Source organism: Carcharodon carcharias, chromosome 9, assembly GCF_017639515.1.
Source record: "Carcharodon carcharias isolate sCarCar2 chromosome 9, sCarCar2.pri, whole genome shotgun sequence".
Lineage (NCBI taxonomy): Eukaryota > Metazoa > Chordata > Chondrichthyes > Lamniformes > Lamnidae > Carcharodon > Carcharodon carcharias.
In genome coordinates, this window is record NC_054475.1 from 45,693,371 (window position 1) to 45,837,549 (window position 144,179).

A 144,179-nucleotide genomic window follows, 5' to 3' on the forward strand; every position below is an offset into this window, starting at 1 on the left:
TCATGCTTTTTCTGAAGCCGGACAAGGCTCCCGGCTTGCCCGCTGACCTTAAGGTTGGATGGGCAGGTCCATTAATGAGGTTAACGACTTTGTCAATGGCCACCATAGGCCGTTGACAGGTCGGCAGGTGTACAGCTGATTTGGCTGCGCCCCCGCCAACCTGAAAATTAAAATGAAGTGGGGTGATGTTGGGAGTTCTGCCCAAAGTCATTAAACGTCATTTTATGTGTCGGCAGGTGGGCCCCGCCCCCTGCTTACCAACCTAAAGATTCTGGCACAAAGCTGGGAAAAGCCACTTCGAAATCTACTGTCCAGAGTAGTGTGTTAACTTGCTGGCATCTGTTCAAAATTTTTTTCTTTTTTTTTACCGTTGCCTTAACGGGGGCCTAACTGGAAGCTAGATTAATTAGGGGATTTAGGAGTTATTTTAGTAGTAATTTGTAGATCCATGTATATGCTTGATATATTTTCTTTTGTTAATAAGTGTTAAATTAATTTTTAAAAAAAATCTCTGAAGTCTTAGTGGGCTTATTACTTCCAAATTCAGGGCATGCTTCTCAAAATAAATACAAATAGCAAAATCGTTGTGACTGCGTGAGGATTCGATCTGCCTGGCACACACTATCTGCCGCATCATAACACCGTAAGCAATTTGGGGTGTGATCCACTGTCATGGCTCAAGGGTTGTGAGCATATGGCAGGAAAGTGAATTTGATGTAAAAGTTCAGCCATTATCAGTGAGTGGCAGAACAGGCTTGACTGCCATATGGCCTTACTTCCGTTCCTGTTTCTTATGTTCTTATCTTATTTTTTAAAGCCTTTGCATGATCGGTGATTATTTACAAGAAATAAATGGGGTAGGGGTGGGGGGGTGGGGTTGGTTGTCAGGCCTGATAACCTTTGCTTTATCCTGTGCATTCAGCCATTCCTTCATTTCACTTGGACTGAACTGAATTGGCTGAAGACTTTTTCCTGTGATGCCAGGGACCTCGGGAGGAGACTGGGATGCATCAACAACTCAGCACTTCTGGCTGAAGACGATTGCAAACTTTTCAAACTTGTCTTTTGTGCTCTCTTGCTGGGCTTTGTTATCATTGAAAATGGTTAATTGTTTAATTGATCACTACCATTCAAGACTGAATATGGTAGGTCTTCAGTGATTTAATCAGGTCTGTTGGTTGCAGGATCATCTATCTCTATAATCCTATGATTATACATCGCATGCTGCTCCCGCTGCTGAGTATGCTTGTAGCCCAGTGTTGTAACTTCGCTGTATGCCTGGTGCTGCTTGTGACATGCTCTCCTGCACTCCTTATTGAACCAAGATTGGTCCCCTGGCTTGATGGCAATGATGTTAGTATGGAGCATATGCCAAGCCAGGAGGTTTAGATTGTGGTGGAATTCTGCTGATGGCCTATAGCACCTCATGATGCTCAGAATGGAGCTGTTAGATCTGAATCTACAGATGTTCTGAATCTACAGAAGTAACACTGCCAATGTTGTTTAGGGCTGACATTACCTGGGGGAGAGAAACAGAGTTAACCTTTCAGGTCAATGACCTTTTGCCAGAGCTCCAATTCCAATTGGGGGTGGTAGGGGGTAGTTTGGGGTGGTGGGGGAAAGATATTGCTCAGAAGTTTATTCTGAAAGACAGTTTGTAAAAGAAAAAGGCCTTCCCAATACAGCTTCCGCTGTGAATCACTTCCCACCCTATGCTTGTGATTCTATGCAGAATGGTGTAAATTTCAGGGCAATATCAGAGCATCTAGCGCAAGTCTCCGATGACAGGGTCAGTATCGGAAGCATCCTCAGAGGGGTCCGGCCAACATATTTTTGCCCTTCGGAAGAAAGGACTTCGCAATATTTTTATTGGAAGATCCAGCCCATGAGCTCTCTACGGATGCTGCCTGATGGGCTGAGTGTTTCATACGTTTTCAGTTTTTATTTCCCATTTCCAGCATCCGCAGTATTTTGCGTTAGCACAAGGCGGGGCGGCGAGTTTTTTTTTGCAAAAATATACTTTATTCATAAATCCTCAAAAACATTTCGAACATTTTAAATCACCATTACAAAAATACAAACAGGTTCAACTTTTACAAACTGAAACACAAGGTGTATCAGAAAAAACAATGAATATTTCAAACATTGGCAGGCATACATTTTAATCTGTACAGCCTGAGGGGCTCTTTACAGTTCCCAGCCCCCCAGTGCACTGTGGCAGAAAGGTCTTAGGCAGCGACCCTTCCCCATTGCGCCTTTGTGGCGGCCGCCCCAAGCTTAACTGTGTCCCTCAGCATGTAGTCCTGGACCTTGGAAAGTGCCAGTCTGCTACACTCGGTCGGGGACAACTCTTTGTGCTGGAAAACCAATAAGTTTCGGGCAGACCAAAGAGTGTCTTTCACCGAGTTGATGATCCTCCAGCTGCAGTTGATGTTTGTCTCGGTGTGTGTCCCTGGGAACAGCCCGTAGAGCACAGAGTCCTCTGTCACAGAACTGCTCGGGATGAACCTCGAGAGAAACCACTGCATCTCTTTCCAGACCTTCTTCACAAAGACACAATCTACAAGGAGGTGAACAACGGTCTCTTCCCCACCACAGCCACCTCGAGGGCAACGTGCAGAGGGGGTGAGACTCCTGGCGTGTAGGAAGGATCTTACAGGGAGGGCCTTTCTCACCACCAGCCAAGCTAAATCTTGGTGTTTGTTGGAAAGTTCTGGTGATGAGGCATTCTGCCAAATGACTTTGTCAGTCTGCTCAGGGAACCATCCCACAGGATCCACCCTCTCCTTTTCCCTCAGGGCCTTTAAGATGTTACGTGCCGACCACTGCCTGACAGACTTGTGGTCGAAGGTGTTTCTCTGCATAAATTTTCCCACGAGGGACAGGTGGTACGGCACAGTCCAACTACTTGGAGTGTTCCGCGGCATCGTGGCCAGACCCATCCTTCGCAACACCGGGGACAGGTAGAACCTCAGCATGTAATGACACTTGGTGTTTGCATACTGAGGGTCTACGCACCGCTTGACGCAGCCGCACACAAAGGTGGCCATCAGTATGAGGGCGATGTTGGGCACGTTTTTTCCCCCTTTATCTAGAGGCTTGTACATCATGTCCCTGCGGACACGATCCATTTTCGACCTCCAGATAAAGCGGAAGATGGCTCAGGTGATCGCCACCACACAGGAGTGTGGAATGGGCCAGACCTGCGCCACGTACAGCAACAGCGAGAGTGCCTCACACCTGATGACCAGGTTCTTACCCGCAATGGAGAGGGAGCGTCGCTCCCACATGCCCAGTTTCCTTTTCACCATAGACACTCTCTCCTTCCAGTTTCTAACGCATGCCCTGGTCCCTCCGAACCATATTCCCAGCACCTTCAGGCCATCAACCCTGACAGTGAAGGGGACAAAGGATCGGTCAGCCCAGTTCCCAAAGAACATGGCCTCGCTCTTCCCACGATTTACGTTGGCTCCCGAGGCCAGTTCGAACTGGTCGCAGATGTGGATAAGTCTGTGCCGACAGCGGATCAGAGCAGAAGATGGCGACATCGTCCATGTACAGGGAGACTTTGATCTGAGTGCCTCCACTACCTGGGATCGTCACTCCTCTTATGCCCAGATCCTTCCTGATGGACTCAGCAAAGGGTTCTATGCAACACACGAAAAGAACAGGCGAGAGAGGGCAGCCCTGCCTGACTCCAGATTTAATAGGAAAGCTATCTGATTCCCACCCATTGATTGAGACTGCACTACTGATGTTAGTGTAGAGCAGTTGGATCCAATTGCGAATTCCCTCCCCAAACCCCATTTTGGAGAGCACATCCACCATGTAGGTGTGCGATATTCTGTCAAAGGCCTTCTCCTGATCCAGGCTGATGAGGCAGGTATCCACACCCCTGTCCTGCACATAGGCAATCGTATCCCTGAGCAGCACGAGGCTGTCAGAGATCTTCCTGCCCGGCACAGTGCAGGTCTGGTCAGGGTGGATCACCAATTCCAGAGCGGATTTGATCCGATTGGCAATGACCTTGGACAGAATTTTATAGTCCGCATTCAACAGTGAAATGGGTCGCCAATTTCTAATTTCCTCCCTTTCCCCCTTGTGCTTGTAGATGAGGGTGATAATGCCTTTCCTCATGGATTCTGACATACTGCCGGCCAGGAGCATACTCTCGTACACTTCTAGCAGGTCTGGGCCGATCCAGTCCCACAGAGCCGAACACAACTCCGCCGGCAAGCCGTCGCTTCCAGGAGTTTTACTCTTCTCGAAGGACTCAAGGGCCTCAGTCAGTTCGTCAGGAGTTAGCGCTTTGTCCAGACTCTCCCGTGTACTGTCATCTAAGACCTCCGTGATAGAGGACAGGAAGGACTGGGAGGCCGTGCTGTCTGTGGGCTTCACGTCATACAATCCGGCATAGAAGGATTTGCTAATCCTCAAAATGTCAGATTGCAATGACTTAACTGAGCCGTCTTCTTCCTTCAGGCTGCTGATCACAGAGCTCTCTCTGTGTACCTTCTGGAAGAAGAAACGTGAGCACGTCTCATCCTGCTCCACGGAGCGGACTCTGGAACGGAAGATGATCTTGGAGGCCTCCGAGGCAAAGAGCGAGGCTTGCTGGCTCTTCACCTCTTGGAGTTCCTCCTTGATATCGATCCCCATCGACTGCAGCCAGAGCAGATTCTGGAGTTTTTCTGGAGTCGGGACATTTCCCTCTGTTCCTTTCTAGCTTTCTGGGTGCCTTTGAGGACGAAAAAACTCTTGATGTTTCCCTTGATCGCTTCCCACCAGTGTGTCAGGGACTCAAAGAGGGGTTTCATGGTTCTCCAACCTTTGTAATCCCTCTTGAGCTCTTCAATGTTCTCTGGGGTCAGAAGTTGCACGTTTAGCTTCCATGCCCCCCTGCCAACCCTCTGGTCCTTCTCTAAGTGACAGTCAGCCAGTAGGAGGCAGTGGTCAGAGAAGAACACCGGCTTGACGTCAGTGGATCTGACTGCAAATGCACGGGACACAAACAGGAAATCTATCCTGGAACATACGGACCCGTCAGGCCGTGACCAGGTGTATCTACGCTGCGCTCCATCTGCAGGGTTGTTGAAGTCATCGTGCAGCTTGGCATCCTTTACTGTTTCCATCAGGGATCTGGATGTAGCGTCCAATCTGCTGTTGGCCCTGCCGGATCATCCAACCGCATCGATGATGCAGTTGAAGTCACCGCCCAGAATGACCGGCCTGGAGGTTGCCAGCAGCAGTGGGAGCTGCTGAAAAACCTCCAGCTGCTCAGCCCCTTGTGACGGGGCGTAGACGTTAATTAAACGGAGTGGAGCATTCTTATACATTACGTCTGCTACGAGGAGGCGCCCGCCCACCACCTCCTTAACCTGGGAGACGATGAAGCTGCCTCCCCACAGCAGAATCCCCAGGCCGGAGGAACGAGAGTCGTTTCCTCCCGACCAGATCAATGGCCCATGGGACCACCATCGTGACCATTGCCTGTAGGAGCTGAGGTGCGGTATCGCACACTCCTGCAGAAACAACAGGTCAGCTTTGACCTTGGCAAGGTAGTCCAAGGTCGCAACACATCGCGTAGTAGATTTAATGCTACGCACATTTATGGATACAATCTTTACACCCATTTTAAAGCAGTTAGTCGCTTACCAAACCTGTTGTCTCTGAGAGTTCCTTCATGCCCGTGGTGTGCTCAAATTGCTTCACTTGGGATGGGCTGAGGAAAGCGTCCTGAACCTCCCCATTGGAGATGTTCTGCTCGGGTGGCATCTGGGAGTCCGTGCAGAGAGCGGGGTTTGAAATGTCCTCTGTTGGAGAAGCTTCTCCAATCCTCTCCCCCTCTGGGGCGTTGCTGCTCCCAGCTTCCCGGAGCTGGGGTGCGCTGAGCGCCTCACTGCTCCCAGATTCCTGGGGTTGTGGTGCACTGGCCTCTTTGGGTTGTGAGCCAAATAGGGGTGCGCTGGTCTCCTCATTGTCTCCAATGTTCTGGAGCTTGGGTGTCACGTCCTCCAACTCCCTAGCGTTTTGCCGCTTCTTCTGTTGGCGCCGCCCTGGCACTTCTTCATCCGAAGAGCTGCTGCTCTTGTTATCCGTGTTGGATAGGAGACGCCTCTTGACTCTTGTCTGGGAAGTGGCTTGGTTTCTTTTTAGCCCCTTCTTCCTTGTGGCTCTCTTCACTAGCTGCCACTCCCCCTGCTGCTTTCCCACTGCTGCCTCCTCCTCCTCCGTTGATTCGCTCTCCTGAGGAGTGGGTGGTTCCGGGGACAGTGCTGTTGATTGGCTGTCTGCTGCCTCAATTTTTTCCTCCACCTTGTCTCTCTCTGTGTCCTCCTTTGTCCCGTTGTTCTACCTGGGGGCCTTGGTGGTTGGTGTGACACGAGGCATTTCTTCTGCTTCCCCCTCGTTGGCTTTAGCTGCCTGTGCATAAGTACGGCAACGTTTGGGGCAGGTCTTGTAGAGGTGACTTGCCTCGCCACACAGGTTGCAGCACTTAGCCTGTTTACAATCTTTTGTCTGGTGCCCTTCCTTTTTGCAGTTCTTGCAGAGGACAGCACTGCAATTGGCCGCCACATGACCAGACTTGCTGCATGAGCGACAAAGTTTGGGTTGCCCAGCGTAGACAAGGTAACCACGGCTTCCCCCGATAGTGAATCTGGAAGGGGGGTGGAAAACGGCTCCCTTACCGTCGGTCTTGAGCGTTACCTTAACCTGGCATTTACATGTCCAGATCCCCAAATTATCTTTAACTTCAGTGCAGCTCCCAACCTTATCGAAGTACCTGGTAAGGAAGGTGAGCACGTCAGCAACAGGGACGTAGGGGTTGTACAGATGCACCGTCGCAACCCGTTCACGATGCAACGGTAGAACAAAGAGCGGCTCCGCTGTCAGGATCTTCATTTCTGGCAGGTCTTTCTTTTCCTCAAACACCTTCAGGAGTTTGACACAAGCTGCCACATGCTTGAAGGTCACATCAAATCCTGGAGACAGTAGATATCCACAGCCTCAAAACCACACAGCTTGAATAGGATCCTCTTTGTGAAGAAGGTCCTATCCATTCCTGTTCCTTGCTTGCTGCCCTTCACCATGACTCGGGTGGTGTTAGGTACCCCATGGTAAGGGGTTTGACTGGTTATAGCCATTGCTCTTTCCCTGGCAGAAACGCGATGAAGGTCTCTCCCCTGCCAGGTAAGATGAAGGGGGCGGCGAGTTCTCCGCCTCAACCAATTGGCTGTGTGTTCCCCCATGCTGAGGCTTCACATCATATTTGAAGACTGTAGTTGTTACGTGTCACTTCCTGGTTGCTATGGTAAAATTTTGTTTATTTTTAAAAAGAAAGTGTTGATTATATGGTACCGTTCAGATTCTTGTTTCTGTGTAAATTATTCTGCATGTTACATCGGGCGGATTCTGTATATCGTTCATCTATAGAGAGATTCCGTGATGCCCGCAAATCTAACTTTAATAGGATTTCCTGGATTGTCAATTTGACTTTGAGCAACATTGTAACTGCTGTACGGGGCGGAGCTTCAACTCTGTTTAGTTTCAATATTGGAAGAGCCCATTCTATTAGGGGATTAGTGAAACCACAGAAAACATTAGCACGTCACCATACAAATAAAACATGTACAGACTATGCACAGGTCGAAATCTTGTCATTTATTTTCCGAAATGTGATGAAAGATTGTGTTCACTGTGTAGCTTTGAGCACGAATGCATAAGGTTGGTTTGCATGTTCCCCTCCCCGCTGTTTGCAGAGTAGAAGGGTTCAGTTTGAAGTTACAGGCGGGACTCAGTGTAAACACTCGGATCAGAGCAATCGCCCAGGTAAGTCAGATAAACCCAGGAGAAACTGCAAAAGCTTGCAATTACTCTTTTTAAAAAACTTTCTAAAGTACTAATTGCAGATTAACAGGGTCGACAAATGCCTTTTCTAATGTCAAGACGAAGGAGTTAAAATTACCCGGCAAATTTGCTGTGTGCACTGCAGATATATCCCCAACTCTTGTTAATAGTATTGGACGGGCTTAAATTACACTTTTGAAATACTAAACTGTTTTATGAATTTATATTTCATATGCATGCACTTATTTATCATACACCCCTTATGGTTAAATGTCGTGGATGTGGTGCACTTTCTTTTTAAAGTTTTAAGAACAGGCTTTCGATTAAAGGGATAAAAAAAATGTGAAAATGCAAATACTGGAAATCTGAAATAAAATCTGAAATTACGAGAGTGAAAAAAACTACATAGTCAATCAGTATCCGATGCAGAAAGGCAGGTCACCGTTAAAAACCTCTCAGAACTAGATCTAGGGGAAGGTGGCACACCCAAACGCCTCTCCGTCTTTCGATTCTGACAGATCTGCTGGAAGTGTTTTCAGGTTTGTTCCGAGTCACCTTGCGATGCTGAGGTTCTCTGCTCTGTCGAGAGATATGTGAGGAGTGTTACAGTAATGTAGAAAATAATTGTGATGACAATATGTTACAGAGGTTGTTCATTTTTGCAGATAACTTATGCGGGAAACCACGAATACTGCAGGCGTGACCAATTTATGGCAGTCTCTTAAACAAGTCTTGGTAGCATATTGTTCATGGGTTATTAATTTTATAAATGCCGTGTATCTCCTGAATATTCTGGAAGTTTGTTCTTAAATCCACTTCTAAACTCGTTGCATTGTCCAGATGATAAGGAAGAACGGTGGGGTCGCATTTTTGTTCTCAGCGGTGACTGGTCACGTCCCTGATGTTGGAATTCAGAATTCCAGGTACTAAATGTTGAGTTCCAGTGTTGGAATCTCCAGGCACACTGAATTTAATTAGATAAACCATTACAGCACCCAAAGGAAAAAACATAGGCCATTCAGACCCTCGGTATCTGTTTCAGTGAAATCATGGTTGACCTGCCACTGAATTCCTAAATCTTTGTGTCATATTCCGGAATATCTTTGGCTGACAAAAATTCATCAATCTCAGATTTAAAGATAATAATTGATCTAGCATCAATAGCCATTTTCAGAAGAAAGTTCCAAATGTCTACCATCCTTTGTAGAAGCATTGCCTAATTTCACTCCTAAAATAAGATCATAAAAAAGGAGTGGGTTATTTGGCCCCTGGAGTCTGCTGCACCATTTTATAAGATCATGGCTGATCTAATTGTGACATTAACTCTACTTTCCTGCCTGTCCCCCATAACCCTTGACTCCATTGTCGATCAAAAATCTGTCTAATGCAACCTTGAATATATTCAATGACCCAGCCCCCACTGCTCTCTGGGGAAGAGAATTCCAAAGGTTAACGACCATCTGAGAGACTAATAAATCAATCCACATCTCCATCTAAAATGGGAGATCCCCTATTTTTAAACTGTGCTTCATAGTTCAATATTCCCCCATGAGGGGAAACATCCTCTCAGCATCCACCTTGTCAAGCCTCCTCAGAATCTGATATGGTTCAATAAGATCACCTCTCTTTCTTCTAAATTCTGATGGGTGCAAGCCCACCCTGCTCAACCTTTCCCCATAAGACATCCCCTTCATTCAGAAATCAGCCTAGTGAACCTCCCTGAACTGCTTCTAGGCAAGCATATCCTTCCTTAAGTAAGGAGACCAAAACTGTATAACAGTACTCCAGGTGCGGTCTCACCAATGTCCTGTACAGTTTTAGCAAAACTTCCCTACTTTTTTACTCCAACACCCTTGCAATAAAGGCCAACATTCCATTTGCCTTCCTAATTACTTGCTGTACCTGCATGCTAATTTTTTGTGATTCAGGTACATGGACATCCAAATCACTCTGTACTGCAGATTCTGCAGTCTCTCTCAGTTTAAGTAATATTCTGCATTTCTACTCTTCCAAACAAAGTGGGCAACCTCACATTTTCCCGCGTTATAGTCCAGTTGCCCAATTTCTGCCCATTTACTGCCTAATTAAACCCCTTTGCAGACTCTTTGTATCCTCCTCACAACTTGCTTTCCTACCTTTCTCTGAATCATCAACATCCCTGTGGCATTGCACAAATTACAGTTTGCCGACCTGAAAATGATCCATTTATCCCAACTCTCTGTTCCCTGTTAGTTAGCCAATCCTCTATTCATGCTAACAAATCAGTCCCAAAGCCATCAGCTTTTATCTTGTGCAGTAGTCTTTTATATGGCACCTTATCGAATGCCTTTTGGAAATCCAAATACAGTACACTTACTGGTTCTCCTTTATCCATCCTGCTTATTAAATCCTCAAAAATCTCTAATAAACTTGTCAAACATGATTTCCCTTCCACAAAACCATGTTGACTTTGCCTGTTGTATTACGATTTTCTAAGTGTCCTGCTACTACTCCCATAATAATCGATTCTAGCATGTTCTCAATGACAGATGTTAGACTAACTAGTCTATTGTTTCCTACTTACTGTCTCCCTCCTTTCTTGAATAATAGTTTTATATTTGCGGTTTTCCAATCAGCTGGTACCTTTCCATAATCTGGGGAATTTGGAAGATTATAACCAATTCACCCACTATCTCTGCAGCCACTTCTTTTAATACCCAAGGATGCAGCCATCAGGTCTAAGGGACTTGTCAGCCTTTAGTCCCATTGGTTTTCCCAGTACTTTTTCTCTAGTGATCATGATTATCTTAAGTTCCTCCTGCCCTTTTGCCTCTTGATTTTCTACTATTCTTGGGATGCCTTTTGTGTCTTCTATTATGAATACAGCTACAAAATACTTGTTCAAAGTCTCAGCTATTTCCTTGTTTCCCATTATTAATTCCTCAGTCTCACCCTCTGAGGAACAATATTCAGTACTCTTTCGCTTTTTATATACTTGAAGGTTTTCATGTCTGTTTTTATACTTCTTGCTGGTTTTCTCTCATACTCCAATTTCTCCCTCTTTAGTTTTTTTTTACTCATCCTGGTTTCTAAATGTTTCCCAATCTCCTGGGCTACCACTAATCTTTACAGCATTGTACATCTTTTCTTTCAATTTGATACCATCCTTAACTGCCTTAGTTAGCCACAATGATGCAGCTTTCTTGTTGAGTCTTTCTTTCTCGATGGAGCATATCTTTGTCAAGAGTTATGGAATATCTGTTAAATGTCTGCCACTGCTTCTCTACCGTCTTACCTTTTAACCTATTTTTCTATTTTGCTTTTGCTAACTCTGCCTTCGTATCCTTGTAATTGTGTTTATTTAAGTTTAAGAAACTAATTTCAGACCCGCCTTTGTCACCCTCAAACTGAAAGTGAAATTCTATCATGTTATGATCAATCTTATCTAGGGAGTCCTTTATTATGAGGTGATTAATTAATCCTGTTTTATTACACATTGCCATGTCTAAAATAGCCTGTTCCCTGGTTGGTTCCAGAATGTATTATTCTAAGAAACTGTCCAGAATACACTCTATGAACTCATCCTCCAGACTACCTTTGCCAATTTGATTCATCCAATCCAAATGATGATTAAAATCTCCCACAACTATTGTAGATCCCTTTCTTATAAGCCACCAATATTTCTTGATTTATACTCCATTGTACATAGTAGCTACTGTCAGGGGACTTATAAATCACTCCCACCAGTGACTTCTTTCCTTTGTTATTTCTTATCTCCACCCAAACTGATTCTAAATTTGGATCTTCAAAATCAAGATAATTTCCCACTGCTGTACTGATCTCATCCTTTATTAACAGATCTACCCATCTCCTTTTCCTTTCTTCTTGCCCTCCTGAAAGGTTTGGCTCAAATGCTTCAGCTGTGCTCCTGAGTCTTCGACTCCCCAGTCAGTGGAAATAGTTTTCCTCTGGCTTATTTGTGCCCTTTAATATCTTGAAAACTTAGTTCAAGTCAACCCTTAACCATTTATATTTAAGGGAATACAACCTTAGTAATTATCATCTCTCCTTGTAATTTAACCTTTCAGGCAGGATTTTCGTGCCCATATGGGGGAGTATGGAGGTGGGCAAGTTTGAAAGCTTCCAACCCCAGCCTGTTGCTGACACCATCCTAACCTTGGGCTATTTTTCCAGAAGCGGGAGGTGCCCTCTAACTCTTTTACCTGAATTTCAGGTTTCATTTCCTTCTGAGTTTGAGGGCCTCCTATTGGCCCTCCTGTTTCAAGAGCGAGGCCGCTGCTCTTAATGGGGTGGCAAGCCTGCCTTCTGGTTACTAATTGGTTAATTCAGGGAAAGTCACTGCTAGGTGACTCTTTCCCCCACACAGGGTGGAATCGTCTGCTCTCTCTGTTGACAAGCTTGGAAGCAGAAGGGCATTTATTTAGGTGGGAAGGCGGCGTACTGGAACCCTGCCGCCTTCCCGCCTCTGCCAGAATTAAGTTCTGTGTGGGAAGGCCCATGGTCGACCTTCCTGCCCCGCCGCAATTGACCCTTAAGTGGCCAATCAATGACCACTTAGGGACTTTATCCCGCCACCATTGGTATTAACCCAGCTGCAACGGGCCTGTTGCCATGCGATGTGCATGACAGCTACAACTGTGTGGCCAGCTTGTCAGCTCTTTGGTGGCGAGGGAAGGGGGGCTTCGATCAGAGGCACTCAGTGCCTGATCAAGGGACTTGACATCATGACGGAGGTCCCACTGAGAGCCACCACATGCCCTTGTTGCCGATCCCCTATACCCGATCCCATGACCCCCATCCCATGAAACCTCCCCCTTCCCCACACTACTTACCTCTGGCCTGAGTTGCTTCAGACTCCAGTGCCTGTCCTTCTAGTAACAGCCACTGCCTCCCCAGCAACACTGCTGAGCACAAGAGCCTCCGATTAGCAGGCAACTCTCAGTAGGTGAGACTTCCACAACCTGGGTCTTGATTCTAGGGGAAGGTCCACCGCTGGCCTCACCACTGCTTAATTGGCATTTAGCTTGGCAGGCCTTCCTGAGATGAGGCAGCCGTGGGTCTCTCACCGGCTCTCCAACTGGCAGGCAAGGCCCAGAATGCTTCACCAAGATTCCACACACAATGTGGGTTTGGTGATCCCAGTTTGCCCCTAATGACAGGGTCCAACCTATAAAGCAAAACCCTGCCTTGAAGTTCAAGTTTCATTCTGATAAAGCTACACTGCATTCCCTTCAAGGCCAAGATAGCCTTCCTAAGGTGTGCTGCCCAGAACTGTTCACAGTACTCCAGGTGGTAGTCTAAGCAGGGCTTTATATAGCTGTAGCATGGTTTGTACCCCAATTTTAAACATTAACAGGATAAGTAGAGCCTGTATGAGGATGTTACCAGTGCCAAATTCTAATCAAAAAATAGCAGTGGAAGACTCCATTGCTTCCTCCAGTGTGTACTTGTATGTATGGATGTCAGATGAGGCACAGGCTTGACTGTGGGTCTGCAATGTTCCCACATTCACTGTTTACATTCAGAGATGGAGAATGGCAGCTTAGTTTAGTTGTAGGTGTGTGACGAGTGCCAGAGTATGTGGATTCCAACCTGAGTCAACAATGACAGGAGAGTAAATGAGGTTGGGGGGAGGGTGAAATCATAAAACACATGGGCCAGGATTTTTCAGTCGGTGTGCGGGGGTGGGCCTGACATGCAGGCGCGAAAAATGTCGCATGATGACACTGGGCATGCGTCCTGACGTCATCACACTGTCTCGCGATGTTTCATTTGGTGGGCGCACGCCGGAGTCAGCTGCATACCCACTGATATTTAAAAGGCCATTACGGAGCTAATTAAGGTCAACTTTATACTGCCCGTCCAATCTTACGGTTGGCAGGCAGGCAAAAAGGCCAAGTGGCCTTTACGTTTTTTAGGAAACCTCATCCACGAGCGGGATGAGGTTTCCTAAAGCTTTTATGAATTCAATAAAAAATTTGCCTGAAATATAAAAATATGTCCCATCACATGTGACACAGACACATGAGGGGACATGTTTAACTGAATTTTACTTATTTATTTATTTATTTCCAAAACGCTTCAATCTCCCTGAGGCAGCTTTGTACCTCAGGGAGATTGAAGCGCACTTTCGCGCACATGCCCTTAAGCGCTGGCCCCAACTCTCCCTCCTTCACCCCGCCCACACAGGTAGTGCAGAAGTGCTACTGCTCGCGTTTTACGCTGGGTGGGTCTCAATTGGCCCAACCAATTGGTTGGCTTCATGACCGCCCCCGCCTGCTCCCGTCGAGCCCGTCCGACACGGGAAAATTTCTGGCTATGGGAAGCTTATAAAAAAAGGAAAATGTGTCATCAGTTCAATTGAAAAGAACATCACTGCCTCAATCAGTAGCATTGCACAAACTTATGTATATTTGGCCATTTATATTTGGTCTTAACAAGCACAATGGCAATTATAAAAGAATGAATGCAGTGAAACATCAAACATTGGGAGAGAGATCAAAAGCAGTCGCTCAGCAGCAGTTTGGGAGGATTAGGGAGGTGGCCAAAGACATAGTATTACTATGTATTAAAGGTGCTCCATAAATACAGGTTGTTGTAGGTTTTGCTGAGATATTTGAAAATAGAGGAAGATGCAACATGGCAGGGTCTTTATGAAGGAGATTCAGAGTGAAGTGGTGTGATAGCTGAAGCCACCAATGCTGAAAATGAATGGTGATGGGATGGCTTGGGGAGTCGGTGGGGGGGAGGTGGGAATGGTTGGTGGTGGGAAATAGATGGCCAGAGCTGGAAGAGTCCAGGAAGCAAGCTGGGAAGGAGGCTGAAGGAAGTTGCAAAGGTGACTTGGGAAATGGCAATTTATAAAGAAGGACAAGGAATGCCAAATAAGAGATGGTGAGACAGATGGGGGAGCAAGTAGAGGCATTATGAGACATAGAGGAGTAATGTGAATTGATGTCTTTTATTCAATGCATGCTCTACAAACACTGGAGCTTTTCCTTAAAAGTATTCTTGGTAAATGTATAGCTGACATGGATTTTGTGGGGCATTAGGAGGCAAAGAGGCAATGCTGCTTACACCCTGCCCAATTTTACTCTCCACAATGGAGGATTCATTCCCTGCCAAGTTAAGAAAAAAACTGGGCATAAAAATGCTAGACTGTGGTAGATCTGGCTGAGACTGTGACTTCAGGAGCAAGGCGTGAACTACAGCCATTGCAGCTGGAATTAAAAGCTTGCCAGGGTCTCAGGAACAGCAGGTGGGCCTCCGGATATGCAAGGGTGTGTGCCTGAGTGTACAACACTACAAGCAATTTAGTTTTCAGAAAGGTTTCCAATGATTGAATCTGATTTTAAAAGCGAGTTTTGCAACAGTGTCAAGATTTAGCAGTTTGACTCCTATGATGCAACCATGTCAGTCCTTGAGGTGACAATTCCAAAAATGGAGGTTATTAGGAGAGTGTCATTGGCTGTTTGACAGAAACCAGGTTGCTTAGCAGTACCTTGGAAGACATGTCATTTTTTTCAACAGCTTTATTATCCAACTGGTATTAGAAGGGGGGAAAAGCCCAGAAAAAAATGCCCAACGAGGACACAAGTGACGCTATCGGCAAAGGTCAAAAGGAACAGGAGGACAGAGGAGCTCTGCTTGATGACAGCAAGTCCACCATGGGAAAAGGTGACACCAACATGCCTGGCCTCTGCAAACCAGGCATTTCCTGCTGTAAGTACAACGTGACCATACGCCTGGCATCACTTGCTACGTCTCATGTACCAACCACATCCAGCCAACATGACAGTTGAAAGCTAACATTTGTACAACTGGCTTACAGTGGTGCCTGTATTATTAAATCAGCAGTGCAATCACACAAAACTGCTACTTACCCTACCAGCATCATCAGATGTTGTCAAGCATCACTTCTAATTTGACCCTTACGATATCACCCAAAAACACGATAAATGCTTATATTACTAACATAATAATGAATATCATTAACTAAATATTAAAAGGCAATAATTAATAAAGAAGTAATAACTTACACATTAACACATCTGCACCTCACTGAGCTGGCATTCCTTGACTACACTCATTTAAATATTTTTGTTCTGCTCCTGCTGTTTAGCTCAGATTGCTACGAGAATTCTACGATTATCAGTGTTAGGGCAGAATCTTGTTGAGGTGACAGGGGTCTCACCAGCTGGCTGGAGAGCCTGTGAGAGACACACACTGCCTCTTTTCCGAAAGACCCACTGAACCACAAGCCAATCAGGCAGTGGTGAGGCCAGCGGTGGGCCTTCCCCTGATATCAAGACACCGTGGGTGGAAGTCTTGCCTACCGAAAGCTGCCAGCCAATCAGAGGCTGGCAGCTCTTGTGCTCAGTAGCACCACTGCGGAGGCTGTGGCTGCTGCTGCTGGAAAGAGAGTCACCGGAGTCCCAGAATTGCAGAGCAAACTAGGCCACAGGTAAGTAATATTAGGGGTTGGAGAGGGGGGAGTGTTTGTGGGGTGGGGTTCACGGGATAAGAAGAGCATGGGGTTGGCAGAAAGCGCAGGGGGCTGGCTCTCAGTGGGCAACCCCCCGCCCCCCCCCCTCAATGTCCAGTCCCTCAATCTGTCTCTCTCAGCCTTGAATATACTTAATGACACAGCCTCTACAGCCCTCTGTGGTAAAGAATTCCACAGATCGACTACCCTCTGAGAGAAGAAATTCCTCCTCATCTCTGTCTTAAATGGGCAGCCCCTTAATCTGGGATTATGCCCTCTGGTCCTAGACTCTTCCACAAGGGGAAACAACCTCTCAGCATCTACCCTGTCATGCCCCCTAAAGATCTTATATGTTTCAATAAGGTCACCTCTCATTCTTCTAAACTCCAATCAGTGCAAGCCCAACCTACTCAACCTCCCTTCATAAGAAAATCCCTCCATCCCCGGGATCAATCTAGTGAGCCTTCTCTGGACTGCCTGATATGCCAATATATTTTTCCTTAGATAAGGGGACCAAAACTGTTCACAATATTCTAGGTGTGGTCTAACTAGTACCTTGTATAGTTTTAGCAAGGCTTCCCCATTTTTATACTCCATTCCCTTTTAAATAAAGGCCAACATTCCATTTGTCTTCCCTATTACCTGTTAAATTTGTATGTTAGCTTTTTGGGATTCATGCACGATGACTCCCAAATCCCTCTGTGCTGCAGCTTTCTGCGGTCTTTCTCAATTTAAATAATATTCAGCCCCCCTATTCTCCCTGCCAAAATGCATAACCTCACAATTTCCCACATTGTATGCCATCTGCCATGTTTTTGCCCACTCACTTAATCTGTCTATATCCCTCTGTAGACTATGTGTCATCCTCACCACTTACCTTCCCACCTATTTCTGTGTCACCTGCAAACTTGGCGATAGTACATTCATTTCCCTCATCCAAGTCAATAATATATATTGTAAATAATTGCTGTCCCAGCACTGATCCCTGTGGCACTCCACAGGTTGCCGTTCTGAAAATGCCCCCCACCCCGTAACTCAACTCTCTGTCTTCTATTAGTTAGACAGTCCTCCACCCATGCTAATATACTACCCCCAACGTCATGGTCTCTTATCTTATTAAGTAGCCTTATGTGGTACCTTATCGAAAGCCTTTTGGAGATCCAAATATATTACATCGACTTGTTCCCCTTTATCTATCCTGCTTGTTACCGCCTCAAAGAATTCTAATATATTTGTCAGGCATGATTTCCCCTTCATGAAGCCATGCTGATTCTGCTTGATTATATTATGCATTTCCAAATGCTCTGCTATTACATCCTTTAAAATAGACTCCAACATTTTCCCAATGACTGGTGTTAAGCTATAGTGTTAAGCCTATAGTTAACTTTTTTTTGTCTCCCATCCCTTTTTTGAATAAGGGTATTATATTGGCAGTTTTCCAATCCTCTGGGACTTTTCCAGGATCTAAGGATTCTTGGAATATTACTACCAGTGCATCCACTATCTGTGCAGCTATTTCCTTCAATATCCTAAGATGCAACCCATCAGGTCCAAGGGACTTATCGGCCTTTAGCCCCATTAGTTTCCCTAGTACTTTTTCTCTAGTGATGGTTATTGTACTTATTTCCTCCCCCACTTTTTTTCCCATGATTATTTAGTATTTTTGGTATGCTATTAGTGTTTTACAGTGTGAAGACTGAAGCAGAGTATTTATTCAACTCCTCTGTCTTTTTCTGGTTCGTCATTATTATTTCCCCAGCCTTATTCTCTAAGAGGTCTATATTGACGTTGGCTTCTCTCTTCCTTTTTATATATTTAAAGAAGTTCTTACTGTCAGTTTTTATACTACTTGCTGGTTTACCCTCAAAGTTTATGTTCTCCCTCTTTATTATTTTTTCGGTCATCTTCTTTGGCCATCAAAGTTTTCAAAACTTTCTCAATTCTCTGGCTTACCACTAATCTTTGCCACATTGTATGTTTTTTCTTTCAACTTGATACTATTCTTAACTTCCTTGGTTAACCATGGTTGGTTTACCCCCTTCCTACAATTCTTCTTCCTTACTGGGATATATCTTTGTTGTGAGTCATGATCTATTTTCTCAAACATCTGCCATTGTTCGTCAACCATCTTTCCTGTTAAACTCCTTTCCCAGTCCTCTCCAGCCAACACTGCCCTCATTCCATTGTAATCATCCTTAATTAAGTTTAGCACAGTTGTTTCCGAACTAAGTTTCTCACACTCAAGCTGAATGCTAAATTCCACCATGTTATGGTCACTGCTTCCTAGGGGTCTTTTATTCTGAGATCATTTATTAAACCTGCTTCATTTCACATTACCAGATCCAAAATAGCCTGATCCCTGGTTGAATTTACAACATATTGTTCTAGGAAACTGTCCTGAATACACTCTATGAATTCTTGCCTGTGGCTACCTCTGCAATTTGATTTTCCCAATCTACATGGAGATTAAAGTCACCCATGATTAATATACTGCCTTTGATACGTGCCCTCGTTATTTCCTGATTTATTCTCTGTCTGACGGCATAGCTACTGTTAGGTGGCCTATAGACTACTCCCACCAGTGACTTCTTGCCCTTGTTATTTCTTACCTCCACCCATATGGATTCCACATCTTCCGACCCAAGATCATTTCTTGCTATTGTACTTATTCCATCTCATAATAACAAAGCTTCCCCACCACCCTTTCCTTCTGGTCTGCCCTTTCGAAAAGTCACATATCCCTGAATATTTAGTTCCCAGCTTTGACCTCTTTGTAACCATGTCTTTGTAAAGACTATAAGATCATACCCATTAACCTCAATTCGTGCCACTAATTCATTTATTTTGTTCCAAATACTACGTGCACTTAAGCGAAGAGCCATTAATTTTGCCTTTTTACCATTTTTCCCCCCCTTTGACCCTATTTGCTGCTTTTATGTCTGTACACTCTGTCCTTTCCTGTGGAGAGGATGTTTCCTCTTGTAGGAAAATCTAGAACTAGGGGTCACGGTTTAAAAATAAGGGGTCACTCATTTAAGACAGATGAGGACAATTTTTTTCTCTCAGAGGGTTATGAATCTTTGGAACTCTTCCTCAAAAGGCAGTGAAAGCAGGGTCTTTGAATATTTTTAAGGCAGAGCTTGATAGATTCTTGATTAACAAGGAGGTGAAAGCTTATCGGGGATAGGCAGGAGGTTACAGTCAGATCAGCCATGGCAACGCAGTGGCAGTGTAGGCTTGAAGGGCCAAGAGGCCTACTCCTGCTCCTAGTTCATATGTTCATAAAAAAAAATGTATGTGTCAGGGCCCAGGTGATTGGAAAGGTGAACCCTCCAGCAGTCATGTCAGGGCCGTGAGGATGCCCTTTGCCACTGTGGATCCCTCTGCGGGCCATGGAGCCTTGGGAAAGGAAGGCACCCTCCTGTTCCCCTGGAATCTGTTAGAAGGCTGCACAATGAAGATGGTGGACTCACCACATGGTGGGGGTTGCGGGATGGGGGTCATTCAAAACCAGTAAAGTGGCCACCATAGGCCAATTAATTAATTAGCTGCCTGTCTCCAGTTGGTGGACTGCTGAGCTATTGCCATACTCGCCTTTGGTGAAAACAAATGGTGGCAGGAACATGTCGGGCTTCCCTCTGAGCGCCTTCGGCTGCCATTTTACCACCCCTCCCACCTCCCAGCTTGCCTCCAATGGGCTGCTAAGACTTCAGCCATTGTGTCATTCGCTGTTACACAGTTGATTTAGAGCATTTCTCGCTAAGCACATCATGTCAAAACTGATTGTTCAAAGTTGCTGATATCATAACAGCTCCCCTCTGGATTGACTTTGACTGTTGTTGCATGGATAACAATATGGAACCTCAGTGGAAAAGGCCTCTTATGGCCTCTTTTAACCACAATGACTGTACAGCAATCAGGAACAGGGACACCATGTGGTTTTCCCTCACTAGTTCAGGGTCATCAAGGCCATGGGATCAACCACTGGGAAAAAAGGTGGGTGGGGACCATGAAGGGCCATGTCCCCTCCTCCTAATTGTTCTGATATCCATTATGTGCCTCTCTTCCCCGGATTAAAATGTTGACCACAACTCTTTACAAGTGTTTGTGCCTCTGTCTGAGGCTAACTATAGCATGACTCACGCCTACCTGGCTTAACAGATAGTTCACAAGTTAATTTAAATCCCCAGATCCAGCATCCTTTAACCAGCTTATATATGAAATCCAACAGTTCACTAAATCCCATCCAGGCACGTAAATCATTAAGTCTTCCATCTGACTTATGCAGACATAGTGCTGTACACAGGGAGCAGTTGTAAGAGACACTGTAGATACTGAGAAGTTGTTTTCCCTGGCTGGAGAATTTATAACACGGGACACTGATTCAGGATAAGGATTTGATCATTTAGGATTGAGATATGGAGAAATTTCTTCAGTAAGAGTATTGTAAATATTTGAAATTTTCTGCCCCAAAAAGTTGTGCATTTTCCATTGTTGGGTAAACTCAAGACCAAGACTGATAGATTTTTGATCTCTCAAGAAATCAAGGGATTTGGGGACTGAGCAGGAAAGTGCACTTGAGGTAGATGATCAGCCATGATCGTACTGAATGGCAGAGCAGGCTCGAGGGTCTATATGGTCTACTTCTGTTCCTATTCCTTATGTTCTTAGACAGACAGTGATGTACACAGGGACCATGCTGTACACAGGAACAGTAATGACACAGGAATAGTGATTCACACAGGGATGTTGCAGCAGCAAGCTTTTTCTGGCATACTTAGGAAGAATTAAAGTATTGGAAGAACAGTTTTCAGTCAAAGCCACAAATTAAGAACTTAAGGAAGCTTTCAGGGGAATCAATGCAGGTTTAAAACTGAAACTAAAATCCTTCAAAGAGGGCTGCATAGCCACACAAAGACATGAAAGAAATTGCCGAACATTATTATTTTTATAAGCATTTGAAAACATGACCAAGGACAAACCACAAAGGAATAAGAAGGGAACTGTTTCTCACAAGATATAATATTTGCTTGAAACTCCATCTGCTAATGGCCTTTGGTCTGTACATCCCTGTAGTTGCAGGCCTGGATGCCTTTGAGGCTTGCACAGGGCAGGATTAGATGTGTGAGTGTTCACTGGAGTCAATTACAGATGTAACACCCTAACCATCAATTACAATTTTTCACTTTAAAATGCTTTGCAGTCTCTGCAATAAAACAACTTGTTTATTATAGAAAACAGGGCCTGAATTGTCAAGAGGGGGTGAGGAAGAGCAGGAAGGAAGAGGCTTTAAACGTTCACAAAGACCAAAACCTACTTGGCTCCATTTATGCTAGAAATTGTCACATAGGAATTTCCTGCTGGTTATAGTAGCAACCGGATCTACATAAAGATTTCCAACAACTGAATATGCTGCATCCTCTATGCCCACCCTGTCAGATATTACAGCCACATTAAGATAAACAATGAAACCTATCCAAAGGAAATCCAGTAACTGAAGTGAAAGTACTGTCATCTTCTCAGTCTGGCTGGTCTGAGCATGAAATAAGGTATAATAAACTGAAAAAGCAGTTTTGAAGCTATCCTGAAGAAAGACATATGGTCCAAAAGGTTGATGTAATTTCAAGCAGCCAACGACTATCCTTGAGTAAAAGCAAAAAAACTGCGGATGCTGGAAATCCAAAACAAAAACAAAAACAGAATTACCTGGAAAAACTCAGCAGGTCTGGCAGCATTGGCGGAGAAGAAAAGAGTTGACGTTTCGAGTCCTCATGACCCTTGGACAGAACTTGAGTTCGAGTCCAAGAAAGAGTTGAAATATAAGCTGGTTTAAGGTGTGTGTGTTGGGGGGGGAGAGAGAGAGGTGGAGTGGGGGTGTGGTTGTAGGGACAAACAAGCAGTGATAGAAGCAGATCATCAAAAGATGTCAACAACAATAGTACAAAAGAACACAGGTGTTAAAGTTAAAGTTGGTGATATTATCTAAACGAATGTGCTAATTAAGAATGGATGTTAGAGCACTCAAGGTATAGCTCTAGTGGGGGTGGGGAGAGCATAAAAGATGTAAAAAAAAAATAATTTTTTTTTTATATATAATGGAAATAGGTGGGAAAAGGAAAATCTATATAATTTATTGGAAAAAAAAAGGAAGGGGGAAACAGAAAGGGGGTGGGGATGGGGGAGGGAGCTCACAACCTAAAGTTGTTGAATTCAATATTCAGTCCGGATGGCTGTAAAGTGCCTAGTCGGAAGATGAGGTGTTGTTCCTCCAGTTTGCGTTGGGCTTCACTGGAACAATGTAGCAAGCCAAGGACAGACATGTGGGCAAGAGAGCAGGGTGGGGTGTTAAAATGGCAAGCGACAGGGAGGTTTGGGTCATTCTTGCGGACAGACCGCAGGTGTTCTGCAAAGCGGTCACCCAGCTTACGTTTGGTCTCTCCAATGTAGAGGAGACCACATTGGGAGCAACGAATGCAGTAGACTAAGTTGGGGGAAATGCAAGTGAAATGCTGCTTCACTTGAAAGGAGTGTTTGGGTCCTTGGACGGTGAGGAGAGAGGAAGTGAAGGGGCAGGTGTTGCATCTTTTGCGTGGGCATGGGGTGGTGCCATAGGAGGGGGTTGAGGAGTAGGGGGTGATGGAGGAGTGGACCAGGGTGTCCCGGAGGGAGCGATCCCTACAGAATGCCAATAGGGGGGTGTGAAGGGAAGATGTGTTTGGTGGTGGCATCATGCTGGAGTTAGCGGAAATGGCGGAGGATGATCCTTTGAATGCGGAGGCTGGTGGGGTGATAAGTGAGGACAAGGGGGACCCTATCATGTTTCTGGGAGGGAGGAGAAGGCGTGAGGGCGGATGCGCGGGAGATGGGCCGGACACGGTGGAGGGCCCTGTCAACGACCGTGGGTGGAAAACCTCGTTTAAGGAAGAAGGAGGACATGTCAGAGGAACTGTTTTTGAAGGTAGCATCATCGGAACAGATGCGACGGAGGCGAAGGAACTGAGAGAATGGGATGGAGTCCTTACAGGAAGCGGGGTGTGAGGAGCTGTAGTCGAGATAGCTGTGGGAGTCGGTGGGTTTGTAATGGATATTGGTGGACAGTCTATCACCAGAGATTGAGACAGAGAGGTCAAGGAAGGGAAGGGAAGTGTCAGAGATGGACCACGTGAAAATGACGGAGGGGTGGAGATTGGAAGCAAAATTAATAAATTTTTCCAAGTCCCGACGAGAGCATGAAGCGGCACCGAAGTAATCATCGATGTACCGGAGAAAGAGTTGTGGAAGGGGGCCGGAGTAGGACTGCAACAAGGAATGTTCCACATACCCCATAAAGAGACAGGCATAGCTGGGGCCCATGCGGGTACCCATAGCAGGTACTATCCTTGAACCTCAATTTAAACTTGCTCTCAGTAAAGGCCACTGATCCTAGAGGTGGATGTACTGGGTCAGTTGCTTAATTATTCACCCCGTCCTGACTTTGACCCCTTTTTAGGTCTCCCAAACCAGGTTTCATTATCAGCCAAGAGAGCACCCTGACTGGGAACAATGCCGCTCTTGAAGCAGTTACTGGGATATATGCATGAGGATGACTTTGAGTCAATTGCCTACTGGCTATTCCTTTCTCCCTTTCTCCCCTCTATACAATGAGGTGCCAAAACCATCTTTTGTGATTCACCTTGAAGGCAAGGCAGGGTCAGGAACATTCCAGGTAGTGAAAATCATTGATGTGGTTCTGCATCCTCACAAGTTTGAAAGTTAACAGTAATTAATAGGTGATCGGTGAGTTGGCAACAAGGGGGCAAAAACTCAGGATTAGCACTAGAAGCATAATGGGGAGGTTAGAAGAACCTTTTTACATAAAAGGTTACTTTTGTATGGAATAATTAAGCATAGACAGTTATTGAGGCTGAATTAATCATGACATTTAGAAGAAAATAACGTTTGAAATAAAAAATATGAAGGGGTACAGGGGTGTAGCGAGGAAGTGGCATTAGGGCAGACACCTTGAGTGGGGAAGCTGGCACCAGTACAAGCACAATGGGAAGAATGGTCTCCTTCTGTATTGACATTTCTATGTTGATGTGTGCTGTCTTGTTGCCCTATTAAAACAATTCATATGTCAACTCACATAATACTCACATAAACTTAACTAAGAACTAATAAGTGTTTGATGAGCATATCCAATGGATTAATATATAAAATGTTTCAGAGTTCAATTGGATTTAATGGGAAGTGATCACCTCTCTCAACCCTCCACTGTCTCTGATTTGTCAGGCTGCTTGTCTTTTTTTTTAATTCACACACGGAATGTGGGCTTCGTTGGCTGGGTCAGCATTTATTGCCCATCCCTAGTTGCCCTTGAGAAGGTGGTGGTGAACTGTCTTCTTGAACCACTGCAGTCCATGTGGTGTAGGTACACCCACAGTGCTGCTGGGAAGGGAGCTCCAGGATTTTGACCCAGCGATAGTGAAGGAACGACAATATATTTCCAAGTCAGGATGGTGAGAGACTTGGAGGGCAACTTCCAGGTGGTGGTGTTCCCATCTATCTATTGCCCTTGTCCTTCTAGATGGTAGCGGTCGTGGTTTTGGAAGGTGCTGTTTAAGGACCAGTGCAGCTTGTAGCAGGTACACACTGCTGCTACTGTGCGTCGGTGGTGGAGGGAGTGAATGTTTGTGGATGGGGTGCCAATCAAGTGGGCTGCTTTGTCCTGGATGGTGTCAACCTTCTTTAGTGTTGTGGGAGCTACACTCATCCAGGCAAGTGGGGAGTATTCCATCACACTCCTAACTTGTGCCTTGTAGATAGTGGACAGGCTTTGGGGAGTCAGAAGGTGAGTTATTCGCCACAGGATTCCTAGCCTCTGACCTGCTCTTGTAGCCATAGTATTTACATAGCTAGTCCAGTTCAGTTTCTGGTCAATGATAAACCCCAGGATATTGATAGTGGGGGATTCAGTGATAGTAATACCATTGAACATCAAGGGGTGATGGTTAGATTCTCTCTTGTCGGAGATGGTCATTGCCTGACACTTGTGTGGTGCGAATATTACTTGTCACTCGGCAGCCCAAGCCTGCATATTGTCCAGGTCTTGCTACATTTAGATATGAACTGTTTCAGTATCTGAGCAGTCGCGAATTGTGTTGAACATTGTGCAATCATCAGTGAACATCCCCATTTCTGACCTTATATTGGAAGGAAGGTCATTGATGAGGCAGCTGAAGATGGTTGAGCCTAGCACACTATCCTGAGGAATTCTTGCAGTGACATCCAAGCAAAAGGGAAGATTGAAGCCTCTTTAGTCCGTGCCACATATCTGTACCCCAGCCAGTGACTCTATCCCTCTCCCTGGCCACAAAATGAGGCTGAACCAGATAGTTTGCAATCCAATTTGTGTCTTATTTGATCCTGAGATGAGCTTCCAACTACATATCCTCTGCATCACAAAGGCTGTCAACTTCCACTTTGGTATTATGGACTATCATTGAATGTCCACTCCCAACCTCAGCTCTTCTACTGCTGAAACCCTCATCCATGCCTTAGTTACCTCTAGACTGGACTATTCCAAAGTTATCTTGGGCCAGCTCCCATTTTCCACACTCCACAAACCTGAGCTCATCCAAATCTCTGCAGCCCACAATCGAACTCACATCATAAGCGGAATCTTCTGCTCTTGCTGGTGGTGAGCTTGGAGGCTGGAAGGGCACTTACTTTGGTGGGGTGGTGACATGCCTGAACCCCGCCACCTTCCCGTCTCCACCAGAGTTAAGTTCTGGGTGGGAAGACCCATGGTCGACCTTCCCAAACCGCCACCAAATGAGGCCCTAAAGTGGCCAATTAATGACCCCTTAAGTGCCTTAAGGGCCTCATACCTCTGGGATTAACCCACCTGCAAGTGGGCCTGCTGCCATGTGGCGTACCTAATAGGTGAACCTACGTGGGCCACTTGTCACCTTGGGCTGGTGGAGAGGGGGTTGCGTTGGTGCATGGGTGGGATAGTCCCTCAATTAAAGGCAATCTGTGCCTAATCAAGAGAATGGACATCACAGAGGGAGTGGTGGGTGGGAGCTGCTGAAATCCATCACCCACTCTTTGCTTCCCACCTCCCTGGCCCCCTCTCCCCATGACCCCCACCACACACTACTTACCTGTAACCTGGGTCCTCCACGTTCCTGGGACTCCGGGATGGGGGTTGGGGGGCTGGGGCTGTCCTTCCAACAGCAGCCACGGCCTCCTTAGTGATGCTGCTTAGCACAAGAGCTGCTGGCCTCTGATTGGCCGGCAGCTTTCACCAGGCGGGAATTCCATCCCTGGGGTCTTGATTCCAGGGGAAGGTCCGCCACTGCCTGATTGGCATGTGGCCTAGTGGGCCTTCCAGAAAAGAGGCACCACGGGTCTCTCACTGGCTCTCCAGCCAGAAGGTGATGCCACAACAAGTTTTTTGCCCTAAGTTCCATTTACCCACCAGCTCTGTACTTGCTGACCTACATTGGCTCCCTGTCTGGCAATACCTCAATTTTAAAATTCTCATTCTTGTTTTCAAACCCCTCCACGGCTTCACCCTTCACTGCCTCCGTAATCTCCTCCAGCCCCACAAACCTCTGCGAAATCTGCGCCCCTCATTCTGGCCTCTTGAGCATTCCTGATTTTAATTGATGGCCATATCTTCAGCTGCCTAGACCCTAAGCTCATTCCCCCGCAACCCCCCCAAAATTCTCCACAACTCTACTGCTCACTTCCTTCCTTTAAGATCCTCCTTAAAACTTACCTTTTTGATATTTCTGGTCACCTATCCTAATATCTCCTTCAGTGTCTCAGTGTCAAATTTGATCTGATTATAATTCTGTGAAGTGCCTTGGAATGTTTCACAACATTGAAGGATGAAAATAAATGCAGGTTGTTGTTGTTGTTCTAGACTTTCTTTTAACTGCTAGTCGCTGGGTTGCAGTCTAGTCCATGGAAAAGGAATTAAATTGTCATCTTTCTGTCGATTGTAAAGGCTCCATTGTGAAACATGTTTAAGGCAAACATGGTACACAATGATTATGAGCCCATGCCATAGAATGGCAGTAAAAAACCTTATTCTGCGAGACCTCATGGATGCTGGAAATGAAAGTTTTCCTCCTGAGGTGGGTTTTGAGACAATATTGGAGAAAGGTAGAGTGAGTTTTGCTCTGCATCTGAATTATGCTGTATCTGAATTAGGGGTTCTTGTTGCTGGCAGAGAACCCTAAAGAGGAAAGGGGTTCCACAAGATTTAATAGAGATGCTCAAAGTTATGTTGGATTTTGATAGAGCAAATCCAGAGGGAATATCTAGACCCTAAACAGGAAGGTTGGTACCAAGTGGGCACAGATTTTAAGAAAATTGGCAGAAGAGCCAGAGGGGAAGAATGAGGAGCATTTATTTATACAATGAGTTGTGATCTGGAATGCATTGGTTGGAAAGCTGGTGGGAGCAGATTCAATACTAACTTTCAAAAGGGAAGCATGCTTGAAAAGGAAACAAAAATGCAATGGGGTAGGGAAAGAGCAGGAGAGTGGGACTGATAGAATAGTTCTTTCAAAGAATCGGCTGAATGGCCTCTTTTTGTGCTGTAAGATTCCATCTCTGATACTACAAACTTGTGAGTGGAATCACTGCCCACCACATACAGAGAAAGGCTCTGGCTTTAATTCTAAGTTTGCACTGAATGACCTGGTCTCAACTGGAGGAAGAGTTACTGTGCTACAGTTAGGATTTCTGTTAGATTGGGAACAGGAAAAATAGCCAATGTTCCTATTCCAGATTTCTGTCTAGTGACCATTGCTCAAAAGTACATATATGTGAATGTGGGGTGATAGTAGAATGGGGTTTGAGTGCGACTCTTTCCAAGATTAGATATAGGTCTGTAACTTCTGAGCTCCAGGGCAATGTATCTGGGGGTGCCCCAAAGATGCATTGGGAAACCCCTCCCAACCCCTAGAAGTTCCAGGTAAGGATTGCACAGCAATTGCCCGAGAAGTACAAACTTTCTCTGGGCAATTGCTCTGCATTGAAATCCATATGAAAATAAGATTTAAATTGCTAACTTCAGATGGTTCTGACTGTCAAACAGTAATAGTTACCCAGAAGTTGTTAGAAGAATTAAAACCACTTCTAGCTTCTGGGTAACTATGGTACTGACCCTCCCCCGGCCCTGCACAGGACTCCTGACATCAACATCCACGCCCCCACCCAGCCCCCCTACAGGACCCCTGACTATCCCCCGCTACACACCACCTGACCCTCCCATGGTACACCTCTGGACCACCTGGACCCCCACAGGACCAGGAACTACCCTCCACCCCCCCCACCAGTTTCCCACTGCCCCCAACAACCACCGTGAGCCACCCCAATCAGATGAACCTACCCCCACTCGCTGACCCGCACAAGGCCCTCACCGACTGCACTCACCACTGAATGCACAATCCCACTAGCCTCCCACCACCCCCCCAACCGCCACCGTCACCTCACCATGGTCCGACCCTAACCCCCTGACCTGCATGGGACCCCCACCCACTGCACCCCCACCAACCCGCATGTAAATGCACCTTCCACCTGACCTGGCCCATGTGGGACTGCAGCCCCCCGCTGACTGCACCCACTGCCAACTGCGCCCCTCCCAGCCGACTGCACCCCTACTGCCAACTGTACCCTCCCGCCGATTGCACCCCCCAGCCGACTGCCCCCCCCAGCCGACTGTACCCTCCCACCGACTGCAACCCCCGCTGACTGCAACCGCCCCCCACCGCCGACTGCACCCCACCGCCAACTGCACCCCCCGGCTGACTTCCCCCCCTGGCCAACTGCATCCCCCTGCCGACTGCACCCCCTCCATCGATTGCACCCTGCCTGAGCGGACCCCCCCCCCCCTCCCCTCAACCCCCCGACTGCACACCCCCAATTGCGCCCTCTCCTGACTGACACCCACCATTGACCACCTGACACCGACACCCTCCACTGACTACCCGACCTCTTCCCAACTGGCTCTGCCTGATTGACTCCACCCACTGACAATCCAACCCCCACCCTGCCAATTGACTACCCAACCCCCACCCTGACCACTAACCGCTTGACCTCCCTCCTGACTGACTCTGCCACTGACTATTTGACTCTCACCCTTCCACTGATCAACCGACCCCCACACCATCACCACTGACCTCCCCGACTCCCTGACCTCACCACCCCCCCAATCGACCCCCCCCACCACTGTCCACCTGATGCCCCCACTAACCACCTGACCCTACCTCCAACTGGCCCCCATCCCCCACTGACCACATGACAACATCCCCTGAATACTTGACATACAACACCCCCTGCCAATCCTACCCATTTAACTTGCAAATCTACTTTCTTTCTGGCTTGTAAGTGGCAGGACCTTTAAACTTTTCTGCTTTACAGCATCCTTTTTAAAAATTCATTCATGGGATGTGGGCTTCGTTGGCTGGGTCAGTATTTATTGCCCATCCTAATTGCCCTTGAGAAGGTGGTGGTGAGCTGCCTTCTTGAGCCGCTGCAGTCCATGTGGTGTAGGTACACCCACAGTGCTGTTAGGAAGGGAGTTCCAGGATTTTGACCCAGTGACAGTGAAAGAACAGAGATATATTTCCAAGTCAGGCTTGGAGGGGAACCTCCAGGTGGTGGTGTTCCCACGTGTCTGCTGCCCTTGTCCTTCTAGATGGTAGTGGTTGTGGGTTTGGAAGGTGCTGCCGAAGGAGCCTTGGTGAGTTCCTGCAGTGCAACTTTAGATGGTACACAGTGCAGCTACTGTGCGTTGGTGGTGGAGGGAGTAAATGTTTGTGGATGTGGTGCCAATCAAGTGGGCTGCTTTATCCTGGATGATGTCAAGCTTCTTGAACGTTGTTGGAGCTACACTATCCAGGCAAGTGGAGCGTATTCCATCACACTCCTGATTTGTGCCTTGTAGATGGTGGACAGGTTTTGGGGAGTCAGGAGATGAGTTACTCACTGCAGCATTCCTAGCCTCTGACCTGCTTTTGTAGCCACAGTATTTATATGGTTAATGTGTAAAATAGGGGGTTCTGCCTCCTGACCTCCGACTGTGCAGCCCACAACTGAAGGCCTCAGGAGTGTGCTGCATTACACAGTTCTTGCCCAGCCTAAGTCAGAGGTCAAGCAAAAAAGGATCGCTTGGATTTTGAGGTAGGAAAGTAGGAGTGGAATGGCAATCTAGTTTGCCACTCTGCGTAAGTTCTGGCCCATAGAATAGAATCATAGAAACCTTCCGAACAGACAGAAACCAGGCTGCCCTTTATAACTGTGCTGACTCTTTGAAAGAACAATTACGCTTCGTCTCATATCCCCTCCTTTTGTCCATAACCCTGTAAGTTCCATATCTTGAAGTACCTGTCCAACTCCTTTTTCAAATTATCTTTGGAATCAGCCTAAGTTGGAGTTTACCAGATCCCAACAAATCTCTGAGTGAAAAAAATTCTCCGCATCTCCCCTCAGAATCACAGTGCAGAAGAGGCCCTTCGGCTCATCGAGTCTGCACCGACATGTGAGAAACACCTGACCTACCTACCTAATTCCATTTACCAGCACTTGGCCCATAGCCTTGAATGTTATGATGTGCCAAGTGCTCATCCAAGTATTTTTTAAAGGATGTGAGGCAACCTGCCTCCACCACCCTCCCAGGCAGTGCATTCCAGACTGTCACCACCCTCTGGGTAAAAAAGTTTTTCCTCACATCTCCCCTAAACCTCCTGCTCCTCACCTTGAACTTATATCCCCTCGTGACTGACCCTTCAACAAAGGGGAACAGCTGCTCCCTTTCCACCCTGTCCATGCCCCTCATAATCTTGTACACCTCGATCAGGTCACCCTTCAGTCTTCCCTGCTCCAACGAAAACAACCCAAGTCTATCCAACCTCTCTTCAAAACTTAAATGTTTCATCCCAGGCAACATCCTGGTGAATCTCCTCTGCACCCCCTCCAGTGCAATCACATCCTTCTTTTGCTAATGACTTTGAATTCATGACCTCTAGTTATTGACCCACTTAACGGGGAGAATATTCTTTCTCTATTCTCTACTGTATCAAAACCATAATCTTGAAAACCTCCATTCGGTCAACTCTTAACCTTCTTTGTTCCAAAGTGAACAGTCCTAACTTTTCCAACCTCTCCTCATCACTACAATCTCTCATCCTTGATAACAGCTTGATAAACCTTGTCTGAAGACCTTTCTAAGGTCTTTACATCTTTCCTGAGGTGTGCTGCAGAGAATACACCAGCTGAGGCCGAACAAGTGAGGTTTAAAGTTCTAGGGTGATTTTCCTTTTGTACTTTATTCCTCAATTTATAAACCTAAGTTGCCACATGCTTTTAACCACCTTATCAACTTGCCCTACCACATTTAAGGATTTGTCTATAATGACACCAAGGTCTCTATGCTTATCTATGCTTTTCAAAATCGTGCCGTTTATACTCTTTCCATATTATCATCCTAAAATGCATTACTTCGCACTTCTCCACATTGGATTCCACCTGCCAACTTCTGCCCATTTCACCATCTTATCTATGTCATCCTGAAGCCGATAACTATCCTCACCATGACTCATTACTTTGCCAAATGTCATATCTTCTTCAAATTTTACAACGCTGGTCCCAACACCCAAGTCCAGGTCATTTATAAAAATTGCAGAGCAATGGATCCAAAACTGACTGTTGGGGACACCACTGCGAATTGTACCCTCCAGTCTGAACAATATCTCTCACTTTGGTAGAAAAAGTGGAAGAGACAATATAAGGTACAACACTAAGGGGATTGCAGGAGCAGGGGGACCTAGGGGTATATGTGCACAAATCATTGAAGATGTCATGGAAGGTTGAGAGAGTGGTTGAAAAAACATAAGGGATGCTGGGCTTTATAAATAGGGGCATAGAATACAAAAGGAAGGAAGTTATGATAAACCTGTGTAAAACACTGATTCAACCTCAACTGGAATATTGTGTCCAATTCTTGGCACTACACTTTAGGAAGGATGTGAATGTATTAGAGACTGTGCAGAAAAGATTCACAAGAATGGTTCCAGGAATGTGGAACTTCAGTTAAGTGGACAAATTGGAGAAGCTGGGGCTGTTCTCCTTGGAGAAGAAAAGGTTGAGAAGAGATACGATAGAAGTATTCAACATCATGAGGGGTCTGGACAGAGTAGATAGAGAGAAACTGTTCCCATTGGTGGAAAGATCGAGAACCAGAGGACACAGATTTATAAGTTAATTGGATAAAAAAAGCAATGGTGACAGGAGGGAAAACTTTTTACGCAGCGAGTGGTTAGAATCTGGGATGTACTGCCTGAGAGTGTGGTGGAGGCAGGTTCAATCAGGGCTTTGAAAAGGGAATTGGATCTGAAGAGGAAAAATTTGCAGAGCAACAGGCGAAAAGGCAGGGAAGTGACACTTGGTGAATTGCTTTTACAGAGGATTGGCCTCCTTCTGTGCTGTAACCATTGATTCTATGATTTCAGTTTCTATCACAGTTCTCGCATTTGGCTAAAAATATGTGCACAATTCATAGAATAGCAGGGAATTCTCCCAGCCTTCTGGCCATCACTTATCTCTCTTCTAACATCACTAACACAGCTTATGTGGTCATTTATCTCATCATTGTTTGTTCCTTGTTCTGCGCAAATTGGCTGCAATTGGGACATCATAAAGTGCAATTGTAGAGAATGGTTTTGCATCCAAACTCCAAGTTGTTACAGAGATAAAAACAAAAAACTGCGGATGCAGTTCTGTCGAAGGGTCATGAGGACTCGAAATGTCAAATCTTTTCTTCTCCGCCGATGCTGCCAGACCTGCTGAGTTTTTCCAGGTAATTCTGTTTTTGTTTCCAAGTTGTTACTGTCTGGACATGTATTGATATTTAAATATGCAACAGAGGTTACGGGATTTATAATGTGTCAACTGTGGCTCAGTTGGTGGCACTGTTGTTTCTGAGTCGGAGGTTATAGGTTCACGTCCTTACTCCAGGTATGAGCAAAAAAATCAGTGCTGCACTATCGTAACAAAGAACAAGTTAACTGGTCATTACCACAATTATTGTTTGTGGGACCTTGCTATGTGTAAAATTAGTTACTGTATTTTCTGCATTACAACAGTGTCTACATTTCAAAAGTACTTCATTGGTTGTAAAGTGTTTTGTGACATTCTCTGGTTGTAAAAGGTACTTTCTTGTGACATGTAATGATGTAAGGTCGCTTAATTATCACATAGTCCCCAGTATGATAATTTGAATTCAGAGCTCTTTGTCAGAAAATCAGACATTTTCACAATTCAAAATGTTCTTGTTAACCCGCTAAACATGTTTTGAAATGTACGAAGACTATTTTTGTCCAGTTCGAGCACAGATTGTTGGCTGATACACATTTGTGGCTATTCTTCTCCTTTCCCCCCAATCCCAGGTATAAAGAGATTTGTCAATAGGAGCTGCAAAGGAAGAGTGATGGCAGTTAGAATGGTGTGGATAATCTGTGGCAGATAAGATCTATTTATAAGCTCCATTTTTTATGCACAGGAGAAATTGTGCAAGTTCCCTTTAACTGTGAAAGGGAGCCTGAAAACTAAACCTGTGCAATTGGACCCAGAACAGCCGACTAGTAGCATCTCACGAGCTCATTCAGTCACTGCCATGATTACAATCACACTCAGCTGTACATTTCTAGACAGCTACTGTCTAGACATCCAGGAGCAGCTGAAGGGCAGCTCACACAGATTATAACATGCCAATTGAACACAATTTCTATTCAGGTGGTGAGGGAATGTTCATTTCTTTTATGTCATCATCACCTGGCACATTGAATTAATTTGAAAGCTTTATCAGTGCTCAAAATAAAGTTACTTTCTAATTATGTCAACTTCAGAGACTCCACCATTAGTCAAAACAAGGAACAGGCATAAAATTTGTCCCTGGTAACGGATAACTACTAGCTGTTTTAAAATGTGTCAAGTGTGAATGTAGCATGCTCTGCTGGAGTAGAGACTGGTTGCTTAAAATAGGAAGTATCTATCTGAATACCAAATAAAGTCAACAAACAAGAGCTCTCACCTGCACATTTACTGGTTGTCTCCACTCTTGCTGTTAGAATAGGGTGGCAGCCTGGAAGCAGATGCTTGGCAGTGAATCCCACATTCACGAGCATGCTCTACAATGGCATCACAAATCAGGAATGCTGTTCACAGCCCTCTACTGTTCCAATGCCTTTCGTTAGTGGAGCGGACTTCATTCTCTATGATTGCACTGAAAAGGCAGTCTTATAAAAAGTGCCTACTTTGATTTTTTTGGTTTCTAGTATAAAGCTTAAAGCAAAGGAACGTTGACTCAGTAGGAAAGGGTATAAAAAAATCTCCCTCTAAACACTCAGGGTTGTGTGGCTATTTGGATGAATACAGTTCTAACTATTGCACAATAGAATCTGCTCAGTTATCTATGTAGCCATCAGTTGGGAAAATTATTCTATGATGCGCCACATCTTGAATCTAATCTTGTAAATATCTACATTGACTCCACATGGTGTTATTCACTGCCTATGTACGATGTCTTATTGAGTGCTCTGCATGGAATAATCAGACTTCCTCCTGTGTGGCCACATAATGATTGCTTATTTTTCATGAGATTGAGAGGGTTATTAGTTGCCTAATTCGCTGTGAAACCAGCTAGCAGGTTGGTATCATTGAAATATCGTGCCAATCTCGCTGTCAGTATGGTATCCATGAGTTTCGCATGACTAACAGTGAGGATCCTGGATTGAGATTCCCAAGTTGTGACTTACATCTCTCTTGTGTGGAGGGATGATGATGTCTGCTGCTGGAGGGATGCATCAACGCCAGTAAATGGGACATGTTGAAGTAAAGAGTGAACGAGAAACTAGTTCCTCAGACCAGGCATCTTCAACTCAAGTATGATTCCATTAGGGCAGTAGCTTTTCCTTGGAGTGCATTTGTATTAAATAATCTCATGTTCCACTAGGCAGTATTTTAAATGTAATGTCTTTGTTAGAAGAGTGGAAAATGAGGTGATTTAATGAAGGTGGTAATAATTTTGAAGGGATGGGACAGAGTGTCGAGAAATGGACTGTTTCCAGTAATTGAGGATTTAGAATAAAAGGACATAAATAAGATTAAATATAAAAGATTTATGACAGAGAGCAAGAGGTGGTAATAATTTTGAAGGGATGGGACAGAGTGTCGAGAAATGGACTGTTTCCAGTAATTGAGGATTTAGAATAAAAGGACATAAATAAGATTAAATATAAAAGATTTATGACAGAGAGCAAGAGGAACACAGAGGGTTCTGAGACTAGTGAGGAGTGAGTTACTGAAGGAGAGACCATGGAGTGGAATTGCCCCAGATTTGCACAAAGTGCGGAGGCAGACGTGAAAAAAGACATTTTACCCACCGGCCACAATGGTGGATTTTCAAACTGTATCATCTGCTTCCCGCCTCATTAATTATGCAGCCACAGGAAACACGCCGTCTCGCTGGTGGGCGACCTCTGAATCGTTCACCATGGTGTTACCTCACCACTTCCTCACTCCAGGTGCCATATCTAAACTGCAGCCATGCGCACCATTCTCAATGCTTACAGCCCAGGACTGCTCCAGTGAAGACATGGCCCTGAAAGGCAAGAAAAGTTCAGTGACCCATCACTGGGGGCCCGCCATGATGTCCTCCACCCCAGCTCCAGCCACAGGTGTTCCAGCAATCTCACGTGCGGATTGGGAGGCGGTGGCATTGGCGGTCAGTGCCAACCATACAAAGAAGAGATTGGCCATCAGAAAGAGATTGAATGATCCCATCCATGCCATGGGGGTAAGGCAACCATCTCATTGCTCTAAGCCCACACACTCACAAGGCTATCATAGATTCACAGGCATCTCACTCATTGCCATCTCAAGGGGCATCACCATTCACTCTCTCACACACACCCTCACATCCCCATCTGGCCTCATCTCCTCTGGAGACTGCCTCCTCAGCCGTCACCATCTTGAGGCCACTTGCGCAGATCAACATGTGTCCCCACACACCCTGGGATAATCCTCCTTCCCCAGTACACCCCTCACCCTGCAGCCTCTTCCCTTCCCTAAGGCCACTTCTCCCCCTTCCCCCAGCAAGCCCTAACCTTACAGCCGTTGAAAAGCTACCCCTGCCTTACAGCTAGTCTGGTTGGTAGAGACCTGCCCGTGAGCCCCAGCCTGTAAAGCCTGGCACTCATGACTGTGAGTGCTGCCTGAAGCAAGGTAGACAAACAAACCTCAAAGTCTAGAGTGGACTACAGCTCACCAGGTGCACATCGCTTATGTACAGCAGTGTGCATGCTGATATGCCCGGATGCTCCAGTGTGGGGCAATGATCCCGGCGAGCAGGGCTTGTAATGAGATGCTATAAAGTATTGAAATTAGGTTCCCAACATGCAGCAGCAGGAAATGCAACCCATCATTAACGGGTGGAGCGGACGATTGCAAAGTGGTTTCACGATGGCATGAAACTGATTTTTGGCCTTCTCGCCATATTGTCCCCTCCCACCCGCCATGGTGTCAGATGCCAATGGGGTCGGAAATTCCAGCCCATGTCAATATTTAGAATGAATTCAATAGTTGGTTGGAATAAAGGATATGGGAACAGTCACATAGGGATTAAGACAACTGCTCATAAGGAGGATAAACAGGAAGACTGGTTGGGCTGTACAGCATGTTTTCATGTTGTAATTTATATGTAAAATTTTGTATAAAAAGTACCAAAGGCAGAAGAATGGCTGGTTTCTTAGTGGATTTGACCAATAATAAATCATCTGTTACAACAAAATATTTTCCATCATCCTGAGTAGAGAGATTTGTAAAAGGTATCTGTTGACAACTTAAAGTTCTTGGATTTGAGACTTGTGAGGGAATAGTTAATCTACTAGCCCAGCTAGTAATACAGAATGTGATCACCTGAAACTTGCTATCTATTGGTCTTTACTCATCAATATGTTCAACTGCTAGGATAAAAGCAAAATACTAAGGATGCTGGAAATCTGAAATAAAAACAGAAAATGCTGGAAAAACTCAGCAGGTCTGACAGTATCTATGGAGAGAGAAACAGAGTTAACATTTCGAGTCTGTATGACCCTGAAGAAGAGCTCTGAAGAAGGGCCACACAGACTCGAAATGTTATCTCTGTTTCTCTCTCCACAGATGCTGCCAGACCTGCTGAGCTTTTCCAGCTTTTCCTGTTTTTATTTGTTCAGCTGCTAGTTGGCCCAAGTTAATTTGATAGACAACAAAAACAAAAACAGAATTACCTGGAAAAACTCAGCAGGTCTGGCAGCATCGGCGGAGAAGAAAAGAGTTGACGTTTCAAGTCCTCATGACCCTTCGACAGAACTTGAGTTCGAGTCCAAGAAAGAGTTGAAATATATTTCAACTCTTTTTTTGACTCGAACTCAAGTTCTGTCGAAGGGTCATGAGGACTCGAAACGTCAACTCTTTTCTTCTCCGCCGATGCTGCCAGACCTGCTGAGTTTTTCCAGGTAATTCTGTTTTTGTTTTTGTTTTGGATTTCCAGCATCCGCAGTTTTTTTGTTTTTGTTTTTATTAATTTGATAGACACCAGGAAAGATGGAAAAGATTACTCATTTGATACGATGGGATTTCATTCAATTCTTCCAATGAGTTTGCACAGATGTTTATAAAGCATAGTGTTAGCTGTGGCTCTGAGTCACAAGGTTTTGGGTCCAAGCCCTATTCCAGGGCTTAAATGAAAATATTAATGCTGACACTCCAATGCAGTATTGAGGGAGCGGTGCACTGACAAAGGTGCCATATTTCAGATGGGATATTAAATCAAGGATCCATCTGCCTGCTTGAGTAGATGTAAAAGATCCCAGTGAAAGAAGGACAGAGGAGTTATCCCTGGTATCCTGGCCAAAATTTATCCCTGAACCAACATCACACAAAATAGATTATCTGGTTAATATCACATTGTTGTTTGAGGGAGTTTGCTGGGCACAAATTGGCTGTCATGTTTCCTACATTACAACAATGAATATACTTCAAAAAAGTACTTCATGGCTGTAGAATGCTTTGAGATGTCCGTGAAAAGTGCTAAATAAATAAAGGCAAGTCTCTCTTTCTTTAAACGTAAAGTGGTGCGGCAGAACATTCAGAACAGAATTCAATGTCTATTCCCTTTTAAAGCAACATTTAATGTTTATTCAGATAAAACAACTGGTGTCCTCAGATGTCCATGTCCATCGAAGAAGATGCAGGAATGGAAAAAATGGTAGGATAGGGATTGATCAAATTCTCCAGTGCACCATATAGATATCAACTAACCTCTGAGGATGAATGGGTTCAACCATGCCTTTGTTACCACTAGACTTGACTATTCCAATGCAGATTTGGTTAGCCTCCCACATTTTGCCCTCTGTAAACTTGAGGCCATCCAAAACTTTGGCCATTTCCTAACTTGCACCAACACCTGTTCACCCATCATCCCTGTGCTCACTGATCTATACTGTTAGGCAATGCCTCGATTTTAAAATTTTCATCCTTGTTTTCAAATCCCTCCATGACCCTCACTCCTCACTATGTCTACAACTTCCTTACAACCCTCCAACTCTCCCTAAACTACTACACCTCTCTAACTCTCTTTTCTCCTTGGAGACACTCGTTAAAACCTTTTTGGCCAAGCTTTTGTTCACCTGCCCTAATATCTCCTCAGTGGCTTGGTGTCGAATCTTGTTTGATAACACTCCCGTGAAGCACCTTAGGATGTTTTGTGCTGTTAAAGACAGCATAAAAATACAAATTGTTGTTGATATGCTTAAATCTGCACCCCTCAAACTTGAATAAAGAAGGAACTTGTTAAAGGAGAATGACCATGATAGGAGACAATGAAGGTTTAGCTGGGGAAAAGAGAGTTACAAGTACAGGTATGAAAGTTTGTGAGCAAGTTGACAGCTGAAGAGATATTATGGTGAATGGAGAATCAAAGGTTTAGGCCATTGGCTTATGGAATTTGCTGCAGAAAAGTTCAATTCTTAATTGAAAAAACATCTCTATTTTTTTTCCAATATTATGGAGACATGCATCTTGGTCACTTTATTGTAGATTTAGGGACTTGTATCATGGTCATTTTCAAAGTAAAGAAATGCTTCTCTGTATTGCTTCCCTTCCACAGCCAGTCCTCCGAGATTAGTATCTATGACGGAAGTTCTGGAAACTGCCCAGGATGTGTCCAACATGGCCATGGCACATGAAATTGTTATCAACAGCAACTTCCAGATCCAGAAGATAGAACCTCCTCAGAACAGGTAAAGGCCTAATTTACTGAGCTTTGTTTCACAATTAACTTAATCCTGAGCTCCCTGATGAATCTGCAGAGTTATCAACTAAGTAATTGAGCCACATAGACCAGAAAGATCCCTGCTTAATTCTCAGCCAGCTGACCTCAATTGGGTTGGCAGTAGGGATCCTATGGTTAGCCTCAGTACTCCCAAGATAGGAAGTAGATGGGGTGAAAATATCAGATATGGCTCCCATTCCTGATTACAATCTGATAACTCATGCTGAATATACAAGTGTTTGGAGTTTGGTGAAGACGGTATTAGGCTCAGCTGTAATATGCAGGTTATATGGTATCTTGGTGGTATTCACTGTTGAGGCAGTAAGCCAGTGTCGAACTCACTGCACTACTCAGTTCTTGTCTAATTGTACTATCCGGTCACTGAAGTGCAAAATCCTTTTAAAGCTACAGCCTCCGACTGATGTCAAGTGCACACTGGGTGAGTTCTTAAGTAGGTTGGGTAACCAACTGCAGACATTGTGGCTTAAGTATTTCCTGTAGCCTTAGAGTTTCCCTGTACAATGGTAGCCTTTTCTCTATATAACTTTTTTTGCCAAGCATGTCACAAAAAATTGCATTGGACAGCATGCGACATTGGAAGCTGCGCATATACAAAGTTGTTAAAATGTGATAGATTCTAGTAAGTCTCCCATCACAATGCTCACAGTAGATCAGAGGGTATGTTAGTTTATAACGATAGGAGCGGTATAATATGTGTGATGTTATACAGCTGACTGAGAATCCTTGCAAAATGGTCCTCAAGCTGAAAATTCAGTGTGTCCCAATGCAGGTTGCAAGCACAAGCAGGGCAAGGAGTGTATGCATAGGTTCATTAGACTCCTGACTAAACATATCACCCCCATAAAGCAGCTGGACTGCCTAAACAATGCTTAAGCCAACCAATGTCGAAACGCAACAGAAGTTGAAAGGGTGGCCTCTATTCCATCAAAATAACAACTGAGGTATCCTTTACGCTTTGTTTCCAATACCCCCAGCTCTCCTGTCCCCTTTGCGTTGTGCCCTTTACCTCCCTGCCATGTGCCCGGTGCCTCTACCACCACACCAGGAAAGTTCCTCATGTATATTGGGCAGCCAGCACCACTTTCCTGCTTGCTGACATCGGACAACGTCACCCAGACACTCCTGGTAACACGAGTCCTGTTTGCCACTGAAACATGCAAAAAGATTGACCTCATTTTATTTGGTGCAATCAGCTTCTTCATATGAGCAGGGAGAGCGGCACTCTGACCATATTAGTGGCTTCAACATTTATTGGGAGGTGATGTGGTGTTACCATTGGAGTTTAATGGATTGGATCTCCCATGCAACTTGGAGGTTGATGATTGTGGTGATGGTCCAGGAAGAGTGTTTAAAAAATGGAAATGAAAAAGGCTGTGACAAAATGAATGAATAAAATAAAAAGGGTGAGATGGGCAAAGGGGAATAAGTTAGGAACTGAGCTTTGAAAATGATTAAACGTAGAGCAGACAGAAATAAAGTGACTGTAGCAATGTGGATGGAAAATTGGCAAATCAGCAGAAAGCAGAGAGTGGTGATGAACGGCTGTTTTTCAGACTGGAGGGAAATGTGCAGTGGTACCTTCCAAGGGAAGCTGCTAGAACCACTGCTCTTTTATAATTAGAGAGATAAGGAATGCAGACCTGAACAAACTCAGGGCAGAGCAGCAGAGCAGCCAAAGCCCAGAGGGAGCCCAGGCTTCGAGGGATGAGGTAAAAATATAGAAAAAAAGTGATCTCAGCCAAGGGTCCCCTAAGTTTTTGTTAAACAGCCTTCTTAACTTGCCCCGCCATCTTCAAACATTGTATTTTATAAGTGATGAGTTAGGTGGCAGTTGGCCTTCCTGCTCTTTAGTGGCTAATACCAATGGGTGGTATTTTGGGTGGGCAGTTTGCCATGTGGGGCAACTGGCCAGGTAAAATCAGGTGGGGGAGGGGCACCACGTGACCCACAGAGGAGCCCCCCCCCGACCCCGGCAGCAAGTGCCAGCCCTGCTGAAAGATCCTCCACCTCCATTCTCACGACTAATCTCCCCACCCTCCTCACTGGGGCCTGTCTGATTGGCCCTGGTGGACCCCACAAACTCAACTTAATTCTAGAATCTCCTCCATGTGGCTGGCCTTTCACTGGCCAGAGCTTTTGAGGGTGGGTCATCCTCTCTTAAAGGGGAAGAAGCCTCGACTGCAGGCAATTAAATGCCTAAGGAATGTACAATGCAGTCGGGGCTTCCATGACTGGCTGAGGCGGGGTTGCCCCTGACTTCCTTCTGGTAGCCAGGGCCACCGCTGCCCCATAAACAAAGGAACATAGGACTTAGGAGCAGAAGTAGGCCATTTAGCCCTTCGAGCTTGCTTCACCATGCAATAAGGTGATGGCTGGTCTGGATGTGTCTCAATTCCACTTTCCCATCTGCCCCAATGACCCTTGACTCCCTTATCTATCAAAAATCTGTCTAACTCTACCTTGAACAAATTCAATGGTCCAGCATCCACTGCTTTCTGGGAAAGAGAATTCCACAAACTAATGATCCTCTGAGAGAAAAAAAATCTCCTTATCTCCATCTTAAATGGTAGACCTCTTATTCTTAGAATGTGTCCCCTGGTTCTCACAAGTCGAAACATCCTCCTGGTGTCTACCCTATCCAGTCCCTTCAGGATCTTATATGTTTCAATAAGATCACATCTCGTTCTTCTAAACTCCAATGGGTAATGGCCCAACCTGTTCAAACTCTTTTCATATGATAAGCCCTTCTACTAAGGAATTAGTGCTATTAACCTCTGAACTGCTTCTAATGCAATTATATTTTTTTTTCAAATAAGGAGACCAAAACTGTACACAGTATTCCAGGTGTGGTCTCACCAGTGCCTTATGCAGCTGCAGTAAAACTTCCCTACTTCTATATTCCATTCCCCTTGCAATTAATGCCAATATTCCTTTAGCCTTCCTAATCACTTGCTGTACCTGCATATTAATGTTTTGTGATTCATGTTCCAAGACACCCAGATCACTCCATATCACCAAGTTATGCAATCTCTCCCCGTTTAAGTAGTATACTGCTTTTCTATTCTGCTTGTCAAAGTGGACAAGTTTACATTTTCCCATATTGTACTCCATCTGCTAAACTTTTTCCCACTCAGTTAACGGGGCTATATCCCTTTGTAGACTCTCTCCTTCCTGTTGACAACTTACTTTTCTACCTATCTTGGTGTCATCGGCAAATTTAGCTACCATACATTTGGTCCCTTCATCCACATGGTTGATATAGATTGTAAATAGCTGAGGATCCAACCCTGACCCCTGTGACACTCCACTAGTGATAGTTTGCCAACCTGAAAAATACCCATTTATCCCTACTCTGCACTTCCTGTGAGCTATCCAATCCTTTATCCATGCTAAAGTTACCCTCTAAACCATGTAATGTTATCTTCTGTACTAAATTTTGATGTGGCAACTTATCAAATTGCCTTCTGGAAATCCAAGTACACCACAACTACAGGTTCCCCTTTATCCACCTTGCATGTTACTTACTCAAAAAATTCTAATAAATTAGTTAAGCACAATTTCCATTTCACAAACTCATGTTGACTCTGACTGATCAAACTATGATTTTCTAAGTATCCTGCTATAGCCTCCTTAATAATGGATTCTAGCAGTTTCCCTATGACAGATGTCAGGCTAACCTAAAATCCTGGCCTAGGAATTCTGCAGTGATTAACTCATCCTCTGACTCCCCAAGGCTTGTCCACCATCTACTGGGAACAAGACAGGAGAGTGATAGAATTTTCTCCACTTGCCTGGATGAGTGCGGCTCCAATAACACTCAATAAGCTCAACACTATCCAAGACAAAGTAGCCCGCTTGATTGGTACCACATCCACCACCTTAAACACTCACTCCCTCCTACACTGCTCACCCGGGCTGCCAGTGTACCATCTATAAGATGCATTGCAACAACTTGCCAAGGTTTCATCGACAGCACCTTCCAAATCCATGACTTTACCACTCAGAAGGCCAAAGGTAGCAGACGCATGGGAGTATTGCCACCGCAAGTTCCCCTCCAAGTCACTCACCAATCTGACTTGGAACAATGTCACCGTTCTTTCATCGTCTCTGGGTCAAAATCCTGGAATGGCCTCCTTAACAGCACTGTGGGTGTACATACACCACATGGACTGCAGCAGCTTCCTTCTGTGCTGCAGTGGTTCTATGATATGGCAACTCCTTTGGCATCTCTTTCTTAAAAGATGTAGTCACAGGGAAATTTTCCATTAAACACCTATGCATTTTTTTCACAGTTTGGAAAGAAGAGTGAAGGAGATTGTGCACAAAGCTTTCTGGGATAGTCTGCAAGCCCAGTTAAATGAGACACCACCACAATACTCCCAGGCCATAAAGCTGCTGCAGGAAGTTAAAGAGGTAAGGGCTAGAGATGGACTGAAATCCAGTTCAGGCTGGAGTGGACCAAATTTAGCTGGTGCTAAGTTAATTGGCCCAGATTTCAATTCTTTTCCTTGGGAAAGACAGGTTGGAATTTAACACTGAAACTTCAAGGCATCTGTTTACAATGTTATAGCGTCATTCACATTCGCTGTTCATCTGTTCAATGAATCAGTTTGTACTATAGAGTGACTTTATAAATCCTTCTCAGTTGTGCCAAATTGGCGACGTTAGCGGTAAAACTGCCAAATCCATATTTACCCTTGCACTTGGGTGAGAAAGTTTTTGAGAAGCTGCTCACATCCTGGCACATAGAAATACTTCAGAAAACACGAAATTGACTCTTCACTCTGCAGAAACTCTGGCCCTGAATTTCAGCTGAGGTTGCGCTGATCTCCTGCTGTAGGGGTTTGGGGGAAACACTGGAGAAGTGGTGACAACTGAGCTTCCAGCTCTTTGGGCTGTTTCTCTGGTAGTTCAGCCAATCTTATACCTTATAGCAGGGCTGGGGGACAGCCCTCCCTTACCAACCCACAAGGCCTATGATGAGCCCTGAGAAAGTTATCCTGGTAAATGACTACACAGAGATTCTAGTGTAGGAAAGGAATATGTGAAGAACCTGAGGGAAGAATGGTAAAGGAGAAAGAGAGAGACAGACAGACAGGCAGGGAGATAACTTCAGGAACTTCAATTAAAAGCTGGGAAATCTATATATCTGCCATGACCAATTTGAAAACTAGGACCAGCCTAGTTTGCAAATGGAATTTTCTAACACTGCCAAAAATATTTTCTACCAAAGCAACTACATGGCATTTTCTCTGCTCTTAACAAGTATTCAGAATCCACTAAACAGAGTCTCAAACTAATTTCAGTGTTCCCTCGAATATTGTAGCCAGAGATGGCTAGAATAGATAATCCTCTATGATAGCCGCCGAATCATTCAGCATAAATCTGGTAGCAACCAAATAGAATTGAAAAGAAACTTACAATGAATAAGGTTATCAGAGCAGATTTAAAATCTCCTTTTCAGCTATTGATTTATAAAGAATATACAAAGGATAGATATCCTGATTGGCACAGCTCACATAGGAACATTTAATGCGCCCATACTGAATTGTTCTCACCCAGTCATAAAGATAAAAGAAGCACTAGAAATGTGACTCAAGCAGGTAAAGCGCTCAAACCTGCATTTCACCAGTTAGGATTTTGCTCTCTCTTGTACCTCGTACAGGATGAGCCCCCGGTAGATAATCTCCCATTTTCCTGGCTGTCTTGGTCCAGTTCTTTCAAATCTGTCTTGATGCCTTCAATGTGCAATGACCTATACCATACATCGGGTCACATGCAAATGAGATAAGCCAGCCAGTGGCTAGAGGGGACCAGAGGTAAAATCAAAAGACTCCGATTCAGGGAGGATTGTCCAACCCTTCTTCAGAACAACAATAAAAACCTCATCTCCAACTCAAAATTATTCTTTTCCAGAACCTCAAAATTGGACCAATCCTTAATTCCTGCAGTATTATTTCCTTTCTACAATCTACAAGAGGCCAGATTTTACAGTCCCACCTCACCCCCACCGGTCATGCTTTCAGCGGGCTGGGGGTGGGGTCACATAAAATACGAGGGGTGGAAAGCTTACCACCTTCCCATCGATCCCTGACCCAGTCCCAGTCCCCATAATACAGTTGGTGGGCAGGTGGCAAAATTGGTGCCACGCCCACCATTTTTGCAAAAATAATTAATGGGCAATTGAGCTTGTTACCAAGCTCATTGACCCATATTTCACACTGCCCACATCCTAAAACGGTTGACATGCACAGGTAAGTGGGAGTGGGGAGTCCACTTTTGGAAAAAAGTTGTGGAAAGGCTGGAAGAAAGGCGGTAAGGGGGCATGCCATTTGGGGGGTGCCCTTTGTGCATTGGCAGCAATTCCCCCCCCCCAAGATGTAACCCCCTCAGCCCTTGTTCCTGCCCACCTGGCTTCCAGAACCTACCCCCACTAGACTGCACAATCCCTTCCCTGCCTTAAAAGCCGGGGACTCCACTGGTTCTGTGATGCATGCATGTTCTTTGTGGGCCTGCTTGCAGTCCCAGCTGCGCCCACTACTCTGTCCTGGCACTGCAGGGACTCCTTGAGCTGCCAGCCAATCAGATTGTCTGGCAGATCTCGAGGGCAGGATTTCCTCCGACTGAGAGCCAGAAGTCCCACTCTCAGCCTGTTTAACCTGCTGGCAGTGCATTATCATTAACGGGCGGGCTTGTTTTTTAGCTCCATCACCTGCGACTCTTGGAATGGAGGGGCGAGCAATGCGCACCCCATGCCCCCATGAAATTCAGCCCAATGTCTTGCAACCCAAGAATGTTTCATCTAATCACGATAGTTTCATTTTATGCTCATTTCTGTCTTATTGTTTTTAATTGGGAAGCTGTCTTGCACTGTGGACATTTGCCTTCATAGGTTTATCAATAAGATAAAACTGGCACTTCTTTTAAAACACACAACACACTTGATTCTTGATAAACACATAATATCAAACCTGAAGAGTATAAGCCATCCAAGCAGGAGACCAGACTATCACACAATCATTGCCAGGTTAAGGTGTTACAAGGTACATAATCTTCACAGTTGGATCCATGAATTTATATCTTGGGAATTTAACAAAAGAAGAGATGTGTCAGAGAGGAGTAGAGCTGCTGATTTGAACTGAAACTTACTTATTGCTGTTTTTCTTCTCTTTAGTCACTATTGGCTCTCCTGCTTCCTGGTCACACCCGTTTACGGACCCAGATCGGTGAAATGCTGGACATGGAGTTGATTGAGCAGCAAGCTCAGCATAATGCACTGGATATCCAGCAATTGTCCAGCTTCATCATAGGCATGATGGCAAATCTGTGTGCGCCAGTCAGGGATGCAGAGATTAAGAAGCTGAAAGGCCTCACAGGGACTGTATCACTCTTCAGGTATGTTTGGAGGGGGGAGGACGTGTGAGGGTATGATGTCGTTTCTTCTTATGACTTTCCTTCCTAGGCCTCTCTGCCTCCTCAAAGACAGTCTTCAAAGTGTACCTCTTTGATCCTGTCCTGCTATCTCCTTATGTGGTTCAGTGTCAGGTTTTGTTTGTTAACCCTCCTGCGGAGTGCCGTGAGGTGCTTTGCTACATTAAAGGTGCTATATAAATGTAAGTTGTTGTTGTTGTCCAAGGCAGTCAGATCAAGCAATATTCTTGCAACTATTCACATAAAATCCAAATAAACTGCGTGCAAACTTCCCTCACATATTCACCTTTCGTTACTTTATCACAAAATTCTGCTATGTTAATCATCTTGCAAGGTGTTGGGCAAAGTTCAGTAGATATTATTAAGGTATTCACAGACTTAGGTAGTTCAACAGTAAGTATTTATTAACTACTAGAAACGAAATACAAAGGTCCAAGCTAGGAGCTGTCTCCATGCTTGCTTCTACACATGGCTCTGTCCAACAATTAAACTGACCTCTAGGTATGAGTCATGTGTTACATCACTGTGTGGGCAGTACTGTACTCAGCTCCACATTAACCCTTTATGTTCTGGATCCTTATACTAAGTCAGGTGTGATTTCCTTTTGTAAATCTATGCTTGCTTTTGCCAGATTGTTTATATCTCCATAAATGTTCAACCAATTTGTAATAATCAATTCTAGAAGTTTCCCACATACCAAGGAAACAATTTCATTAGGAATATAGTAATTGCTACACAAAAGAAGATCAAGATCCATCCATTAGAAAGAATGTAGGGCATGGAAACAGGTCATTCAGACCATCAGTTCCTGGCCGTTGCATGATAAAACAGTAATGGAGTTGTTGATGACTCCTTAGCAATTAATCTCTATCAATTAGTTTATCACAGACCTAGCCATGTGGTGAGGAAATCTCCAGTGGCAGTAAGCTTTGGGAACCATAGATCCATAGTTGCCTTTTCCTCCCGAATATGCTACAATTACCATATGCCCTACCTCAACTTACTCATTTACTGTATCCAAAAATAGTAATATTGAAAGAAATCTCATTTGCATTTAAATGAATCAATACCGTCTTCTTCCACCATCTCCCTAGTTATCCTGTTCCATAGTTTGGCCACTCGCTCACTGCAATAATGGAGCAACTTTAAGCCCAAAAAGCAAGTGTGTTTGGATTGGATAGGAAGTTAAAATTTTAAAAACCTCAAAGCTTACCTCAAAAAACTTCACAGTGGTGGAAAAACCTGGACTTCCAATCAAAACTCCCCTCCCTCTGCTCCCAAAACCCAGCCCAGTAAATATCGGAGCTGTCCCTTCAAACACAAGCTGCATCCTCTAAGTTCTACCACATTTCCAGTTACAGTCTCTTCTGGATCAGCTCTTCCGATGATGATTATTATCCATTCGCTACATACCCATGCACTTTATAAAGTCATCAAATCCACCAGTGGGATTATCAACTCTAGGCTGCAGTGTTATCAGTATAAGCCATCTAAATTAATTGATTAGGTCAGAACCTTGTAATTTTACACTGTTAAAGGATGTTAAACTTTCACAGTAAAACTTCATAACAAATCATCTGTGGCCTCTTATGTTCATTCGTTTTTAAATATGTTCAAGAGATCACCTAGTGAAACGTCTCACAATTTATTTGCTTTCTCGCAGTTAGTAACTCTGCTTAGGTGTTCACTAAGCATATCAGAGTGAAACAGCCTATAATGCCAAGAGAGGAATGAAATCTCTAATCGGTCTGACTTTATCATCACTTAGGGAAATCTTCCGTGTGCTTGACCTGATGAAGATCGACATGGCAAACTTCACCATGAAAACCTTGAAGCCTCATCTACAACAAGAGTCTATCCAATACGAACGCAGCAAGTTCCAGGAGTTCCTCGACAAACAGCCCAGTAAGCAACTCATTGAAAGGCTCATTGCTCAGCCTGTCCTGGCACTGAGCTATTGAGAAGATAAGCTGCAGGGACTAAAGAGAGTTCATGCAAAGAATTGCCTGAGAACTGGGAAGCAGGAGTTGTGTGCTCAAAATGAAGGGAGAATGTGGAGACGAGGGGGTGGGGAGTGAGGAATGAATTGCTCTGGTTGTTAAATTGTTAATGCCTTATTTCCAGATGCAGTTGCAATGTTGCTGCACATATTGTTGTCAGAGTGATTCCTCCCTCCTCCAAAGGAGAGTTAAATACAATTATTTTGTGGATATTTAAGAGACAGAGTAAATCCAACTTTTAAATTTGCTAAGACTCTACCTACAGCCTTACATACTAAAATAAATCAGATGAAAGGCATCAAGGGAAGTAGTGGTGAAGGTCTGTTGTGAGCTGAGGCTTCACACTGTAAACTAGGCCTTAACGTTTGATGCATATGAGCTTAAATTGTTCTCGACCCCATGGATTAAAATCATTTTTCAGAATCAGATCCTCAGTTCAATTTCAACAGCCCCCCCACATGCCACCTAAAAAAAAGATATTGTATCCTGACCAACATTGCATTGTTATATTTCTTTCCCCCCACAAGATCTAAAATTGTTTGCAGATCTCTTCACAGGTCAGGAATCAAACCATGGACCTTTTGGGTCTATATGGCTCAGTTGGTAAAGGCAACAGGTAATTGAGCCTGTGTAACAGTAGTTTCCTATCATGCCATTGTTACCTTCCTCCTTTCCCCACTTCTCAGATGCTTTGGAGCACACGACTGCATGGCTGAAGGCAGCAACAGAAGAAACTGTCAATTCAGTCTCATCATCTCATGGCAACTGTCCAGCAGTGGTGAGCCCGATAATGGTGTTGAATCAAGGCTTCATGAACTTGCTGAAATGGGACCAAGTCACCGATACTTATCCAGAGGTAAGCTGTAAGTCACCAGTGTGCGGAGAATGCCCATTCAAACATGTTAAGAAGTGCTGTGCCCTTCAATTATTGTTGTTGCCAGGCTGGGGTATGCAGATAGCCTGCTCTGTGCTGCAAGTGGACAGTACTCTCAATAAAGGTGAACAACCATAAACTGACAGGACAAACTTCATGGACTTAACTGAAGTACCTTATACACCACCTCTCCATTTCCTCGTTTAAGATGCTGTAAGTGTGCCAGAATCAATTAAATTAGCCCTATAACTTCTAATTAATAGAGGGTATTGCATCATATGGTACGTAGGGACTGAATTAGTATCAATAGACAATCATGTTGTTGAGTGATTGTGTTACTTTAAGTTAAGGCCAGCCTTGGGCCTATGCTGCCAATTTGGTAACATACAGCCTCTGCTCCTCAACTACACCTGTGCAGGTCTTCTTGGGCCTTTCACTTACGATCTCTTTGACCCAGGACACATAAAATCGACATGACCTAACAGCTCCACATTATTGTATGAACGCACATGTTAACTTCAGCAGTGCAGCAACATGGAAAAAAACACATGTAATGAGAAGACAAGGACATACACAGCCTTTGTAGGACACTCTCAGTCCAATTGGTATGCATGTGTGGAGCCAGTTTGTCATGACAGTGATGGAACTGAGCTCTCTCCTTCTCCCACCTTCCCCTACTCAGTCATGCTCTGGCATTGTTCTGGTGTGGTCTTGTACATAATTCCTATTGACAGGTGGGAGCGTTTCATGTGGCTTCAGGGAGAGACCGGGGTGACGAGGCCTAGTGTCAGACTCAGCCTAGTCCCCTGACCAAAATAGAACAATTCTTGGCAATTGCATATAAGGCCCATATTTGCTGATCAACTGTGAGGTGGGCCTCATGACCTTTTGCTCCATAGGGCTTTGTAAAGTGCAAGGCCGTCTCTGGAGATAGTGTCAGGTTCCATAATACCTTCTGCACAATTAATCCCGAAAGGCCATCGAACATCAGAAAAATAAACAAGTTGAAAGAAATAGAATAGCATCTATTTAGCAGTTGACTTTTGCAATTGGCAGTTGGCAGCACTGATGGCAAGACTCACTCCAAGTACAACAACGGCGAATGGGTTTCCTGATCCCTTGTCAAGAAGCTGGGAGGCTGTCTGCCTCATGCAGATCATTCCTCCAACAATTTAAATTCAAAATAGTCATTAAAGTTCAGGTTTATTTTGATGATAGGGTGCTTCAAGTCATCTATTAAGAGTAAATGAATGGTACTGTCTGCACCTGAAACTGTCCATCATTTCTGGAGCCAACATCACACCTGCCTGCACCCACAGAAAAGAAAATTAACATTGTTGGCTCCTCGTCTCCCCGCTCCCACCAGTTTTATCAGAATGAGTTCCCTTTCTACGTAAACAGAGTATCAAAATGAAATTATTTGCAGATTGTGATGGGGGAGGGGCAAAGCACTGAGATGGGAAAAAAACAATTAAAATGGAGAAATGAAACCGCTCAGGAATACAGCCTCCAAAATATAATTGAAGTCACCTGCAAATCGGGAACTTCTTCATCTTCACTGTCTCTGACAGAAAAGTTGTTCTGAAAATAAAGTTCAGCACAATCAAACACTGCTCTGGGTTTGGAGGTGCTGAATTGCATTCTTCCCCAAAGATGGCAAAACCTTCACTTATCACCAAGGTTACTTTCGGAGCGATAAACACTTTTATCAGGCCAGGTTTTTCTTTGTGTTGCTCTTATCTCCCTTCTTTTCCTGAAGGTCCAGGACACAGTTCCTGGGTGCCGGCAGACCTTTTGATATCGTGACCATGTGGCCCTTCGGGTGTGAGTCCATGCTGTGGGTGTTAGTAAGCTATTCATAGATCACAGCAAATAACAGTCTCAACATGCACACCGTATGTTGTCCAGCAAAGATCATTCAATGACAATCAGTTATTGGTTTCCCTCCCTACTCATGTCCCCATAGCCCATAGTCTGCCTGGTCCTTTTCTAACACATGCAACAGTTGGGCTGGATGGTTCTAGTTAATCATCACTGACGTGAAAAGAAGACAGCCTTAACTGACTTAATACTTTTTAAATGAGCTAACACTGCTCAGGCGATCCCTCAATTCCACTGTACAGCAGTGATTTATTGGGAGTTACAGTCTTCCCGTTGATAAATAACATGAACCAACATATTTTTTTTCCTCCCCACACAGACTGTGCTGATGGACAGATCACGTCTACAGGAACTGCAACAGAGAGTCGACCAGCTGACCCTGGTGGCCTCCATCCTATTGGTAACCAGTAATACAGTAGGAGCAGCCATTTGTGGTTTGCCTGGGTTTGTAGATAAAGTAAAGCAGGTCACTTGTGCCTTGTTGGATGGGCTGAACCACAAGTAAGTTAATCTGACCACCTGTGTCTCCAGGAAGTGACAGCAGAGACGGAATATTTTTCAACGCTTGCTATAATTACAACTCTATCCCTTCAGTGTACGCAACTGAAAATGTTGCAAGGTGCAAAACAACTTTCAGCTGTGAGAGTATAGAGAGACACCCGTGTGGTCCACTATTTCACAGTGACTGTGGAAGGCTGACAGCCTAATGCACAGCATCTCTAGTTTCAGTCTCACCTTGTGTTAAGATCAAATGGTAGGGTTGGAAGTAGGAGGCTCTTTCGTCCTATTTGATTCCATCATTCCAAAACACTAATTCTACAGCCTTCCCTTTTCAGCATTGAAGTGTCTTTTAAATGTGCGGTCCTGGCCTCTAACACTCCACCAAGCAACACGTTACAGCTTTCAATCATTCTCTATGTAAAGAAATCCTTCCAAGCTTGGGCTATTTAGTCTTGCCTTCTCCAGCCAGGGAGCTCCATGTTCTCTCTGACTTTCATCAGCCATGGGCCTCGAAATCCTGGCTCACCTTCTCAGTTCAGGCTTTGTATGTTAATGATCCCACCACACCTGCTTTGCTAGCAAATTAACCTGGTCGTAATGGCCCTACTTCATTTATCAAATGTGGATGGTTAACCATGGGAAAGGCCTCATTTTAAACTAAGAAAACCTTCCCAGGTTCATTCACTTTCAGGGCTATCAGAGGCATTTTGGAGTGTAAAGCTAAAAAGTGTAACTGAAGGTTGACTGTAATAGGCTCAGAACCAGTCTTTTTATCGAACCTTTGGAATGTCACTTACCTTATAATTGTTTGCCCAACATAGGTGGGCATGGGACTTGCATATATATAACAAGGATACATGATTGTTCATGAATTTAGATGTGTTTTAGGTGCAATAAGCAAAGTAGGTCATCAAAAGACTGAAATGCTGGTCAAAAACTTTGACAAATAAGGATATATAGAGCCATTAAGGCACAGAAGGAGACCATTCAACCCATACTGGCTCTCCATTGAGTAATCCAATCACTTCCCTTCCCCTGCTGTATCCCCACGGCCCTGTATTTCCCTCGAGAGCTTGACATTATTCATTATCTCAGCTTCCACCATACCAGTAAGCAGTGAGTTTCAGGTCATTAGCACTTGCTGTGTAAAAAAGATCTCACATCACCCCTGCATCTCTAGTCCAAAACCTTAAATCTGTATCTCCAAGTCCTCGTACCATCAGCTAATGGAAACAACATTTCTTTGTCTACCTTATCTAAACCTGTCATAATCTATGTAAGAAGGGCAGAATACAGAAGTTTCATATAAATCAAGAAACATTACAGAACTTAACCTTACCAATGCTTTCTGACCCACAACTTACGTGGCACATCTAGGCACCTTGGTGCTTACCTCTGATGAGGTATTAAGTGGAAATATCTACAGCTGTTAATTCGAGTTATGATTCTCTTCTCTTTTTCTGGATTGCCTGGGAGTTGGTCCCAGTTGCGAAACACACCTCCAATCAGCTCGAACCAATAAACCAATCATCCAGCTAATTGGACGGTATTTAGAACATAAAATACTGGAAACAACCTTAAAAGCCCAGGCAACATAAGTGGAGAGGGAAACAGAGTTAATGGGCTGAATTTTTCGAGCAGGGAACAAGTCCTACCACCAGGACGTAAAGCGGAAGTTGACCCGGTGCCAGCGGGATGTGGAATCCTAGGGAGGAATTTTACTGATGGTGGCTAATTAAGAGGCCACCCACCCGCTGGGACTGCTGTACAATTAGGGGCAGCAGTCTACTCCCAGAGCTGCTGGCCCAATCAGAGGGCTAACAGCCTCAGCAGCGCCACCACTAGAGGTGGCCACTGCTGAGACTGCAGCATAAAGAAGAGGGTACCTCCATGACAAGATCCCCTCAAAGACAAAGTACATTCTTTTCAGCAAGCCAGAGTCAGGGCAGGAAGGCAGGCCCCGGCGGTGGGGTGGGGGTGGAGGCATCTTCAAGTAGCGGAGCCACAGCCATGGAGGTAGCTATTACTGTTGGGAGGGGTCACCTCCGTGAGCCATGGAACAACCATAAAGAAGGACGCCTGTGAACTTGCTGGGAGACTGTCGGAGTTTACCTGGCTGTCTCTCCACGTGGCAATGGCCCCACCCGATGGCAGTAGAATGCCAGCAGGGGCGGGAGGTGGCCCTTACTTGTGCCCTTAATTGCCTGAATTGACTGCCCGGTAGAGGCCCTGGCCTCTGAGGTTCCTGCTGCGGGTGAAGGGAAGATGTCAGCCCGTTGCCATGGGGCTGGTAAAATCCAGCCCAATGGTTTAGCTCAAAGACCTTGCATCAGAGTGGGCTATGTTGACAACTGAGGAAAACAAAATGGCCACTGCTGGGAAAATGGATACTTGGATATAGAGCAACCCCTGCTTCACATTTCGATATAAACTAATTTCTCTTCTCTTTTGTGCACAATAGTTTCAAAATAGGAGTTATTTTCACTGTTAGGGAGGTTTTGTTTTTGGAAATTAGGGGGTAATTTTTATTTCTCCCAGAATATTTTATATCTTAAAACAACTTAAATCTGATGCCAAACCTCTGCAGGGGCCCTCAAGGCAACAGCTTGGACCCATCATCAGATTTTTACTCATTCCTACAACCTTTCCACAAACATGCATGAGGAGAAAGCTGCCTTCATTCTGAGATTCTTGTTGGGAGTATTCTCACACATATTTTAAAAAATGTTAACTTAAACCAGATTTCTTTTGTTTGTTTTCCTCCTTGCCTCTATTTTAAGTCCCTCCTCCTAGTCCTATGGCCATGTTCCGTGTTCCGTTCAGTGTAAGGGACCATCTGGGCTCTGCTCCTTTTACCTGTTTGGATCGCTAACAGGAGGATAGGCGTTTGAAGGGAGGAGATTTCCTGCCATTGCCGTTTTCTTCCCAAATCACAAGCCCAGTTGAAGCTTTGGTCTTTACAGCCTCAAACAGCTGAGGCTTTGATTTTGAATCCTGAAAAGGTGATATAACCAAAGGATCCCTCTCCATCATTATCAACAGAAAACAGTAGATTAAAAGATTCTTGTTTTGCTGCTCCTGTTAATCTCCACCATATTCAGGTTAGAAGAATCTCTACTTGCAGTCAGCGACCAGATATATAGAGAGGTCAAGTCACTTCCTGAACATGGATGCACTCCTCTGACAAGCGAGCAAGAAGCCATTTTAAAAGGACAAATCAGAAGCATTACACAGAGAGACAATGTCATTCGTAACCTGATAGGTGAGTCGTTTGTACAATTTTCAAAGTAAGCCAAGTACTCCTGGAGTGTGATCAGTGAAGCTGAGGCAATTTTTTGAATGATATTAAGCTGTCTTGTCATCGCTACTTAAAAAAAATGTGTTGTTGTTCTTTACTCAGAGCTGATGTGAATTATAACAAAATTTCCATTTATAATCAGCATTAATAATGTCCAGAATGGCTCAGCTAGTTCATGCTATGCCCATTGTGGAACTGAAGCACGCTGACCAGCACGATCCCAGGATGGATTTTGATTCTCAGAATCATAATCACACAGAATTGTTCCGGTGCAGAAGGAGGCCATTCAGCCCATTGTGTCTGCACGGTGTCTCCGAATGAGCATTATGACTCAGTGCCATCCTCCTTTCTTTTCCCCATAACCCTGCATATTGTTTTTACTTAAATAATCATCTAATGCTCTCTTGAATGCCTTAGTTGAACCTGCCTCCACCACACTTCCAGGCAGTGCCTTCTAGACCCGAACCACTTGCTGTGTGAAAAAGTTTTTTCTCACATCGCATTTGCTTCTTTTGCAAATCACTTTAAATCTATGCCCTCTCGTTCTTGATCTTTTTACAAGCTATCTGCGATCTCCCACCCCCTCATGATTTTGAATACCTCTATCAAATCCCCCCTTAGCTTTCTCCTCTCCAAGGAGAACAGTCCCAATCTCTCCAATCTATCTTCATAACTGAAGTTTCTCATCTCTCTCTAATGCGTTCACATCCATCCTTAAGTTTGGCACTCAGAAGTGTACACAATACTCCAGCTGAGGTCTAACTAGTGTCCGATACAAGTTCAGCATAACCAACTTGCTCTTGTACTCTATGCCCCTATTAATAAAGACTAGGATACTGTATACATCCACTCTTCTCACGACCTGTCCTGCCACCTTTAATGACTTATGCACATACACACCCAGGTCCCTCTGCTCCTGTACCCCCTTTAGAGTTGTACCCCTTATTTTGTATTGTCTCTCCATGTTCTTCCTATCAAAATGAATCACCTCACAATTCTCTGCATTGAACTTCATCTGCCACCTATCTGCCCACTCCACCAACTTGTCTATGTCCTTTTGAAGTTCTACACTGTCCTCTTTACAGTTTACAGTGTTTCACAGTTTTGTATCATCCACACTTGCCCCCTGCACACCAAGACCTAGATCATGAATATATATCAGGAAAAGCAAGGGTCCCAATACCGTCCCCTGGGGAGCTCCACTACAAACCTCCTTCCAGCCTGAAAAATATCCATTAACCATTACTCGCTGTTTCCTATTCCTCAGTCAATTTTGCATCCACATTGATACTGTCCCTTTTATTCCATGAACTATAACTTTTCTCACAAGTCTGTGTGCAGCACTGTATCGAATGCCTTTTGAAAGTCCTTATACACCACATCAATAGCTTTACCCTCATCAACTCTCTCTGTTACCTCCTCAAACAACTCTATTATGTTAGTTAAACATGACTTTCCCTTAAGAAATCTATGCTGGCTCATCCTAAGCAACCCAAATTGATTGTTTCTAGAAGCTTCCCCACCACCAAAGTTAAACTGACTGGTCTGTAATTGCTGGGCTTATCATTACAACTTGTTTTGAACAAGGGCGTAATGTTTGCAATTCTCCAGTCCTCCGCCACCTCCCCGAATCTAGGGAAGACTGAAAGATTATGGCCAGTGCCCCTGAAATTTCCACTCTCGCTTCCTTCAATATTCTCATCTGATCCCAGTGCCTTGTCAACTTTAAGTACCGACAGTTTATCTAATATTTCCTCCTTATCCATTTTGAATCCTTCTAGCGACAAGAGTTTCCTCCTCTGTCATCTTGGCCTGGGTATCATCTGCTTCCTTGGTAAAGACAGATCCAAATACCTCAGCAATGCCCCCTGTCTCCATGTGTAAATCCCCCATTCGGTCCCTAATCGGTCATACTCCTTCTTTTACCACCTTTTTACTATTTATGTGCCTATAGAAGACTTTGGGATTCCCCTTTATGTTGGCTGCCAGTCTTTGCTTCTCTTAATAGCTTCTTCGCCTCTCCTCTGAACTTCCTGCATTCTGCTTTGTTCTCAATTGTATTTTCTACCTGACACCTGTCACAAGCACACTGTGCTGAATGAGTTGACCTCAGGCAGAGCAGCAAATTGGCCATAAAGCCCGTATAGGAGAGAAAATCAGTCAGCGTTCCCACCCATCAGTTATGATGCCCTCTGCCCTCCCAGCCTGTCACAATTGTCTTTGATCAGACGTAAAATTGGTAAAATGCCAAAAGACACTGACATCTGCAGAGCTGAACCCCAGTACAGGTCAGAGCCTAGAGCAGAAAATGGAGCAGAGGGAACAACAGCTTACAGTAAGTTTCTACAAACAGAATCAAGGGCTTATGAGAAATATTATCAACATTCACACCATTAATTAGGAATATGCTGTAGGTAGGGAATGTTCACCAATACGTTTTTTCCCATTGATCTTGGCACAAGAGGTAACTATCCACAGATCTTGCTCGTTGCAAAACAATCCAAACATCTGGATAATTCAACCAAACATGATTCAAACATCTGCGCAGTTTAAATGAAACATTTATATCTCCACCATTTACCAGACCTTAGTCTCTGGGCTCAAGACCCCACCAAATTCCTGCTTGAAGGTAAATATATTTTGCTATCACTGTATTTATATTGAAACGTGTTTCATATATTATCTGAGAACAATTCATGCTTTTTAATACTCATAGTTTTTCTTTAATCTTCTTCTGCACTGCCTGCTAGACCATGCCTTGCTAGGCCCTACGCTGCTGGACTCCTATGTGTTGTTATTTAGCTGGTCTCATTGTCCAAGATCTCTTTCTGTAGGTGAGCGGATCCACTCATACCTGAAGGGTTTTCTCAACATCCCGGGTCCACAGAACTGCCTTCCTGCTCTCCCAGGGGGGCTTGCTCCAGTTCAGGCAGAGCTCAAGGAGATTGGCTGCATTTTTAGTCGTATACTGCACCACAACAGGATGGTGTTTGGACCCTATTACTCAGGGATTCTGGTGAAGCTGCTCTTCATGGACGGTGATGCCGGGATGGACTCTCGCTGAGTCTGAAAGCAGGAACTACGGTAGGTCATTGGGTGAGGACCAAAAATGTTAGAAGTGAAGAAGCAATGTCTGAGGCAACATCTTAACCCTGTCCTTTTAGCCAAGGTGCACCTAGAATTACATAAAATGCTCAGGATAGTAAAAGTGCTTGTAGTTTTATCCAAGAAACATAACTCCCATTACATCCAATATTCTGGTACCTTAATAGCTATTGGCAACTATTAATAATCATTGAAAAGCAAACTTGTTTTTCTGTTTTTACTCCCTATTGTTGGATCTCCATGTACCATATATTTTTCATGGATAAGAGGGAAAGTAGGCAGTCTATTCCCAGCATGACTTGGATGCCCTTTAGATTGCGTGAGAATATATGTTACTCGTGGGCTGATTGCGCTTATCGGCTTTAGGAACCTTTGCCATGGTTTCACCTTGCCAGACCACAAAACACTGTCATTCTCACCTATGGATTTCTCAGCTCCAGAGGACTGTGGATGCTCCATTGTTCAGTATATTCAGAACAGAGATTAATAGACTTTTGAGTACTAAGAATGAAAGAAATAGTACAGGAAGGCAGAGTTGAAGTAGAAGGTCATCCCTGATCTTACTGAATGATAGAGCAGGCTCAAAGGGCCTTTTGCTTGTGCCCTTATGGACCTCAACAAAGGCATTCAAAGTCCATTAGAATGGTTCCACCCAGAGACAGTATGAATGAAGCTACTATATTAACAGGTTTTATTATAATTGACCTTCATAAATAAAGCACATCCAGTAAATGTTAGTTTTACTGGGATAAGAGGGGAGACAACTGTCTGTTTCTTTGTATAAATAACTCTGCCCCAATTTGTAAAATGCTCCCAAATAAATGACTCTCTATTAAGAGTGCGTTCTGACCCAGTGATCCTGATTACTGTACTAATATTATTTAGTTGTGGAATACAGGCCCTGGCCTGGTCTCCATTCACCTTTCTCTTTCCTTCATCCCCCACACTCTGCTGCTAGTGAACAATCTCTGAACATCATTCTACATCTGATCTAAATTAATACCAAGACAGGTATTCTAGCTGTAGTCTGGCATTGTACTGACCAGTTGATCCTCTGTGTCCATTCAATAACAGAATGGATGAATGTGCTCAGTTTTCACCCACATAATTGACTTCCAGACAGCCCTGCCATTAGAAAGTCACCCGAAGGGGAAAACCTGGGTCCCTCAATATGTTGGGCCTTAACTCTCAATCTCCCCAGCTCGGATTGAGGAGTACCCCAAAGATGCGCTGAGGAATCCCCTTCGGAAGTTCACAGGTAAGGTTTGCATGGCAATTGCTTGGAAGTGCAAATGTGCCCTGGGCCATTGGCCTGCACTGGGAACCATCTGAAAATGCAATATAATTCACAAACTTCAGATGGTTGAGACTGGGTTACACCAATAGTTACCCAGAAAAAGTTAGAAGAATTGAAACCACTTCTAACTTCTGGGTCACTATTATACAAAGCCCCCCCATGAGACTATCTTCACACCCTGACCTCTCAAATTTCTCCCCCATGGGACTAGCCTCATGTCCTGACCACCCCAGGGGATTCCTCCACTCCCTTCCAACCCCTACCCCAACAGGCACCACACCCTGACCACTATTCCCCTGCAGTATTCCTCCCCGCCACCCCTGGTGGCCCAACTAGACCCGACCCAAGGCCCGACCATCACCACACACCCCTCCTCAAGGCCCAACCCCTCTCTGACCTCCGACCTTCCTGACTTCCGACCCCCGATTCCCCAAATCTTATCGACCAATCTTAGGCACTTATCTTCTCCCTGGCCTGTCCAGGAACTTTAATTTTCACTGGACCTTTAAACTTACTTGGGTTATGGCAGCTAGTACCGTAGAAAAAGGGGGCGTGGTCTCCTTCACTTGGACTCTCCGGCACTTCGATGCTGGGCCCTGGGGTCGCACTGCACTGCCTGGATCTCGCCCAGCCTGAGTCGGAAGGTTGGGTGAGATAGGATCAAAGAAAGATTAGCCTAAGTAATTGGGCACAGAGTGGCAATCCAATGCTGATTGCCCTTCCAGAGAAATTTGGGCCCGCTGCATAGGATAATGCTGAGGGAAATGCTGTAGTAACCCATTAAAGGCTTGTTTAAAATTGTAATCTGTTTCTACTGATCTTTCTATTGGAGGAGACATTTGATGTTTTGTGTAATTATATTCATCAGATGCCATCTAGTGGTAAACAGAACTTGTCCAATATTATAATAACCTTGGTCCCATCAAATGATAGAGACAGCAGTGTATAAATGCAGGAACCTCAACACAAAATCTGAGCTGACACTCTAGTGCAGTCCAGAGGGAGTACTGCACTGTTAGAGGTGCTGTCTTTCTGAAGAATCATTAATCCCAAGCCCTGTCCGCCTTCTCAGGTGGATGTAAAATATCCCCCCGGCATTAATCAAAAAGCACTACGCTGCATGTGCTGGAAACCTGACATGAAAACAGAAAATGCTGGAAAAATCTCAGCAGTTTAAGCAGCATCTAGGTAGAGAGAGAAATGGAGTTAACATTTGCTCTGTTTATTTCTCTACACAGGTGTTGCCTAACTTGCTAAGTTTTTTCCAGCATTTTTTGTTTGTATCCCATGGCATTGTTTTGAAGAAGAGCAGTGGGTTGTGCCCCAGTTTCCTGACCAGTGTTTATATTGCTCAACCAACAACAAAACAGCTTATCTGGTCTTTATCATATTGCTGTTTATAGGAGCTTGCTGTGCACAAATTGGCTCTTGTGTTTCCAATATTACAACAGTGACTACATTTTGCTTGAAAAAAAAACTTAATTGGCTGTCAAGCACTTTGGGGCATGCCGGAGGCATCGATAATGCTATATAAATGCATTTTTTTTCTTTTGCAAACAAATTTACATAAAAGATTGGGAAACGTCTCACAGCAGTTTACTTTTGGGGGTCTTCAATGATTGTTGTAACATGCAAAAGACAGAAGCCGTTCTGCGTGAACAATGTTGCCAAACAGCAATGAGGAAATGTGGAAACATCTTACAGATTGCAATATATCCCTCGGGGTGCGCAGATTAGGAGAGTAAAAGCTGAGTGGTTTGCACAGTCATCTCCAAGCCAGGAGTGTTCAACAGCTGAAAACCCACTCCCTTCCATTTCACAGCATTGGGCGGGAGGTGGTGGGGAAGGATGGAGAATAAATGAGTAATGCAGTGATTCGGTGGGAAGAGTTTGTATGACTACACGGTTCAGCGAGATATGTTTAACATTTTAAACAAATACTAAAAATCTGAAGTTGAAGAGTCTCTGCCCATTTATGATGATTCCTCAGCCCAGAGTCATGCAAACAGATTGAAGCTTTTTGTAAACTGATGTTGCACCAGCAGGTGGCATCAAGTCCAACAATATGAACATTTTGAATTTAATCTTTCACACCAACCTGAAGAAAATAACAGTCAGCTGTAATTCAAGAAACTACATCTAAATTCAAAAATAGAAGTTATAGATTTAGACATATTTTGCATTTTGACAGGATTGAAAAGGATATAAAAATTATTGTTTAAATGTTGAAATTTATAAATACATTCTCTGACAAATAACACATCAATTCTACAATCAGCGTAGGTTGAAATACTGACCATGTTTTATTAAACAATGTAATGTTATTTCTGTTGTGACAACACTTGATGGCAAAATGACAATGCTACAGAACCAGACAGATAATTTCTCCCCTAAATTGTGATGACCCCTTTAAAGATTCAACAAAAACCTCCTACTGAAATACCCTTCTTTTCTTCTACAAGTTTTTAAAGCAGAACCTCCTCACCAGTTCTGCAGCCAGAAGCCACTAAGAGGCAGGCGTTAGCATCATCCAGTTGCTGACTGGGAAAGCTTGTCAACCCCCACCCCAACACTCTACACACCCACACCCACCCCCACCCCCGGCTTCACTGGTACAATTGGGAACACACCATGTAGGAAAATCTGAGGCCCCAATTCAGAATCCTGTCATGGCAACTTGGGGTGTCAATGTATGTCAATCTATTTCCAGTTCAACTGTTAAAAGGTATCTGGTGTACTGGCTAGTTACAAACACGGTTACAAATGCATGACTAGACATGAATATTTATACTTCAGAATATGTTAAGGAAAAGACAGACAATTAAAAACCCCTTTTCATCTCCTCCATGGTTCTAAGTGCCAAATATGGATGCTCACACTTCAAAATGACACAATATTGATATTAAGAGCAAATGAAGAGGAACAGATCATTCAGCCCCTCAAGGCTCATCTGTATCCTAATTCCATACACCTGCTGTGCATTTCCCTTAATACCCTTGGCTAGCAAAATTTATCAATTCCAGATTTAAAATTAGTAATTGGGCTAATTAACATCTACTGCTTTTGGTCAGTCCACATTTCTACCACCCTCTGTGCATTTCCTAACTTGTCTCATGAATTGTCTGGCAATGATTTTCGGGTTATATCTCCTTGTTGTAGACTCTCCCAACCATGGATAAAGTTTAGCCTTCTCAAGCCTATCAATTTTTTAAAAAATGCTAAAAGCCTAAAATCAGATCATCCCTTAACTTTCTACATTCAAGAGAATACAAGCTTATTTTATGTATTCTGTCTTTAACTCATGGAAGCCTAGTTAATTTCTGATGAATGTGCACTGCATTTCTTCCAAGGCCAATATATCCTTTTTAAGGTGCAGTGCCCCAGAACGTAGAACATAGTACTACGGATATGATCTAACCAGAGCTTTGTACACTTTGGCAAGACTTCCTTCCCTTTATATTTTAGCCTTCTAGATATAAAGACTAACATCCCCATTAGCCTTTGAGATTTTTTTTTTGTACCTGGCCACTACATTTTAGTGTTCTGTGTACGTGGACCCCAAAATCTCCTTTGACACCACTGCTCCTAACCTACCACTATTTCAAAAAATACTCAGGTCTATCTATTTTTGGTTCAAAACGAATGACCTCACACTCACCTACATTCAAATCCATCTGCCACTGTTTTGTGCACTCAGTTAGTCTATCAATGTCTCTTTATAATTTTTTCCCCCCCATTTGCATTGCTTACTCTGTCACCAATCCTTGTGTCATTGGCAAATTTGGATATATAACTCTACATTGTGTTATTTAAGTTATTAATAATAATAGTGAATAATTGAGGCACCATTGTGGATCCAGGTAGGATTTTCTTCCAATTTGATTACATACACATTAGCCTGAATTTTATCCTTGGCGGGCAGGCACAATCGGTGGGCCCGAGACAGGCCAGGAAACATCCCCCGACCACAATCAGCTCCCAACCGTGATTTCACACTGGCTGGCCAATTAAAGCCTGCTCAGCGTGAAACACGTTTTCCCAATGGTCGGGAAGGGCTGGGTAGGGGCCTGTCGGACGCCAGGTCCAATGGCACCCAAGTGGGCAGTTTCAAAATGGCACAGACAGCTCCTTGAAGGCTGCCAGGGAAGAATCATATATTCTGCATTCTGGAGAGTGAAGCTATGGCCTCAACAGCGGTTGGAGACACCAGGCAGGAGGGCAGGTTGGGTGGGCACTCGGCCTCCCAGCTTTTGGATGGGTGCCACATAGTCCTCCTGGAGGAGGTGGCTGCCAGGTTGGGACATGGCATTCCCCAGAGATGGAAGGAGGAGGCCACCATACCTTACAAAAAAAGCTTGGGAGGAGGTGGCAGCGCAGGTCAGCAGCCACGACATTGTGCAGCACACATGGGTGCAGTGCTGCAAAAGCTTTAACAACCTGCTGCGCTCAGGAACAGTGAGTACCGCATTGGCATGGATCAGTGTGGTGAAGTGTTAAGGGCTGGCCATCCCCCCGTGGAGCTTAGGTGTGTTAGGGTCTAAGCGCCAGCTGTCAATGACGCCGGAGCTGGCCAAGGGGGTGAGCCCTGGAACGAGTGCCTTGCAGCTCGAGGTTCGTGACTCAGATGTGCCCTGTGAGGTGTTCCTCAGGTGGGGTTGGCCAGGCTGCAATGGCGCTGCAGGTAGAGAGTCAGCTAATCTTTGCTCCTCTATACTTTCAGGAGAAGATGCGCCACAACAGCATTGAGAGGTCATGGACAGGCGGGGGCCCCCAAAACTTCTAAATTTGAGCAGGTCGCCTTGGAAATGGAGAGCCGGCATGCACCTTATTCAGCTGGTCGGGGAGAGACAGGGGTGTCAGATGAAGCTAAGAATGCAGGGCACAGAGGTAAGAGTTTCAGATGGTGCAAACATTTTTGTGTCGTCTCATCATTGATGGGAGCCTCAAAACTGGACTTCCCATTGATCATTGAAAGAGGATGGCACCATGATGCAGATCTCCACTGTCTCACCAGGGTGTCTGGCATGCACAGTGACAGTGTGATTGATGACTTAAACTAATGATGTGTCGTTGTTCTCCCTTAGATTCGCCAACATGCACTCATTCGCAGGACACCGAAGAGTCACCCCTGATGCCAAAGGACCGCCGGACTTCAGGTGCACCTGCGTCACACCTGCTCTCTGAACCAGGCACCGGCACAGATACCAGCACCTCGGAGGGCGAAAAATCTTTGGCTAGAATGTTGGAGCACAGCAGTGAGGGCACTTCAAGCTCACTTAAGGTGCGAGGAGTGCCCAGGGCACCAGCTGTCAGAGGATTGCTATAGACCAGGACGATGCTCAGTCAAAGGCAGATGATGAGCCTCTGGAGTCATCCATTAGGTGGCAGATGCTGAATGTTCAGTGAGATGTGCGGGAGGATCTGGTGGAGATCCATGAGGATATGCGTGCCAAGGTCTCTGTTGTGGAGGAGTCCATGCGGAGCAGGAGCATTGCGTTGACCCTCATGGCCGAGCGCACTGCCTCCTCCAATGAGAGAGTGGCGACTCTCATGGAGAGGCAACTCCAGGGACAGAATCAGGGGTTCTTGGGGTTGTGCTCGGACCTGTAAACCCTCACACAGTCAATGACCTTAGATGGTTAGTGCCAGTGTGGGAGATGGATGAGCCACCCAGTATCCCAGCTGAGTGCCCGTCCATCAATGGCAAGCAGGGAGGTCCAGAGCGACTTCATGTTGGCATATGAGTTGCCTGTCATCTCTGTGGACTCCTCTCAGGGCGCTCTGGATGACAGCAGCAGCTCATCTGCTCCTCTGTCAGTGACTGTGGCACCTGATGAGATGACTGGGGAAATGCCAGCCCGTGGCACTGGCTGTTCCCTACCAGGTGGGGTCAGCACAGGCTCCATAGGCCAGAGGACGACTGCCGAGGTCATCAAGACCAACAAGACAGCAGAGTCAGCAGGCTGCCTCCAATGCCGCTGCCAATGAGGGGGAGGCAACAAGACGTAGCACTCGCAAACGTAAGTTTAAGGCACCATGAGCACGAGGGACTGTTCACAGGCAGTCTTCTGTTCTGTTATATCTTGTTTATATGTTTACTGGGGTGGAAATTAACACCAGAGATGGTAATGTTACTGTGCTTTGAATGTGAAAATTACATAAGTTTTTGTTTTTATCATTCTGGTTTGAGTCTACTTCGTCTTTTTTTTTTGGTGCAGGGTACACCAGGAGGTAATGCTAGATGTGAATGGCTCTAGAACTTTATTGCACAGGCACTGAGAGGACTTTGGGTTCAAATGAAAGGGTCATTTCAGACATCTTGGATGGAGGCGGCAGCCCTGGCATGAGATGGAAGCAGATTTTTGGCAGCCTAGCTGAAAGAGCGTTGAACCAAGGTGTTCTTGGTGTCCCTGCCTCTCTGAAGTATACAGAGGTCTGCCTCTATGCCTTCAGCATTCTCCTCACTGTGCTTCTCTTCTGACTCACTACTGGATTCATCCTCTGTGGCCTGTGGAGCTGCCTCAAGGTCCTCTTCCTCCAGTGGGTCTCCCCTTGCCAATGCCAGATTGTGGAGAGCGTAGCATGCAACCACTATCAGTGGCACCCACTCTGGGGGTATTGTGGTGCTTCCCCTGAATGGTCCAGGCATCGGAAGCGCATCTTCAGACTATGGTCCTCTCTATCACCACCCTTGTGGAGGCATGACTCCTATTATAACGCTGCTCTGCCTCTGTTCTTGGGTGGTGGAAAGATGTCATAAGCCACATTTTCAACAGATAGCCTTTGTCACCCAGCAGCCATCCATCCAGTTGGGCTGGAGCACTGAATAGCCTTGGCACCTGGGCGTGCCTGGGGGGATATAAGCATCATGGGAGTTGCCAGGGTACCTTGCACAAACTTGCAGAATCTGCGTCTTGTGGTCACAAACTATCTGGACGTTCATCAAGTGGAATCCCTTCCTGTTGATGAAGGCACATGGCTGACCCGCTGGCGCCTTGATGGCCACATGTTTGCAGTTGACTGCACCCTGGATGCGGGGGAACCCAGCAATCACTGCAAACCCTCTGGCTCACTCAGCTTGGCTGGCCTCTTCTGTATAGAAATGAATAAATGTCATTACCCACCTGAACAGAGCTTCTGTCACCAGCTTGATACAACTATGGGCAACTGATTGGGAGACTCCACACAGATCCCCACTGACCCCTGGAAAGAGCCAGAGGCATAGAAGTTGAGGTCCACTGTGACCTTTAGAGCCACTGGCCCAATCTTCTGACAGATGGAGGTCACAGTCTCCCTGGAGAGGCAGATCCTCCTTCGGCATTGCATCTCAGACAGGTTGAGGTAGCTGCACCGCTGCCTGTAAACCCTGGCAGCAGGTTGGTGGCATCTACTGCAGCCTCTTCTGCTTTGGACTACCTACTGGCCTTGAGCCCTTGTCCCTGCGCCTCTCCTCCCACAAGTCACTCCCCTGGAAGCTGCATAGGGACACCTGCCCCTCTCTTCCTCCTCAGAGGAGGTGCCTCCAGCAGACACCACAATCCCCATTACCAGGGTAACAGAAGGCTGTCTGATATCTGGAAGGATCCACATGGTCAAAATCCTCCAGGGGCCTTGGCGACATCAATGAGTCCTGAAATGAAGCCTAGAAATGCTAAGAATGAATCTCAGAACAGAGATGAAGTTGTCAAGTTCAAATAAGCAACCAGCAGAAAACTATCTCCTGAGCTATTCACTATTCACAATGGCAATGCTGCTGACACTTTTTATCCCACCCTTGGATGAGGTTTTCAAAAATGTAGGCTGCCCGCCTACCTGTCCGACAAGCGCGAAATCGCACAAGCAATGTAAAATCTGGATCAATTGGGTTTTTAAGGACCTTAATTGGCCTTATCACTGATGGTGAAGATGGCTCCGACACCCACAGGCGCCCACCAACCTAAAGATTGCACACGTGTGGGGTGACATCGAGACACATGTCTTCTTATGCGATTTTATGCCCGATCGGGTCGGTAGTGTACCCGCCCGTGAGACGTAAAATTCTGCCCATTATCTCTATTCTTGGTTTTCCGCTGCCTAACCAATCTTTTGCAGGTCGATAATTTGCCTTCCATTTCAGTGGGCTTTAACTTTTGCGAATAGTTTCTTATGTGCAACTGTATCCATGTGACATACAAAATTATTCCGTGTAATTTAATGGAGACATTAATCTTAAAAATTTCATGTTAAGGTTAATGCTGTCATGAAATAGTAATTTCACACCAACATTAACCTTTTCAAGTAAAGTAACAGTAATTGTATATGCACATTTAAAACTTGCTCCACGCTGTCATATGGCATAATTTTGAGGCTATAGATTTTGAAAAATTGTTTGTGATTCTGCTTCCAGTCTATTGCTTGTACCAGCAAAAACCAAACAATTCGTCTTGAACTGGTTGGAACTACGGCCTTCTCTTATCACAGCTTGTCCACTTGTGCCTGAACAGCGATAAATCACCAAGAGGACTTTTGAAAGCAACATTACCTCCGAACATGCTATGCTACCTTCTGCCAAGTTTGAATCTGGCTGAGCTCCCGGTCTGCTTCTCTGCAAGGAACATCTATCTGACCCTCGCTTGCCGGCTCCTACTGGAGCAGGTGATGAAAAGGCAGCCTGTAAATATTTTAATTGCACTATCATATTTTTAATAAGCTTGCGTGAGGTGATAAACAGATTCTCCATATGGGGGCAAGGGAGAGAATTTCCAAGCTAATGAGCATCAAGGATTGCTGCGTAATCAGGTTCATATGACAAACCTATTCATTGATTTTGTTTTAAACTATTAATCTTGGCTACACTTTTTGTTTCATGTTTACTTCATTGTTCTTTATGCCTTTTGCAGGTTGTAGGCAGTTAGTGATGTGTTACAACAGGCTGGATCATTTTTATTGCAGGGGTTAAAAACTGGGAATGCTGGATATCTGAAATAAAATGGAAATTTCTGAAAATACACTGCAGATCCTGAAAGGGGGAAGATCAGGTTCAGATTTCAGGTTCGATTCACAATTTGGTTCAGATTTCAGGTGCGATTCCTGATCCGTTTCAGATTTTGGATTCAATTCCTGATCAGGTTCAGATTTCAGGCGCAATCCCTGATCTGGTTCAGGTGCAATTCCTGATCCGGTTCAGATTTTGGGTTCAATTCACGATCTGGTTCAGATTTTAGGTGCGATTCATCTTCAGGTTCATATTTTGGAATCGATTCCTGATCAGGTTCAGGGTTCAGGTTCAATTCCTGATCTGGTTCAGTTTTCGGGTGCCGTTCCTGATCTGATTCAGAATTTGGGTGCGACTCCTGATCTGATTCAGATTTTGGGTGCAATTCCTGATCCGGTTCAGATTTTGGGTGTGATTCCCGATCAGGTTCAGATTTCGGTGCAATTCCTGATCCGGTTCAGCTTTCATGTTCAGTTCCTGATCTAGTTCATATTTTGGGTTCGATTCCTGATCAGGTTCAGATTTTGAGTTCAATTCCTAATCAGGTTCAGATTTCAGGCGCAATCCCTGATCTGGTTCAGGGTTCAGGTGCAATTCCTGATCCAGTTCAGATTTTTGGTTCAATTCACGATCCGGTTCAGATTTTAGGTGCGATTCCTCTTCAGGTTCATATTTTGGAATCGATTCCTGATCAGGTTCAGGGCTCAGGTTCAATTCCTGATCTGGTTCAGTTTTCGGGTGCCATTCCTGATCCGATTCAGATTTTGGGTGCGACTCCTGATCCGATTCAGATTTTGGGTGCAATTCCTGATCCGGTTCAGATTTTGGGTGTGATTCCCGATCAGGTTCAGATTTCGGTGCAATTCCTGATCCGGTTCAGCTTTCATGTTCAGTTCCAGATCTAGTTCATATTTTGGGTTCGATTCCTGATCTGTTTCAGATTTTGAGTTCAATTCCTGATCAGGTTCAGATTTCAGGCGCAATCCCTGATCTGGTTCAGGGTTCAGGTGCAATTCCTGATCCAGTTCAGATTTTGGGTTCAATTCACGATCCGGTTCAGATTTTAGGTGCGATTCCTCTTCAGGTTCATATTTTGGAATCGATTCCTGATCAGGTTCAGGGCTCAGGTTCAATTCCTGATCTGGTTCAGTTTTCGGGTGCAATTCCTGATCCGGTTCAGATTTTGGGTGTGATTCCCGATCAGGTTCAGATTTCGGTGCAATTCCTGATCCGGTTCAGCTTTCATGTTCAGTTCCTGATCTAGTTCATATTTTGGGTTCGATTCATGGTCAGGTTCAGATTTCAGTGCAATTCCTGATATGGTTCAGCTTTCATGTTCCTGATCTAGTTCATATTTTGGGTTCGATTCATAACCAGGTTCAGATTTTGAGTTCAATTCCTGATCAGGTTCAGAGTTCGAGTTCAATTCCCGGTCAGGTTCAGATTTTGGTGCGATTCCTGATCAGATTCAGATTTCAGGTGCGATTCCTGATCCAGTTCAGATTTTGGGTGCGATTTCTGATCCGGTTCAGATTTCGGGTGTGATTCCCAATAAGATTCGGATTTCAGGTGAAATTCCTGATCAGACTCAGATTTCAGGTGCGATTCCTGATCCGGTTCAGATTTCAGGTGCGATTCCTGATCAGGATCAGATTTTGGGTGCGATTCCTGATCGGGTTCAGATTTCGGGTGCGATTCCTGATCGGGTTCAGATTTCGGGTGCGATTCCTGATCGGGTTCAGATTTCGGGTGCGATTCCTGATCGGGTTCAGATTTCGGGTGCGATTCCTGATCCGGTTCAGATTTCGGGTGTGATTCCTGATCCGGTTCAGATTTCGGGTGCGATTCCTGATCCGGTTCAGATTTCGGGTGCGATTCCTGATCCGGTTCAGATTTTGGGTGGATTTCTGATCCGGTTCAGATTTTGGGTGCAATTCCTGATTCGGTTCAGATTTTGGGTGCAATTCCTGATCAGGTTCAGATTTCGTTTGTGATTCCCGATCCGGTTCAGGTGCAGTTCCTAATCAAGATGTTGTTCAGATGACAAAGCAAAATGCAAAATTCTGTTTCCCTCTTCTCAGATGCTGCAGATATTTTGTGTTTTCAGAAGGTTCTGTTTTTATCTTACAATCCTACTGTAAATATTGTTGGCTGATTACCAACACCAGCAAAGTTCCTGATTATCATAGTTGTGGGATTTTTATTATGAATTATATTAGTTACAAAATACACCAGCGATGGATTTTTTAAATTGATTTTAGACATTAGCAACTGTATTAGTTATAGGATTGTATACTTGACTTTGTTTTGATTTTGTTACCCTTTCTCCCAGAGGTTATCCTTTGTCACTGTCCCACTGTCAAAGACAGGCAACGACTCAATTGCTGGTCTTTGCCTGTTTTAATCTGGATGCTAAGAGGGACATCAGAGCAGGACAATTCAAACTGACTTCTGATGCACCCTCTTCACGGAGAAATACTTGACCTCCATTCAGTGCCTGCTGCTGATGCCATGACTCAGGTGGGTACAGAGCCAAGAACTGGCCCTTCAAGGCATGCCACACCTCAGCTCCTAAATGATCCCAGCAGCAAGTTATTAAAATAAGCACCATCAGTGTCCAAACCCATTTTACTACAGAGGTCAAGTGGATTAAAAAGACAAACTATATCCCCATTCAAAAGGAGCTGAATGGATGAATCCGGATCTCTGTCACTGTTCAGCAGCAGTAAGCGGAGTGTGATCTGGCAATGTTGGAGTCTGGGAGCAAATCACCTACTTCACTCACAGACAAGGAAATATATGTGACACTGGACTTCCTAGGGAGGGGAAAGAAATATACATGTATAGAGTGGATTATTCCATGTTGAGTGACCATGAGAGATTGTGAGCATTCATTGTATAACAGATATCTTTTCCAGCTGTGTTACTCAGGTGCTATGTAGAATTTTCTCAATTGTTGATACTTGCTTTTTGAAAAAATAATTTCAGTTTGGCTGAATTAAACCAAATTTAGCTTGTTTTTAATGAACTGAAGAGTTAATTAGGTCTATGTTGATTACAAGAGATGTGCAGCAGAGATGCTATGTACCAAGATGTTCCTACACTGTTCCCACACTGGCAGTGATCAATCAACTCTAGCACATGTTATGTTAAAATTAGTTGGGTATAAGAGAAGGATGGCCATTCAGCCCTTCAAGTCTGTTCCGTTAGTCAATTCAGTCATGGCTGAACTGTCTCTTAAGTCCATCTACTTCTCTTGGCTCTGTAATCCTTGCCTAACAACAATCTATTAATCTCAGTTTTGAAATCTTCAATTGACCCAACTTCAATAGCTTTTTGGGGACAGAGTTCCCTCTGTGTGAAGAGTGATTTCTGCCATCACCCCTAAAACCTCACTCTCTTTAATTTTAAGGCTATGGTCCCTTGATCTGCATTCCTCTACCAGAGAAAATAGGGTAGACAGAGAGAAACTATCAATTCCTTTAATCAACTTAAACAACGATTAAATCACCCTTAATCTTCTATACACAAGGGAATATAAGCCTAGTTTGTGCAAACTTCCCTCAAAGTTTAATCCTATTAACCACAGTTCATTCTGGTGAATTGCCACTGAACTCCATCCAAGACCTCCATCCAACTCCATCCATCCTTCCTGAGGCATGGTGCCCAGAACTGAAATTGGTACATGAAGTAGGATCTAACTAGATCTTTATATAACATAACTTCCATCTCTTTGTATTTTAGTGCCTTTGAGATAAAGGCCCACTTTATGTTATCCCTTTGAATTATATTTCGTAGTTTATAGTGATTTCTGTACTTGGACTGGTATATCTACCTACTCCTCCATAGTTCCTTTGCTTCTCACCATTTAGAAAGTACTGTGAACTATCTTTGGTCCGAGGGGGATAACTTCACGCTTCTCCACATTAAGCTTTTACCCACAACAGTTTTGCCAAATCACTCAATCCAACAAATTCCCTTTGCAAATGTCTGCCATTCCCAACCCACGTGGAACCAGGGCCAGTCCCAGCCCACGTGGAACCAGAGCCATTCCCAATCTGTATGGAACCAGGGCCATTCCTGGTTCGTGAGGAACCAGGGCCATTCCCAATCTGTATGGAACCAGGGCCATTCCCGGTCCATATGGAATCATGACCATTCCCAGTCCATGTGTAACCATGGCCATTCCCGGTCTGTATTGCTGAGTACCACATCAAGTTCTGTGATTATCCATTGACTCTTCAAAAAGATCTTCATAGAAAACATTTTACAAATAAATCTTGCTGACACGACATACAGTGAATAACAGGCCTGCTATTTTAAAGAGCACATCCCTTATATTTCCTACCTTGTAAGTAAACTTGATTCATAGCAAACACCGAGATCCTTGTTTACATAGCAATTTATTTGCAACTGAGCCACTAGATCTGCCTCAAAAGATAATTAAAATTTGTGTCTTGTCCACCCTTCCAATATTTGGATAATGAGGCAATTTGTTCAACTAAATTGATGATACAATTTTCAAAAAAAGTTGCTAAAGCCCAAATCAGAAGAGCCCATTTTCTGTTCGAACCCAACCTTGCTACCTTGGATAATGGATGATAACACAAGGCTTTTCCTATATGTTAGTCAATCACCCCAACAGCAACAATTTCCAAGCTTTAATTACTTGAAACGGAGATAACTGGGAATGTTGGCTAAGATGCACAATGTATACGTTAACCATTGATACCGGCAGACACCCCCTCACACTGAATCATCAATATTAGTGTTTGAGCCTGGTTAATATGTGTAAAGGGTGTCACAACTGCACCTTTCTTGTCCTTGCGTTCACAGTCATATCATTCCAGCAAAATTCCTTGCATAATAATCAGGAACAGGAATCCAAACTATTTTCTTCATCTCTCTACTCCAGCAACATTGTGGCCAAGCGTGGAACCTCACTGCCCCCTGACAAAATTCAGTCAACACTACAAAATGTGGAGACAGAACCAGGGCCATTCCCAGCCCACGTAGAACCAGGGCTATTCCCGGCCCACGTGAAACCAGGGCCATTCCCGGTCCGTATAGAACCACGGCCATTCCCGATCTGTATGGAACCAGGGCCATTCCTGGTTCATGAGGAACCAGGGCCATTCCCAATCTGTATGGAACCAGGGCCATTCCCGGTCTGTGAGGAACCAGGCCATTCCCAATCTGTATGGAACCAGGGCCATTCCCGGTCCTTATGGAATCATAACCATTCCCAGTCCATGTGTAACCACGGCCATTCCCGGTCTGAATGGAACCACGGCCATTCCCAGTCTGTATTGCTGAGTACCACATCAAGTTCTGTGATTATCCATTGACTCTTCAAAAAGATCTTCATAGAAAACATTTTATAAATAAATCTTGCTGAATGATTTTTTTCTTTAGACATTCATCTTTTTGGGGGGTTTCTTTATCAGCTCATCACGAAGATGGAATTCTTTTAATTTCACACACCCAGCAACTACTATTCCCAATTCAAAGATCGTACAACCTTTACTCTGCACTAATGACGTGTCACAGGCCTGACTTTGAAAGGCAAAGTCTGCTGGCATCATTTTCATTTGCTATAGCAGCTATCCTGTGGTCTCTGATTGAAGGTACTAATCTGGCTAGTTTAGGGCTGCAGACCCATGCTGACTAGGGACTAGTTTGAGATAGAACTCCTACAGCCATTGGAATAGACAAGCAGTCCAAACCTTAGTGGCACTCTCCAGTTAGTTTAACCCTTTGGCTACTAGCATTTTATTATCTAATGCATGGTTTATCCAAATAACGCCAACCCCTTAGGAAATAGTTTCAATAAACAATAGGCTGGAATTTACGGCATTTGTGTCATTTACTTTTCATGTGAAAGAGACTTAATGCATACAAATATATATAACTTGCACTAAACCTCAGCCATGTGGCAAGTGGGTGTAAAGGGGAGACGATGGCGTAGTGGTAGTGGACTAGTAATCCAGAGACCCAGGGTAATGCTCTGGGAACTTGGGTTTGAATCCCACCATGGCAGATGGTGGAATTTGAATTCAATAAAAATCTGGAATTAAAAGTTCAATGATGATCATGAAACCATTGTCAATTGTTGTAAAAACCCATCTGGTTCACTAATGTCATTTAGGGAAGAAAATCTGTCATTACCTGACCTCGTCTGTCCGACATGTGACTCCAGACTCTCAGCAATGTAGTTGACTCTTGTATGCCCTTTGAAATGGCCTAGCAAGTCACTCAGTTGTAAAAAACCGCTACAAAGTCACAAAAAAGGAATGAAACCGGACAGATCACCCGGCATCGACCTAGGCACCGGAAACAACAATGGAAATCACAACCCTGTCGATCCTGCAAAGTCCTTCTTACTAACATCTGGGGGCTAGTGCAAAAATTGGGAGAGCTGCCTCACAGACTAGTCAAGCAACAGTCTGATATAGTTATCCTCATGGAATCATACCTTACAGATAATGTCCCAGACACCGCCATCATCATCCCAGGGTATGTCCTGTCCACTGGCAGGACAGACCCAGCAGAAGTGGTGGCACAGTCACAGTCAGTGGGGGGTTGCCTGGGGAATCCTCAACATCGGCTTTGGACCCCATGAAGTCTCGTGGCATCAGGTCAAACATGGGCAAGGAAACCTCCTGCTGATTACCAAGTACCACCCTCCCTCAGCTGATGAATCAGTGCTCCTCCATGTTGAACACCACTTGGAGGAAGCACTGAGGGTGGAATGGGCACAGAATGTTCTCTGGGTGGGGGCTTCAATGTCCATCACCAAGAGTGACTCAGTAGCATCACTGCTGACTGAGATGGCTGAGTCCTAAATGACAGAGCTGCTAGACTGGGTCTGCAGCAGGTGGTGAGGGAACCAACAAGAGGGAAAAACATACTTGACCTCATCCTCACCAATCTGCCTGCTGCAGATGCATCTATCCATGACAGTATCGGTAGGAGTGACCACCACACGGTCATTATGGAGATGAAGTCCCACCTTCACATTGAGGATACCCTCCATCATGTTGTGTGGCACTACCATCGTGCTAAATGGGATGGATTTCGAACAGATCCAGCAACTCAAGACTAGCCATTCATGAGGCACTGTGGGACAACAGCAGCAGCAGAACTGTACTCCAACACAATCTGTAACCTCATGGCCCGGCATATCCCCCACTCCACCATTACCATCAAGCCAGGGGATCAACTCTGGTTCAATGAAGAATGCAGGAGAGCATGCCAGGGGCAACACCAGGCATACCTAAAAATGAGGTGTCAACCTGGTGAAGCTATAAAACAGGACTACTTGTGTGCCAAACATCATAAGCAACGAGTGATAGAGCTAAGCGGTCCCACTACCAAATGATCAGATCTAAGCTCTGCAGTCCTGCCCTATCCAGTCGTGAATGGTGTGGACAATTAAACAACTCACTGGAGGAGGTGGCTCCACTAATATCCCCATCCTCAATGATAGGGGAGCCCAGTACATCAGTCCAAAAGATAAGGCTGAAGCATTCGCAACAATCTTCAGCCAGAAATGCCAAGTGGATGATCCATCTCGGCATCCTCCAGAGGTCCCCAGCCTCACAGATGCCAGTCTTCAGCCAATTCGATTCACTCCACATGATATCAAGAAAAAGCTGATGGCACTGGATACTGCAAAGACCATGGGGCCTGACAACATTCTGGTGATAGTACTGAAGACTTGTCCTTCAGAACTTGCCACGCCCCTAGCCAAGCTGTTCCAGTACAGCTACAACACTGGCATCTACTCGGCTATGTGGAAAATTTCCTAGGTATGTCCTGTACGCAAAAAGCAGGACAAATCCAACCCGGCCAATTACCATCCCATCAGTCTACTCTCCATAATCAGTAGAGTAATGGAAGGGGTCATCAACAGTGCTATCAAATGGCACTTGCTTAGCCTGCTCACTGATGCCCAGTTTGGGTTCCGCCAGGGCCACTCAACTCCTGACCTTGTTACAGCCTTGGTTCAAACATGGACAAAAGAGCCGAACTCCCAAGGTGAGGTAAGAGTGACTGCCCTTGACATTAAGGCAGCATTTGACCAAGTGTGGCATCAAGGAGCCCTAGCAAAACTCGAGTCAATGGGAATCAGTGGGAAAACTCTCCATTGGTTGGAGTCATACCTAGCGCAAAGGAATATGGTTATGGTTGTTGGAGGTCAGTCATCTCAGCTCCAGGACATCACTGCAGGAGTTCCTCAGGGTAGTGTCCTAGGCCCAACCATCTTCAGCTGCTTCATCAATGACCTTCCTTCCATCATAAGGTCAGAAGCGGGGATGTTCACTGATGATTGCACAATGTTCAGCACCATTCGCAACTCCTCAGATACCAAACCAGTCCATGTCCAAATTCAGCAAGACCTGGACAATATCCAGGCTTGGGCTGACAAGTAGCAAGTAACATTCACACCACACAAGTGTCAGGCATTGACCATTTCCAACAAGGGAATGTTGACCCTTGATGTTCAATGGCATTACCATCACTGAATCCCCCACTATCAACATCCTGGGGGTTACCATTGACCGGAAACTGAACTGGACTAGTCATATCAACACCGTGGCTACAAGAGCTGGTCAGAGGCTAGGATTCCTGTGACGAGTAACTTGCCTCATGACTCCCCAAAGCCTGTCCACCATCTACAAGGCACAAGTCAGGAACATGATGGAATACTCCCCACTTGCCTGGATGAATGCAGCTCCTACAACACTGAAGAAACTGGACACTGTCCAGGACAAAGCAGTCTGGTGGACGGGCACCACATCCACAAACATTCACTCCCTCCACCACCGATGCACAATAGCAGCAGTGTGTACCATCTACAAGATGCACTGCAGGAAATCACCAAAGCTCCTTAGACAGCACCTTCCACATCCACGACTACTACCACCTAGAAGACAAGGGCAGCAGATAGATGGGAACGCCACCACCTGGAAATTCCTCTTCAAGTCACTCACCATCTTGACTTGGAAATATATCACCGTTCCGTCACTGTCACTGAGTCACAATCCTGGAACTCCCTTACTAACAGCACTGTGGGTGTATCTACACCACATGGACTGCAGTGGTTTAAGAAGGCAGCTCAACACCACCTTCTCAAGGGTAACTAGGGACGGGCAATAAATGCTGGCCTGGCCAGCGAAGTCCATATCCCGTGGATGAATAAAAAAGTGATTCTTCGGCCTCTACCAATATGCAATCAACAATTAATTATTTAGTACCTTGGCCAACCTGGAGACAAAAACATACTAGGAAGGAGTTGGGGTGATGACCGAAGACATGGCTGAAGAGGTCAGTTCGTAGGTGGATCTGCAGGAACAAGTCCGAGGAGTTTAGAGAATGTGAAGGGGCATAAAGGCTGAAAGCTGTGACACCAAGGATGGAGAGAAGCAGGGAGGAGGCCAACTTGAGAGCAGAGGGATTGTGCCAACACATAAGGTTGCAGGGATGGGGCTGTGGGGTGATTTGTAAATGAGGGGGTTAATATTCGAGTGGAAATTAATGCAAGATAGAATGCAGGCAGGCGTGTGTTAGAAAAGTATGAGAGCAGCTCAGTCATTCAGCTGCACTTCTTTCATTATGCTATCAGTCCTCTAACTGCACAACCCTCCCCTCCACTGACTGTCATTGCTCCTTCTACCTAACAGCACAATAGGAGCTGAGGCCTCTATCAATGATCATCCCTCCTGGATATCGCAACGGCACCGATCAAGTTCAGTATCCTCTCGAACATCTCCCCATGCCCTCATCACCTAGCCAATGCCATAACCTCACTGCTTGCCCTCCCCAAACTGCACGTCCCGGATCAGGAACTTGGCAGGTAGAAAATCAATCCCACACCAGCATAAACTCCCTTTACAACATACCAAGTTGAAATGGTGTTAAAAATTAAATAAACAAGTCTGATCAGTTTAGCGTTATTTCAGTGGTACTGGCAATATGGAAAGTATTTAATTAGAGTGGGTCATATCAGTGCACACTCACAATTTCAGCACATATAAGCATCTGAACATCTGTCTGTTGTACATAGCAAAATTGCCAGTGTAACCTTGACAATGTTAAATGTATTGAATGGACCAATTCATTACTATAGCCTGTCTTTCTGAGTATCTATTGTTCCTTATGCTGTTAGCCTGCTGCTTGCTGTGTTGCATGACCACATGGCCAATTTTCTGCTGTATAGTATAAAGCATTGTAATTATCACTTAAAATGCAATCTTATTACTTGGGGGTAGTGTCTAGGCCCATGGAGATGAAGAAAGTTAAAAACGCTGATGGACGGGTATCCCAACATGTTCCTGCCTCCTCCAGCTTTTCCCAGCAGCAGGAAACCAATTGAACCTGTTAAGGAGGCAAATAAGGATTGTCCCAATGAATCCCTCTTTACCAATAGGGGAGCAATCTCATGACGTATCCACAATCTGGTAGTGAGAAGGTGAGAGTACAGTGGGAGGGACCACTTCCATGAAACTGATAAGCAGTTGAAAGCTTTGATCAGTTGCACTGAACAGATACAGAACTGGCTAGACTCGGTGGCTACCTTGCACAGCACTGATTCTGCCAGAAAGCACTACCACTGCTTGGTGGGTGAAGGTCTAAGGCAGGGAACTTCCCACTGCAAACATCATCCAACTGCTGCTGGAGCACCACCTACAGCAACTCCAGCTTCTACACAGCCACATGCCCCTCCACTGGGCAGAGGGAATGGGCACCAAGATGCAGATGGAAGACCCCCAGAGGGTCTAATGACAGTGGGCCAGCTATCCCGATGTGTGCGAGCACCTGAACCTCAGGCTGTCACAGCAGGTCACTGCTGATTTCTGCATCCTCGTAATGCCAGATCACATTCATGGTGGAGCCAGGCAGCCCCCATTGTCAGTGCCCAATTAGTTGTCTTTCACTGGAAGTGACCAACCCCGCCCCCAAAACCCTGCATCCCTGACTCTCACCAAGTTTCTTTTCCTACAAGGATAGAAAGCAGGAAGGTGGGACTGTTAGAAACGGTTTGTGTTCAGTGGGGGGAGGGGTGAAGGGCAATATTTGTGTATGCTGCCTGTGAGGCAGGGGTGCAAGAAGATAGTTGGGTGAGTGTGAGGGTAGGCAGCCCAAAGGGATATCTGAGGTGCTTGTAGAGAGAGGAATGAGTGGAGCCGCAATGTGTAGCCATGATGAGTGCTGTGCAGAAAAATACTGGGCAAGTCATAGTGTGGAGCATTGACACTTGACATAGTTGCGTACTCACCTGACAAGCCCTCCTGATGTCCTGGATCCTCCTAGTTCACTGTCTTCAGGTTGGGGGAGGGAGCAGGCAAAAGCAGTGGCATACTGCTGCTGCTCACTTCTTCGGCCACTTCCACTTCTATCCACAACTGTTTGGTTGAAGAAGCTGTGCACGTCCTCCATCCCTTATGAAAGCTCACCTCACTGCAGCCCCTCATCTCTCTCAGCTGTACCTCCAGGTAAGAGTCAGAGACATGGGGGTCAGCCTTCCCAGGCCTCCTCACCATTCTGGCAGCGTAAAACCGTCCTGGTGATCTTCTCTGAAACATAGCATGGTCCCATTAATTAGAAATCCTCCCTCTGACAAAATGGCGACATCATCCTACCCTTCCCAACCCAATTGGTCAAGGAGGTGTGACATGACATGACACTCTGAGCATCCTGAGTCACTGGTGCTCTGACATGTCAAGGAAACTTATCCTCTGCCTGTGTCCAGGGTATTTTTTTAAATTTGTGATCCTATGTCAGGTGGTGGAGACATTTGCAGCCTCTGGAACAAGAGCTGCTGCCATGTTGACCTGGGGATCACAATGTCTGTCAAAGTCACCGCCACCCTCATTTCTTTGCCTCTGATTCTTCCAGGGCTTTTTCCCAGACATTTGCAGAATTTCACAGGCGATGGCCAACAAGTACATGAGACATGGGTTTTGTACATTAACTGTGGGTTCACAGGTTTCCTGGAACTCGCTGGTGAGAACATGGTGTGAATTGAGGGACTGAGACCACAGCAGGAAAGAAATGCCAATAAATGGACAGCATTCATTGCTGCTTTGTTACCTGCTCGCATGAAAAGCCTTGTTAACAGTATTTACGCTACAAGGTTACTTGACACATGTTGGGCATCTCAAGTTCATATTGGAGTTCTGATTTCCACTTTGGAGCATCAATCAATCGATTCGTGAGTGCCACTGACACTGATTGGACCTTAGATGTGGATCAATGTGACCAACAGCAGTATCAGGTCTGCAATTCCACAGGAGAGAGGCGAGGTGCACCTTGCAGCAGGTTCTAACTTGGCCTAAATAGCCAAGTGGTTATGGTACTGGGCTTACAACCCCAAGATCAAGAGTTCAAATCTCACAATGGCAAACTATGAAACAATGTAACTTCATCTGAAACAGATGGAAACGGGTTTGTACTCGAAAGAGTTGCAGCAGGTTATAATTGACTGATTAACATAAGTCAATTGAACAGAAGCCTTTCCTTGGGGTTGCTCACACACACCTGAAGGCACTGGAGTGGTATGGTCGTTTGGAATCGGTTTCCTCATCCATTCACATTTTTGCCAGATTTAATCCCCAGCCCCACGTGCTCCTCCTGCCTGTGAATTAATGTTTTAATTGTGTGCATTTCCAGAAATATATTTAGCACAAATTGAGAAGTTGGTTAGTGTTACGAATAAGGATTTGTGGCCAAATTCAATGGTTTCCCATTTTTGCTTTCCCCCCCCCACCCCCCACCCCACCTCCAATGAATAGCCCATACAGCTAGCAGGATTGAATGCTTTTGGCTTGAGATTTCAGCACCAAGATCAAAGATCTTCAGCAAGCTGACAGAATTATAATACAAGTGAGACGAGTCTGGTTCTGACAGCCTCCTTCGCTTGCTTCTCCCCTCATCACTTGCTGGAGACCTGACAAGGCCCAGCCAACCAGTGAACATGAGCTGCATTGACAGGCAGCTCCAGGACTCCATATACTTGACATCGGAGTGATTGGTCTGGAGGCATCAGCTTGAATTTCCGATTTAGTCTTATCTGATCCTTATTGCCTCACTGCACCTGATTCAATGCACTGCTTTGCTCGTTGTTGGGGAAGCTGGAGCAAAGCAGTGTTCTCACTGTGGGTTTTTTTTGCCCTTCACTTCTTCCTGTTGATCTTGTCCCAGCACAATTTTTGCTAACAAAATGCTTTCTAGTGACTTGTTTCTCCATTTTGTCCTCTTGCTTTGGGTGCGAAGAGCAAAGTCCTCATGACAAAGCAGAAGGCTGGATTGAGTTGTGTATCAGACACTAATTCTATATTTTAAGACCCCATTACTGCTAATGTTTTAGTTGACAAATACACTGCCCAACCTTAAAGAATCAGGAAGTCCCAGAGTCAACTGTTCCATTGAACAGAGGTAGCCAATCTCAGCTGGGGCAGTGGAGGAGATGACACAAAGCAGAGTGTTGGAAATCTGAAATAAAAACAGAAAGTTCAGCAGATCTGGCAACGTCTGTGGAGAGAGAAACAGGGTTAATGTTGCAGGCTGATGACTTCTCATCAGAACTGGGAAAAGTTAGAGATGTAACCGGTGTTAAGAAAGTGAAAGGGGGGGGAGGGGAAGGGTGGGAAGAAGAGCGAAAGGGAAAGTCTGTGATAGGGTGGAAGACAGGGGAGATTAATTGTTAGGAGTGTTGGAGGTGCAGGGAGTGGTAATGGGACAAGAAAAGAAACAAAAGAGGAGCCGAGAGGAGGTGTGAATGGCAGAATTCTGAACAGCTGCAGCCCAAAAGCAAAAAAGAAAAAGAAAAAAGTAACAAGAGAGTAAAACCAAACCTGCAAAGATAAAGGAAACAAAATGGCAGAAGGAATGTGTGGGTCCTTGGATGGTGAGGTAGGAGGAGGTAAAAAGGGAAAGTGTTGCATCTCCTGAGCTTGCATGGAAAGATGGTATCGGGATGGTGAAGGCTGTTGGGGATGATTGAAGGGTGGACCAGTGGGTCATGGTCATTTTGAAATGCTGAAAGTGGAAGGTGCATTCGGTGGTGGCATCACGCTGGAGGTGGTAGTAATGTCGGAGGATGACCCGTCAAACGTGGAGGCTGGTGGGTGGATGGTGAGGGCAAGGAGAACACCATTATAGTTCTGGGATGGAGGGGTCGGGGTGAGAGTAGAAGTATGTGAAATGGGATGGAAGTTCTTTCACGGGACATGACCATCGCTGGCCAGGACAGCATTATTGCTTAGCTAAGCACGTGAGTGGTAAGCAGTTGGGTGAAGGAAAACAGATAAGGTCCCTCCAAGTCACTCACCACCCTGACTTGGAAATATACCACTGTTCCTTCACTGTCGCTGGGTCAAAATCCTGAAACTCCCTTCCTAACAGCTCTGTGCGTGTACCTACACCACGTGGACTGCAGCGGCTCAAGAAGGCAGCTCACCACCACCTTCTCAAGGGCAACTAGGGATGGGCATTAAAAATGCTGTCCTAGCCAGCAATGGTCATGTCGCGTGAAAGAATTTTTTAAAAGGTATCAATATGATTAGAACCGGTGACTGGTTCATTTTTAGAGAAAAGCAGTGACACTGACCATAGAACCATAGAACACTACAGCACAGAAAACAGGCCATTCGGCCCTTCTAGTCTGTGCCGAAATATTATTCTGCTAGTCCCATTGACCTGCACCTAGTCCATAACCCTCCAGACCACTGCCATCCATGTATCTATCTAATTTATTCTTAAAACTTAAGAGTGAGCCCGCATTTACCACGTCAGATGGTAGCTCGTTCCACATTCTCACCACTCTCTGAGTGAAGAAGTTCCCCTAATGTTCCCCCTAAACCTTTCCCCTTTTACCCTAAAGCCATGTCCTCTCGTGTTTATTTCTCCTAATCTAAGTGGAAAGAGCCTACTCGCATTTACTCTGTCTATAATTTTGTAAACTTCTATCATATCTCCCCTCATTCTTCTACGCTCCAAGGAATAAAGTCCTAATCTGTTTAATCTTTCCCTGTAACTCAACTCCTTAAGACCTGGCAACATCCTAGTAAATCTTCTCTGTACTCTCTCAATCTTACTGATATGCTTCCTGTAGTTAGGCGACCAGAACTGCACAAAATACTCCAAAGTTGGCCTCACCAATGTCTTATACAACCTAACCATAACATCCCAACTCCTATACTCAATACTTTGATTTATGAAGGCCAGTATGCCAAAAGCTTTCTTTACAACCTTGGCTACCTGTGCTGCCACTTTCAGGGAACTATGTATCTGAACTCCCAGATCCCTTTGTTCCTCCGCACTCCTCAGTGCCCTACCATTTACTGTGTACTTTCTACCTTGGTTTGACCTTCCAAAATGGAACACCTCACACTTTTTGGCATTAAATTCCATCTGCCATTTTCTGGCCCATTTTTCCAGTTGGTCCAGATCTCGCTACAAGCTTTGAAAGCCTTCCTCGCTGTCCTCAACACCTTCAATCTTAGTGTCATCAGCAAACTTGCTGATCCAATTCACCACATTATCATCCAAATCATTGATATAGACAACAAACAACGATGGTCCCAGCACAGATCCCTGAGGCATACCACTAGTCACAGACCTCCAGTCTGAGAAGCAATCATCCACTACCACTCTCTGTCTTCTCCCACACAGCCAATTTTGAATCCAGTTTACAACCTCTCCATGGATACCAAGTGTCTGAACCTTCTGAACTAACCTCCCATGTGGGACCTTGTCAAAGGCCTTACTAAAGTCCATGCAGACAACATCCATAGCCTTTCCTTCATCTACTTTCTTAGTAACCTTCTCGAAAAACTCTACAAGTTCGTTAAACACGACCTACCACGCACAAAGCCATGCTGACTATCCTTAATCCTTGGCTGTCCAAATAATTATATATCCGATCTCTCAGAACACCTTCCAATAATTTACCTACTACTGACGTCAGGCTCACTGGCCTGTAATTACCTGGTTTACTTTTGGAGCCTTTTTTACACAACAGAACAACCTGAGCTACCCTCCAATTCTCCGGCACCTCACCCATGGCTAAGGACATTTTAAATATTTCTGCCAGGGCCCCTGCAATTTCTACACTAATCTCTCTCAAGGTCCGAGGGAATATCATGTCATGCCCGGGGGATTTATCTACCTTTATTCGCTGTAAGGCAGCAAGCACCTCCTCCTCTTTAATCTCTATATGCTCCATGAAACTACTGCTTGTTTCCCTTCCTTCCTTATACACTATGCCAGTTTCCTGAGTAAATACTGATGCAAGAAAACTGTTTAAGATCTCCCCCATCTCGTGAGGCTCCACACATAGATGACCACTCTGATCTTCAAGGGGACCAATTGTGTCCCTTACTATCCTTTTACTCTTAATATACTTGTAGAAACCCTTCGGGTTTACCTTCACATTATCTGCCAAAGCAACCTCATGTCTTCTTTTTGCCTTCCTGATTTCCTTTTTTAGTATTTTCTTACATTTTCTATACTCTACAAGTACCTCTTTTGCTTCTTGTTGCCTATACCTGCTATACACTTCTCTCTTCTTAACCAGATCGCCAATATCCCTTGAAAACCAAGGTTCTCTATGCCTGTTAACTTTGCCTTTAATCCTGACAGGAACATGCAAACTCTGCACTCTCAAAATTTCGCCTTTGAATGCCTTCCACTTACTGAACACATCCTTACCAGAAAACAACTTATGCCAATCCACTCTTCCTAGATCCTTTCTCATTTCCACAAAATTTGCCTTTCTCCAATTTAGAATCTTAACTCGAGGACCAGACCTATCCTTATCCATAATTAGCTTAAAACTAATGACATTGTGGTCACTGGACCCAAAATGTTCGCCTCCACATACTTCTGTCACCTGACCTGTCTGGTTCCCTAATAGGAGATCAAGTATTGCATCCTCTCTCATTGGTACCTCTATATATTGATTTAGAAAACTTTCCTGAACAAATTTGACAAACTCCAAGCCATCCAGCCCTTTTACAATATGGAAATCCCAGTCAATATGTGGAAAGTTAAAATCTCCTACTATTACAACTTTCTGTTTCTTACATCAGTCTGCTTTCTCTACAGATTTGCTCCTCTGATTCTCTCTGACTATTGGCCGGTCTATAATACAACCCTATTAGTGTGGTCACACCTTTCCCATTCCTCAGCTCCACCCATATGGCCTCTGTAGACGAGCCCTCCGGGCTGTCCTGCTTACGCACAGCTATGATATTTTCCCTGACTAGTAATGCCACTCCTCCCCCTTTCATCCCTCCTCCTCTATCACGTCTGAAACAACGGAACCCCGGAACATTGAGCTGCCAATCCTGCCCCACCTACAACTAAGTCTCAATAATAGCAATAATGTCGTAATCCCACGTGCCAATCCACGCCCTAAGCTCATCTGCCTTTTCGACAATATTCCTTGCATTGAAATAGATGCACCTGAGAACATTTCTATCATGTACGGACCCTTGATTTCTGTCTATACATGCATTCCTCGGTTGACCTTTATCCTCCTCCACCTCACTATCTGCTCTAACACCCTTGTTCCCCTCCCCCTGCAAATCTAGTTTAAACGCCCCGGAGCAGCACTAGCAAACCTACCCACAAGGATGTTAGTCTCCCTGCAGTTCAGGTGCAAACCGTCCTGTCAGAACAGGTCCCAACTTCCCTGGAACAGAGCCCAATTGTCAAGAAACATGAAGCCCTCCCTCCTGCACCATCTCCTTAGCCAAGTATTTAGCTGCATTATCTTCCTACTTCTAGCCTCACTAGCACGTGGCACGAGTAGCACTCCTGAGATCATAACCCTGGAAGTCCTGTCCTTCAACTTAGCACCTAACTCCCTAAACTCTCTTTGCAGGACCTCCTCCTCCTTCCTATCCACGTCATGGGTCCCTTCATGGACCACGACATCTGGCTGCTCACCCTCCCTCCTGAGAATACTGAGAACTTGATCCGAGATATCGCGGACCCTGGTACCAGAGAGGCAACAGACCATCCAGGATTCTCGATCTCTCCCACAAAACCTCCTATCTGTCCCCCTAACTATCGAATCCCCTATCACTACTGCTCTCCTCTTTTCCCTCCCTCCTTTCTGAGCTGAGGGTCTAGCCTTGGTGCCAGAGACACGACCACTACAACTTGTCCCTGGTCGGTCGTCCCCACCAACAGTATCCAAAACGGTAAACCTATTGTTGACAATCACTCTATGAGTGTAATAGCTTTTCATCAGTCTCTTTCTCATATTTTGCCAGTTTACAGTAAAGCACTTATGGGGCAGGATATCACAGATCAGGCTCAACAGCTTAAATTACACAACTCAAATTGGCAGCAACACCTTTATATCATTATTACCCAGAGGCTTCCACTGCTAATCAACATTGAAATTACGTTTCCTCTCCATTTTCCCAGGAAATGCCTCATTCGCTGTCCTCCATCAGCCCCTAACTCAACTGCTGCTCATCTCCTCACTGCAACTCACTGCAGGGTACAGGCTTGGTTGGATCAGGCCCTCCTTGTCTGATTTGGATAAGCACTAATCATACAACATTAGTGCTTCCTGTTCCAAATCGCCAGCCATCATAAACCTCAGGTCTTGAACACATTCTCTCCTTGTCTTCACCTTCCAGCCCACTGGCCTTCATATTCAATGGATCATCCTCCACCAACCCTGGCACCTCCAAAATGATGCCACCATCAAACACATCTTTCTCCCTTTCAACATTCCAAAGGGCATGTTCCCTCCATGACATCCTGGTCCACTACTCAACCACCCCCAACAACCCTTCCTTTTATTTCAGGTTTCCAGCACCCACAGTAATTTGCTTTTAAGTCTTCCCCTTCCCATGGCACATTTCCATGCAACTGCAGGATAATTAACCCCAGCCCTTTTACCCCCTCTCTCCTCATTGTCCAAGGCCCCAAACACTCCTTCAAGGTGGAACAGGTGCTTCTTTTAATTTAGTATACTGTATTTGCTGCTCACAGTGTGGTATTCTCTACATTAGGGAGACTAAACACAGATTGAGTATGCAGAACATCTTTGTTCAATCTGCAAGCATGACCCTGAGCTCCTGGTCGCCGTCATTTTAATTCTCCACCTTATTCTCATGCTGGTCTCTCTCTCCTCGGCCTCCTGCACTATTCTAATGAAGCTCAATGTAAACCTGAGCAACAGCAACTCATCCTTACAGACACAACACTGAGTTCAACAATTTCAGACCATAATGTCTGCCCCAGTTTTGTTTCTTTCTTCCCCTTTGTTTTGGTTTTATTCTTGTTTGTCTCTAGTTTTTTGCTTTTGGGCAGCAGCTGTTCATGATTCTGCCATTTGCATCTCCCATAGACACATCTTTTATTTCTTTACTTATCCTATTAACATTCCCTTTGGCCTTGCATCATTAACACTTCTGCCATTTAATTTTTCCTTCTTCTACCTTATGACAAACTTTCCCTTTGTTTCTTGTTCAACCCTCTCCCCTTTGGCCTAAATCCTGTTGCATTTCTAACTTCCCCAGTTCTGTTGAAAGGTCATTGACCTGAAACATTAACTCTGTTTCTCTCTCCACAAATACTGCCCAAATTGCAAAGTGTTCATAGCATTTTCTGTTTATATTTCAGATTTCCGGTACTATTCTTTGTTTTCAATAGTTCTCTCCCTTAAGCAGTCCCATGATGGTACACAGACACCTCCCACCTCTTCCCTCCTAATTTTTTTCCCTTCTCTCCTGTGGTCCTGAAGTACAGTTCTACAGATGCCAACCAAGTTACAGTTGTTTGCAAAGCAGCCATTCTTCATGTAAAAACTCAAGATAACAAGTGATGGTAGGTAGGATAGCTAACTGTGGAGAGCATTGTGGTCCAGCCTGAACCTATCTTCTCGCAGTGTTGGCTCACAAACACCCCATTACCCCCGCCCACTGCCCGTGGCTAAAAAAAAATTGGAAGGTTTGTTTTTCACCCCATGTTTCTGTTAAGTTGAACCTGATCCCACAAAAAACAATTCCCAAGACCCAGATGAGGAAGGTCATTTGACAAACCTTTGCTCATCCATGCAGAAAAACAAAACAGACATCCCCCAACCCTATCCATCAAGGCACCCATGATTCCTGTGGTCTTACCTACACTATTCTACTCAGAGGTCCATCCCATGTCCATCATTCTTTGGGTGGATGACTCTGTGTTCTCCCATTACAGAAAAGGAAGCTGCATAAAACTCTGGTTGGGAATGAGATTGGAACTTATAGAGGTGGGACTGTCCTGAAATGTTAATTCCTGTGCTGTTTGGGGTGGATAGGTAGTGGTGAGAGAACTAGGATACAGTAAGCCAAGGCTCAATGGTGGGGATATTGGAATGGAGGAATATCCTAGAGTTTTGCTTTCCCATTTTAGCACTTTTTATGCAGAATTTTCAGGAGACTGAATAGGTGAGGCTGAATCAGCAAGAGGGCAGATTGCACATGGTCTGCAAAAGACGCAAATGGAACTTTCTCATCCTATTCTGTTTAAAATGTATATCAAAGCAATGGTCTCACATGGCAACAAGGAGACATTTTCATATTGTGCAATTGGTTTGTAGCAGCTTTCCCCACAGAAGCCATACCTGTTGTTGCTTCTAAATAGAATGAAGGTGACTAGTTATTACCCCTCGGAGTTAAAGGAAAAAACAAGCTAGCAGCAACTCCTGGGGAAAAAAGCAGTTATTTCATAATGAAAATTAATCAAATTTCAACGCAAAGCACCATCAATGGGATATGCAGTATGATTTCTATCACGCAAGTGTATATAAAAGTGGCAAATATTATTTTATTTAAGAAGGTAAGGATTATTTACAGTGTGTTAGGACACTGAAAAGCCATGTGTGAACTGCTGTAACAGGGGTTTGAGTTCATTCCATCCAGCTCCTGCTGCCAAAAGCTTAGCTAAAGCAGTGATCAGTCGAACCATTAGGAGCAGGACAGGTTCAGTCTGCACTAAGTCTACTGATTTCAGTCAGCCCGGTGGTAAAGGCACCAAAAACTGGGTTTACCAGTCCTGGGCTAAAGGAGGAGCTGATAAGGAGGGAAATCAGCCAAGATTACTGCCCATAATTACTATCCCCTAAAGCCCTACAGTAAATACACAAATCCCAATTTTCGGCGAGGACAGCACTAGATTCAGCCGTGCTGCCTCTGTGGAAAGAAATGCTTGTATTTATCTAGTTGCTATCATAACCTCAATGCCCCAAAACATTTTGTGGTCAGTGAACAGAAGTACAAATGCAGTTACTTACCATGTAGGGAAGTGAGCAGCTAATTTGTGCACCCCATTATCAACAATGAGATAATGGACGAGGCAATTGTTCACTGGTACTCACCAAAATGCGCAGAACCATGTCCGTTTGAGGAATAGAGAGAAAGTGAACAAATGAGTAGGATAAAAACTCTTCAAAAACAAAATAACATACTAGTTGTGGTGGCCTACTTTATATCTACATTTTTTAAGATATGAAAAATTGTGGTAAACGACTTAACTGGAGAGTTACGTAATCTGTCCCATTAATGTTAAGATGTTAAATCTACCCTAGATCAAATGCACAAAGCATTTCAGACAGTAAAGAGTGAAAAAAGGCAAAACAAAGTTATTGGCCATGAAATCCAGCATCTGGTTTGCCAATGCAATGAGTGCGGCTTTATCTCCAAAATGGAGTCCGCAACGCGCACGCACATTTCTAGTTGTGGCTGAGCTGGGCACCATTTTTCGTGAAGCCATTGGCAAACATGTCCACTGGAAGTATGCAGGACAGGAAAACCGTGACAATGAGTGTGCGGTTGACGCTAGTGTCCCCATTTTGGAGCTCAGAGCTCCAGCTAATGCCCTTTCTAAATCTCAAACAGCTGAACACACATTCGACAGCTGGAAAGACCCTCTCACCGCCCCTCCACCAGTGATGTTTACAGGGGTCATCAATTACTTTCAGGGTAGTTGCTGATTGAATTCTATTGGTTCTTACAGAAATTGCATGAGTGTTTGGTGGTTTCCAGAGTTAGAAAGAATTGCATTTATACAGCACCTTTCACAACTGCAGCATATCTCAATAAAGCAATGCCAATGAAGTACTTTTTGAAATTTATGGGTGCAATGGTCCCCTCCCATCCTAAGTTCCGTAGAGGTTCTAGCAAGTTGGAGTGACTCCCGCCGTGAAGTGGGGCAGACTGTTAGTGCGCTCCCCGTCTTGTTATTTATGCATGTGGGTGGTCAAGTCTCATGGCGGGACAGGCAGAAAGTTGGCTGCTCCACTGTCATGTCGGGTGCCATATTTAAAAGGCACCTGGCAGCCAATCATTAACAGCACCAAGTCCCTGGAACAAAGACGAGCAGGAGAAGACAGCAAGCTTTGGCCCCAAGGTTTAGCGATGCTTCTCTGGAACATCTCCTCTAGGATGTCGAAGAAACGAAAGGTAGAAAAAGTCCAGTTCCCAAGCGATGGCAGTAGAAGGCCCACCTGACTGACCATGGTGGCCTGGGAGTTGGTTGCCAGGAGGTCAGTGCCCATGGGCTCCAGAGGAGGATCGCCTTGCAGTGTAGGAAATGGATGAATGATCTGCTAGGATAAGTGAACACTCTGCTCCCCCAACATTCATTTTATGTTTCTGTCATGGGATGTGGGCGTGGGTGTCACTGTCAAGGCCAGCATTTCTGTGGCCTGTCATTAATTGCCCTTGAGAAGGTGGTGGGCTGCTGCCTTATTGAACTGCTGCAGTCCAAGTGCTGTGCTATTACAGAGGCAACCACAGGACTTTAACCTAGCCACAGTGAAGGCACAGCCATGGGATGTGGAGTAGAGGGCAATTTCCAGGTGGTGCTGTTCCCATGCATCTGTTGCCTTTGTCCTTCTAGCTCATGGGGAGGGTGCTGTTGAAGGAGCCTTTGTGAGTTCCTGCAGTGCATCTTGACCATGATACACATTGTTGCCACTGTCGGCAGTGGAGAGAGTGAATGTTGAGGATGGTGGATGAGGTGTCAATCAAGCAGGGGGCTTTGTCCTGATTGGTTTCCAGCTTCTTGAGTGTTTTTGGAGCTGCACTCATCCAGGCAAGTGGAGAGTATTCCATCGCACTCCTCACTTGTGCTTGCACATGGTAGTCAGGTTTTGGGAAGTCACAAAGTCAGTTATTAGCCACAGAATTAGCAGCCTGCAACTTGCTCTTTCATCGTAGGTGTTCACAATCCATCTTTATGCAGGAGAAGGTAGCCCAAAACAGGAGGGAGAAAGAGAGAAGACAGGAGATGGGATGCCTGAACTCAAGCCACTCACTCAATTTGAGCAGCAGGTTGCTGAGCTAGTGGAGAGGATGGTGACTGTGCCTGTGCTGAGGGCGAGGTCGGCCTCCCCAAGCATCTAATGAGGAAGCATGCATAATTCCAAGGATCTTGGAAAATCAAGGTGATTGATGTTTTCAATATTGAGCCAGCCTGGGCAGTCACTCATTCTCTCTTCTCTCCATTCTAGGTGCCAGCAGGAAGAGGGGAAGGGCAGCCTCTGCCCCAAAAGTAAGCCCCAGCCCCCAGAACGTCTCAGAGAAAGGAGACGACGAAGCGTTCACCTGCACCTTCCACCAGACCACAGACACACACCTCAATGGGTCATATATCTAGTTTAGGCTCAGGCTCACACTCTAATGGTCACCTCACAGACACATGTCCGCAGCAGGCAGAGGCAGTGAGAGCCAAGGTCTCTGGCACTCGGAGGACTGCTGGAGAAGAGGCTCCTGCTAAGTCTGAGTCAGATGACAAGCCTGTGGAAGTGGTCATGGAAAAGATGCTGGAGCATCAAATAGATACAGGTGAACATCAGGCAGAGCTGTCAGAGGCCCTCAACAGAGCAGCATGAGAGATGGAGGAGTGTGTTCGCATATTCTGTGTTGTTGTGGACTTCGGACACCCAAAGGGAGGAGGAGCATCAGGCGGATACCTCGGGGGCATCCACCCAGAACATTCCAAGGGTATCCAGGTGTTCCCAATCCCCTCTACTTGTGACCCCATCAGCTCCAGCTTCTGAGCCCTCAGAAGGTAGACCTGCCCCTGAAGAGGAGATGCAAAGAAAGCTGAAGCCCTCCAGGTCTCAGACCTCCAGAGGATGCCTGCCAAAGCCATCACAGACAAGAGGGCATGGTCATCCGTAGGCTGCCTCCACCTCTACTGTGGATGTTGGGAACGCACCCAACAAAGTGGTAGACTGAGGAAAATTAAGAAGTTGTGAATGAACATTGGTGGCATGAGTGTACAATCATTATACATAGTTTTGGCACTTGTAAAAATATGTTAGCTTGCACTGATTGGAAACCTCCTGGATTCATTCTTGCTGCTAGTTGTTTAAATAGTTGCATGCACTCCACCCCTTCCAGCGAGGACAAAGGATGATTCTTCGTCCTCCTAATACATGCCTGCACACAGAGACATTGCTCTTTGACAAGGGTGATGAAAGCCATGTGCGAGAGGCCTCCCACTCACATGATTCCACTTACATCCACTGTCCTCAAGACTCTATAGAGAGATCTTCGCCTTGTCATAATAGAAAGACAAACCACATGAGCCCTTGTCAGGCATGTCCATTCCCCCCGGATAATGGATGTTTGTAGTCGCAAGCTGGCTGCTATTAACTGCAAGCTCCTTGTAGGCATTCCTCTCCCTCCCTCCCTCCCTTCTTCCCTAACTCTGCTGAGTGCTGATGGCCAATGCTCAGAGTGAACAGCAGCTCTACACCTTGCTGGGATCTCATTATAATGAGAACCCTCTGGACCAGACCTGCTGTCATGTGTCCTTCACCAGACAGTGAGGATTTGCAAATCTCAAAGCTCTCATTCGAGGTGGAATTTTCCAAGCCCGCTGGCAGTGGGCATGATAGGTGACGTGCAAGGAAAATATAGCGCAACCTGCTTCACGGCAGCGTGATGGCAAGTCGCGATTGTCTGCTCAGCCCGCCAAAGATGGGCCACATTTCCCGCCATTGGTCGGCAGGGAGCTAATTGTAATACATAAGCATATAATTAAAAGGCCATCCCGCCAGGCTTGTGGAACTCCGCCATGTCATCCACACACATCAGCAGAAAAGCACGCCAACATTTTTTTCATTCATGGGATGTGGGCATCACCGGTTAGGCCATCCCTAACTTCCCTAGTTCAGAGGGCATTTAAGAGTCAGCCACTTTGCTGTGGGTTTGGAGTAACATGTAGGCCAGACCAGGTAAGGACAGTAGATTTCCTTCCCTAAAGGGAATTAGTGAACCAGATGGATTTTTACAACAATCAACAATGGTTTTATGGTCATTATTAGACTTTTAATTGCAGACTTTTATTGAATTCAAATTCCACCAATTGCCATGGTGGGATTCAAACCCAGGTCCCCAGAGCATTACCCTGGGTCTCTAGATTATTAGTCCAGTGACAATACCTCTATGCCATCAATTCCCATGTTTCACAACAGCACGCAGGCAAAGTGCACTTGGCAGCCTTCACTTTGGGGGAACTGAAGAGAGTGAGCAGCAGCGTTTTCCACAGCTCGCCTGCTGTTTACAGGCCTCAGGGGTGCCATGGGTTGGGAGAGGAGGTGGGTGCAGCTGATGCCTGGCCCCAAAGGCAATTGCTGAGGGGGGTTGGGGGGGGTGTGGGTTGTTGTCCAGGGTCAAGTGCTGGCCAGCCTTGGAGGTGACTGTTGAGGTGGGGGGGTGGTGGCAGAGGAGGATGGATCAAGTGCTGCCCTGGCGCTGCATCCCACGCAGAGGCAATCGAGGTGGGGGCAGGGTAAGCATGGGAAATGGCCACGCATTAGGGACACCTGTATAAACTGACCCTGCCTCCACAACTAAGACAGATCAACCGCAGCCACAGTGATATGATTGAGGTCGGGCTCCAAGCCTACCCGCCCATGCAAGCATTGCCGAGGCACCAAAGTGCCACCAATTGCTCCATACCTTACCCTCCCCCACCCCCCACAACCCCACCCTCCTGGCACAGGCTTGGAGTCCGCCACCATTTGGACTGCAGAGCAGTTGGGCTGCGCATGTTGTACAATCTCCTCGCCAATGCTGGCCATGTAGCAGTCACTGCTGGAAGTGCTCTCAGCCCCTTGCAATCTCAGCACCCGGCTTGGACCAGTGTCCCCCACGTCGCAGGTTGACAGGGCAGCCATGCAGCGCACTCATCTCTGGCCATCTGAGGGGTGACCAGTACTCTCCGGGAAGCAGTAAGGGGCAGTCACACAGGGCCAGGAAAGGATGCTAAGTACAGCCATGATAACCACGTCTCTCCCTGTCTCTTTTATGCTGCAGGAGGACCACGTCAGGATCATGGATCCTGGTGCCCTAGCTGTATGCCTGATGGCCTACAGAGACCATAGAAGATGGAGAAGAGCGCAACTGAGGTCCTGGCTGTGCAAAGGCAGGAGCAGCAACCTCAGGAAGGGGCAGCTGAGGCTCCAGCACACACTGCCCAGGAGCGACAGCGAGTCGTGGCTGGTCAGCGCCTAGTGACACCCAGGGTCTATAGATGCCGCCTGCCATTCCTGCAGATGACTGAGAACCAGTGTCACCAACGACTGCACATTTCTAGGGTCCTGGTAGTTCACATCTGCCACTTACTATAGGACTTGGCGCCGAGGGGACATGGAGGGCATCCACTGCCAGTGACTGTGAAAGTAACCGCAGTGCTCAATTTCTATGCCAGTGGCTCCTTTCAGAGATCCACAGGTGACCTCTGTGGGATTTCACAATCTGCCACCCATAAATGCACCCATTAGGTCACAGATGCCATCTTCTCCATGGCATACAACTTTGTTCATTTCGCCCAGGACCGGGACAGCCAGGATGCAAGGGCCATTGGATTTTCCCTGATCTCAGGATTCCCACATGTGCAGGGTGTGAATGACTGCACTCATGTGATGCTCAGGTCTCCATCGCTACACTCAGTGGACTTCATCAACTGCAAGGGCTTCCAATCTCTAAACATGCAGCTAATATGCAACCATCAGAAACGCAACCTGCAGGTATGTGCACAGTTTTCAGGGAGTGTGCACGACGCCTACATCCTGAGTTGCTTGCAGATCCCTGCAGTCTTCCTGGGTCCATAGAGGCTGTAGGTTTGGCTCTTTGGGGACAAGGGCTACCTGCAGAGGCCGTGGCTGATGACACCCTTGCGGTGGCCTCAGACTGCAGCAGAGCGATGCTATAATGAGGCTCATGCAGCAGCTCACAACTTGGTGGAGCAGACCATCTGGATGCTGAAGATGCAGTTCCGGTGCTTAGGCCAGTCTGGTGGAGCCCTACAATACAGTCTGCAGAGGGTGTCACACATCATCGTCGTCGTCTCCTGCGCCCTTTACAACCTGGCACTACAACGGGGAGACCAGCTGGCTGAGGAGGAGATGGAGGAGCTGCACATCTCCTCCGATGAGGAGGATGCTGACGGGGATAAGGGTGAAGGGGTCCTCAGTGGTGACGATGACGGGGATTAGGCTCTCACGCTGGCTAGACGAGGCAGGCGTTCTCGGGAAGCCCTCATAGCTGCCAGATTTATGGAGGATGATGACAACATGCAGTGAGGTGTCCCCATAGATCTTCACAGCGCAGTTTTGAATGTTTGACTCCAGTCTGGCTTATGGCAGCACCAAGACCCTCTGTGAGAATGCTCCTGTCATGGAGATGTAGTGGAGTCCTTAATAGTCACTCGATCGCAGGAGGATGATGACAACATGCAGTGAGGACACTTCATAGATCTTCACATAGTCTCTGAGAATGTTTGACTCCTATCTGGCCGAGGGCAGCTCACTTTTGCTCTGTGATCAGGGCCAGCTCAGAGATGCAGCCATGAAACTTTAGATGCATCTGATGCTGTGTCCACCTTCAGCACCTCAGCCCTTCAGGAGCTGGTGCACAGCATCACTGGTCGCAGATGCTGGTTTGATGGGGGCCAGCCCCACCTTAAAGGTGCTGAGAGCACACAGAGAGAATGAGAGGACTCTGTGGCGCCTGCCCGCTACATTCTGGCAGCCATGACCAGCATTGCCGAGGTACAGGCATCAGTAATGTTTCTGGGGGTGTGAGGCCGGACCATCACTTTGGTCTGAAGGCTGCACAGAGCACGGGGAAGAGGCCCTGTACTGAGACACCTGCCTTTTATCTTGTGTCTCACATCTGAGTGACAAGAACACTGCTCATCAGAACAAGGAGCCACAGGCAGGGAGACATTCTTAGTTTATTGCCAATAGTGAACAGTATGTACAAGTGATCAACACCCACGGCCAGGCTGTGCGACTACTTTTCCTTAACTGCCCTTACCCTGCTACTATGTCTTGGTGCTCCCCAGACATCCACAGCGGAGGTGGAGGCAGCCTGCTAACTGTGACGCCCTGTCTGTGATGACTTTGGCAGGCATCCTCTGGAGGGCCGAGACTTGGAGGGCCCTGACCTGCTTTCAGGGTCCTGCTGTATGTCAGTCTGAACCTGGATCTGCGGGGGTCACAGGAAGAGGGGAGTTACAGGGGCCGGTCACTCCCAGGGTCACCTGAGTGGATGACCCCAGAGCGTGCAACTGCTGATCCTCCACCCTATGGGTGCCCGAGGGCCCCTGGCTGACTCCATGAGCTGAAGGGGTAGCTGGAGTGAGATTGAGTTGCCCAGCACCACTCTTGCGTACACACTGTTGGAGGCCAACAATGGCATCAGCGATGGAGTTAAGCCTGCACAGCAGTGCAGGAGTGACATCCTAGACCAAGGTCTCCATGGCGGCCACCATCCTATCAGTGTTGACCTCAGTGCATTGCAATGCCGATACTATCACCTCAGCCTGAAAACAGACGGGCTCCTCCGTCGTGCCTTGCAATCTGAGGAGTGCAGTGGCCATCCCTTCCTGATGTTCCCGAGCTTGTCTTTGCAGCTCCAGCAACTGTGACATGACCGAGCCCAGAGGCTCGTCATCTGACTCAGACTCAGCAAAGTTCTGGCCTCCAGCAGTCCTCCGAGTGCCGGGGACCTGGGAAGTCCCTGCCTCCGCCTGCTGTGGATCAGACAGTGCGATGTGCTCACCAGATTGTGATCCCAGGGCTGTTCTAAAGCTAGGTCCCACTGAGGTGTGTGTCTCTGCACTGATGGAGGGTATGGGTGAGTGCTGTGATGGGACTTCAAGGACGGTGCCTCCAGATTCCTCTTCAGAGGTTTCTTCGGGGCTTGCTTGGGGGCTCTGGATCATGGACTCTGTCGGCTGTTTCCCAGATGTGCCTGTGAAAGCAAGGGGAGATAATTAATGCATGGCAGTGGCCTGTGAAACAGGACACATCACTCACGGCATGGTTGTCTGATGGATGTTGCACTGCTGGATCCTCACCTGGTAGAGCAGCGCTGACCTCACTGTCAGCACAGGACTGGTCCCGGTCATCGCCAGCCAGCTGGGTGGCTCTGTTTTCGAATTCGGTCAGAACTTTGATCTCTAGCATCCCTCCACCTGTCTGTGACCTTTCCCTCCTGTTGTGAGCCAGTTTGTCCTGCATGGATAGAGATGGGGAGAGGGTATCAGGATGCCTGCCGGGCCAGATGATACATGTGCCTGGCCTGTGTGGGTGGTGTGTGGTCCCATGGACGGGATGAGGATAATGGTGGTGTGTGTGTGTGTGTGAGAGAGTGAATGGTGATGTCCCTTGCACTGGCAGTGAGTGAGGGGCCTGGGGGTGTGTGATGGGTTTGTGAGTGTGCGAGTTGGGAGTGACTTATCCTAGCAGAACGGAGGAGATCATTCATCCTTTTGCGACACTGGGTGGTTGTCCTCTTCTGCAGGGTGTTTGCGCTGACCAGCCCTGACACCGCCTCCCAAGCCGGGTTGGTGACTTTGCTGTCCATTCTGCGGCCAGTGCGGGGGTAGAGCACATCCCGGCGGGCATCTATGGCATCCAGTAGTCTCTCGAGGGACCGGTTATTGAAGTGGGGGGCTGCAGTCTTTTTTCCTTTGCTGGTCATGTCTCCCAGGCAGCGGTGGTGAGCTGGGGGCGATGAACGCTTTGCTGGTGGCTGTCTTTTAAAGATGGCAGCTGGCGTGATGCAACAGTGAAGTAATGGCGAGTGGGCAAATGAGAGTCTGCCCGCCATGGAAACGGTGTGTTTTGCGGGAGTGAATATATAATGAGGCGGGCTCGGGAAGTGTAAAAACCCGCCATTTTCGTTGGTGACTAGAACTCCATTTTACCCACCCGCTACTGCACTTAGTGCAATTCTGGGAAAATTCTGCCCACGGTCTCCCCATGATTATTCGGGTTTCCTCTTAGTTGTTCAGTTGTGCTGACCTTCAATTCCACCCAATCGAGAAGACCCTCTCCCCACATCGATGTTTTGCAGTTGGGCATCGAAGGCATTGCCTTGGTCTGGAGCTGCCTCTGTCTCAGGATGGTGCGTGTCATGTATCAGATGACACTGACCACTTTTACCCTCCCCCTGTCACCCACTAACATCCCCCCCATCACTATCAACCCCCACAATGTGACCTTCACTCTCCCCTCTGTAAACCTTGAACCTCACTCCATCACCCTGGACACTATCACAGTCAAACTAAGCATGCCTTCCATCATCGCTGAGAGCACACCTATCACCGTCCCCATGCCCACCCTGATCCCCCCCACTCCTGTAATCTGTGCTGCCATCCTTGTTTCCCTCAATGATTCTCCAGATGTAAACTACACCCACCATACCTAAACCCTAAGCATATCACCCCAGCACATCCCATTTCACCTTCTCACAGGCACCGTCCATTCTTACGATCTGCAGCCTCACTTCTTCCCCAGGATTACAACCTGAACTCAACGGACCCCTCCCCCGAAACACTCGGCCCCCACAACCTCCTCCCTGCTCACTCCCCACTTTTCCCTTCATTTTTTCCTCCTTCCCCCAGCCCTTTCACGCCTTCCTTCCCCACCCCCCCCCCCCCCCGCCCTTCGCTGCACCTTCCACCCTTCCAACCACCCCTCCCTTTGTCACCTCCGGACCCCACCGACACCCCCCCACACCCCCACCACCCCACACCCCCCCCAACCCCCCTTGTGTCTTCCGTGTGTACCATACCTGCGTTCACCTCCAGTGGTGCAGGCAGCGCCGACTGTACAGTAAGTGCTCCAAAATTCTCCCTCGCTGGGTGCATGCCACATTTGTCAGGTCGTGAGATTAAACAGCGTAAATTCCCTCTGGCAGGGCAGACGATTCGACAGGGGCAGAAGATCCGGCCTCTCTGGGTGTTAATGAGCGTGAATGAGGTTCAAACCGGGTTCCCGACGAGCTTCGATGGGAAAGTCAGCCCACTGTGAAAGTCAGGAGCACAAGATCCCGCCCTCGGGAAACCGATTTTTCACATTCCGACATATCTTCCGCCCTCGCCCGCCTTGAATCCCACCACTGATGGGAAGAGATGATTCCGCCCGTCATCTATATTGTAATATAGGAAATGCCACAGCCAGTTTGTGCACAGCAATCTCCCATGAACAGTGATATGATAATAACCAGATAATCTGTTTGTGTGATGTTGATTGAGAGATAAATATCGGCCAGGACCCCAAGGAGCACTCCCCTGTTCTTCAAAATAGTGCCAAGGGATCTTTTACATCCACCGCAGAGGGACCTCAGTTTAATATCTCATCCAAAAGACAGCATCTCCAACAGTGCAGTCCTCCCTCAGTATTGCACTGGAGTGTCAGCCTCGCTTTCGATGCTCAAATCCCAGATTGGGACTTAAACCCAGAACCTCGTCACACCAACCAAACCATGGTTGACAGAAGCCTGCAGCAAATGGTATGGCACGTGCCTTGGATTTGGTCCTGAATTCAAGGATTCTGTGCAAACCATTTGTTCCCAACCATTGGTGCAATTATAAGCATCACCCTTGGTTTACAACCTGACAGAGAGAATAAGCAGAGGAGATACAGAAAAGGACAAACTGCTGAAGAGGAAGGAGGGGGAGAAGGGCTCTCAGCAGGATGCCATATCCATCCTGGATGTTGCTGGAATAATTCCCTAACCTGAACCTCAAGGAGGAATAGTGTATCGGACATCTCAGCTTCACTAAGGAGGTCCTCAATCAAATCTGCCCTTGCTGCAGGCCCAAATGCAACCTCACAGCAGTACAAGAACGGCATTGCTGGTGGCTGTGAAGGTGACTGTGGAAATTAACTTTTATGCATCTCATTCCTTCCAGGCAGGAACAGTTGATATTTGTTGTCCAGTTTGTTGTCCACAGTTGTATAGGGGAAGTTACTGAGGCTGTGCATTCTAAGAGAACTTAACATATTTCATTCTGTCTTGTCAGAGAGAAGCAGGAAGCACAATCATGCAGATCTATGCCTGTTCCCACTGGTTAAGTGTGCTGCCTCCAGTCTATGTGAGAGAGATGGAAGTGTGTTGGTGGTTGTAGAGCAAAGCATTTAGGTGATGTGGCTGTCATGGTTGAAGCGTTGGCAATGTGTACAAGCTGTGAGATGTGGGGGTGAGGCTTGCAGCAGTGTCAAGTATGTGCGTGTGAAGTGAAGCTATGAAAGTGAGGAGTGAGTTGATTGATTTTTGGGAGATGGATGATGGTAGTGTGATGCATTTGGCAATGTGTAAGGCTATTGGTGCAATTGCTGAGATATGGCATTTGAAAATACATTCACTGACCTTTACAACTCGTATGAGTTCATTGAACTTCTTGCGGCACTGCATCCATGTCCTCGGGGCTAGAATCATACCACAACTATCTGGCCCCATTGCCTTTGTAGGTTTTGTCTGGAGGGCCTCATGGCCCCCTGTGGATAGATGGAAGCTCTCCTGTTCTCCATATTCTAAACCTCCTGTGAAGTGTCAGAAAAGCTTCGAGCCCACTCATGCCATCTTGTGCCAGTGGTGTGTCTTTTCCTGGTCAAAATCAGTTGTGCAATAAATTGCAGCAGCTCCTCCAGCCAAAATACACCTCTTTTAAAAGATGCAGACTAGCTTTAAGTAATGACCAGCTAGCTTCAGTTCGGGCTAGTCTCTCACAATTTTGTGCCCCCTGCTCAGGTATCAAATAATACATTTGCCATTGGCTCAAGCTACAATCATTAAATGATCAGGCAGAAGGAAGTTTGAATGGTGCCTGCACGGAAAGCAGCAGTGAGGGTTTATTGCGCATCATGATCCCTGATCAGGAATTATCGAATTTCATGGCCATTATTTCTGCTGCTTCGTGTGTTTGTTACAACCCATTATTCTCTCAATGTAATTACTATTGATGCAGACAGGTCCACATATACAGTAGCTGTAGGAATAAAGATTCCTTATCCTTCCCAGTCTCTGGCTAGGACGGCATAATGCGTTTTTACTTATAGCATTCATTAAGGTTTCCAATTGGATTGTTATCGTTTCTGGCTCAAGTGCACGAATCGATTTACATGAAGAATTGGTCACGGCTCCTTCGTTATGAATGTTCTTCACACAAGGACAGTACAATTAGTTACTGGTAATGAACAGTGCAGCTCTGATTGTTTTCACTAAGGGTAGTTCTGGAAGGGACAGCTCTGAGTTGTTAGAAGTCAATGTTGCAGATTGGTTACAATGCCATTGGATTTTATTTAATCAAACTGAATTTCAGTCTAAAAGTATGATGTATACTCTCCAAATAGTTCCTCTGGTTGAGTGAATGAGTAATGGAGCCAACAGACTGGATAGATGGTAGGTCTAGTCCATGCTGAGTTCATGAATCTAAGGCAACATCACAATAATTGGATTAGGGAAATAGGGCTGAATTTTCCCCCCCTGTTGGGGATGAAGTTGAAGAGCAGGCATGCACAGGCGCGCTTCCGAACAGCGCCCCTGATTGGGGGTCAGGTGCCATTTTACATGGGCGGGACAGTTAAGGCCTGCCCAGCGTAACGTCCACACAGAAGTGCTGTGCGCTCCCTGTGTGGGCAGGGGGGAATCCCAAAATCGAGAGGGAGCTCTTTCGCACATGCGCACAAAAGAGCGCACTCATCTCCCTGAGGTTAAGTGCAGCCTCAGGGAGATCAGCTCTAAATGTTAAAAGCTTAAAAATAGAAAAATAAAATTTCCCTAACTTGTCCCCACATGTGACAATGTCACATGAGTTGGGACATGTCAATATTTTATACAAAACCTTTATTAAAATTTTTTACAACCTACATGAATCCTCATCCCTCCTGTGGATGAGGTTTGATGCTTTTTCTAATTCGCGCCAGGATTCCTGGCCTGCCCGCCGACCTTAAGGCTGGATGGGCAGGTCCTTTAATTACTTAATTGACTCTGTCAATGGCCTCAATTGGCCGTTGACAGGTCGGCAGGCGCACAGCTGATTTCACTGCGACCCCGCCGAACTGAAAACTTAAGTGGGGCGCTGTGACATTAGGAGTTCTGCCTGTCATCCCATGTCATTTTACGCCCCCCTCCCCCCATCCCCCACTCACCGACGCATAAAATCCTGTCCATGGAAAAGATTAAAATCATAAAATCACAGAATGTACAGACGGAGGACATTCAGCCCATCGAGCCTGTGCCAGCTCTCTGCAAGAGTAATTTAGCTGGTCCCAGGCCCCTGCCCTTTTCTTTGTAGCTTTGCAAATTTCTTCCCTTCAGGTGCTCACGCTCATCCACGGTTGAATCTGCCTTCACCACCAGGCAGTGCATTCCAGATCGTAACTACTCGCTGTATTAAAAAGGTTTTACTAATCAGTTTAAATCTGTGACCTCCAGTCCTGGACCTTACCGCCTATAAAAAAGTTTCTCTTTATCTACTCTGTTTAGATCCCCCATGACTTTAAATCACCCTCTCAACTTTCTCTTCTCTAATGAAAACAACCCCAGCTTCTCCAATGTATCCATGTAACTGAAGTCCCTCATTCCAGGAACCATTCTTGTAAATCTTTTCTGGGGCCCCCTCTCTTTTAAAAATTTTTTTTTTATTCGTTCACGGGATGTGGGCTTCACTGGCTGGACCAGCATTTATTGCCCATCTCTAGTTGCCCTTGAGAAGGTGGTGGTGAGCTGCCTTCTTGAATCACTGCAGTCCATGTGGTCTAGGTACACCCACAGTGCTGTTAGGGAGGGAGTTCCAGGATTTTGACCCAGCGATAGTGAAGGAGCGGTGATACATTTCAAGGCAGGATGGTGAGTGACTTGGTGGGGTAGTTACAGATGGTGGTGTTCCCATCTGTCTGCTGCCCTTCTTCTAGATGGTAGTGGTCATGGGTTTGGAAGGTGCTGTCAAAGGAGCCTTAGTGAGTTCCTGCAGTGCATTTTGTAGATGGTACAAATTGCTGCTACTGTGCGTCAGTGGTGGCAGGAGTGAATGTTTGTGCATATGTTGCCAAACAAGCAGACTGCTTTGTCCTGGACCTTGTCAAGCTTCTTGAGTGTTGTGGGAGCTCCACTCATCCAGGCAAGTGGGGAGTTTTCCTTTACACTCGTGACTTGTGCCTTGTAGACAATGGACAGGCTTTGGGAAGTCAGGAGGTGACTTACATGATTCCTAGCCTCTGACCTGCTCTTGTAGCCACAGTATTTATTTGGCTCATCTAGTTCAGTTTCTGGTCAATGGTAACCCCTGCTAAAATGTTGATAGTGGGGGATTCAGTGATGGTAATGCCATTGAATATCAAGGGGCAAAGGGTTCAATTCTCTCTTGAAAGAGAGAATTGCCTGGCACTTGTGAGGTGCGAATGTTATTTGCCACGTCAGCCCAAGCCTGGATATTGTCTAGGTCTTGCTGCATTTGGACTTGGACTGCTCCAGAATCTGAGGAGTTGCGAATGGTGCTGAACATTGTGCAATCATCAGCGAACATCCCCACTTCTGACCTTATAATGGAAGGGAAGTAATTGGTGAAGCAGCTGAAGATGGTTGGACCAAGGACATTACCCTGAGGAACTCCTGCAGTGATGTCCTGGAGCTGAGATGACTGACCTCCAACAACCAAAACCATCTTACCTTGTGCTAAGTATGACTCCAACCAGCGGAGAGTTTTCCCCCGATTCCCATTGACTCCAGTTTTGCTAGGGCTCCTTGGTACCACAATTGGTCAAACGCTGCCTTGATGTCAAAGGCAATCACTCTCACCACACCTTGGAAGTTCAGCTCTTTTATCAATGTTTGAACCAAGGCTGTTATGAGATCAGGAGCTGAGTGGCCCTGGCGGAACCAAAGCTGGGCATCAGTGAACAGGTTATTGCCAAGCAAGTGCTGCTTGATAGCACTGTTTGCGACTCCCATCCATTATTTTACTGATGATCAAGCATAGACCGATGGGGCAGTAATTGGCTGGGTTGGATTTGTCCTGCTTTTTGTGTACAGGACATACCTGGGCAGTTTTCCACATTGTCGGGTAGATGCCAGTGTTGCAGCTGTACTGGGACAGCTAGCTAGAGGCGTGGCAAGTTCTGGAGTACAAGTCTTCAGTACTATTGCCGGAATATTGTCAGAGCCCATAGCCTTTGCACTATCCAGTGCCTTCAGCCATTTCTTGATATCGCGTGGAGTGAATCGAATTAGTTGAAGACTGGCATCTGTGATGCTGGGAACATCCGGAGGAGGCCGAGATGGATCATCACATGGCACTTGTGGCTGAAGATTGTTGTGAATGCTTCAGCCTCATCTTTTGCACTGATGTACTCGGCTCCTCCATCATTGAGGATAGGGATATTTGTGGAGCCTCCTCCTCTAGTGAGTTGTTTAAGTGTCACCATCATTCATGACTGGGTGTGGCAGGACTGCATAGTTTAGATCTAATCTGTTGTTTGTGGGATCATTTAGCTCTGTCTATCACTTGCTGCTTATGCTGTTTGGCATGCAAATAGTCCTGTGTTATAGCTTCACCAGGTTGACAACTCATTTTTAGGTATGCCTGGTGCTGCTCCTGGATGCCCTCCTGCACTCTTCATTGAACCAGGGTTGGTCCCCTGGCTTAATGGTAATGGTAGAGTGGGGGATATACCGGGCCATCAGGTTACAGATTGTGTTCGAGTACTATTCTGCTGCTGATGGCCCACAGCGCCTCATGGATACCCAGTCTTGAGTTGCTCGGTCTGTTCGAAATCTATCCCATTTAGCACGACGGTAGGGACACACAACACGATGGAAGGTATCCTCACTATGAAGGCAGGACTTCGTCTCCACAACAACTGTGCGGTGGTCACTCCTACCGATACTGTCATGGACAGATGCATCTGCAGCAGGCAGGTTGGTGAGGATGAAGTCAAGTATGTTTTTCCCTCTTGTTGGTTCCCTCACCACGTGCCACAGACCCAGTCTAGCAGCTATGTCATTTAATACTAGGCCAACTCAGTCAGTAATGGTGCTACCAAGCCACTCTTGGTGATCAACATTGAAGTCCCCCACCCAGAGTACATTCTGCACCCTTGTCTCCCTTAGTGCTTCCTCCAAGTGATGTTCAAGGTGGAGGAGCACTGATTCATCAGCTGAGGGAGGGCAGTACATGGTAATCAGCAAGAGGTTTCCTTGCCCAAATTTGACCTGATGAGACTTCACGGGGGCCAGCGTCGATTTTGAGGACAGGGCAACTCCCTCTTGACTGTATACTACTGTGCCGCCACCTCTGCTGGGTCTGTCCTGCTGGTGGGACAGGACATATCCAGGGATGGTGATGGTGGTGTCTGGGACATTATCTGTAAGGTATAACTCCGTGAGGATGACTATGTCAGGCTGTTGCTTGACTAGTCAGTGAGGCAGCTCTCCCAATTTTGGCACTAGCTCCCAGATGTTAGTAAGGAGGACTTTGCAGAATCGACAGGGCTGAGATTGCCGTTGTCATTTTCGGTGCCTAGGTCGATGCTGGGTGGTGGGCCATCTGGTTTCATTCCTTTTTGGTGACTATGTAGCTACAACTGAGTGGCTGGGGTGCTATGGGTCTGGAGTTACATGTGGGCCAGACCAGGTAAGGACAACAGGTTTCCTTCCATAAAAGACATTGGTGAACCAGATGGGTTTTTACAACAGTCAATAATGGTTTCATGGTTATTATTTTTAATTCCAGACTTTGATTGAATTCAAATTCCACCATTTGTCATGATTCAAACCCAGGTCCCCAGAACATTACTAGGTTACTAATCCAGCAACAATACCACCACGCCACCACCTCCCCCCTCTCTAAAACTTTCACATTCTTCCTAAAGTGTAGGGCCCAAAATTGAGCACCATTTTGAACGACAGTACATTCGCAATGAGTGCCCTGCTTTTTCATTGTGGGATTACATTTAGTTGACAGTAATATTCTTCTTCTTTGAATCATATGGAGAGCAGAATATAGCTTCACAAAGAAAGAGAATCTGGATTTGTCTCTGTGAAGTACTCAACATTTTGCTACATTCACAGCACTGTATAAATACAAAGGCACTATAGATAAAGGAACTAGATAAATATTTACTGTATAAATGCAATTTGCGATATGTATTCTTCGTGTTGCAGCTGCCTCCAAGTCACTGACCCACCACTGCTTGTTGACTCTGCCAAGCAGGATGATCTTAGTTGGCTTTCATTCTGCATCCAAACTCACAAATGCCTTTGATTCCCCTCCCCCCCACCCACCCACTCAATGTTAAGGCCAAACCAATGTTTTATAAAATAAAAATGTTTTATAAGTTATGTGATTTAAATTGTAAAATATAAAGTAAAATGCAAATCACCTGATGTCCCGCTCCACATCAGAAGTGACTCTTGTAACAAGTGTTTTTATGTGAATATTGGGTGAGGACTGGATTTGGTTTAGCTGCGCTGATGTCACCCACACATAAAGGTATGTCATGAGTGAGCTAACAACAAGAAATTCAACCTGCAGACAGGATAGGAAGAGAGCACCAAATGAAAAAAGAATGGGGAATTACATAAATGGTGCACCTTTAGCTTCAAAGGAACATGTGTATAGGAGAAAGGGAATGAAGGAGGAGAGAGATGTGCAGGGGGCCATGCCACACCCAAGTGCTCTGACTGTTAAATGTTTTCCATGAAAAAATGCAGACAGATTTCTTCACATGTTTTTGAAAGTTTGGAATTGATTTCCATTCATGGCCTAGTATGAGTTTTGAACACCAATTTGATTTGGTTAATGGGGGTGGAGCCCTTTTGATGGTCTAGAGATAAAGGTCCTGGTGTTGTTGCGAAGGTTGTGGTGTGAGATCGTTCAGTGGTCGATGGTGCAACTTTTGTTGAGCACTCAATCTAATTCAAAGTCTAAGGCAGTGTGTGATCAGTGGCGCTGGACTGCTAGGCCGGCAGTGATTTGGGAGATAACAGAGACTAGGTCTGGAAAGGAGTGGTTATCGAAGGTGTCTGGTTTGCAGTGGTCCTCATGAAAGTCTACCGTATGGAGATGTGGGATAGTTGTCTGATCAGTTAATATCTCTCATGATTATGTTGTCATGATCCTGTGTCTCATTTCCTCCAGGGTTAGGCGTGCTTCCTTTCTGCTGCTGCCATGACTTGATCTCATTGTCACTGCCCTTCAACTGGCAATTAATGTCAGGGTTATGCAAAGTCAGCAAACCTACTCCTTCCAAGCACTTAGTTCCATTCTGTGGTTAGTGTTTTGATGAACTTAGTACAGTCCAAAATTGACAAAATACATGTTGGAAAGAGCTGTCTCCATTCAGTGGAGTGGGGGGTGGGGTGGTGCGAGCGAGTGGGGGGGTTGGTGGGTGTGGAGGAACAAAGGCATTTGTGAGTTTGGATGCAGAATGAAAGCCAACTACGATCATCCTGCTTGGCAGAGTCAACAAGCAGTGGCGGGTCAGCGACTTGGAGGCAGCTGCAACACAAAGAATACATATCACAAATTGCATTTATACAGTAAATGTTTATCTAGTTCCTTTATCTATAGCACCCTTGTATGTATACAGTGCTGTGAATGTAGCAAAATGTCGAGTACTTCACAGAGACAAATCCAGATTCTCTTTCTTTGTGAAGCTATATTCTGCTCTCCATATGATTCAAAGAAGAAGAATATTACTGTCAATTAAATGTAATCCCACAATGAAAAAGCAGGGCACTCATTGCGAAAGTACTGTCGTTTGGTGTCAGTTGGTATGATTTGCTCTGAAGTCAAGGTATAAATGAGTCTTTATAATACATTGAGTTATTGGGTCAAAGTTGATGTCTATTTATCTTCAAACCAAAGTGCTGATTGCCTTATGCAGCTCCAGCCTGGGTTACCAGGGATGGTTCATTACACACTAAACGTGCAAACTCTGCTGCTTCTCCCAGTGGGTCTAGGCAGCAGATAACATATTAACATTACCATCAAGTATGACTTTCAGCTAGCAGGCAACCATGTGGTCATTAAGACAGTGATCCAAATGATTACAGACAGGTGGGTTCCTATCACATTTACAGTAATGGGAAATCTGGCACCTGTAAAATTTGGTGACCTTCCAAAATAATTTGTTCCTGACTCTGGGTTGCTGATAATGTTGTATCTAATGAGTTTTTCAAATGCTTTAAATTAGCTCCTCGAACATCCACTAATAGTCAAGATTAGAACAGCAAACTTCCAAATGCAATGTACTGCAAGTATATATATTAAATACACAGATAATACTTAAATTTATAATTATTTTTTTCTAGTCAAACTGGACATTGAATATAACCTGCAATCCTAGTAGTTAAAAATCAATACTGAAGCCAGCAGAAATGATTGGAGAGTTCACACAAACTGTGGAAAAATAAGGCAAACAAAGGGAGAAGAAGAGTTTAATGCAGAGAAAATTACATGTTAATGTGAATATCACATCTCAAGCTTTTTGTTTCCTTGTCTTAAAGGGATTTTCATAGAACCATACAGCACTGGAGGCGGCCACAGGGTCCATCTTACCTGTGTTGGCTTTTTGGGTTAATTAATAACATGATGTTTTCTTTAACTTAAATTCACCCCACAATGCGGTTGACATCCACTGTATCAGTCATTTGGAAATGTTGATGGCAGGAACTAAACTGGCTAGTAGAAGTGTGTTTCTCTCATGCTGGATAAGTTTGAGACAATGGAGTTCATTAGTACATTTAAGAGACAATTGCACCGAAATAGAATGGTTCCAGCCATGTGAGCACAGCACGGATCTTCCTTAGCTAATATCACCACCGTCAACACCCCTTTGTCCTTTTGTCTATGACATCTTTGGCAATCTCTTCTTTGCCTACACCTATCACTGGCCCTCTATCTAACTCCACCTGTCCCACCCTCCTCAACCAGCTTATATTTCACCTCATTTCCATTTTTCCTTAGTTCTGATGAAGAGTCATACAGACTCGAAACATTAGCTGTATTGCTCTCCGCAGATGCTGTCAGACCTGCTGAGTTTTTCCAGCTATTTTTGTTTTTGTTTCAGATTTCTAGCATCCGCAGTATTTTGTTTTTATCTATGGATCTTCACTAGAAACACAACAGAGGTGCCAATGTCGGGCATGGCTGGGCAGCCAGTTTTCCTCATTTGAGTTTTGATTGGAAATGAACTAAGCTTATCCACGATACAGGGAGCTTGGGAAGAGTGAGAGGTCAATTTCATCTATGCATGTCTGCATATCTAAACACAGTCTGTAGAAGTTTGATTTTGAAATTCAGGAGGGAAGAAAACTTATTTCTAAAGTTAGAAAATACTGATTCGTAAAATGAAGCATGGATCATGTCAAGGATTTGGGTTGCATAATTTCTTACTTTGATGTCAGGCTTTCTTGAGTGAAAGAATAAGTTTATTTGTCACTAAAACCTGAAGAAAAATAATAAATGCAACACACATATACAGATCAGAAATGAGAAGTTAAGAGTCCAAATAAAAGTTTTTAAAAATATGAACAAGGCTTTGGCTTGTCCATGATGTTTAGATGGTGGTGTTGCGGCCGTTAAGTTGGGTGATTCTGGTAGAGCTGACTTTGGCAATTTCACAATTAGTTTGTAGACACTTGATTCTGCAGGGCGTCTGAAAGGCTGTCCTGTTTCCTTTATATAATCTATCACCTGCAAGCTGCTTGGTGGTGGGGGGGGGGGGGGGGGGGGGGGGGGGGGGTGTGTGACTAGCTTGTTCTTCTGCTTGTTGTCACACGCTGCTTTTTAACTTTTTTTCCTTTCATGAGAATAGATGGAAAATAGAAGGCTTGCATCCAACTGAGAATTATTTACACGTTCTAACATATAAATCAACAGGAGATGGATTTTAGATGACTGCTGACATATGCAAAGCACTCTTTTGTCTCTGCAACCACAGGGGATTAAAGTTCAGTCTTTTGCACCTTTCCTGTCTCTCTTTTAAGCTTGAAGAAGGCCATGACACCTTTTTGGGTTCAACATTCCATGTTCTCTCAGGACAGGTCTAACAGTAATTCACATTGGAATTTTCCAGAAGTGGTCACTTTACATTATCAGCCATTTTTTGTTCTGTGTCCTTTCTTGTATTCCTTTAAAAACACACGTCTTCCTCAAAGTTCAATATGCCCGTAAGTAATTCATGGCTATAGTCGGCTTTCCATGACAAGTGAGATGGTTGATGCGTTGGTTTTAATTTTCAAAAATTCCCTGGATTTGGGAAAGGTGCCAATAGATTGGAAAATAGAAAATGTAACTCCTTTATTCAAAAGGAGGGAGACAGGAAGCAGGAAACTATAGGCCAGTTAGCTTAACATCTGTCATATAGAAAATGTTAGAAGTTATTATTAAAGACATTATGGCAGGGCACTTGGCAATCAGGCAGAGTCAACATGGTTTTGTGAAAGGGAAATCATGTTTAAGCAATTTATTGGAGTTCTTTGAAGGAGTCACATATCCTGTGGATAAAGGGGAACCAGTGGATGTACTGTACTTAGATTTCCAAAAGGCATTTGTTAAAGTCGTTGTGGAGACAAAGTCCTGCCTTTACAGTGAGGATACCCTCTAACATGTTGTGTGGACTACCACTGTTAAGTCGCATAGATTTCGAACAGATCTAGCAACTCAAGACTGGGAAACCATGAGGCACTGTGAGCCATCAGCAGCAGCAGAATTATACTCCAACATAATCTGTAACCTCATGGCCTGGCATAGCCCCCACATCACCATTACCATCAATCCAGAGGATCAACCCACGTTCAATGAAGAATACAGGAGGGCATGCCAGGACCAGCACCAGGCATACCTAAAAATGAGGTGTCAATCTGGTGAAGCTACAACACAGGACTACCTGCATGCCAAATAGCATAAGCAGCAAGTACTAGACAGAGCTAAGCAATTCCACAACCGACGGATCAGATCTAAGTTCTGCATTCCTGCCACATCCAGTCGTGAATGGTGGAGTGTTAAACAACTCACTGGAGGAGGAGGCTCCACAAATATCCCCATCAATGATAGGGGAGCTCAGCACATCAGTGCAAAAGATAAGGCTGAAGCATTTACCAGAATCTTCAACCAGAAATGCCAAGTGGATGATCCATCTTGGCTCCTCTGCAGGTCCTCAGCATCACAGATACCAGTCTTCAGCCAATTTGACTCACACCGTGATATCAAGAAATGGCTGAAGGCACTGAACACTGCAAAGGCTATGAGCCCTGACAATATTCCAACAATAGTACTGAAGACTTGTTGCTCCAGAGCTTGATGCACCCCTAGCCAAGCTGTTCCAGTACAGTTACAACACTGGAAACTACCCAGCTATGTGGAAAATTGTTCTGTACACAAAGCAGAACAAATCCAACCCAGCAAGTTACCATCCCCATCAGTCTACTTTCCATCATCAGTAAAGTAATGGAAGGGGTCATCAACAGTGCTATCAAGTGGCACTTGCTTAGCAATAACCTCCTCACTGGCACTCAGTTTGGGTTCTGCCAGGGCCACGCAGCTCCTGACCTCATAGCCTTGGTTCAAACATGGACAAAAGAGCTAAGCTCCAGAAGTGAGATGAGAATAACTGCCCTTGATATCAAGGCCACATTTGACCAAGTGTGGCATCAAGGAAGACTAGCAAAACTGGAGATAATGGGAATCAGGAGGAAAACTCTCCACTGGATGGAGTCATACCTAGCACATAGAAAGATGATTGTGGTTGTTGGTGATCAGTCATCTTAGCTCCAGGACACCACCACTGCAGGAATTCCTCTGGGTAGTGTCCTGGGCCCAACCATATTCAGCTGCTTCATCAATGACCTTCCTTCCATCATAAGGTCAGTGTGTAATCATCAGTGAACATCTCCAATGTTCCACACCATTTGCAGCTCCTCAGGTAATGAAGTAATCCATACCCAAATGCAGCAAGAACTGGACAATATCCAGGCTTGGGCTGACAAGTGGCACATAATAACATTCATGCCACAAGTGTCAGGCAATGACCATCTCCAAGAGAATCCAATCATCATCACTCCCTGATGTTCAATGGCATTACCATCACCAAGTCCCCCATTATCAACATCCTTGGGGTTACTATTGACCAGAAACTGAACTGGAGTATTATAAATACTGTGGCTACAAGAACAGGTCCAAGGCTAGGAATCCTGCAGTGAGTAAGTCAAATCCTAACTCCTCATCGCCTGTCCACCATCTGCAAGGCACAAGTCAGGAGTCTGATAGATTCCCCATTTGCCTGGATGAGTGCAGCTCCAACAGCACAAGAAGCTTGACACCATCCACAACCAAGAAGCTTGATTGGCATCCCATCCACAATCATTCAGTCCCTCCACCACCAACACGCAGTGACAGCAATGTGTACCATCTACAAGGTGCACTGCAGGAATTCACCAAGGCTCCTTAGACAGCACCTTCCAAACCCATGACCACTACCATCTAGAAGGACAAGGGCAGTAGATGCATGGGAACACCACCACCTACTAGTTCTGCTCCAAGCCACTACCATCCAGAGTTGGAAAATGTTGCCATTCCTTCACAGTTGCTGGGTCAAAATCCTGGAACTCCCTCCCTAACTCTGGGTGACCTATACCACATGGGCTGCAGTGGTTCAAGAATGTAGCTCACCACCACTTTCTCAAGGACAATTGGGGTGTGCAATAAATGCTGTGCTGGCCAGCGATACTAATATCCCATGAATGAATTTTTAAAAAAAAAATACGGTGTCACAAGTCCCACTATTGCAAAAATAGATAGCTGGCAGTAAAGGAACACCCCCTCCCAAATATTGGGAACTTGAGGTCCACTTATGGAGATTAATGATGCTAAATCCAAGAGGATATCCACTACGTACCCTAATCAGAATGCAGAAGGTAATCCCTGAAATATTCTGCTGAAACATTATCATCTTGACTCTGTTTTGGCTGAAGTATCACCATTTAACATTAACATTACAACACTGAAATATTGAATAGAAACATCCTGAAGAATTCGTTTGTCGATAACACTGAAGGCAGGCAGAATGCGGAGATAGTCAGGACAATTTGGGTGTCTGCTCTTGTCCTTGTCTTCAGTGACATGGACATTATTCCAAGATGTTTTATCTCACTGCCTTCTGGTTTCTTCTTGGATTTGAACGCACAACCTAGTTCAATTGTCTATTTTAACACTTTCTCCCATAAGCATCAGTATTCTAGTGTAATGAGATGCCAATCTCTGATAAATCATCCTGACATACAGCTTAATTGCAGCAAATGGGTAATGCAGTCTCCTGACTCTACTCAGAGGGGAACATTACCTTGCAGAAGGTATAATGGAGTCGTGAGCAATACTCCCAGAAGACAACATGCCTAAGGTTAATGACCAGGCACATTGGAACATCTGTATGGCTTCATTCCATGTTCAGTCATAGGAAAAAGAGCAAACAAACAGAACACTAGCTTTCTCTAGTCCAGTAGTTGCAGCAAACCTCCCAATATGCAGTTGCACTGAAATGCTTAATGTGTGGGATGGTTTATTAAAGAACAGTTTACTTAAAGCCATTAAACCAGCTCATGTCAACAGTGGGCACAAGCTCCAAAACTGGTAAGAAAATTAACAGCTCTGATTAGTATTGAGACATATCAATGTTTACAGGAGAGTTGAGGTATAATAACTGACATACACTTAGAATACATTTTTCAGTAGTCTATTTCAATGAGCCTGCAGCAAGTAGCAGCAGCATTGAGAGATTGGGTTTGTATGTGTTTAGCTTCTACTTCAATGTCCCATGAAGCTTATGAAATAATTACTATTTTTTTACTTCCAAGATTCTCTCCACATGTTCTATGGCCTGGCATACTGAAATTATATTGTAACATGAGAATGTGGGAGGCACAGTCTGATTGGACATTAAACACAGGAAGCTTCATTCTTGTTTGGCCATTATTGCAGATGCTGCAAGTGGCCTTAACCTTTTCAAAAGAAGTAAAATGATGTTTACATCAATTATAAACTGCAACGCCCTGTTCCTCCAGTTAAATGGCACACAACTGTTTAAACTGTAACAGCTGTTAAAAGGCCTAACAACATTATGGCAACATGTCATCAAACAACAGGTTAATGAGCAACTGTTTCTTTGAGGCAATATCAACCTGTCACTAAAGCTCTTCTGGAATATTAATATTTGCAGTGAAAGCTTCCTGATTCAACTTTTGATCCAAAAATATTTATATAAAGTCAAAAAGCATCCAAACCAAGAATTTACTCCACTCAGCATGCCTCAAATAAGTAACTCAGCAGTTTCATTTCTCCTGATCAAAGCTAAATTGGCTGACCAGAGACAGGATGATGATTAAAGAAAGGAATGACTAGCATTTCTGTAGTGCATTTCACAGCCTCGATGTCCCAAATTGCTTTATCTACTGAAGCATTTTTGAAGTGACTTCACTGTTGTAATGTAGGAAACACAACAGCCAATATGCATGCAGAAAACTCCCACAAACAGCAGTGTGATAATGACTAAATCTGTTGTTGTGGTGTTGATTGAGGGATAAATGTTAGCCAGGACATAAGGGATAACTCCCGTGCTCTTCTGCAAAATAGGGCCTCGATAGGGAAAAGATGGCACTTCTGATAGTGCAGCAGTCCTTCAGTACTTCATTGCAGCATCAACCTTGACTTTAGTGTTCACATCTTGGAGTGCATCTTGAACCCAAAACCTGCTTGAATCGGAGACAAGAGTGCTTCCAACTGTACCACAGCTGGCACCAATATTAGAAATCTAGAATTGGCTTTAGCTCCTCAGGTTAGAGAAGACGGAAAACAAATCAGCCAAGTTTCATACTGCTAATTATTATCCAATCATTATTTCTGTTGGTGGAGATTAAGGAAAAGGACAGAGTTGGCTATGAAGCAACTTATGGTTGAAAATTGAGCATAATACATGTACTAGAAGGCTGCCTACATCTTAAATCACAGTGACAGTAACACCTGCACCCTATTTCGCAGTAACAGTTACATCAACACCCTATGTCACAGTAACAGTGACACCATACATCACATTAAAAGTGACACCAGCACCCTATATCACAGTGGCAGTGACATCAGCACCCTATATCACAGTGGCAGTGACATCAGCACCCTACATCACAGTAGCCATAAACATCATCTGGAGAAAATTGAAGAAAAGTGTGAGGCTTCTTTTTTAATATCATTGTTATTGTGACATTCGATTGAAAAAAGGTTAAGCGAGAATCCTTTAAATAATCAGCACAATAAATATATACAAATTTATATAAGAATGGAGTGTGTTCTTTTATTGAACTGGAGCTGAGTGAATCTTGAAGCCTAATATGGGGAAAAAAAAATCACTGGAGATCAAGGAATATATGACATAGAATGTTTAATCAGATTGTTCGGGAATACCAGAACACATGTATTTTAGGTGCAATTGCAGCTGCCTGAATTACAGATAAACCATTTCAAACATTCCTGCGCCAACATTCTCTATGGGACACTCACAAATCAAGTTAGGCAGGAAAGAGGCAAAATTGTAACTTGCATTCTGCTGTGTGCCTGATGCCTCTGATGTAAGATTCGGAACTAATTGGAAGAATGGTTTACATTGTGGAAATTTCTAGAAACTCAATTCAAAATGGTGTGATCCTAGAGGCCAGGAGATTGGCAAGTGGAACCAGAAGCATAAATGTAAGAAAAGTAACTCCTGCAAGGAAGAAGAGCAAAATTTAAACAGGATTTCCTGGGTAGTAAGAAATCAAATCTGAATTTTATGCCTGATTTTTCAATCTCCAAAGATTGGATGTTTTCTTCTAAGATTTAAAAGCTTTGAGAACCTGGTTTGCAAATTATTTGTAAACAAACATAATTCCAAGAGGAAAATTACTTCAAAAGCACACCTTCAAGCTCTCTCCATGGATTAGAGGATGAATGTATTTAGGGAACCATTCAGATCAGGAAGCTCCAAGGATGACCTCTGGTCAGATTGATGTCAGGCATGACAGTGGGTGCTTTCCTGTGATGCAAAGGGGAGTGGGGAAATCTGCCAGAATTTCAGACAACCCTATTTCAAGAGCACTTACATAGATGTTGGATAAGAACAGTGACTGCAGTGATGGCCTCATAGATAAAAATCTGCCGACACTCTTTGCCCAACTTTATGTGTGACAAGTCATCAAAATAGCAAAGTTGTGACTCTGGAGGTCACTGGTTGGACCTGAGTGTGATACCAGCTGATTGTCATGGCTTATGGACCAGCACCCAAGCACAAGTCAGCTCCTGTGGGTGAGAGGAGAAACCGAATAAAAAATAAGGGATAAGTAATTCACTTGCATGTTATATTATCACACCACTTGTCCACCTCCCCAAGCAACAAAATGTGTAGTGGGCACTTTTCATGAATATAGCATCTCTAACGATAGGCAGAGATAGACTAGATGATAACCAGTGGTCTGTGGTCTGACGGATCTTTTTTTAAATGTCACTGGTTTCCAAATATGTATTGAACAGGCATTATTTTATATGTTTAACCGTTTTGATTTTACTCATTTAAAAACGTCCATTATAACTGCACATTCTTAATTGAAGACAAAGAATTATAATGATAAATTCCTCACCTTACATCATTATACAGCAGCTCTGTGGGTCAATTACTTCCCTCACACTCAGGGCTATTTGTTGCATTGCAAGGGAGGTTTAAAAATAAATACATGAATGTACAAAATAAATTAGAAGGCTGATCAGGTTGAATCAGAGCAAGGTGCTGCATGTTAGAAGGATGAAGACAGATTGTTGGACTGATGCAGCAACACGTAGCACGTCCTTCACATCCCACAGACAAGAGAAATCTCATTAAACAGCAGATCATCAGTGCGTGCAAACAAGGCTCCTTGTTTACAGCGCAGATATTAAGCCTTACCTTTGAACAAAGTCTTATTGCCTGAATTTTTCCTCCTGACATCAAATGCAGGAAATGTTTGGATCTGGCAGGTTTTGAAAATTACTACCATTAATAATTATTATCCTGCAGGTGCCTCAGATTAAGGACAGGCATAATTTTAGTTTAGGTGTTGGTTTGGCTCGGTTAGTAACACTTGCCCTGAAGTCAGATAGTTACGGGTTCTGGACAACTTTCTTCTCTCAACTAACATCATAATTAACTTGTCATTCTTTTCAGGTGTTTTTTGTGGGATTATCTGTGAAAACTGGCTGCTGTGTTTCCACACGTGGCAACACTAGCTTCAGAAGCTAGTTACTGGTTTATGAAGCGCTCTGGGGATGTTACGAGTATGTGATGAGGTGCGATATAAATGCAAGATATTCCTTCGAGCAACCCCATCAACTTCCAAGTATGGTAGTATGAAACACAATCAGACCAAATAATAAAACAAGCGCTTTCACAGCTAGACTCTGAAAATTTTTTTTGGAATGGGTTAAGTTAGGACAGGAACCCAAAGCATTTTTAATTCCACAGTTTTGTAATTTTCTGACCCAAGCCTATTTCCCAGTAAAATACAATAATTTCTGCATTATGACAGCTTTTACTGGGATAACAGCAGAGAAAGTTGAAAAACACACCAGAGTTTGACTAAACAGAACATGAATACCTTCCATAAAATTAAGCAGAAACAGGAGGTAGATACTAGCATATTTCTAAATGAAGAGAAACAGAAAGTAGTCGTCAGTTAGTTGCAATATGAGGGGAATTGGCTCCCATTTAGAATTCTGCATGTCTCTTTTCTGCCCCTACAAACTGAGTAAGACATAGTCTGCACTCTTTATGGATCTGAGCCAAAACCAGTTCCAGTGCTGTCAGATATCAAGAGATTTTGAGAGTTGAGATGTATATACCATCAGCAAGATTGTGTGGAGTCAACACTTTAGTGCTTGGGGACTCCTATGGGTAAACAGCGAAATCGCTCACACACAAGATCATTCACTGCCAAGAAATGCATCAATGAACATGGCCGGTGAAAAACCATCTCATCCTGAACCTGGAGGAAAGTGTTACTTAAGACCAACATGCACACTCATATCGCAGAGTTATATCAAGATCTTCCGCAAAAGCAGCAGGAACACATGCTGACAGCTCAAGTACAAAGGGCAGGTTATGCTGGGAACAGAAGCAAATGTCGGTGAGACAGTTGGAAAAAAAGCTGTTGGAGGTGGAGTGGAGGTTGAGGCTCAAGTTGGAGTTATTGGAGTTGGAGGTTATCCTGTTTTGTTCCCCTGTCTGTCAATAAAACAAGGCTAAGTTGTGAATTTTAGAGCAAACTCTTCAGCTAGTTCTACACACTGGTTATACTATCGCTGTTATGTAAGTCACCTCTTTATAACCGGAAACATGACAGAGACTGGATAGTGTAATGGGCTCTCTTTCTCTCTCTGAACTTTCACCATGAGGAATGGTTAAAATCCAGCTAAGACTGCAGGAATGAATATCTCTTCTCTACTCTAGGTTTAAAGGCGGAGGATGGGCACATTAACTCCAGCAGGCAGCCTATCCACTACCTACCCCACCTGCCCCTACCCCCACCACACCGGGGGTGGGATCAGGCTGCAGGCCCACCAGTGGGCCTACCAGTACATCAAAGCTGCTGGCCTCTGATTGCCGGCAGCTCTCTGAAGCGGCACTCCCTCACTTCGAGGGGAGGAGATTCCGTCTCCAACCTATTAACAGCCAACTGGCCATTAAATGACTGTGGGGCAGTCTCGCTTTCCCGGAGGCACTCCCCCACCCCCAAGACTTTTTAGCAGGGGTTGGGGTGCTGGGACCATGGCGGCCTGTATAATTCAACCCTCTCCTAATAAAATATTGTTCCCAAGCAGAGAGATGTAGAAGGAAATGTTGAAAAGGGTGCTTCAATAATTCCAAGCAGTATAGAAATGTAGAGAAGGACTCTCAGTCCCTCCCTCGCTCCTTGGTCTCATCAGTATTCACTGCAACTCAAGGGAGAGGAGAAGTGAAGTTAATGCACCAGCTCCAAGTCAATGCAGGGTTAGATTTATGAGCCATGCCGTGCAGCAAATGCAGCTTCAGCAAATCAAGCCAAATCGCATACTGCTCTCTTACCAGACATTTCCCTACCCTCCCCCTCTCTCACTCCCCGGGGCAGCACATGGCTGATATTCTATTATCACTGCACTATTGCTAAGCTTTTTAGAAAATAAAACGAAGATGTGAAGTAACAGCTACGAGCTTCATAGTCACTGCTGAATCTGGGCAAGCTGATTCAACTGTACTGGGATCTTTGCCAGTTCCCCAGTTTGGAAGGAACTCTCCATTCTATCTAATACAGCAACAGGCATTCAGAGACACCCAAACCTACTGGTAAGCTTCCCGTGGAAAAAACATGATTAATGAATCTGTATCAGGTTTAAAAATGATATATTAAGGGGCAATGATAAACCATGAAGGACTATTGTAATATGATGGTATTAAAAGCAATCAACTATCAACACTGCGCACAGTTCATTGTATTTCACTTTTAACATTTTTGAAATTTCTAATCGGTATGAATTACTGAGAATAGAATACGAGTCTTGATGTGATAAACTTCAACAATTCATGGACCCTGCACAGGTCTCACTGAACTTCTTAAGTTCATTGTAATCCAAGACCAAATGAAAAGGTTTAAGCTTTATTAAGATTTAAAATAATTTTACATCAATCAGCAAAATCACACAGGCCCTGTTTACAAATTCTCTTTACAGAATCCTATCTGTTGTAGATCGGGTTAAACCAGGTGTCTAATTGCAAAACTCTCAGGCATTGATTATTAAGGGAACAGTTAGATACTCAAAGCCTACATAGACTGGGGTAAACCAATTGGATTTTCAATTTGGAGAGGCCATCTGTTATTTACTTGTGGTTTCTCTTTCTGTGAGGGTGATGACTGAAGCTATTCTAGTTCAATGTTACCCAATGCAAGATACTCACTGAGATTGATGACTGCCAACTATGACATTACAGAGCCAGCCCCACGTAAAATGCCAATGTTACTTCGACAGCACCTCCCTCCCATGGGACCTCCAACACCAAGAAGAACAAGAGCATTAACTTTGTGGAATGCCATTCATCTTCAAGTTACCCCCCTCCATGTCACATACCACCCTAATGTGGATATATATTTCCACTCAAGTCATCATTGCAGGGTCAATAGATTTCCCCATTTAACATTAATGTGAGAGCATTATCACCACAAGGATTGAAGTGCTTCAAGGAGAATTTTTAGTCTCCAAAAATTCGGTCAGGTTTAAGGATGCTGCCCATTCTGAGAGTTGCACAGGTTGTATAAGGCCCTGTATTTTTCTAGTCTGTCCAGTTCGGTGTCAACCTTTTCTCACAGTGTGTAAGGTATTGGTCTCGCCTTCATGAATCGGGGGTTGCCTCTGGATCCACATGAATTTTTGCCTGCAGCCCTTGGATCTTCCCAAGTTTGTCCTTGAAGGCTGTGGCATACTTTCCAAGTAACTCTGGTAACTCACTTGCTCTCAACTGGAAGATTTCAGCCCATTCTAACTTAATCTCCTTTAGCCAGTTTCGCCCCAGGGGCCTTGGTCCCTTGCCTGCTACCATTATCAAGGATAGCTTTATCGATTGGCTTCCGTAATGGACAGTTATTCCATATGCCTCTGACTTGGATGTCTTCACACATGTATGTTTTTAATTGGGCAGTTGTTTCTTCCAAATTTAATTGATATACCCCACTATTCAGGTATCTGAAGAAACAGTCCCCAATTACTGTAGTGGAAGCTCCTGTGTCCACTTCCATTCTAAATGGTCTACCATTCACTTTCACTGTTACATATATTGATTCTGTCTTTCCAACCTTCAAATTAAACAACAAGTAAGTATCTGAATTTGATGCTTCAGGCTCTTCTACATTGTAGATCTCACTGGGTTTTTTCTTATGTTTAAAAGTCTGCCTGACTCTTTCCTTGCACTGTCTCATTATCTATGAAAATAAAAACATTCTATTTTTTTTAACTACCAATTTTTAAAAGACTGCTTGTTTCCACTTCTATTGAAATTATTCCTTGTTTTCGTTGCTGAGTCGCTTCTCGGCAGAGTCTTGTATTTTTGCGCCGTTTTTGGCTGTGGCTTCCCACCCAATGTGGAGGACGGCGGCATTTTGAACACCCTGTATGGCTTTTGAATCTCTTACTGCACCTTCCATTGCCAGTGCTGTTTCTAGCGCCTTCTTAAAATCCAGATTCGCTTCGGGAAATAGTCTCATCTGAATCATGTCCTCAGTCACACCGCACACTAAATGATCTTTGAGCATGTTGTTTAGAGATGTACCTAACTCACAATATTCTGTTAACTGTTTCAAACTTGCCACATGGCATGCAATTGTCTCCCCTGGGTACTATTTCTTGAGTTAAACTTGAACCTTTGCATCATTATTGAGGGCTTTGGGTGACAATGACCAGTCACAAGGTCCACCAATTTATCAAAACATTTCGAATCTGGATCACTGGGTACCGTCAAATTTCGAATCAAGCCATAGATTTTATTCCCACATGTACTTAACAGGATTACCTGCCTCTGCTCTTCCCCCATAAGCTCATTCATTTGAAAAAAGAATGTGAGACGTTCAATTTAATGAGACCAATCATCCGTTGCTCGGTTGAAAGGATCAATTCTTCTGAATTGCGGCCCTCTGAAAGGGAATTATTTCGTCAATTTGAATGGAACTTCTATTTACAATTACTGTGCAAAGAACAGTGCCGATTTTGTTTCACTTGATTTCCTCTATTAAACTTATTTTATCCTTGCCGCCAGTTTGTTGGATCCTGTGGATCTTTGTCACCAGTTTGTTGTGAGAGGTGGCCAAGTTGGTACTATTAATAAAGTTGATCAGAATCACAGAATCACACAGTGCAGAACAGGACCTTTGGCCCATCGAGTCTGCACCGACATGTGAGAAACACCTGACCTACCTACCTAATGCTACCAACCTAATCCCACTTACCAGCACTTGGCCCATAGCCTTGAATGTTATGACATGCCAAGTGCTCATCCAGGTACTTTTTAAAGGATGTGAGGCAACCCGCCTCCACCACCCTCCCAGGCAGTGCATTCCAGACCATCATCACCCTCTGGGTAAAAAAGTTTTTCCTCACATCCCCTGCTAAACCTCCTGCCCCTCACCTTGAACTTATGTCCCCTCGTGACTGACCCTTCAACTAAGGGGAACAGCTGCTCCCTATCCACCCTGTCCATGCCCCTCATAATCTTGTACACCTCAATCAGGTCGCCCTTCAGTCTTCTCTGCTCCAACGAAAACAACCCAAGTCTATCCAACCTTTCTTCATAACTTAAATGTTTCACCCCAGGCAACATCCTGGTGAATCTCCTCTGCACCCCCTCCAGTGCAATCACATCCTTCCTATAATGTGGCGAGCAGAGCTGCACACAGTACTCCAGCTGTGGCCTCACCAAGGTTCTATACAACTCCAACATGACCTCCCTACTTTTGTAATCTATGCCTCAATTGATAAAGGCAAGTGTCCCATATGCCTTTTTCACCACCCCATTAACATGCCCCTCCAACTTCAGAGACCTATCGACACACACACCAAGGTCCCTTTGTTCCTCAGAACATCCTAATGCCATGCTGTTCATTGAACACTTCCTTGCAAAATTATTCCTTCCAAAGTGTATCACCTCACACTTTTCAGGGTTAAATTCCATCTGCCACTTATCTGCCCATTTGACCATCCTGTCTATATCTTCCTGTAGCCCAAGCCACTCAACCTCACTGTTAACCAACCGCCAATCGTTGTGTCATCCACAAACTTACTAATCCTACACCCCACATAGTCATCTGTGTCGTTTATATAAATTACGAATAATAGAGGACCCAGCACAGATCCCTATGGCTCGCCACTGGACACTGGCTTCCAGTCACTAAAGCATCCTTCTGTCATCACCCTCTGTCTCCTATAACTAAGCCAATTTTGAATCCACCTTATCAAATTACCCTGAATCCCATGTGCATTTGCCTTCTTTATAAGTCTCCCATGTGGGACCTTGTCAAAGGCTTTGCTGAAATCCACATAAACTACATCAACTGCACTACCCTCATCTACACACCTGGTCACCTCCTCACAAAATTCAATAAAATTTGTTATGACCTCCCTCTGACAAAGCCATGCTAACTATCCCTGATCAAACCTTGTCTCTCCAAGTAGAGACAGATTCTCCTTCAGAATTTTCTCCAATAGTTTCCCTACCACTGACGTGAGATTCACTGGCCTGTAGTTCCCTGGCTTATCTCTACAACCCTTCTTAAATAGTGGAACCACATTACTCTTCTCCAGTCCTCTGTCACTTACCCCGTAGACGGACAGGAATTAAAAATTTGGGTCAAAGCCCCTGCGACCTGCTTCCTTGCCTCCCTCAGCAGTCTGGGACACAAATCATCTGGAACTGGAGATTTGTCCACTTTTAAGCCTGCCAACAGTGTCTGGCGCACTGACCTCTACCTCGCAGAGGCCGAGTGTCAACTTGCAGACGCTTCCTACTACTTCTCCCTGGACCATGACTCCATTACTGAACATCAAGCCATTGTTTCCAGGACTATTACTGACTTCATCTCCTCTGGAGATCTTCCTTCCACAGCTTCCAACCTGATAGACTCCCAACCTCGGCGGCCCACTTCTACCTCCAACCCAAAATCCACAAACAGGACTGTCCTGGCAGACCGATCGTGTCAGCCTGTTCCTACCCCACGGAACTCATTTCTTGTTATCTTGACTCCATTCTCTCCCATTGTCCAATCCCTTCCCACTTACATCGGTGATTCCTCTGACACCTACATCATATCAACAATTTCCAGTTCCCTGGCCCCAACCGCCTCCTCTTCACCATGGACGTCCAATCCTTCTACACCTCCATCTCCCACCAGGATGGTCTGATGGCTCTCCGCTTCTTCCTCGAACAGAGGCCTGAACAATCCCCATCCATTACTACTCACACTGAACAATTTCTCCTTAAACTCCTCTCACATCCTCCAAATAAAAGGTGTGGCTATGGGTACCCACATGGGCCCCAGCTACGCCTGTCTCTTTTTGGGGTATGTGGAACATTCCCTGTTTCAGTCCTACTCCAGCCCCATCCCACAACTCTTTCTCCGGTACATCGATGATTACTTCGGTGCTGCTTCATGCTCTCATCTGGACCTAGAAAATTTTATTAATTTTGCTTCCAGTTTCCACCCCTCCATCATTTTCACATGGTCTATCTCTGACACTTCCCTTCCCTTCCTTGACCTCTCTGTCTCAATTTCTGGTGATAGACTGTCCACCAATATCCATTACAAGCCTACCGACTCCCACAGATACCGCGACTACAGCTTCCTGTAAGGACCCCATCCAATTCTCTCAGTTCCTTTGCCTCCGTCACATCTGTTCTGATGATGTCACTTTCAAAAACAGTTCCTCTGACATGTCCTCCTTCTTCCTTAACCGAGGTTTTCCACCCACGGTGGTTGACAGGGCCCTCAACCGTGTCCGGCCCATCTCTCGCACATCCGCCCTCACACCTTCTTCTCCCTCCCAGAAACATGATAGGGTCCCCCTTGTCCTCACTTTTCTCCCCACCAGCCTCCACATTCAAAGGATCATCCTCCACCATTTCTGCCAACTCCAGCATGATGCCACCACCAAACACATCTTCCCTTCACCACCCCGGCAGCATTCCATAGGGATTGTTCCCTCCGTGACACCCTGGTCCACTCCTCCATCACCCCCTACACCTCAACCCCCTCCCACGGCACCTTCCTATGCAACCACAGAAGATGCAACACCTGCCCCTTTACTTCCCCTCTCCTCACCGTCCAAGGGCCCAAACACTCATTTCAAGTGAAGCAGCATTTCACTTGCACTTCCCTCAACTTAGTCTACTGCATTTGTTGCTCCCAATGTGGTTTCCTCTACATTGGAGAGACCAAACACAGACTGGGTGACCGCTTTGCAGAACAACTTCGTTCTGTCCGCAAGCATTACCCAGACCTCCCTGTCGCTTGCCATTTCAACACTCCACCCTGCTCTCATGCCCACATGTCCGTCCTTGGCTTGCTGCATTGTTCCAGTGAAGCTCAACACAAACTGGAGGAACAGCACCTTATCTTCCGACTAGGCACTTTACAGCCTTCCGGACTGAATATTGAGTTCAACAATTTTAGATCATGAACTCTCTCCTCCATCCCCACTCCCTTTCTGATTTTTCCCCCTCCTTTTTGTTTTTTCCAATAATTTATATAGATTTTTCTTTCCCACCTATTTCCATTATTTTTAAATGTATTTCCATCCATTCTTTTAGCTCTACCTTTTAGCCTTTTCGATTCCTTCACCCTACCCCACCCCCACAAGGGCTATCTGTACCTTGCTTGTCCTGCTTTCTACCCTTAAATAGCACATTCCTTTAGATAATATCATCACCTTCAACACCTCTTCGTTGTTTTGTCTGTGACACCTTTTGGTTATCTCCACCTATCACTGGCCCTCTATCCAGCTCTTCTTGTCCCAACCCCCCCCCCCGTTCTACATTTCCCTATTTCTGTTAAAGAGTCATGCGGACTCGAAATGTTAACTGTGCTCCTTTCCACAAATGCTGCCAGACCTGCTGAGTTTTTCCAGGTATTTATGTTTTTGTTTTCAACACTTCCAATACCTTGTCACTCCCTATATCAATTTGCTCAAGAACCTCACAGTCTCTCTCCCCAAGTTCCATACCTTCATCCTCATTCTCTTGGGTGAAGACGTCTGTGAAGTATTTGTTCAACATTCTAGCGATGTCATCTGGCTCCACCCATAGATTGCCCCCTTGGTCCCTTATGGGCCCTACTCCTTCCTTTGTTATCCTCTTCCCATTGATATACTTACAGAATATCTTGGGATTTTCCCTACTTTTACCAGCCAGAGCTTTCTCGTATCCCCTCTTTGCTCTCCCAATTGCTTTCTTAAGCTCCACCCTGCACTTTCTGTACTCCACTAATGCCTCTGCTGATTTGGTTCCCTTGTGCCTGCCAAAAGCCTCTCTTTTCCTTCTCAACCTATCCTGAATATCTCCGGTCATCCATGGTTCGCTTTGCTTGTTACTCCTTCCTATCACCCTAGAGGGAACATGTTGAGCCTGTACCCTCCTCATTTCATTTTTGAATGCCCCCCAATGCTCCTCTGTAGATTTCCCCACAGGTACCTGTTCCCAGTCTACCTTGGCCAGATCCTGCCTTATTTTACTAAAATCCGCTCTCCCCCAATCCAAAATATTTTTTTGCAACTTGTCTATTTCTTTGTCCATAACAAGCTTAAATTGTACCATGTTGTGGTCGCTATCACTAAAATGCTCGCCCACCACCACCTCAGCCACCTCTCTGGCTTCATTCTCCAGAATTAGGTCCAGCACTGTGCCGTCCCTTGTTGGGCCCTCTACATCTTGACCTAAAATGTTCTCCTGTACACACTTCAAGAAATCCACTCCATCCGAGCCCTTAACACTATGTCTATCCCAATTAATGTTGGGAAAGTTAAAATCACTTAATATAATTACCTTATTGTTATTGTTTTTACACACCTCCGCAAATTGTGCACATCTGTGCTCCTCAATTTCCCGCTGACTATCTGGGGGTCTATAATAAACACCTAACAATGTGGCTGTCCCTTTTTTATTCCTAAGCTCTACCCACAAATCTTCAATCGATGTCCCCTCCAAGATATCATCTCTCCTTACTACAGTAACTGACTCCTTAACTAATAATGCAATGCCTCCTCCTCTTTTACCCCCTCCCTTGTCTCGCCTGAAGATTCTATATCCCAGAATGTTGAGCTGCCAATCCTGCCCCTCCCTCAAGCACATCTCAGTGATGGCTACTATATCACAATTTCATGTGCCAATCCTCACCCTTAACTCATCCGTTTTACCTGTAATACTCCTGGCATTAAAGTAGAGGCCATCCAGCCTTGCCTTACTCCCTTGAAATTTAATGCAGCTGTACTCCCTCTGACTTGATTGTTTTACTGTATTATGATATGTCCGATTCTGCTAACATTTTGTGTCCCCGCCCCCTGTGAATTAGTTTAAACTCCTCCCAACACCATTAGCAAACCCACCCGCAAGAATGTTAGTTCTGCTCTGGTTCAGATGTAGACCGCCCCACTTGTACAGGTCCCAACTTCCCCAGAAACGGTCCCAGTGATCCAGGAATCTAAAACCCTCCCTCCTGCACCAACTCTTAACCCACGTATTCATCTGCACTATTCTCCTATTTCTGAGCTCGTTAGCATGTGGCACTGGGAGTAATCCAGAGATTACAATCCGAGAGGTCTTGCTTTTTAGTCTCCTGCCTAACTCCCTGAATTCTTGATGCAAGACCTCATCCGTCTTTCTACCTATGTCATTGGTACCAACATGTACCATGACCTCTGCCTTATCACCCTCCCCTTTCAGGATGCCCTGCAGCTGTTCAGTGACCTCCCAGACCCTGGCACCAGGGAGGCAACACATCATCCTGAAGTCACGTTGATGGCCACAGTAGCGCCAATCTGTTTCCCTGACTATAGAATCCCCTATTACTACTGCTCTTCCTCTCTTCCTCCCCATCTGTACAGACAGGCTGCTTGTGGTGCCAGAAGCTTGGCTCTGTCTGCACTCCCTAGAATTAGTGCCCTCATCAGCCTCCAAAATGGAATACTGATTTGCGGGCGGGACCCCAGGGGACTCCTGAACTACCTGCCTATTTCTCTTGGACTGCCTGGTGGTCACCCATTCCCTCCCTTCCTCAAGTCCCTTCAGCTGCGGTGTGACCACCTCTCTAAACATGCTATGCACAATGCTCTCAGATTCACGGATGCTCCACAGTGTCCCCAGCCACCATTTCAGCTCTGAAACCTGAGCTTTCAGAAGCTGCAGCTGGACACACTTCCTGCACACATGTTGGTCCTGGGCACTGGAAATGTTTCCGGCTTCCCACATGGAGCACGAGGAGCATACCATGGCTTTGAGCTCTCCTGCCATGACTTATCCCTTTAAATTAAACCTTTTAAATCAATTACTCGAGGACCCTTCTTTCCTGATCCTCGTTACGACAGAATATACAAACTATAAACCACAAAAAGACCTTAAACTATAAGCGATAAAAGTAGTAAATACTTACCCGAATTTACCCACTATTTATCAGTCCTTCCTTTCCCTTGTAGCCTCTACTGCTGCAGCAGGGCAAGAACATTCTCTGAAGATTTAAGAAGTTGGATAACAAAGATTAAAATGCAAAGAGCACCTCTTCCCCTATGCACCGAATTCCCACTGTGCACCAAATTGCCAATACCCACACTCACTCTGGCTGTGTCTTACTCAGGCTGAGGTCTCTTCCTTGTTTGTGTGCAAGCACGAAGCTGACACTTCTTAGGTGGAAACTTTTAGTTTATTTACAAAGGTACTCAGCAGCAACTAAACATGTGCTTTCACTTCAAACTGTATCTCTACACTACCAATTATAGGCTACTAACGACTGACTACAGAGGTAGCCCACACTACTCTCCTATTGGGTACTAAGATCATGTGATCTTCCTTAACAGCATTCTTCTTAAAGGTATATTACACATTAGATAAAACCATAATTACCACATTAACTTACTATAGATAGTTATTCAGTGCACAGCAACAGAGAGCCAGAAAACAGAGAGCTAAATAGTGTATGCGAACACACAGCATTGCCATTTGTTTCCCCTCCCACACCCTTAGCCCCAATCAAGGACATGGGCTTAAAAATAAATTGAAGTAAGATCAGCCAGTTTTTAATAGTTTTTAATAGCCAGTTACCTCCCTGCTTTCCTTTGGTTAAAAAAGACAAAATGAATGCCATCTCAATTTAATGTTTAAAGAGAAAACATACAGTGCCAGTAGGAAGTGTTGAGCTCCTGTCTGGCCATTGATAGGTTGGTTGTGTATAAGATCAGACATGGACAAGGTGGTCAAGGTCAAATGCAAACAATCTTTGGAATCATTAAATGAAGGAATAACATCATCTTAGCTTACAAAAGGAGAGCATTTTTTTGTGTATGTGCAAATTCTGGCCCAGCTAACAGGAAGCAGAGAGTGAGAGACAGTCTGGTGGAACTAACCTTTGGACATAGGAAAGGGGTATGCTTGGAAACTTAAACAGATATCTCATGAGACTCAGTAAAGAAAGGGACATCACAGGCTTCACACTGTTTGTAATGAGTCACCTGGACCGTCTGTCAGCCCAATTATAGAGAAGCAGAGCTTCTGGACCAAATAGTTAACTCTTTTGTATCTCAGACAATTTTGTAAAATTGCTTTTCTAACAGAAAGGGAGCAATAAAGGTCATAATATATAAAATTGTAATATAAAAATATTTCTAGTCTTCTCCCTCCTGTATACCCCAAATGACTTATGCTGTAGCCAGGATCTTTTATTTGATTTTTCTTTGGGGAGAGAGTTGTGAAGCTGTTGGTACACCATTAGCATTACACTGTGCGGTGTTACAGAGAGTAGATCTGATAGAACAAAAACAAAATATTGCAGATGCTGGAACTCTGAAATAAAAGCAGAAACTGCTGGAAACACTTAGCAGGTCTGGCTGCATCTGTGGAGAGAAAAACAGCAATGTTATTTCAGATCTGTGACCTTTCATTAGAACTGGGAAAAGTTAGAAAAGTTAATTTAATCCTTCCTGTCCTTCACCCTATTGTAGGTCTTCCCTATTGTTCTTTTTCCCACCCTCCCTACTTGCTTACAACCTATTACATCTCTACTTTTTCCCAGCTCTGGGGCACTTAGTTTTGTTTAACAGTGCCTTAAGAAGAACTGTAAACATCCAAGGATTCAACATATCAGAAAACACAGCAGTGAGATTCTATGAAATGTTCTGCTTTTTAATTTCAAAATTGATTAAGGTTTTAATAATTGGCTGCATAAAGTGACAAGACCTGGCAAAAATGGAGTTGATTGAGTAATTCTCCTGTCAATCGCATCTGGAGCCTGCATTGCTGTAAGTGACAGGGATTGATTTTCTCAGGATGTGTAGTATGTAACTATCCTCTACCCATCACACTTCAGTGGAGAAATAACCCTGTTTTATTAGGAGTCTTTGCTGTAGTTTTGGTCATTGTTACAGGTGAGAGGCACTTGTCCAGGTGGCCATGCTCCAACTGAATCTCAGTAAGCATGCATGGACAGCATCCAAATTTTTTTCTGTTGCCTGACCTCCATACACACGGAGTTGCCCAAAATGGGCCATTACTTAACACGTGCAGTGGAAACCTGAGTAATGTTTCCTCTCCCAAGCCTGGATGCTGAGGACAAATGTAGTGACCGTTTAGTGGGCTGGCTAAGATTAGCTAAGAGCCCTTTCTGCTCCATAGGGCTTATTAGGCCATGGGGATCTGATGAGGTATTCAGAAAGATAGGTTATGTCTATCTAATCTTGTTGAATCTTTTGAGACCGCCAACATGAGGGGAGTGTTTACAGGTGTTGTCCATTTGGATCACCAGGAAGGCATTTGATAAGATTCTGCACAGGTGATTATCAGCAAAATAAAAGCACATTGTAAGGAATATATCTTTTTATTTCTGTTGGACTGTTGTAAAGAACATATCTTTTTATTTTCTGTTGGACTCTAGATTAGAGTTACAATGGCTGCAGTTTAAAGGGCATGTCCACCGGGACAGGATGAGAGATATGTACAATGTTGCAGACCTGGAACAGAGTATGCCATGAAAGATAGGGTGTGCCGGAAAGGAGTCCTGGACAAAGGGAGCTGCCTGACAACAGCATTTTAATTGGCTCTTGACCAGGTAACCAGAGTTTTGTGTGAAGAGCAGTGCAGCTGAATAGCTGCTAGTCTGAAAGGAAGAAGACCTAAAACCTCTTTTTCCAGTGTGTGGAAGATTCCAGTAATTCCACAATAATAGCTAGCTGTTTTTTCTTTCTCCTCATATCTCTATAGCCTGCTCTCTCTGAAAACCCCTGTCAAGTGGCAAAGGGGAAAATCACTGTTAGAGACATTGAAAGGCAAGTACTCAACCAGTAAACTAAATACTGAAAGTGCTGGAAGACCACCTCGTGTCATCAACAAGAACTGAAAAGAATTTGGAAAACATCGATCAAAATCAATCCATCGAATCCTGTACTCCAGATTGGTGCTATTGAACTCTTTTATCCCACCCTTAAAATCCATGTTTTGTGTGTCTTGTGTGTGTGTGTGTGTGTGTGTGTGTGTGTGTATGTATAGGGATTTAAGAAGAGGGTAGAGTTTAAGTTACAGTGTTAGAAATTAGCAGTTCACATTTCTTTCTTTTGCCACTGGTTAACACCAGAGTCTTGAAGGACTTAAATGCCCAATGAACACACCTGACCAAAGAGCAGAGGGAGGATGTCATCACCCTGCTCGAAAAATTTAAAGAAATCTGTAGGGACCAGCCAGAGCATTCTACCCTAACAGTCCATGACATGGATGTGGGAGACACCCCACCAAACAAACAAAACCCCTGTCGGCTGAGCCCCGACAAGCTGGTTCAGGTCAGACAGGGAATCTAGTGCATGCTGGATAATGATATTATTGAGCTTAGCCAGAGTAATTGGAGCTCCCCCACTGCAATGGCCCCAAAGCCAGGTGGATCAAAACGGCACTGCATTGGCTCCCAGAAAGTAATACAGTAACCAGGGCTGACTCCTTGAGGATTGTATAGACAAGGTGGGCCACTTGGCCTACCTCAGCAAAATCAATCTTTGGAAAGGTACTGGCAAGTCCCCATGACCTCCAGGGTGAGAGAAATCTCAGCCTGTGTCATCCCAGATGGCCTATTCCAATGTAAAGTTATGCCCTCTGGCCTTAAAAAATGTCCCAGCAACATTTCAGAGGTTGACAAGCCAGGTTATGAGCTGGACTCAGCAATTGTGCAGTTTACTTGGATGATTTGATCATTTACAGTAGCACCTGGAGTGACCACTTAGACCACCTGGAGGCAGTGTCCCAGGACCTGAAAAGGGCAAACTTTGTGATGAACTTGGGAAAAAGCAAGTTCGCAAAGGCCAAGGTGACTTACCTGGGCCATGTAATGGGACAAGGGAATGTACTACCTTGTGGAGCCAAAGTATTATCTGTAATCGATTTTCCTACTCTCAAAAAACAGAGGGAAATGAACCGCTTTCTAGGAATGTGCAGGTTCTATAAAAAGTTTGTCCAGAACTTCAGCACCCTAGCCTTAACAGATGCACTAAAAAAGCACTCAAATATGGTGTGGACAGAGGCATGCCAAGAGGCGTTTGCAAAGTTGAAAGCTATCCTGGTAAACGAGCCTGTACGAGTAGCCCCAGACTTTATCAATTTTTTTAGAGTGGCCATAGACACCAGCGATCTAGGGATGGGAGCCGTCCTACTCCAGGAAGATGATTCTGGGATCGAGCCTCCAATCGGCTATTTTTCTAAAAAGCTCAACCAACACCAGAAAAGATACTCCGTGGTCAAGAAAGAAACCTTGGGTCTCCTTCTAGCTCACCAGCATTTTGAAGTCGATGGGCGGAATCGTCCCAGATTTGCACTAAATGCAGCAGCAGGCGGGTAAAATGGTGTTGTACCTGCTGGCCACAATGGCGGCTTATATTGCGGTATCACCCCAAACCCTCTGCATTAATCAATCGTTCCCGGGAACCATGTCGTTTCCATGGCAGGCGTGGTCTCACTTACCCGCCACGCCATCACCTCACCGCTTCCTCAGACCGGGCGCCATATTTAAAGTCCAGCCATGCGCACACCTCTCGGTGTTTTCAGCCCACGACTGCTACAACGAAGACATGGCCCTGAAAAGCAAAAAGCCCCCAGGTTCAATGACATGTTCGAGCGCCTTATGGATGTAGTAGAGGCCCGCCATGATGTCCTCCAACCCCGCCCTGGGCAGCAACCTCACTAATCCAGTTTGGGAGGTAGTGACAGTAGTGGTCAGTGCCATTGCCCTGCAAAAGAGGACAGCCACCCAGTACCGCTACGGGATAAATGGTCTCCTCCATTCCGCCAGGGTAACTCACTCTTCTCATCACTGTCAACTCACACACTCACAAACCCATCACACATCCACAGGGATATCACACCTCAACAGACAACACCACTAACTCTCACACACACCCTCACATCTCCATCAGGCTCATATCCTCTCGCGCTCGCGTCCTCAACATGTCCATGGCTCCGCTCACCACATAAACATTCCACACAGTGCCATGTGTCCTGCTCACACTCTCTCCATCTGTATTCATGCAGGAGAAGCCTGCTCATCTTCAGCCAAGAGGACACCTCCTCCATTGAAGAGATGGAAATAAGCAGCCTGGAAGACACGTCACAGCACTTACCCACACACCCTCCACCAGCACAGAGACACACACCTTGGTGGGACCTGGATCTAAAGCAGGATTGGATTCACAATCTGGTGGTCACCACACAGACACATGTCCCCAGCAGCAGGAGGTAGTTTGTGCGAGATACCTGGCACTGGGAGGAGTACAGGGGGTCAGGCATCTGTGAGGTCCGAGTCAGATGACGAGCCTCTAGATTTGGCCTTCCAACTCATCCTGCAGAGTCAGCAGAAGGCAGGGGAACATCACACAGAGCTGTTGGAAGCCCTCAACAGAGTGTCATGTGAGTCAGAGTGCGTCAGCCTGCTCTCTGATGAAGTGGTGCATATGGAAGTCTCCTTGGGAAGGGTGGTGGATGCTATGGAGACCTTTGTCCAGCAAAATGCAGAGATGTGTGCATACCTGCTCTCCATCTTGGTAGCCATGGGTGGGTTCCCGCAATGGCAACGCGAGAGGGAAACGGGGCATCTTGACATCACCACAGGTGCTCGTTCCTCTCAAGGAATCAGGACGGACCCTCGGGCACCCAAAGGGAGAAGGAGCAGCAGCTGGACACCCCTGGGACATCCACGCAGGAATCTCAGAGGCCATCCTTCCCCCACCACCCCACCTTGAGCCTCCTTTGCCTGTGAGCCGCTCAACCTTGTCCTCTGTCACCACAGAGGGAGCATGAGTGATTCTAGAGAGAGCCTTTCGGAGCCGCATGCGAGCACTCTCCCACACACACGGATCCTTCACGTATCATACACATCTCAATGTCCTGAGCATTTTGAATGCTGTCTGCTGGGGTTTGCTATCAGCTGTCTATCTGAGCTGACCTGCATCTCCACCCACCCAATGATAACACTCCAATGCAAAACCTGATCTTGCCCACCTTTCAACTTGTACAGCATGATCTGGATTAGGTTTTTTATGCACTCCCCCTGTCATTTCCCCACCCCCAGTCACCCATTTCCTTTCCCCCATCACAGTTGGCTCCACCGGCGTCACCTTCTACTTATGTATGTGCTTACAATTTTTCTTGTATTAATAAATGTTTAATTTGGTTTTAATAAAAAACCCCATGAGACTCAGTGATCTTATTACTACTGAAGTTAAAGCCCGCATCTTGAAACGTACAAATTGCAAAAATGGATTATGACAGTTGTTTCAAGTTTCCCTCTGCGATTTAAGCAACTCAGCCTTTACCATCGGCTGTGTCAGAATGGTAATGGACAATGTGAAAGCAACTAATGTGCCTCCAGAATTGGAACTTAAGAAGTGTCAACAAAGAGGACTTATATTGCAAAATGACTCTTCCAGGTCAATGGCCAGAGATACTGATATATAAGTGTTTGCTGGTGCTAATACACAAAATACAGCAGCTGGGCAAGTGGGCAGTTTGCAAAAGACCATTCAAAACCTGCAGAGGAGAGGAATGATATCATTCATGGATTACATTAAAGAGCTGAAGGGTTGGAATAAACTATGGAACTCCACAGGGAGAAAGTAATTGACATTGCTCAAAGAAAAGTGGTAAAGACCTGTTTGAAATGGGATTGGGAAAAACAACAAGATCATAAAAAGTTTAAAGAGCAAACCAAACAGGAGTATGAAATCCTTTTGTGTGAATATAAAAAGCACCTCAACAACATCCTAGAAACGGCAAAAATAGATTTTCATCAGGGAAGAAATGAGATGTTAATGCACAAAAATGTCATTTTCACTTTGCTAAATCAAAATGAGAATTTACCACATTTGAACTTGGAAAATGAGCTTGAAGAAAGAACTACACCTACATTGACAGAAAGAATGATTGTGCTGTGGACTTAAATGAAACTTTCTTTGCTGAGTTAAAGATGGGGAATAAGAGGAAAAACAAACACAAAGATTGAGTTAAGATAATGCTGTGAGGTACAAATTCTGCTAATCTTATTACGTTGACTGACTTTGTTTGGCTTAAATTTTTGTCATTGTACAATATGATGTGTAATTGTGAAACGAGGTGGAAGTTTATCTGTATACCCTGTAATAAGCTATTGTTAGAGGTTTGTGATGTTAAGTTTGTGTGAGTTGGATGTAAGGCCATTGTAAAGAAACCTTCACTGTTGTGAAGCTTTGTTCTTTCAAGGGTATGGTATTAGGAGGTAGAGGTAGTTTAAGTAAGTTATATGTGTATTTGGGTGTGTTAAGAATAAGCTATATCTTTAAGTTTAAGGTTAAGTTATTTTTTTTCAGTTTGTGGGTCAAAAGGTGAAACCTGGGATCTAGTTTCATTTTTGAGTGGAGCCAGCAGGTCTAAAGCTCTGTTTGTGTACCTGCATTTCTAATAGGATTTTTACAACTCTTGAAGGAGAGTTAAAGCCAACAAGAGTAGAGAAAAAAACTGTTCTGTTGCCAAGCAACAGGGGTCCAGAGAGGGAGGCCCCACCCCCACACACTGAGACAGAGAAAACTAAAGAAGAGCAGTCTGAGTTCAGTTGAAAGCAGTTGCCAGCAGAAGCAATTTTCAGAAACTACAGAAGAAAGTGCCCGAATCCAAGGAAATGGAACAGGAAAGGTCTAAAGAGAACAGTCTAGTCAAAGGACAAGGAAAGGAATCCGGAAAAGGTTCTGTTCTCGGAAGTGAAAGTAAGAAGCAGAGAGGATAACTCCAAGATTCAAGCTTAAAGAGAAGAAAACTGCAGGACACAGATTTAAAGCAATATGGGCGTGCGAGAAACCAGAAGGTCCAAGGAGACAATCGAAGGGCCTGTGAAGCAGTGGTGTTTTATTGTCATGGCTGAGCAATAGCTGACTGTAGACTCTGGCAGCACGATAGTGGCATCTTCTGCGGATCCTTCTGCTTTGCGCTTCCAGCTGGCCCTGCACCCCATGTGCCAGTGCCTCTCCTTCCACAGGTCTCTCCCTACGATGCTGCCTGCGGACACGTGGCCTCCTCTCCCTTCTGCCCCTCTCTTCCTCTTCAGAGGAGGTCCCATCAGCAGAGTAAACAATCCCCACCTGCTGAAATGCAGATGGCATTGTCTCATGCGCTGAAGGGTGCACTTGGCAGAAATCCTCCAAGAGAGTTGGAAAAACCAGAGTCCTCAAAAAAATGCCCCCAATGCAAAGAATTTAGCAGAAACTACAGGAAAAGATATGAAATATCAGCACCAAAGCAGCAGCAAACTCTCACCTTAACTTCTAACAACTGACATTGCCAATGCTCCGGGCCCCTTTTATCCTGCCCTTGGATGAAAAATGTGAAAAAAGGAGTGGTCGCCTGCCTGTGTTGCCTGTGCGACGAGTGCAAAATCACGTGGGCAGCATAAAATTCAGATCAATGGCCCTCTTAATGGGCTTAATTGCCCACTTAATCATCGTCAGGTACACTCCTGACTACTGTGCATGCCCGCCGACCATAATGTCGCACGAAGGCGCAATAACGTCGGGACGCGCGCCTGCTCAGTGCTCTATAAAATCCTGGCCATGGTTATCACACTTTGCTCATTGCACTTCACATAAAACACAAACGTAGCCGAGCATTCCTTTATTAAATAAAGAACACAAAAAGAAAGGAAGCTAGTTATTTCTTGCTGATTTTCTTTCAAATAACCTGACCTCTCCCCAAGGCAATTAACCAAACAGCCAGCGCTCCAGAGGAATGCTCAACTACAGCTGTAATTAATCTCTAATAGAGCTCAGGGTATAACTATTTAGGCCACTTCCCCATAGGATGTAACTCTTTCGAGTACAAACCCGTTTCCATCTGTTTCAGATGAAGTTACATTGTTTCATAGTTTGCCATTGTGAGACTTGAACTCTTGATTTTCTTTCGAGTACAAACCCATTTCCATCTGTTCCTATTCAGATGAAGTTACATTGTTTCATAGTTGGCCAGTGTGAGATTTGAACTCTTGATACTCTTTTGAGTAAACCTGTTTCCATCTGTTTCAGATGAAGTTACATTGTTTCATAGTTTGCCATTGTGAGATTTGAACTCTTGATCTTGGGGTTACAAAACCAGTACCATAACCACTTGGCTATTTAGGCCAAGCATTAAATGGAAATGCTGTAACTCTTTTGAGTACAAACCCGTTTCCATCTGTTTCAGATGAAGTTACATTGTTTCATAGTTTGCCATTGTGAGATTTGAACTCTTGATCTTGGGGTTACAAACCCAGTACCATAACCACTTGGCTGTTTAGGCCAAGCTCCCCATAGGCTGTAGCTTGACATTGGACTAGGAGGGACAGGCCATTGACTGCTACCTGTGAAAAACACTGGAAAAACTGTGCTGAAATAGTTATTTATAAGTTCACCTGGTCAGAATCTTCTTCCAGAAATCTACCCCAGTCCACTGGACCCTACTAATGTAGTCCACAGTGCTCACAATCTCCTCTCTATCCACTCACTTCCCAGACATTTCAAAAATAAAATTGAACACGTTTGTGTCAGGTTTCAAGAGAGTAAACAGAGTGTGAATGATAGACAGCACAAATCATCAAACATGAATGAGGTTCATTGAGCATTTAATCTTCCACGAGAATAAAATTAATCAGGTAATTATATCCACAATGTGTTTGTGGCCATCACAGAAACAAGACCCATTTTCAGGGGAAAATTGCAGAATGGAATGTCTCCAGTTGTTTAATAAGCTGCCCTCATTAGGTAAAATGGCCAAGGTGAGTTAAAGATAAGGGGAAATAAAGACGTCATTTGTAATAAGATTTTACCCTTCACCTGAAGGGAATCCAATTGTTGTGGCGGCTGAAACAAAAATAATATTTAAATCAAATTATTGTAATATCTGAAGACTTTGCAGTGTGGTTTTACTTGCTCAATTGATGAATGAGGCCTAACTATTGCCTCATGACTATGGAAAAATTTGAATCAAAGGGAGCTCAACTGCCAGAAATTGCATTTGTTACACAATTTGCTTTTAAGAGACTCCTCATTCTCTCCCCGAGATTGAGCCTTCTCGTAAAGGCCGAGTTATAACCTGCGTGACTTTAATATTACCTAATGTTTTATCCACGCTCTATTACAGATTAAATATCACTAAAATTCACTGATCACCTTCTTTATTTTCCTTTCTCTCTTCAGGTTCCACACGTGCAACTGCCAGAGGATGGCAGGGTGGAAATTTTTCTTGCAAGCTTTTCAAGCATAGGTTATGTCTCTCTCTTTCTCTGCTCTGAATCATAGAATTTCCCAGTGTATCACCTCCAAGTGTTATCTCTCACACTTTTGCTCTGCAGAAAGGTTTGTTCGTCACTATGTATTGAGATGATGAGATCAGGATCTCACCTTCCATCCACCTGTATACCAGCATTTATTGACACACACCATAATATCACTTAGCCTCTATGCAAAGATCTAACAAACTCATTAGTTTATCATTCAGACCAATTGACACTTCCCCACTGAGCAGGAGCCTCCTGCCACATGCAGGCTGCCAATATTTTCAGTAAGAATCTTATATATGAGATTGCAATCTTCACACCATCTAAATCCACTTCAGTAGCTTTCTTTTGCTTGAAAAGAGCTTGCATTGTGTTCTAAATGCAGAGTTTAAGCACACAGTATTTCCATTTGATCTTATTCATGGTATTTGTTGTAAGATGTTGTGTGTAGGTTGGTCGGTCTTACAAAGAGGTTCTGAATTGTTTATAGTTTAACAGCAAGTGTTTATTAACTACGAGTAACTATATACATATATAGAATATAAGGTCTAAGTTAGGGGCTGTCTCCATGCTTGCCTCTACTCACTTCTCCGTCCAGTACAAGACTGCCCTCTGGACTCGGGTCATGTGTTCTTTTACATAATAATGTGGGCACTACTGTTCCCACATTAACACTTTCTATGCTAGACCTTGACACTACAGTATTTATGGAGTGCAGCAACTTGGCGTCATTTCATCTTGGACGCTGCTGAGCATCTTTGGGTTTACACGCACGATACAGTTCAATTTAGATTGAAACACAGCACAATGAAAAAGAATCACTTGCATCCATGAATAGTCCCATTTTACTTGGAGGTTCTTTAACTGATGGAAAACTGCTGCGACATTATTCCATGGCTCACAAAGCAGAGTGACACTTAACAATTTGCATCATATCAAAAGAGTGATTTAAAAATATTTTTTTGCTGCATTTAAATTTTTTTTTGAAGCAACTGAATAAGTTACTCAACACCTTGAAATCCACCAGGTTGATACAGCAAGCAGATTTCAGAACATCGATTAGAACATTTCTGAGGGTTTTGAGGGGTGATCCAATTGAAGTGTTTAAAATATGAAAAGGATCTGAGAGTGTATATATGGATAAACTGTCCTCGAGAGAGAGAATGGTAAACAAGAGGACATAATCTTACAATTAGAGCTGTGCTTTTCAGGAACAACAGCAAGATTTTTTGGCACCAAGAGCTATAGGAACCTGGAAGTTTCTTTCCCAACAGGCTGTGAATGCTGGGGTTCAATTGGAACAATTACAAATATCAATGTTAATTAATTTAGGTAATTAGCATATTGTTACAAGATGCCATCCTCATTAGAACATGGAAATTGTCTTTAGGAATAGGTGATAAACACTGTAGATTTCAGATTGGTGAGCAAGACAAGCCCTGCAACACAGATGGCTAGACAGAATGTGGAGGGATGGCCGAAACATAGATTGAAATAACAATCTGCCTTGATCTGATTGTATGGAGGAGCAGGTTTGAAGAGTTGCTGATGTTCCTATGGGTGTGTGACCACCTCTATTTTACTTTCAAGTGAGGGCAGGCCAGGAATGTGAAGGATGCAACGGGAACTGCTTGCACTTTGTGAGGGTGCTGGCCAGTAGTATCCAACATGGCTTACATTTGGCACTTCATCGTTGGACTTCCAATAGCACAGGATAAAGAACAGAAACGTTTGTATACTTCTAGAGCCAGTCATTTGGTTCACATTCCAGCACTGCTGCTGAAGTCTGGGCTGTGAGAGGCTCCAACACTGCTATCTGAATGAAGCATCAAATGGGCCAGAAGTGTTTCACTGCAGAGTCAAGGTGCTTCTATGGAGATGGGGAAGGAGCAAAGAATGGGTAAATACCCCAGCAAGTTTACTCAGCAAATAGCCGAGTGATACAGACAGCAAAGTGCTAGCATTCAATTTCCCAGTTTGCACTGATCTCAATTGGCCTCAGTGTTCAGGCTACATCTGAGGGATACATATGATTGTAACCTAGCTGCTCCTATTAGAAAGTGCACGTCACCGATGACAGGCAAGGGCGGACTGGGCTTTCCTACAATGCTCCCCAAGCTCACTAACTCACTCTCTGTTAGACATCACACATATGGTAATTGACCTCTTGGATGAGACACCAGAGGGTAAAATCCACTTGTAGAACTGTACCCAACGAGAAAAAGGAAGAGAACAAAAATCCTAGAAGGTCACGGGCAGCAGATAGATGGGAACGCCACCACCTGGAAGTTCCCCTCCAAGACATTCACCATCCTGACTTGGAAATATATCACCGTTCATTCACTGTCGCTGGGTCAAAATCCTGGAACTCCCTCCCTAACAACACTGTGGATGTATCTACACCACATGGACTGCAGGAGTTGAAGAAAGCAGCTCACTGCCACCTTCACAAGGGCAATTAGGGATGGGCAATAAGAATGCTGGCCTAGCCAGAGATGCCCACGTCCCATGAAAGAATATAACAAAAACAAACAGGGGATTACAACGGCTTCATGTGAAAATGTAGAGAAGGATTATCAGTCTTTCCCCTCACTCTTAATTGGTCTCATCAGTGTTCATTGTAACTCAAGGGAGAGGATAAATGGTTAATGCACCAGTTCCTAGGTTAGATTTATAAGCCAGTCATGTAGCATATGCAGCTTCAGCAAGTCAAGCCAGCGTATTCTACCAACCGTTTCCCCCACACTTACTCACTCTCTTTCTACAGGGCAGTAAATGGCTGTTAATACAATTGTCACATTATTATCAACTTAGGACATTGTCAAAGTAAGAGCCTAAGTTTAAGATTCCAAGGTGACTTTCATTATTCGTTCAGTTGTTTTTCTTGAGATTACGTTAAAAACACATCACTTGAAGTGACAGGTGCTAGAAAATCGAAGAGATCTGCATCTTTCTGTACCACCCCTGCGCCCACACCCCTACCACACACACAGACATGACACGAGCACACATACAAACACAAAAAAAGATCCATTTGGAGTTTCTCCAAGGGGATGTTCTCTAATATTGAAGAAGTGTGCTAAACAAATGCAATTATCTTTGTGTATTCAAATGTGAAATGATTCCTGAAGACCCCGTTGTTGACTTTTTCATTTTTCTAGTGTTCCCCCTGCTTTGCCCTTCCCGCTCTGAAAATGGTAATTCACTTTAGGTGGGCCTTTCTTGGTTTGTAGCCTAGTTTGTGAGAATTCGCAGGTTTCAGGATGCTGGAATGGATCCTAACCAATCCTGTCCTCACCCGACATTAGTCAAGACCAGGGATTATTTTCCCCCCTGTACCTTCTTTCAATACCACAAAAGTCTAGTTATGGTATTTCCACCACAGCCCTAACTGAGACTAGCTGACAGTGCAGAGTAGAGACTGGGCTTGGGAGCTCCATGCTCTGTGTTTTTCAGTACTATCAGAAATTACACTTCAGTACAGAGCCTTCAGCACAGCAAGAGTATTTATACCTGGAATAGTCTCCAGCTTGAACCCTCATTTGGTGCTTTCCCTGTAATTTATTTTAACCTTCATTTTGTTTCTCCCTTTCAATCCACTAGAAGACACAGAAAAAAGGTCAAAGAGTCAGCCGTGGGCCAGCTGGTGGCGCTCTCACCTCTGAGTCATCAGGTTCTGGCCTTGAGTCACACTCTTGGGTTTGAGCACAAAAATCAAGGCTAATGTTCCAGTGCAACACTGAGGAAGTGCTACACTGTTGGAGGTGCTGTCTTTCAGATCTGAACTGAGGCCCCATCTGCCTGCTTGGATGGATATATGAGATCCCTTGGAACTATTTTGAAGAAAAGCAGGGGAGTTACCTGGCCAATATTTATCCCTCAATGAACATCACAAGAATAGATTATCCGGTCATTATCACATTGCTGTCTATGGGAGCTTGCCGTGTACAAATTGGTTGCCGCATTTCCTACATTAAAATAGTGACTACATGTAAGAAAGGAAAAAATGCTCCCTTGGCTGTAAAGCGCTTTGAGACGTTTGATGGTCACAAAAAGCTCTATTTCCTCCTATCCCCTAATACTTTTAGTCAACAAAAATTTATGAATCTCAGATTGTGTCTTAGTGCTCTGGATTAAGGCTAACATACCATGAGCCTTTTTGATATTTTCTGTATCTGTTTATGGGGTTTAATAGGGTATACAT

The 144,179-nt window shown here is 45.0% G+C and overlaps 1 protein-coding gene across 2 annotated transcripts; it reads left to right on the forward strand.

Moving 5' to 3' along the window:
* The first annotated feature begins 7,806 nt into the window (after nt 1-7,806).
* LOC121282187 (T-complex protein 11-like protein 1) lies at nt 7,807-72,107 on the forward strand. 2 transcript variants are annotated; one of them, XM_041195751.1, is made up of 11 exons: nt 7,807-7,830; nt 15,379-15,570; nt 39,537-39,669; nt 44,015-44,135; nt 46,897-47,117; nt 48,922-49,058; nt 49,840-50,009; nt 52,228-52,409; nt 55,511-55,671; nt 58,542-58,791; nt 68,496-72,107. In XM_041195751.1, exons 2-10 carry the CDS (start codon nt 15,426-15,428, stop codon nt 58,769-58,771), a joined length of 1,500 nt encoding a protein of 499 aa, XP_041051685.1. In that variant the 5' UTR covers nt 7,807-7,830; nt 15,379-15,425; the 3' UTR covers nt 58,772-58,791; nt 68,496-72,107. The 2 variants fall into 2 exon arrangements, with proteins under 2 accessions (XP_041051685.1, XP_041051686.1); XM_041195752.1 differs by having other exon boundaries at nt 15,379-15,525.
* The last annotated feature ends 72,072 nt before the right edge of the window (nt 72,108-144,179 follow it).

Excerpts from the sequence above, each read along its gene's own strand:
- LOC121282187 (XM_041195751.1), top strand. The coding sequence starts at position 15,426 with ATGCCCAACGAGGACACAAGTGACGCTATCGGCAAAGGTCAAAAGGAA. Across the intron at positions 15,571-39,536 it reads CAAACCAGGCATTTCCTGCT|CCAGTCCTCCGAGATTAGTA; the intron begins GTAAGTACAACG and ends TCCCTTCCACAG. Across the intron at positions 44,136-46,896 it reads TGCTGCAGGAAGTTAAAGAG|TCACTATTGGCTCTCCTGCT; the intron begins GTAAGGGCTAGA and ends TCTTCTCTTTAG.